Source organism: Cydia pomonella, chromosome 3, assembly GCF_033807575.1.
Source record: "Cydia pomonella isolate Wapato2018A chromosome 3, ilCydPomo1, whole genome shotgun sequence".
NCBI lineage: Eukaryota > Metazoa > Arthropoda > Insecta > Lepidoptera > Tortricidae > Cydia > Cydia pomonella.
In genome coordinates this window covers 7,641,760-7,785,938 of record NC_084705.1, presented here as the reverse complement: position 1 = coordinate 7,785,938, position 144,179 = coordinate 7,641,760, and the positions used below count along the sequence as shown (strand labels likewise).

Sequence of the window (144,179 nt, the reverse complement as noted above, 5' to 3'; positions counted from 1 at the left end):
GTAGTTTAAAAAAATATAATGTAATTTTTTTAAACATACTTTAATAATAACAGTCACAAATGATAGGTATATTGGTATTGATATTGGTAGAGAATGCCTCGTGGCATTAAGTCCGCCTTTTGTACTATAAGATTGTTTTCTTTTGTGCAATAAAGATTAAATAAATAAATAAAATTGGAGAAACTTCGAAAACAGGGTAATTTTTAAAATTACTAATATGTACTAATAATTAATAATCTACAATGAAGCACTTTCTACTGTAGCACTAGCAGCAGTAAGCAAGATGCCTTGGTATAATAAGCATTGCAATAGCGTACAGATATAGTGCGTATAATCCTTTGCCATCGTATTTTCTCGGAAACGTTCGTATTTGTCATGCTCCTTCATTCAACCTCAGTATTTTTTGTACTGAGACTGACTGAAATAGTCAATAGTGCGTTCGTGTAAACACGATGGTAAAGGATTATGAACTACGTCTTAAGTTTTGTCAAAGTATGAAGTACTTCTAGTTTAGTACCTAGATATTTGCGATTTTCGAAATTACCCCGTTCTAGAACTTACCTAATACACCTTATTAATCGCAAATCCCATGAGCCAACAAACAGGTGACAGGATGAGATACGACTTTCCCAAAACAATGAGCCTAATATCACGATGAGATATTTGCGGGACCCATTTATATCCCGACTCTGGATTCAACTTGACAATTTATTAATCAAAACGATTACCCCTCCGTTTCTATTGTTAAAATATTGTATAAACAATCCAGTGAATAATTATGGAATTTTGATATGACAATGGTTAGACAAAGGGTTTTGGAGTGGACAAAAGAGGCTGTGCGTGGCGGGCGCGTTTAATGTGGGTCGCTGTGATTGAGCGGGATGATATTAGCACGTACATATACGTGTTGTCGCGAACGTATTGCGAACCGGCTAATATTTGCCAACGTCATGGAGTAGATGGCGCTAGTAGTCACGTTTAAGTTAAAAGTTTTTTGGCTGAAGTTGAGAGGGTAGATGAGAACGACAGTAGGAAAAAGGAGGTTGTGTGGAACAAATCTACGGCGGAGTGATATTTGCTTTTAGATCAAGTCAAGGACGTTCTCATGGTGTTATTAGAATAATGATGTGTCTCTTGTTGATTGTGACCAACGTTATCAGTTCTCAGAGTGAACAGTGATCCAGTGAGGCTAATATGAACTTAAAGTAAACTTTGTGTGAGGAAAGGGGTCGCTATAAGGGGAGGTTTGGAGGCGACTATTAAGCTCAAGAAACCAGGTGGATAATCATGTGAAACTCATTTACATGCAGGTAATAAAGTCGGACACCAGCACAACTCATATCGTCATCTCACTAACGTCCAGGCCTCGTATAGGTATGTAGTATGTTTACATATCGCTTTCCAGTATCCGTAAAAGCATTAGCTCATTCGATAGGTTAATAAGTATGGTGAGCTTGACGACATGGTGGAGATGCTGGGATCGGCAAGAAACAGAAAAGAAAAGCATTTTGAATGCGTTGAATTAATACCGAAGTACTCGTCAACATCCACCCCCCGAAGGCGGCATCAGTGTAGCTCAATTTAGACAGAATAAGTCCAGTTCTTGCCGTTCTCACATCACACCATTTTTAAACCGTTATAATCTATTAAATATGTCTGCCAGACCTACTTTGCACTATGCATCATTGCTTTTTGGAGTCATTCGCGATTAACAGCCGTCTTATCTATTTGAAAAACTTAAGATCTCGAAAAGTCATGTACGTGGTGTCCTCAGGCTTAACGGCACGTAACACAGTACGTCCGCTTTTCGTAGCAGCTTTCGATATGCTGCAATGAAGTGTTGGAACAATTAACCGCCACCAATCAGAAACTGTAAATCCGTTACCTCTTTTAAGTACAACCTTAAACGGACATAGTACATCTGTTAATATTCTGTTCTGTTTGCGATTTGTTTCTGTTTTAGTTTTTAATTTTGGGTGCCATGAAAACCAGTGCCGCATCTAACACACATGGCTTATACTGAGTGGCATCCTATTTGGTATACGTGTCATTATTTACTTTGTTGTTTGAGTATAAGGAGATCGGACATTTTGACGGCCAATTTGTACTGAGTTCGCCTGAAGCAAATTCTTTACCCCCACACAAAGCACAATTCATTCGCGCATGACGCTCAAATATGCAAGAGTGATAAAGATGCAAATAGACGAATGAATGACCGAAGTTTGAAGATGTGGTTCGCGGTATCAGTGTAGCTCAATTTAGACAGAATAAGTCCACACTTATCTAAATCAACATTAATAAAATCACGGACGCGATATAATACTGTAAGCCTATTAAAACAGTTGCTTACACCTTGACTGTCCCAACATATTTAAACTAGATTATTAAACACCAGCGCGAAATAAACGCACCAGAGAATGATTAGAAGAAAGCACAGTTGATTTTGACTCAATATCTGCTTGACTATCACATCACTTGTTTTGGATTTGACGGTTCGAAGTGGGAGCCTGATTTGACAAGTCTGTTGAATGTCCAAATAGCATTAAAAAAAGGGGTGTGGTCCTCTCGAGTTGTAGATAGATTCTATTTTACATTTTTATTTGTGATTATATAGAAATAGCGTGATTCTCCCTTGGCTGGGGAGGGCTGCCGGACATGAAGTGGGTGCACCCAGAGATGGACATGTCAACAGTGGCCTTAATGGATAAGCGAATAAATTGAAATACTGCGAGTAATATTCAGTAAAGAGAAGTGGGAATTTAGGTCACATACACCCGTTCGGATAAGACGGCCGCATTTGTCTGTGTAGTAATTATCATTGCATATAAAAACGTATATTCTTTTCGATCACGCGGTCGTCGCAGTGTTCAAAACAGTTACAGTCATTTACGTCTGCTGTAGTAATAGTTGTGACACTTGAAGTGGTGAAATAGGTTATTATGCTATTAACAATGTCAAAAGAGCAAAGTGACAAATTGAATCACAGATGGTAGTCATAGATAGGATATACCTATCGCGAACGAAGTTCTCACTGTTTAACAACACCGATATATGATATCAGATCGCACTGCCACCCTCTGACACATGGGCTGCATGACGCGGTCTCTTCTCGGGACCTAAATTGCAACTAGGGACTGCTCGGAGCAATCTAGAACCGTACGCGCGGGAGTGTAGGAAATAACATTGGTCATGGGTTGACGGAGAGACCAGTAATGGACCAAATATGACAGGTCGCAGCCGTGATCCCACTCTGCTCAGCTCAGACATCGATGGACGCTCACACCAGTTTCAGGATCCTGCTTTCAATCAGTTTAGCACGGAAATTGATCAATATTCAGACCAGTCTCAGGATCCTGTTATTAGTTGGCTCAGCACAAACATTGATGAATGTTCAGATCAGACTCATAATCTTATTCTTTATCAGCTCAACACAGATCAGTCACAACTCCACTCAGATCAGATGCACGATTTGATCCATCACAGAAACGGAGGGTCTCAGAACATTTTTGTAATGTCATCAGAAATTGCACAAAGTCTCAGGCCGTGCCGATTCACGACGCAAAGTGTGAACCATGCGGTTCGAGAATGGACGGCTCAAACACATCGTTATTCACATTAAGTGTTCTTATTATCTGATTGTTGATTTATTTATATGTTTGCCTATAGGCATATAATTTCAATTAAGAGGAGCATTTTTCTTTCGGGGCGGGAGTGTCGCGAACGTATTGCGAACCGGCTAATATTTGCCAACGTCATGGAGTAGATGGCGCTAGTAGTCACGTTTAAGTTAAAAGTTTTTTGGCTGAAGTTGAGAGGGTAGATGAGAACGACAGTAGGAAAAAGGAGGTTGTGTGGAACAAATCTACGGCGGAGTGATATTTGCTTTTAGATCAAGTCAAGGACGTTCTCATGGTGTTATTAGAATAATGATGTGTCTCTTGTTGATTGTGACCAACGTTATCAGTTCTCAGAGTGAACAGTGATCCAGTGAGGCTAATATGAACTTAAAGTAAACTTTGTGTGAGGAAAGGGGTCGCTATAAGGGGAGGTTTGGAGGCGACTATTAAGCTCAAGAAACCAGGTGGATAATCATGTGAAACTCATTTACATGCAGGTAATAAAGTCGGACACCAGCACAACTCATATCGTCATCTCACTAACGTCCAGGCCTCGTATAGGTATGTAGTATGTTTACATATCGCTTTCCAGTATCCGTAAAAGCATTAGCTCATTCGATAGGTTAATAAGTATGGTGAGCTTGACGACACGTGTACAATTGAGGATACCTAGGTCAAATACAGATTTAGGTTTAAAACTGTATTCCTAAAACTTAAAACATGTCTATAATGTACAGTCGCGTCTCGCGTGAAAGGTAGTGGGTGTAAAGCTGCCAAGTTATTGGTCAACCTGGAATACTTTTCCAAATACAGAACATGTAGGTACAGTTCAGTGTTCAAAGTATATATCTGTTAAAGTCTAATTAATTGTTCTACATATAGAGACAAATCTATTTTTGTTAAAATGACAGACAATGGTAGATGCTTTTCACACGTAGTTTGGTCATTAGATCTGCTATTTTTAAAAGAAAGTAAGGTCTATAATTTTGTTGCAACTTAAAACTAACTTAGCGGGACTTATATATTTGGCAGACATAAGCCTCAAGTATACTTAAATTAGGCTTAAAACTTTTGGAATTACAAAAGACAATATTTGGTTTTCGTTTGCAAGATAAATTAAAAGTTGGTAAACTTTCAATTTACCTTTTATATTATTGTAATTTTATTCCATAGAATAAGTACTTAAAATACGTTTTAAGACATCCGTCTGCTCGTTTGCCTCCTCTATCATAGAAAATAAAGATCAAACTTTTAAAACGACGTAAATTTTACTCTTATGAGCTAACGACACATCTACAATTGCGTATCCTCAAAATGTGCTTTAAATCTTTACTGTAGGTAGATCTTTACTTAATTAAAATGTCAAAAAAAATCTCGACCTAAAGCGTTTGTTTTACAATATATTCATACCTAAATACCTACTAGCTTCTACTCGCGACTTCGTCTGCGTAGAATCATGATAATGATTGATAAAAACTATCCTATGCCCTTCCCCGGACTTCAAACTATCTGTATAACGATTTCATCTTAATCGGTTCCGCGGTTTAAGAGTGAAAACGTAACAGACAGAAAGAGTTATATTCGCTTTTATAATATTAGTAGGGAAAATTATATACCTACCTATTTATATTAAATGCGCCATGAACATATAAATATGAAATAATAAATTACATTATATTTTTCTTCTTTCTCTTTGCCTTAATCCCATTATTTGGGGTCGGCCCTCCTCGTTTTTAAGCGCTAGGACCGTCTGTCCTGCCCGCGTAGCCAACATGCCAATATTAACGCTTCGTAACAAACGAAACTTAACTGTCACTGTCGCAGTAATAAGGAAGAGTGATAGAGAGAGATGACTACGCTACATTCGGAGTGTTAACGATTGGCATGTTGGCTACACGGGCTGAGTTGTCTTTGGGGTAAGTTGCGCTCGTTCCAAAGTCGCGGGTCAAATAGACCACCATGTGGCCTTAGGTCTTCCTTGTCTGCTCGCTTCGCTGTTCGGTAATAAATTACATTCTATTATGTTTAAAAATAACAAAAACTAAATTCAAGGAAAATGAACTAATTAATGTAATTTGTCATTGGGCGTCAAATTGGATACAAATATTCTTCGGTCAAAAAAATAAAACAGTAAAAATTATTCTTATCATTTGGCAACTGTTTGTTGCTGCTGTTTCTTTACAGAACAAAAGATCATTAATAAAATTTGTAAGCCATCATTAATTTCCAACCGAAAAAACATTACATTAACATTTATTAAAACGACGCATCCAATACGTCTTAATCAAAGTTTATGAACTAATTCTCAGTCCACCGAATCAATTAAGGGCACCATAGGTTCGCTACACATGGCCCCCACTTCCCTAGCTTTTTCCATAACGACCTGTGAGCCCCTCCCTTCTTTAGAGAGAAAAGCATAATCCATCACCGCACGTCACCCCTATTTTGGCACATTCCGTCTCACACACACCTGTACAAAAAGGGACTATCCGTCTTTGTCTCGCCCGCTAGGGGTAGTTTCTCTCAGTCGCCGCTTGACGGGTGATTATTTTTCTTGCGGCGCGCTCAATCATCGCGTCACTACAGCCCTCCCTTTCGCCCGTACGGTTGTTTTGTTGGCGTCCCGCTCGCACGGGCCCTTCCTGTCTTTCTATGTCCCTTATTTTCTGTTAGCGGTGCGTGTTCCACTACGTGCCAGTCCACCAAATATGGCGTCTTTGTGTTTGATTTTGACGTTTTAATTTTGTTAACGCACGATGTTCGAGCGCTGTGTTCGTATCTAAAGGGATTTATAATTAATGATGTAGTTTTTTGATTAATGTAATTTTTGTTTAATTACCTATATAAATATATAGACATACCTAACCAAAAATCGTTTTGGGCACTGTATTTATAAATCTAAACATCAACCAGCAACAACCCTTAGGCGTAGGTATACTACACACGCAATATTATGAGAAATATACAATAAATAGTATATGTCATTTTCACTACGATCATTCTGTTACGGACAAATCAATTGAGCGTCGGGAGACAAATGAACTGGAAATAAATTGGGAGTGCAAAGGCTAAGTCCGGGATTCTAATTCAAGCGTACACAGGTCTCATAATAGAAACGTATGCAAATGCGACGAATGTGCTTAGTGAATGTCCCGAAGAGGGTAGTATACGCAAAAACGTAACATGCTTAACATGTAATTTATGTAGTTATTTCTTTGTTCTTTTATCTATTTTGGTTGAATCAACTTTTTCTTCTTTCATTTCCATGCGTACTCCTGGGTTAATTTTAAAACCCGGGGTTTTTATTAGGTACCTATTAAAATCTATACATGCATTGCATCTACTAAGCATGTTATTAGAACGAAAATAAGAATTTCTTCTAACGGTGTTAATTTTGTGTCCTAGCTGACGGGATTGAGCTTTTGTTTTACTTCTAAGATTTTGGTTTTTGAGGTGTAAGTAGTCTAAGGGTTTAGTGAAATATATTCATATACTTAAAATTGTCATTGCAATAAAAATTGCTAACCTTCGATTTTCGTTACTTATTTAAATAACTTTGTTTTTGTATGACTGTATAGTGTTTCTATAGAACGAGGAACTATAGACTAACCCTCTTATTCATAAAACTTAGCAAAACTGTCAAATTTCGCGTGTTTCTAATAACATAAATGTCATAATGACGGATAAGGACCAACGATTATCAAAGGCTTGTTAGACTTGTGACCGTTTACAAATATCTAACGCTAAAAGTATGGAAATGTAGTTTGTTACATACAAGTGTAATCAAGTTACAAAGGGACTTTTATAAAAAGATGGGTTGCTAACTAGCTACAGCCAATCATAGTGATTTAAGTTCTTATTTTTACGAGAAATGTGAAGGTAGTGTAATATAAAGTGCCTCTCTTATACATAATGCCAAACCATACCTATTCCTAAATAAAATACTTTGATACTGATACAAAGCAATTTAAAATACGTAATTTTTAATATTAAAATTGTATATGTTATTATATTGTATGTAATTGTGTATGTACCGACTTTTGTTAGGTAGACACGTGGAAGACACATAAATAAAATCAAAGTAGATTGGACTAGGTAAAGGTAAAATTTAACACCTTCATTGCGGCAATTAAGTTAACTCGTAGTTCACCATGGACTCATACAGTGTGTTTTTACTTGTAGACACAAAGAACATATACTTTTCCACGTATACTATAGATTGTTTCTGCATACCTAATACACTTACGTGTATTGAACCCTTTTGACGAGTTTTCTATAAATTAAAATGAAAAATATAAACAAGTAGCTTCTGCCCGCAATTTTGTTTGCGGGGGCAGTGATGTTCATGATTAATACATTTCAAGTTGAAGCGTGAAGAGGTAACAATCAAACAGAGAGGCAGACAGACGACCTAATTCGACCTTTAAGATTTAAGATACGTCAAATGTTATGACGTGAAGTGACGTGTTTGTTTGAAGACACGTCACTTTTGACACCGACATATCCGATCCATATCGTAACTAGATCTAATATTTGACGTATCATAAAGTTCGAATCGGGCCGAGAGTTACTTTCGCTATTTATAATATTAGTAGGGATTCATCTGGTTTGTTCGCATATCCTACACGTAGATAGCTCAGGGGTCGGGGCGCCGGGGACCGCCGTAGATTGACTTGTCGGGAATATTTGAATTTTAATCCGGACAGACATTACAAAAACACTTGTTTATTTATTCATAAGCCTACGTGGATTCGGCTTAATCACTGCTGAGGGTTAAGTGTATTGTATAATCTCTGAATGTTTTGATGTTGTTTTAGCTCTGTAAAATGGAAACTTAAAGTTAGAGTTCTTTAAAAGATATTCACTGAAATAAACTAAAAATACTTACTAAATGCTTGGTATAAAATAGATACATATCAAAATTGATCTATGCGCGTTTGAAGGCGCGAATACATATGGTATTGTGTGTTATAAGGTACTTAAATATCGTAATTCAATATTAATCATCTCTACAAATACTCTACTTTATTGTGTTTTTTAGAAATTGAAATATATACCTATATATAAATAATTAGACATTAAATGACACTCGCAATTAGCATCGGCTGCGGTTTCCATAATATTTCCGAGAAGTACTCTATTTTATGCTTATTTTTATAAGTTTTCTACCTTTGTGAATAATAAGGAGACTGGTTTAAGAATGTGGCAAAAGCCCCTGCCTCGAAGCGACCAGCCGAGGTAGGAAAGAGTGCGTTCTACCGTGCTCCAAAGATTACGGAAAGTAAGACACCAATTACTTGAAAATACGCGTTTGTCTACGAATATCAAAATTATAAGTCTCGAAAATGTAAGTAGTAATAATTCTACACTAATTTTTAATTGATCAAGTTAACTTTAAACAAAATTGTATTACGCTTATAAATTTTCATAAAACTGTTACCTATGTAAATCTAAGCGTATTTATGTTAATCTATAAGGGTAATACAATTTATCAATTAGATCAATTATAAATTATGTTCACATAAGCTTGTCTTTTTCTCTTTCTATTTGCGGTTTTTCCGTACAAACGCTCTCGACTGTTTCCTCCCTGGATTTTTAACTAGAACAGTGATTATTTCAAATAAGATCAATATCATCAATATTTTGTAGAAACTTACAGCGCCTCGAAAATCTCAAATACGGCACAATTGAATTGGCTGCAAAAAAGGCGCAGTATACAAATATGACAACAAATGAAAACATAGCGGCATATATTATTTCTTCCTCTTGCAGTTTTCAAAATTTCATAATGATTGGTTGCGTTTTGGAGGAGGAAACAGACGGGAGTCAAACCTCGATTTTTGAGTTTTTTGCGTGGGAATTTTAGTCCGAGCTGCAGTTGTCCTTATCGCACGCACGCAATCCCACCCACCGCAGCGCGACAGAAGCATAGCTTCAAAAATTCAAGATTCGTAAAGTTGCTCTGCTAGGAATTGCTCTTAAGCGTGACTAAAGATCAACTGTACAATTTAAGAACTTCGAGTTTGGAACGCCTAAACTTATCTGGAGTTGTATAGGCAGAAACAAACAAATAAACAAACTCATCGGTGACAGGTGGAACCATCCTTAAATCTCACAAGAACCCGAAAGCATTTTCATTTGGAGAAGTGGATCGGCGACTCGAGCCCGGGGCGGCCATGATGTGTTTTTAATAAGTCGCCGAGCACGGCATTATAATATAAACATAAATTATGATCCGACTTCTAAACGGTTTTTAAATAACCGCACGAATATGGACTGAACATTATTTATGTAGACACGCGACGCTTTGATTTGGTCACGGAAACCGAAAACCATAATAGTGTCTTATTATGCGTACTGCGTTTAGGTACTTTTGTTGGGTGCATTATATATTTCGTATTTGTGTGTATTTTGTGTGTAAAAATAACTTCATAATATCGATGTTTTTTATTAAAACTTTATATAGAAAAATATATAGTAATGAGTAAGTAAAAAATAAACTCTAAAGAGCACTAAAAATGGAACGCATCCTATGACGTGAGCTGTTATCATTGTTGTGTTGCTCCATTTAAAAACTAATTATTGTTTTCTTGATTATAAATAAACTATGATTAAATGAAAGGTAAAGTAAAGCGAATCTCAGTAAAATAACTCCTAACATCAAACGACTTATTCCGTTTCTAAACGCCTATTTGAATTCATTCTTTCCGCGGAGTTTCTTTGAATTCTTTTTAGGCGGGAAGGAAATTGAGTAATGGCAGCGTCACAGATGGCATCATGGTAGATTGATAACGGGAATGAGAGCGTACCGTTCTATTGTGCCGACGCTACATGTGTATAAAATACCTACTGTATGCGGGGGCTCGAAAAACGTACCTCCGTTAAATGATGTCTTTCTACCCAAGTGTTTTAGTAATAACTTTTTAGCTGGACGGTTGATGTTTGGTGCGAGTTCCTAGGCATTCAGTTTATGTATAAAACGTGACCAGCGAAGGATTCTTTAATTAAACATTCAATAAATCAACTTCGAGCATAGCGAGACTAGCGAGAGTTTTAAGACACGAACGCACATCGACCACCTTAAGGAAAATAACAGATATAATATTTAAAAAAAAACCGCTAAGTAGGTATTATCTACCATATTCAATAATCGAAAAAATCGCTTTAGCTGAATGTAGTCAGCTGCAGAGAAAAGTGACCCCCCCCCCCCCCGCATATAAGTTTGTATGCAAAGGTGGTAAGCGAAGAGTATTGCTGTCTGTATTACGAGTACCTATGTCTAACACGTGCTTTGATTGACTTGGTGGCTGCAGAACATAAATTTTCACGCAGATTTTGAACGGTAAAGAGTTTCTCTGACGACAAATACATCTACCTATGTACCACTAGGTTTTATTTTCAAGCTAATATAAATATCATCAGCGCAATGTAAAGGATTATGCCGCTCCGACAACATACGTTAAGTAACGCTCGTATCAAATTACTATCTTTAAATATCTGTAAGAGTAAGTACCATTTTATCTCAAGCAGCTAAGCCGTCGATGCGTCCCTGACAAATGATCCAAGAGACGCAGGAACACGTTTCCCAACTCACAGGCCTTAAGAGAAAACAACGCGGTGGTGCCTAGGAAAAAAAACAATGGGGTCGTGATGAAGACGTAGCCATTGTGGGCAACGAGCGAGCCATATTTCACGGCTTTGTATGCGTTCAGAGCCCGATTAATTCTAAATATCTCCATTCGCCTATACGAAATAGTGTGATGAAACCTTTTTTGATCTGCGCAGTGTTAACAACGACCGTGGGCGGAGACAAGTATGAAATATTTATCATTAGCCTTTGTTTGACTTTGCTATCCATGAATAATAAGCTAGATCAAATAAATTTAAGCTGCGTGATATCATGATACAACTTCATTCCATAACACATTTTGTAACATTTAGGTTTTTCTCATTTAGTCAGCAACGTGCACCTTCGTTTCGTGGAGGAGCTGGGGTGGTTAAAGTAGCGCTTTCGCGTTTTTCACGCAAAATAGGCAAAATTGATATTGATTTGCGGAAAATGTACCAGTAAAACTAACTAACTAATATATGATTCCTTAATATTTTGCTGTTTGACTTCTTCCATTAACTTTGAACATACCTGGTGATAATCACCTAAAGATAAGGAAATAAAGTATATAGAAAGATAACATTGTACCTGTCTCCATTAATATTTTGTCTCAGTACACAAAAATAACATCAAGGAGCGTTCTCATTCGAAACGAATTTCCATACTCACCTACTTTAGAAAGGCACATTATGCAAATACAGTAAATTGAATTACTCGAGTTAAATGTCGTATAAGATAAAAACGACGGGGCAATCTACAACCCAATGAGGAGTTTTAACATATTCAAACCCCTATTGAATATTTATATTATGTAAGATGCTCCCCAACTGGTGTCGGCTCTTTACTCAACCTTGTCGTATTAATGGACACTATCTCTTTATGTGTCAAAACAAAAAACAAGAATTAGATTAGTGGTCCACCTTTCCGTTTCCAATATGGTTGCTGTAAAGATAGTATGGGAATGGGTTTGAATCCTATTTGGTGTTTGTTAGAATTCGTGATTATTTTTCTTAATTTATCGTGTGCCGCCAGGGTAAATACTAGTACACACTGACTGTCTTTTATTCATTGTGACTCAGATTTTTTAAAACTGTACCAAGGAAAAATATATAAAGAATCTTTCAATTTTAATAAACAGAGTGATTTGTTGTCTGATCATACACTGAGAGGTGAATATGTAGGTACTTAAGTCTGAACTGAACAAATATTTTAATTAGAAGATAAAAAATTGTAAAAGTTGTTCAGTATGACCTACATAATATATATCTATATATATTGAAACTCTAGGTCCATGGGGTCCCAGCGCGCACAAGTTTTTTGGAGAAATCGCGAAACGTCTGGTTGACGTAACTGGTGACCGAAGAGCTGGCGGCTTCCTCGCACAACGTATCAGTATTGCGATACAACGAGGAAATGCCGCCAGCATCCTTGGTACAATGCCTCAAGGGCCTATTTTAGATATAAGCTAGTTATAGTAATCATCTGTATATATCCATTATGTATATTGTTATTGTCAATAAACAGTTGAGTATTTTTTAATTTAAAATACAATCACATATATATATATATATTTATGATCCTTAGAGTATTTTTGTTATATTTATCAATATCAAATATTTTTTGGCTGCGGTTTATTATATTTTGTAAAACTCCTAATAGTCACGCTGTAAAAATACTAGTAGGTATGTTCGAGAACCCACACAAATCCAATTTTGGACATAACTGTTGTGTATGTTGGTACCACTGAATGATAATTTAAATTCATTCTCTCCGCCGCCCGCGCCATCATTTGGACAAATGCTACGTCATTTGTCTATAGGACTGAGGCAAGGTGCGGGCGGGGAAGAAAAACACCTATATCTTTGCAAACTGAACCTTAATACTATGCATCTAAGTTTTATTTTCTTTGTTCCTCTTTTACCAGATTCCCAAAATTTGCTTTACTCTTTCATTAAGCTATAATGACATATAATGCTCTCGTCTTAAAGTCTTTTTTAGTTCGCGGGAACCAAAACTCATTTCGGAAGCATCCAAAAATGTTTACTCAATGAAAAATGAGACGTGGAAACTGGGTCTTTTGGTCGAAATTCGCATGGACAAATTGGCTCTCAATGAGTATTGAATTAAAACTTACCGTATTTGTGTTACGTTACTAATTAATTTAATTATTTATCTCATTGTGCGCATGTTTATTCAATAAATATAAAATCATGATTACAGACTGATGTCGCTTCCGTTCTTAATATACCGAATAAATTAACCCATACTTAAGCAAATAAAGATTTATGATAGTTTTTAAATATGCAGATTAACAGTTTTGCTCCTGAGCATATTTGTATTTATTGAAAATATTTCAAAGGAACAGTAATAACTTATTAGTTTGTATTTAAAGGAAATCATAAAGATGTGCCAAAATACGCACAGGATATCCTAAAGCTGTTTTTCGCGTAATAAAATAATCGGAACCCGTAAATGTAAAATTAATGGACGTCCATTTGTTCGAGTGAAATAAATTTGATGAAATTAAAGCGAAAAAGCAAATGAATAATGATGTAAGCGCACTGGTATGAGTAAAATTTATATGAAAATGCTGCGTAGAAATGTTTAATTTGTACTTTTTGAAAAATGCGTCCTACTTATGATGTATTTGGTAACCTAAATCTCTGATGTCGTTAACGACACTGTGAACACAAAATTGCGATATAAGATCAGTAGCTGAGTATACTAAACAAAAAAAAAACTCACTAAATAGGTACCTAGACGAATATATAACGACAATGTCTTCACACCTTCAAATGCATCGAGAGGTTTGGGCGGTGAGGCGTGATAAAATTTTTACTTCCCAACATATAAATGTACAATAATGTACCTTCTTACTCAAATAACATTATTATCTCTCTATGGTTTGTTAGATTCAAGTGGTACAGCCGCTATCAGATACATTGGAGCGGCCAAAGGGCTCAAAAAATCTGAACATGCACTTTAACGTCTTGTTATTGAGACTTGGTTCAGATATTTGTTGACCTTGGCTGTTTCGATATATCTGATGGCGACTGTACCCATCACTATAAAACCAGAGACCTCTACGAGTAAAAAAAAATTGGATTAAAAAAAAAATCTCATTAACATTGCTTGCCTCTAACATACGAAGCTAGTAAAGTTAGGTGCTTCAATGTTTATGAATAAATAATTAAATTAACAAAAAGTATTATAACTATTTTTGTAACCTTAAAAGCATTTAATATATAATAATTTTAGTAAATAGAATGAACTGAAAATTGGTTTTGCTTTTTTCGCAGGGCCGTAGGTTTTTCGTAATTGTGGCTATGCTCGGGGGGCAGCGATGTGTCGTATCTGCTGCCCCGTGCGAAACCAATTGCGAAAGAACCAGGCAGGGTGCGGGCGGATGGATTAAAAACAAAATTCAATTAAGTGTACAATGTTTTTTATTCTTGGTAGGTACTTGGTACAGTCGTCATCAAATATAAGGCGCTAACAATTTAGCTACCAATATTTTTACAGCTGATAGAACTCGGCTCCTGAAGTATATTTAAGTATGAAACATTATAGGTTTTATACTGTTTTTGTTTTGGGAGAAAATTGTAAAACAAATTTTGCACGTAAAAATACCCTGTTAATAAGATAATTAAATAAGACTTCATTGAACAAATCCTATAACCTCTTTTACGTAACTGGCCACTTCACGTTGATAAATCAAATGACACGTTGATTATGACATTTATGAGAAACAAATGTTAACATGACAGAAAGTGTTAAACATCTTGTTAGTTAGTTATTTTTTTATGTTCAGTAAATGGAAATAAAAAAAAAATATGGAAAGTTTTCTTGATTTCTATTTAAAGTTAATTGTTTTAATGTAAAGTATCATCTTTAATAGTAATTTGTTAGCAATGTATATATCGGAGCGGTGTTCAGAAATGTTTGAGAGCCTACTATATAATCAAGACGTTAACGTGCGTGTTCAAAAAATTTGACATTTTGACATTTAGGTAGGTAATCCAAGTACAGTCAGCTGCAGAGAGAGAGATATGACCCCCCCCCCCCCCCTCGCATACAATCAGTCTATGCAGGGGGGGGGGGGGGTCACCTCTCTCTGCATCTGACATACTTTAATTCATTCGTAAGGCTAAAAGAATTAAATATCCTTCTTTTTTCTTCTTTGTGTGCGGCACATTTAGAATCAGGTATTTTAATTGAGACTATTAAGTAGGTATGCTTACTGGCGCTGTGAAAGTTCGGATTTACGTCAGGTTAGAAAATATTGATATTTAGCTTACTGTAATTCATTCGCAAGACTAAAAAACTTGCATTTGATAAAAACAAACGGGTCGCTACAAAAACTTATAACATCAAAATTATCGACTCCAAACAACAATTTACATATAGATACGTATCACCGAAAATCCAAATAGGGAAAATGTTATTCCGAAAGGATATCCCGGTTCGGCCCTGGCCCCTCAGCCCCGACACTGACGGATCGCGGGGCATTAGTCATCGTCGCCTCCCTCCCCCCTCCTACGTACCCTGTATATTTACTTTTGTAAAGCTATTGATGTTTAATTATAAAGAGCACCCCAAACCAGAGACTTCGGCACGTTATATTTTCGTTAGTATTCTGTTATATTTAGATAGTTGTAGTTTTTAGTTTAATTTTGGAATTGGAAGCTTTTTGTGAAAACAATTGGAGTGATTAAGGTAAGTCACGTTCTCGACCAGTATTGACACCTACGACCGACGTATTGCTATGATGGAAAGGGACAAACGATGATCAGCGGCATCGTAACTTTAGTACACGTTTATGAATAAGGGGATTACTGTATTCTTTCTGTGTTATTTACTTGTTTTGTGCAATTAATTGTTCTAACTAATTATGCTATGCTACGGAGCGTGAACGATTTGCATCTTGTCTACGCATCCAGATACTAATCTGTCATGATTTCGCTTTGATTACCTACTATAAAAGTGAGTGTATTAAACACAATAAATACCAAGTTGCAGAAATGTTGATCAATAGGGTTGTTTCCAATTTTTTGAAACGCTTGTATTACGTTATACATTAACTAAAAGTTGCCCAAAAATTCAACTTTAATACTAAAAACGGCTTTAAATATGTTAAACTAACATAATATATTTTGACAGATGCTTTCGCGCCCAAAACGCTCTTTGAAAATTGTGTGACGTCACAGTTTACGGTTTGACACATAACTACATACATACGTAGAAGATACGAACTGTCAACTGACAATTGTCATTTGTTGTTTATCGCCTAACTGTCAACAGTGTCAATCCGAGAGTTGTGACGTCATCAGAATCTTCAATGACGTTTCGAGTTTGGTCACGTGACGTGTGCCAAAAGATGTTTTAAATTAAATATTTACAAAAATATGGTTATTACAGGTTCCCTAAAAGTAGTTTAATTTATTGGGATACAATTCTGCTCTAAGATTTGTAGATGGAAACAACCCTATTGTCATAATAACCCATCGTCATCGCCTTAAAATGTGTTTGTGAGAGAGCCCGTCATTAATAGTATTAATACTAAGATTTTGTTCCTACATATAATGAAATGTTATACTCAATATTACCAATCAGCATAAAATACTACGGTTAAACAGTTTTGTGTTGGAATTTTATCTATATAAGTTTGTAATGTTTAATCACGCGACAACCCTAATCCAAAATCAATCACGTAAAGATCACAAACAATAATTGAAAAGCAAACATCATTACCAGTCAGCTACCGAAGCATCATTACCAACGTCTATACAGGCATCCATCATTACCTCAGTGATCGTTACCTGAGCGGGGGCGCCTTATCACATGCCTGGAGATGGATGGCTCGTGCCTATCTGTTAATTAAGATTTTCGCGACGCGTGTAGACGGATGCTGGCAATTTTACTTGAATTTTGAAGGCGATGATTTTGATCTGTCGCGATGCGAACCGTTACGTTGCTAAGGTGAACAGGTCTCGATTAATAAGTAAAGAATAAATTTATTATAACTGTTAGGTACTTAACATGATAGCAAGTTTTACTGAAGGCGAATGAAATTAAAAAATTAAAAATATTTATTTCTATACAGAACACAGAAAAACATAATTGGTATACTGGCGGACCCCAAACTAGGCAGAGCCTGTATCTCGGGACCCTTGAGTGAAATAATTGTTTGAAAACACTAGAAAAACATCTATTGCGAACTCAAGACTTACACATGCACATGTATCGTACATACTGCAGTTTTACCTCGTTTGTATATCAGCAGAGTCAAACGGCTAACGAAATCACATTTTTTTAAGAAAAAAAAAATATTGGCGCTCCAATTTCTTAAAAAGGATTGCATTGGGTACCTCCAATATTCCTTATTTTCCATTTGATTCAATTTTCTATTGAATCAAATGAAACCATGAAACCATTGAGTAATGTAAATAGTTCGACAATCCAACAAATATTAATTATCTTTTATATATGTGTATTCCTTTCAGCTTTTGCTAGTAATGAAAAACGCTTTCGTATTTTAACCCTTTAGATCTAGAGTCAGATCAACATAAGTTGGCAGTGATTTTGATAGCCCATACAGTGTCAATGTTATTTTAAACGTCAAAAATCTATGAAATTATGACGTTTACTTAACACTTGCACAGGCTGTGCTATCAAAATCCCTGCTAACTTAGCTTGGTTTAACTCTATGATTTGTGTCACATAGAAGTAAGTCTTACATAGCTATTTCAGTATAACTTTACCTTCACGCATACGAGTTAATACATTTATAATGACCACGTCCAACCCCCCTTCGGCCGCGAGGTTTTACCAACTGTTTATTTTACCTTTATTCCGATTCCGACACGCCGATTTCGTGGTTTCATAGTATACTACATTTACCATAATGACCATTGCAAGGTAAATAACCCTACACACGAAACATAACTTAAAATATTCACTACTAAGGTTCATTTTTAAGTAGTGTGTGCACATTAACGATATTTTAATTGAGTCGATCCCGACGTGGAGTAATGATTGGATGGTACATCGATTTATTTTGAGTTCTCGTTTGTGATTGGCGGCCACGATAAGTTTATATCTATCTGGTAATGTTTTTTTAATCGCGGCTTTCTGATTTTCTGCGTATTCCGTAAACGGTCAGAGGATAAGCATGTGCGGTTATCTTATTGGCCATATCATGAGCCGAAAGCCGAAAGCAATAATTTAAAAGAAATCAAGAGCTTAATGTCGTAAGCCACCACGTAACGTGGGTTTGGCTTTAACTGATTCACTGGGTTGGATTTAGTCGGTTGGTTGTTGAACTACAAAATCCATTAACGGTATAAAACATAAACATCAGTCTTATGGATATATCATAACACGGGAAAAAACTTTTAGTCAACATTTGAGGGCGCTTAAGTACTTATATACGCTCGCAACGTAACTTCGGTCCGCAACGTAGGAGAAACCCTAGTCAAATAATGTCAAATACTGATGCGTGAAAAGCTAGTCTGAAATCGCTGTTATGAACGTAGATTTCAAAATATAATCTTTGCTTGTGCAATAGCGCAACACAGCTTTGTCAAATCCTATCCAGTACTCCAGCATGCCCAGACCTTAATCCCCGGAGATCGCCAGATTTGACCCTAATGAGCTCTTTGACAAATGGCGAGGCCCGCCCTCTACCGGCGATCCGAACTATCCTAACTTCCTTTTAATATCTTTTCCTGGACAAGCTTAAAGATGGTAACCGTACTGATCGATCTCGAAAATACTATTTATTTGCTCAGATATGTAATATGTTTTTATATATTTCCTACTAAATATGAACATGATTAATTAATTAATACTTGCTAAATAAGTACATTAATTTAAATGTCAATTATGGCTTATTTGCTTTATTTATTAAGAGACCAAAATGGATTCGTTGAAAAATATCGATAATTATCACTTATCAGAAAGTCAATTGGATTAAACTTACATATATGAAAGTTTTAATTTTAAAGTAAGTAAATCGCTTTTGAATACAAGCTCCACTTCTTAAGTCCGTAAGAGAAATCACTGTAAATTATTTTGTTCGCAATTTTGGTCGAACGGTAGATAGGTTTTAGGGACCAGTTCGGAAGCTTACCTAATATGTCTGTAATTTTTCAATCGGAAAGTAGTCCTATCTATATTTTTGATAATAGTATTAATTACATTAAACAATATACCCGACCTCCAAACTATTTATACGAAAAAGATAGGGTAGGCACTTACGAAAATTATAGATTGATTTTTAACCGAGTTCCTATTTCGTTGGTTTGACTTTTTTTAAGAAGTACCTTCTTGTCGGTAACGAGTAGGTATATATAACCCTGCCAATACGTACGATTTTGATCTAAACCTTAAACGTACCATTCTCATTTATGAGTTTATTCTGCCTTTAAAACACTATTCTTGTGTGGTAAAACGTATTACGTACATAAACAGTAATACAATAAATCATGTTGCGTGCAACTTTCAACATTTACGAAACATCAATTCGCATTCGCATTAAAAATATCCTTACAAGGTTAATTCAACATTTACTTGGATATCTACGATCAAAGTATTTTAAACAAGTATTTATACTCCCTATCCCCGCGAGGATAAATTACTTGTAATTTCGTACTCGGGTGATACCTGGCTCGAAAAAACACGGGACATAGACGTCTCGGTGCGTCGCAAATTATGGTCATCATCTTCTCATCAAGCCGCGAGTGAGCGCTGATGTATGGGGGATGGAGGGCAGAGTAAACAATATGTGGGTAGAGGATTAGGAATTGAGTATATTGTGCCTTTGTCGGTAGTGCCTCTGGGAGATTTCCGATAAAAAAATATCTTAACCTAACTATTCAAAGTAACCATGATTTTTACAATACTGTGTCCTTAAAATTATATGTAATTGTAGATGATCCACCACTCTAGTCTCTACTGCTTCGCACCGTCAGAATGTGTGCGTCATAAGATTAAAATTATAATAAAATCGAAATTGATATTTAAAAATGTAGGTATAAGTGGTGTAATTTTGAAATATCTATTATTCTAAATTGTTGTAACAGTAATACACTACACTACACACGTGTAAGTTCTATAATGGGAGCCTGAAAATAACAACCGAACAATTTAATACGGTAATTTTAAGCCTGTTTATTGTTGTGTAGGTAAAGAACTCACTAATACTTGTGTTTGTTCTTTAAATTATTACATAGGAAGCATTCATAATATATAAAAGATGTAATATCCTATTTGTTACAGTTGACAAAAAACTTTCAAAGTCCAATAAAATAATAAAATTTCAAGAATATAAAAAAAAAAATCATTTATATCAGAATACAATAGGTTCTATATTATGGCTAGTAACACTTAATAACTATGTTAAGCTATTTTAAAAAGGGGGCAAAAAAAGAAAAAATAAAATTAATAAAATTAAAATATTACTCGAGCGTAATTTAAAACGAGAAAGTGTCTAAGTTCATAGTATGTTTGTTATGGTCTTGATTCGACCTTGATAATCGTCCTGGTGATAGGCGTGAATGTCACGCACGACTTTCACTTCATTCCTCATGCACCAATTAGGACGAGCGATCTTGAAGATAGCAAGAAGGAGCAAGAAGGTGGTATCAAATCAACATCACAAATGGTGAAATCTAAATCGGGCTCTAGTATATACAATAGCTCGTTTTTTAAATGTAATATGCAGCAAACGAGCAGACGAGCTGCCTGATGGGAAGCAGTCATCGCCGCCCATGGACATAAGCAACATCGAGGGAGCCGCTTATACGTAGGCAACCTTTCTTCTCTCAAGGGTTTGAAAAATTTCACATCCATAGACCGCTCTGTGTAATTTATCTTTTACTCTATGGCGTAAACATGAGCACCTTAGCGGCGGTGAGAGTCGGCTTAAAGAGTAAATGGGTGTTCAGCGTTAGGCTTAAAACTGTAAAGTTCATGCCACGCAAGAAACAAATTACAGGGAAGTGAAATCTGGGCGGTAATGTTACGATGAGCTGTGGGGTTATAGGCGAATCGGCGTCACTCTACCAATGTCACAGCTTATGATTATCATGCGAAAAAGTATGAATATTATGGTATTTGCTTGAGAATGTGAACCATATTATAAATTTAGTATAAGCTTACAAAATAGTACAATGCACTAAAACCTCTTGACCTTTGGTCAAGAGGCTAGGGCCCTAGGGGCTAGCCCCTGATACCATAACATCGAGTCAAGCTTAGTCGTTCCCAATCTTACAGGCACAAAACAAGGTTTTGTATATTACATATTGAGATATGCATCAAAGTATCGACGAACTTGCTGGAGTGTAAACAGAAGAAATACACCGTGGCTTACGGCCTGATTCGAACTTTGATTATACGTCCTAAATTTCTTCAAGAGTACGATATGGATCGCATATGTCAGTGGCAAAAACGTAGAGCAAATTTTTAACGTATATTAAAGTTCGAATCGGGCCGTCAGCCGATTCTCAATTCTGCAAATTCTCTCAGTTTTAGAAAGTACCTATCCAAAAAACTACCGATATTTCATTTTGTTATGTAAGTAAATACACAGGTAAACACACGGTAGATTACGGTAAAAGTCCACGCTAATGACTTTTAGGTAACGACCATTGGCCCCTAATGGTGGCCGCCGGCCTGCCCACTTTTTTACTGACAATCCGTTTTGGTCATTTTCTCTTCCACACTACCGTTTGACGCGTAAAAACTACGGCATTATGAGGGCCTTTATAAATATTTACTACCTTATATAGAGTTTACCATTTATATAGAGTTTAGTCACTTGGGTATTTTGTAAAATCTCACTTTCCAAATTTTTACTATAATACTATTTAAAAATATTTTGGTATGAGTCCGGCATACATTTTCTATTTGTTTTGTTAAACTAAACATGTTAAATTTATGAATGTTCCCTTTATTAATAATAAAACTTTAGATGCGTGTTTTGTTATGCTATGCTATCACTATTATGGCAAAAGATAGTAAGTAGGTAGACTTCTTTAGAACGATTATATCTAGGCGTTAAGTTATAGTCAATAATAATATGACGTTACTTGCCAACAACTCTTTTCTCAATTTTCTCCTCCTCCGTCGTTCACTCCTGACAAAGTGATTCTGATTGTATGATGAGATGTATCAATTGTGGATAATCCAGCCCTCGATATACGCCTCCGTTTGCCACGGCCTTAAGCGTTACGGGAACTTTGGACTATGGTGGTTTGTGTCGCAGCTTTTATCTGTACAACGCTTAGGTGACCGATCCCGTGACCGCTTGCCTTCCACTCGTCTTTGGATGACGAGTCGTTCCTTGGAGTTTAGGTTTCGTGTAACGCGCCCAAAGTATTTCAGGATTCGTATTTGAGCAGATCATCAATCTCTTTTTATTTTTGAGTTTTTTCAATTGAGATCTTTTCCCAATTTAAAAAAGCGTCAAAGCCTTCCCACATTAAGGCACCCAGCGCTGCCGTGACGCAATTGTCTCGTGCGTCACACTCCGTCATTCCATTCGTCGCGCATGCGCACCGATTAGTTCCCAACACCCGCTCTTTGCCACCTTTCTAATGTTTACGTTTTTATGAGAACATTCAGTCTAAAGCGTTTTTTCAGACTGCATATTCAGTTTTGAGTTTTTCGTTTAGGTATGTACTCATATACCTACGCTTATCATACAGTATAGGTAAGCAATGCAGTCGGCAGCATAAGTTGTATCAAAAATTTAATTTTTGACAAAACTTATGACCATACACCGCATTCAAGGAGGCATTTTGCGGGCACGTCAGTTAGTAACGTTAGCAAATAATTTATAAATGTTCGAGTTGTCAGAATAAGGAATTTGTACTTAATATTTGTAACTATAATGATGCTGATTTTCATTTGTTACATCTCGCGCGTCGATTGATGGTCCATATGACATTTAATTTTATGATGTAGCTATCACGTAAATTTATGTATTTTTATAAGTTTAGCACATTAATTGGCATATAACTTTTAGGATATAAAAATACGTTAAAAACATGTTTCCTATTATATTTTTATTAAACCTATCCAAAAAAGATTTGTAGGAATCATCATTCGACAAGTTAAAAGCATGCGTCATAATGCCATTATGATTAAATACCAGGTTACAAATACTAAGTACAAATACTTTATTCTGACAACTCGAAAATTATTTGATTTTCCTACTCCTCTACTGTTATCTGTCATTTATGCATTCATTAACACGAATATAAGAACATACATAAAAGATTTCAAGAAAAGTCTATATTGTCTATTCCTCATAAAAGCTCTTGTGCTTTTATAAGCTATAATGTTACTGCGATTAATGGCTACCAACCTAACAAAACCAAAACGAATACAGTTTTAAACTAAGTGCATTGATGCCAACTTACAAAATATTCATTTGGTTCCATAGTAAAAATAATTACGTCATAAGTCAGAAACACGCATGTGACACCCGTAATATAGCAACACCCATAGACTACGAAGACCGCTTAGCGTTGCTTGTTAGTCTCTGTAGGCTACGGTGGCCAAAATTGAGAAAAAACTGTCCAAAAAATTAATTTAGCAAGTAGCAAGTACCAGGGCCTCATGAGTTACGAGGAGGTGTCGCCGACCGGCCGGCCGCGGCCCGGGGCGGGCGGGCGCGTAACAAGGTATGCTCGCGCGTCTTGGCTATATACTTTTGCTGTAATTTGTTTACCTAAATTAAGATTTATTTTTGTTGACTCGTAGGAAAAATATTGTATGCAACGTTGTATAAGTAGGTCAAAAAATTCTCGTGGCGTATTCCTTTACAATGTTCGCCTACGCCTTCGGCTCCGGCTCACATTGTAACTCACGCCACTCGCCTTTTTTGACCCTTCTTATACAACTGATAAAATACTATTATTTGCAAACATAACTGGTGTTGGTAACTGTCTTGCCCACAAAATGCCTCCTCGAATGCGGTGTATGCTTATGACATTTGCGGTAGCAATGAAGTCGGCAGCAATGTTGCCCCGTCTTACTGCAACAGTGTGTTGGCTGAACATTAATAAGAATTGAAAATATTTATTAAAAATTAACTATTACAAATTGAACCGTAAACCGTAACGGACAGTTACAGTTTACGTTTCAATTAATTTTTTTTTTTATTATTCTCATTAACGATCGGCCAACACTGAATACTCAAGCGACGCATCGCCATTACAAGGTCTGCAATGGAGAAGCTCTCTGAGATCTGGAGAGACCGCAACATCAAAAAGGCAACGAAGTCTCGTCTCGTAAGATCTCTCGTTTCCCAGTGTTGCTTTACGGTGCTGAAACGTGGACAGTAAGAGAGAGTGAACGGAAACGCATTGATGCTTTGGAAATGTGGTGCTGGAGAAGGGTGCTGCGGATATCGTGGACACAGCGTGGCACTAATATATCAATTCTCCAGGAGCTCAAAGGTACACAAAGACTTTCGGCAATCGTTCACTCTCGCATCCTTAGCTACTACGGTCACGTTACGCGCAGGGAAGACGACGCGATGGAGAGGCTGGTTGTTCAGGGCAGAGTGGATGGCACAAGACCCAGATGACCGACCAAGTGAAAGCTCTCACCGGGTCACCTCTGAATCTGTGCGCGCGGCAGGCAATAAATAGAGAAGCATGGCGGGAAACAGCGAAAAAAGCCGCACAACGACCGCAATGACCACGACTACTCTGACAAGAGTATACGACTAAGAAGAAGAGAACACTGAATACTGGGTGTAGTCTGAGTTCGATCGGTATCGAAGTCACTTTGTACGGAAATTTCCATACTAAATCCCATTATTATTGCGAATTGAGTAAAGAATTTATAATCTTCCTAACTCTACTGAACTTCATGTTCCATCATACATTTTATTATTCAAAACAATAAATCAATCCACATTATTTGTAACGCAATGCTTGGTAAATTGTCTAAACATAAGAACTTGGTATAATAAATCGGTATTGCAAATTAGGTAATTTTATTTAGATACACCTAATTGTCTATATACTCGTATTTACAGTGATTTTATTCAGTTACACGAATCTGTATGGATACAAAAATATTCTGGTTTAAGTTTCGAGCTCATAATAATGCTATTGATAATACGATTGAATATAGCTAGCTGATTCTGATTAGGGAATGCTCTTGCTCCGGTGCTGAGTTTGTATGTTTTTGTATAAAAAACCACGGGAGCATTCCCTAATTCTGATTCTTGTGGTAGCTCCAGACTGCATTTTCTGTAGCAAGGAATAGAAAGAGGAGACTAGGAGGGGGAGGCGATGTTAAGGCAAAATAGCACTGCATGGCTCGCATGACTCGACTGATCCAGGCTAAACGGCAGCGAGTCGGTGGAGTATGTCAGTGTCACATAACACCGGCTAAGCCTCAGGTGCTAAAACAAAATAGAGTACGCAGGCATACCTGCCCAGTAAGCAGCAACCTATGCCATCCCACCGCAGGCACTAGCAGTCTACCCGAAACACCAGAGCAATACGCTAGCTAGCTGGGTAAAAATTCAAAATCGAACATTTGACATTACTGGTATCAGCTTTCCGCTTGGAAATAGAAATTTTGCGCTTGGTTACATAGTTTCAAAATTTGTCGTAAGTTTTGGGTCATTATGGACGGTGGAGGTAAGGAGAACACTCTCTATGTATGTTTCCATTTCAGTGTCCGTCAAAAAACTTTAAATAGGTGGCGCCACAATACCTACACTATTTGATAAAAAAATTCAAATCATTTACAGCGCACTTCCCTCCGTCTATGACGGCTAAGTTTATAGCTACTCTAACGCCATTCTGAACCAATTGATTTGGAACTGTTATTTATAGCTGACAGTAAAATTGTCCAAATTTTACTAATGTTCTGCCATAAGAAAGTTTTCTCCTTACCTCTACCCTAAATAGTCTATGGCATCTCCTTTGCCACTAACATCTATCGCATTTTAGAGCGACGTCCATACAAAGAGTGCAAGCTTCGATGAAGTGCCATAAATTACCTACATTGCGCTTATGGAGTTCCAAATATCAGTTCAGCTGCAATAAATACAACTCCTAACCAACTCTCATTGAACTTCGGTTCTCGACACAACACCCGCCTGGAGAGAGTACTTTTTATGGCCCTATCTCTTCTTTCCACCAGTCTACAAAGAATAGTCTGCTCAAACTCTTATCTTTCTAATTTTTTCTATAAACATTTGTGTCATAATGTACAACATACTTTCATAAATTATAACTTTTATGCACATAAGCTCTTAGACAATTTTTCGAAATGACATGATAGAAACTATGAAATAATTTATGACAAAAACGTTAGAAATCCACCAACAATTTCATTCCATCTGTCAACCAGTTGAGCCGTGCAGTTGTTTTTATATACAATACGAAATACTTCAGCAGTTGCAGTGAATTGTTCTAATTACATCCATTACAGTAATACCTTATAATCATGGGGCGATTTGTTAGAGCCGTGTCGGGGTCCAATGAGGTGTGGAAACTCGCCGTTTTGCGGTGTGCGCTTTCTGTAAGAAAATTTTGGCACGAGTTACAGGCGACGGCGATTTCATAGCATAGGATTTGGGAAAGAAGCCCAAGGGTTTGCTTGACAATTAATTGCTATGATATATTGTAGGTGCTGTTGTTGCGAAAGTCTAGTAGTGGACTAGATTTGTCTTTCCAACTCAGAGGGGAAATTAGGTCATGTTTAGGGTGATTTATTTGAGATGTTTCTCTTTTTAACGCTCTACCCATTGCCCGGAAAATGAACCCAAGGGATTGTTTGGCAAGTACCAAGGTTTTATTCTGTGCCAATTAAGTATAAAATACGTGTGTACAAAATAGAAGAAGATGGATAAGAGACGGGAGACGGGTAATGGATTGAGCGCCTCTGGAGCGTTATAAGAGTGAAACCAAATCCACCCGGCAAAAGTTGGATGGGCAAAAGTTTGAAGGAGGAGATATTGACATATAAATTGTTTTGTAATTTTTCTGCTAGCTATTTATTAACACATTGAGTGCTGGGGACCCACTCGGCGGGCGCTCTGTTCGTAGTCGCTTTCTTCTACAAAGCGGAAAAACGCTAGAACCGGCTACGTGTGTATGGCTATGAAAACGTTGGCAGTGAATGCGTTGATAAAAACATGTTTTTTCAGGCAATAAATGTCCTTACAAATTAACATAAGTATATATAAATTTCATGACCTAAAGCTAAACACTATTTGTGCGACAAAACGGCGCGGCTCCGTTAAATCCTCTGCTCTTGTGTCAGATTCAGTAATTTGCCTTAGAGCCTCCGAAACACGACACCCTTCGATCAGAAGTCGGCGCACTCGATAGTTCCCTGCAGCGGTCGCTATATAGACTCCTCAGTCTGCATTCGCTTATAACTCAAGTCACTCAATAAATGTGCATCATCATGATGGCTTGCGTTGCGTTGCGTTGATGGCAGCGGCGACCGCTGCGGCTTAGAAACCGATCGAGGCTCGTTACTTTAATACGTTTCCTGTTACTGTTTACTGGACTTGTGCAATTCGTGGCTATTTTTAATAACCAAAAAATAAATGAGGCGTGTATTTTATGGGCCGGTATTCATTAAAGGCCTCATTTAAAGAAAGCTACCAGTCTGTTTAAACGTCACGCATAGAATATTTCATATTTATCGGAATTGTCACTTGTTTCACAATTACTATTTCTAGGTTAGGTTAGATGAAGTCAGTAAGAATAGTACAATCATTCATAGCATCATAAATTTGTGCTATATCTAGTGTCTAAAATGTCTAATATAGTATAGTGTAGTGTGACTACCTATAAAATAAAAAACACAAATCGAAATATTTGATAAAAATAATTTGATTTGTCCCCAAAGTTGTGTGGTATAGAAGTTTCTACTCCTTTGTAACTAAATAAATAAAAGTAAACAACAATAGTAGATTGTTAACCTAGGGATGAAAGGCACTGATTTCTGTCGAGGTACTTTGGCGCTCGAACGCAGAGAGAGCGCCAATATTCCGAGGTACGAGGAAAGTAAAATACATTTGCATTTAAAAATACATGGCTAAGTATAAACTTTAATAGTATTTCTGGAGGGTACATTCAATTAACAATTTAGGTATAAATATCGTTATTTATGGAAAAGGGAGTTAATTATCAGAATAAAAATTGTACAACAAATTCATTTAAAACCAATATTTTAATTGCTTAACGTAAAAAAAAGAAAAAAAGTACTCAGAAAGTACGGCGCAGCAGAAACGTATCATTTTCTCCACACTTTTTAGAACAACAACGACCCACTTTCAGAGCATAAGGAATGATATACTTTACAGCTAAAAAAATACAGCGTAAATCGTCATAGATCCACCGAGAGTGAAACGTTCGCTCGTCACATATAATTAGTCAGATGACAAACGGCCTCCCAACGTACTCTTCTTGGGTAGGGTTGCATAACATATACGGTTCTGAAAGCTGATACAACTTCGGTAAGAGTACGCGAGTCGTTTTGCTCAAAGGTCATATGCTTGCGGTTCGGCGGTTGACGAATGTTTGTGTTTTGTTTTAGCTATTACCTAATGATAGATTAGAATGGCACGCGAAATTTAGTAGACGGTGTTTCTTAGTATATCGGGTCCCGAAGTGTTGTGTGTCGTGCTTATTACAAACAAAACTCCGGAAAGAGTTCCTCGATATGAAACACCAAAAATAAGTTTCAGGGTAGCAGTCAACAAAATGATCAAAGATATCTAGCATGTAAAGTTGGTCAATGATACTAATGATTTCCAATAAGTTTCAGTCACTTAACAACAGTGTTGGCCGAACGGTAATTAGAATTGAAAATATTGAAAATTAACCATTACTAATTGAACCGTAAACTGTAACCGTCCGTTACAGTTTACGGTTCAATTTATAATGGTGATATTCAATATTTTCAATTCTAATTAACGTTCGGCTAACATTACTTAATAGTGATCTTCCTGACCCGGTAATAATATCTGTTTCTCTCAATAATTAAATTTGAAAGGGTCACTTAGTCGTTCTAGCACGCAATACGTGTCGCGAAGCTTTTGCTAGTTCTGTTGCCAAATCGTGGAAACCCAAGCATATTGAAACTGTTTAAAATGTGTTTCCAGTGGCATCCCTGGCGCGTCACTAACGAGTCGGTGTACGGCCGTTAGCCAAATGCGGGCCGACCCGAAAATCCACTTAGCTGGCGGGAAGCGAAATAAGACCGACGTGCCACTGCCGAAAAATTTTATGGAATACGTCATTTTAGCGGACAGTCAGAATTCTGCTGGAGAATATAACGTATACGGTTTAACTCATCATGTATACGGTTCAACCTCAAAAATTGTAACATCTTCTGTTCTGTGTTAAGTACTCTTGTAAAAGATGGATGAAGATGACGACCACATTTTCAAAAAAAGCAACTAGTGGCGTGTTGGTGCAAAATAGCCAATTTTTACTCGAAACGTCTATGTAAGCTATTGACTGAAGTGTAATATTGTAGATTGGTAACCAAGGGATGAAATGATGCCTTTCACCCGAGTTAAACACTCTACTTTTCATTTCTAATACGAGGAAAGTAAAATGTATGTGTAGTTTATTTTATAAGATGACAAAGTATTAATTTTTGAAGTAATTCTTGAGGGTTACTTTCAATTTAAAATTTAGGTGAAAGTATCGTTTTTTGTGGAATGGCGAGTTAAATTTCAGAATGGAAATTGTATAACAAATCCATTTGAAGCCAAATTTCATTTGCTTACCTATAGGTAGAAATTAAAAAAATCATACTTTGAAAGTTAAATCAGAAACGTATCACTTCTGCACACTTTTTAGAACAACAATGACCCTTTTTCAGAACATGAGAAATGAAAAAGATTTTTTCTACAAGTCACATGTTTTGCTACTTTTATCTAGTTTGGTCTTCAGTGTTATTTGACACTGCATTTTCAGAATATTTAAAAGAAATTATTGGAAATATTTAACTTGCTTACGCCATTGTCTCCGCCGCCATCAAACTTAGGTTTGATCTTACAAAGATAATTGGATAACTCATCTATCAACAACTCACGTCATCAAAATGCTAATCGCCGTTGCAGCCAACTACATTACGCTGTTTTACAGCACCACAGCCGCCGGGGGAGCCCGAGCAAACTTTTAATTGGCCGTCATTAGTGCGGGCGGGAAGCACTAAGCGATTTGTGGTGTACCGGCCTGCTCTCCAGAGGTTTTAATTCCTCTCTCACCTCGCTATGGTTATGTGGTACGTAATTAGATAAGCTTGCCAATTTTAACAGTTCGTGGAACGTCACGTCACGAGGGGATGGAAGCTTTCGCAAGTGGCATGTTGTTTGCTTTTCAGTAGATTCCTCGAGATTCAGCGCAACCAAAGTTCTGTTGAACAACTTCTTACCCTATACCGACTAACTTGATTTTGGTTCTTCATCTATTTTTCAGGGCTACATATTAATGTGCCGGTTGTACAAAATTCAAAAAAGGAGGAATAATTGGATATTTGAGGAAAAAATCATAAGAAATTAAGGAAAATTTCCTTTTGGAACCAGAAAATTTCGATCTCCATACGATATACATACATATGAGAAGTTAACAATTTTTTTCAATGTGGAAATTTTACAATTTGGGAAATTTCTAACGCCACACCAAGACTTTCACGTCGATGATAATAGGTATTGCTTGTGATAATTAGATAGGACACTGAAACATTAAATTATTTTCATCACACTTGCTCGAAAAATATCTTATTTCATGCAAGTATACTGAAGGCAAAGGCATATATCGTTCCCGCAGGGTTTTTTTTTTACAATTCATATTGTAAAAAAAATGTTTTTAAATTGTGTCACTAATTCATACGAACCAAGTAGGTATACTTGGTTCGTATGAATTAGTGTCTCAAGTATATGAGTTTTCCTTTTAAAAGACTGATGTTTATAATTTATTTTTATTGTTTATGTAAAAATATATTGAATTTGATTGATTTACTGGCCGTTTAAAATATTTTTACAGAATTTTTAATAGTGGCTGAATGCCGGATAGGTTTGTGCCTTCCATGCCTAACCTGCCAAAAATGACCATACGGCGGACGAATGTTTGAAATGTCACCGTATTTAAGGGTTATTTTGCTTAACATTTAGTTTTTTCTTCGCAAGCGTGATGAAATACATGTGTGTAACTCCGGGGGTAAGAATATTGCAAACTCGAGTCTTTTATGCACTCCCGCCTGCGGCTGTCGTGCATACCTACCTACGAAGCTGATGGTCCCGGGTTCAAATCCTGGTAAAATCCTGGCATTTATTCGTGTGATGAGCATGGATATTTGTTCCTGAGTCATGGGTGTTTCCTATGTATTTGAGTATTTATACATATTTATATATTATATATATCGTTGTCTAAGTACCCTCAATACAAGCCTTATTGAGCTTACTGTGGGACTTAGTCAATTTGTGTAATAATGTCCTATAATATTTATTTATTTAAAGACCTCGTTTGCAAAATTTCACTTACTCCCCCTCGTTGCACAATGTACTATAATAAAATTCAAGGTTATTTTTCGTAGTGGTAGTGTTATTTGGAATCAGTCTTTTTCAATTTGAATTCATACTAATATCCTAACTTGAATGAGTTATTTATAAGTACCCATTCCACATAAACGATGTTGTAGTTAGAAAATATACTGATAGCAATCAAACAAGACATTTTAGTTTTAAATTCTAGTTAGATGACAACATCCTTTTCCCTTATCAGATCCCTTTTCTATCGGGCTAGTAAGATTTATCTCGGTAGAAACGGTTTTCCCAAGTGAATTAGATTCTTTTTAAAAGAAAGTTACATTAGAAATAGTCTAATACGTAAAAACGTATGTAAAAAAACATTAATTGGCATTCATTTTTATTGAATTTTGATAAATACGGTCTGTAGGTTTATACCAAAATTAGAGAAAAAAATACTTTTTATCAGTCCGACTCGAATAACTTTTTAAAATAAGCGACATTCGCTACAAAAGGCCTTCCCAAAAACGTTTTCTTTCAAACAAAACAATGTCCTCTAAACTCTTTAAATGTCTATTTTAGTTCGAGAATTACTCAATTACCGTCTTTCTACGTACCGAGGCTTTCGTTAACGAGTACTCGTTAAACCACAAATCTTCGGCATTGCCTCGTATTAAAACTCTAAAACTTCAACGTTTCAACGTTGCCATTTGGCGGAACAAAAACTTTCTTACATCACACCGATTTAAATTCAAGTCTCGAATGTTGGACCGTGTTGAGACTGTTGCGAGGGCTATTATGGCAAATCGATGACCAGGATTAGGGTACAAGATGTACATGTCACTTTCTTGCAAGTCTTTTAGAGGAAGTCTTTATCATATCAGTCGTGGGCTATCACGCAATTTGTTTTTCGGGCCAAGAAAATAGATTTTACGCAAGGGATCATTAAAAAATATTAGGAATGTAAAAAAAGCAAGATGTGAATAGATATATTCAACAAAATAATTTCAATATACGTAATGATTATTTTCTTAAAATATTAAACAACTAAGTATTATATACGTACTTATCAATAAATAAAATACAAATAGGTATTTAAGTAACCTTTTTCTTTTCGAATTTCTTTGTAAAACTAAACAATTTTATCAGAATCCCTTCATATTTCCCGCGTTTTTCCCCAGAATCACCCGGACAACCCGACCCTTCGCGTGGCGCCAGTTTGCAGATTTTTCTTCGCAACCCCTAGCAATGAAGGGTGAGTTCTAGTTCCAAGAGAAACGTGCAGATGGCGCTGACTGCCGCCGCGGCGAGTAGTTCCCGCAGGAGCGATTAGATGTCGTTAATGTGGCGTTATAAATGAGATGAGATTCAATATGTTGGCAGTAAAAGTAGAGCGTATGAATTTTTTTAACGATGATTTTTCGTAGATGCAGTTTTGAAATTGTGATAATAGTGTTGTCGTTCGTTAAGGATAAGAATAAAAATCTCTATTTTTTTTTTGTATTAAAGTTTACACGAGATACTTACTTATAATGCAGAAAAATTTTGGGTTTAACATCGGATTGAGAGATAATCAGCTGGAAACTCGTATACTTCATTGTGGCATTTCAAAGATTATTTTAAAAATTTAAGCATATCGTGTGCGCGTCGGAAGTTATGTAAAATTTCAAAGTATTGCGAGGTTGATTATTTGATACCCTTTTTGGGTTTAAGATAATTCATAACTGGGCAATTACCTGACTAACATGGACGTGTAGATAACTTATTTAAAATTTCATTCTGAATCAGCATCATATGGATTTTTATTGTAATGTTTAATAATTCCGCTTTATTTTTCAAATATAAAGTGGTATGAAATGTCCACTGAGAGTGAGCATTTATTTTAAATCTGTATTATTATACAGAATAATAAAACCACCTAACTTAAAGTAGGTATTACATACTACAAAGATCGTAGTCCACCTCAATCCACTAGTTTGCTAGTTGCTACATATGCCATGAATTATTCCAGTTATATTTTAATTCCGAATTTGGAACTGAACCGCAGTAAGGTTAGTCGACGGCTGTTCGCGATTAGACACGCTCGCCGGAACAATTTTTTAATATCCCCAAACAAGGAAGGCGAGGTGTTTGAGTTTGGAACTGTGTGGATGCGTCATCAATTTGTGTAAGACTTTTCGTAATAAGTATTTAAAAAAAAAATTGATATAGGTAAATTACTGACTGTAGTTTTCTTTTAACAAACAACTATGTAATAACTCGTGAGACAATTCTAACAAACCCAAACAAAATTAGGTTGCGTTGTTTTATCGCAGAGTTCCTATGTAATCAGATCACCTCGATGGTACCATAATATTACACTGTCACCGTACTTACTTAATGTAGGTGAAGTTTCAGCTCAATCGAATAATGGGAAGTGGGTTTAATTTAGCTTACGAAATTTGACTCAAAAAATATTCCACGTTGAAAACTGTTGTGTAATTAACAGAAAAGGTGCAATCAATAAGAAATTAGTCTTATCTAGCACTTAGAACCTTATTGCAGTGACGATAATTAATAGTTACGTTATCTGTAGCGGCTTTCATATTGAATGTTACCATGACAAGGTACTTACGTAGTGGTACAGATATCAAATTCCTTGGCTGTGCAGTTTTAATTGTAGGCTAGCGCTCTTAACTTGCCAATAAGTGTAGTTTTCGTCTTTTAGGCCAATTTGAGTTTTAGCTATTCGATCTGTTTCCGATATGACCTAAATGACATTTCTTCAACCAAAAACGTAATTTTTGGCAGTGACTTCTTTGAGAGTGAACAGTGAGTTTCTTCAATCAAAAGGAAATATAAAAATATTATCTATTACCCTTTTCCAGGCATAGTACGATTTATCGACCACATACGCGCCATTAGAATTTAAACTTTAGCATTCCGATTTAAGGTTCAAATTAGATTACACTTTCAGGAAATGTTACTTGTCTTCAAATGAATCATCAAAGCTGGATTAATTGGAATATATTTAGATTTTTTGCGAAAACCTTGTAGATTGGTGCGACGTGGAAAAGGGTTAATTCCTTTTTTTTAGCATTAGAAAGAAGGTAAGCGATCTTATGTCTTTTTATTGAACACCTTTGAAAAATAAATCACTACAAATATGTAATAATTATAAATCATATACGATCATTTACATTACTTTTCTTTCATAAATAATAGTTACTGATTTTAAAAAAGCGTTTTTCAATAAAAATACATGTCATGGTTGTTGCCCAGTTGCTGTAGTGAGGCCGTGTCCATATTATTGCGAACGGTAACCGAGAACGACTTTGACAGCGCTAGGAGTTTCAACATTTACATACAAATGCTACACTTGCCGTCGGCTCCTGTCAGCTGCCAATGTCAACAATATTAACCTACTCGTGTTATTTATACTGCGTACATAGACTATTATTTTTAGTCAACTTTGTAGACGACTTTATATTTTTATAGTATTTGCTAAAGGTGCAGCGTGCGGTTTACGTAAGCGTATATATTAGTTACTTTGTTTTCCTAGGGCTCCATATGTCTATGGGTACAAGGTGCAACCCTTCACCGTCTGTCCATCCGTCCATCCGTCAGTAAGCGGTATGTATTCCATTATGATGAAAATTATACAGTTAAATTATTTACAGTACATATGGCGCTACTTTACCGCACTAGTGCGAAGATAAGCAGATTACGTAACTATGTCGGAAATTTAAAGAGCCATATGTACTGTAAAACGTTGTACGATACATGTGCGAATAGGTAATTCGGAACTCCCTTCGGTCGTGTTTTAATTTATCCCCACTCGTTTCGAATTTCCTATTTTTCGCACTTGTATCGTAATGTACTATTACAGTATATGGTGCTACTTTACCGCACTAGTGCTATAATTAACACATTACGTAACTATGTCGACAATTTAAAGGGCCATAAGTACTGTAAAACGTTGTACGATATATATGCGAATTGGTAATTCGGATTTCCTATTTTCGCACGTACATATGTACTATTAATGAATTTTTATTCTTATTCTCACTTTATAACAACAAACAAAACATTTTATTAAAAATTACATAAGTACAATAAACTTAATTTTGCGTTTCGTCCACTCCACATCCACAACTATTCTATGTTTAAGTACCTATGTATTTTTTTGCCGGTAAAACAATAAACAAAAAAGTAAATTCGATATCAAAGCGGCCCTTAAATTTACGTAACATTTTATGGAATTTTAGGGGCTGCGTTTTTAATGACGAAACTGAACCCTCCATTTTGCTTTCGCTCGACACTCACTTGACCCTTTTTAAGTAAGTAATAGGGCTTCAGGTAGTCAGTAGTATAGTCATTTTTAAAACTTGACAGTTCTGGATAAGCTATTTTTATTTGCTTATAAACAGTAAATTTAATAGAATGATTTAATATATATATAAGAATACATATAAAATAAATTAAGTCTAAAAAACACTAGAAAAACACGCTTTTATAAATGCACGTATAAAAACCTGATCGTGTTTTAAGTCCATTACGTGACCTTTCTCACAAGTGCAAACCCGACTATGATACGATATTCCATCATGGAATGCCAGTGCCTATCCCGCTTCATCATTAGACCTTGAAACCTAATCGTGGTCAAAGTTCAATACAAGACTTTTCTAACAAATCCAAACACAGCTATGATACGATGTTCCATCATGAAGTTCCAGTTCATATCTTCCGGCTCCATCATCAGATCAGTTCGACAGTACCATATTATTATTGTCATCAGAACTACATACAGCTGCCAATTTTCATGACGCTACGATCCTTGGAAGATGGTTAAATTAGTTAACTTAGATTCCATTACATAGTTAGTTACATACAGGTCGACCTAATAAAAGCATGTTAATTTTATAATTTGACATGGCAAGAGTGATACTTTGTCTCAATGAGTTTAGCTAATTTTAGGACAGTTGAGTCGATGACTCGATGAGTTGCTGTTTTGATTTTAATTTTAACAGAAAGTGTCTTAATAAGGTATTAATGCTAATAATACCAGGATAAAGTGGTAGGTGGTCGACTAGCACTACGTTTTTGTATACTCCTTTAGGATATAAAGGAACAGGGTATCCCGGAGCAATATGGCCACCTTAATTATGTAGGAATGTCATGATAACTTGAGATTTAATTAAAATATTGCTTCGACAGTATTGTATTACAATCATTAAAACTGTTTCTTAATAACAAATGCATCATTCAAAAATTACCTACTGTGAATACAAGGTTAGAAGATTTAGATTTATTTATTTCATAACATATTACACTACCTACAAATTACATTCATTTCAATTTGAAAAGAATATATATTTATTGTAATCGCCATAATAATTCAGAAAAATTAATTGCATTAATTGTGTACATAATACGGAAATATTCACCTAATACACACTGCCTAATAAAGTACCTAAGTACTGTGTAATACACGATCAGTTTAGCAAAACTCCTTACCCTTCATGTTCACTCCTAAAGCCTCAAGAAGCAGTCGAAATATCGAACATGTTTAATTTTTCCAACAAAAGGCAACGCGGGGTGGTTTCACAAACACGGATTTGCAATTAAGTTAGGGCCTGATTGGCAGGTCGTTAGTCAACGCCGCGCTGAATGCGAACTGGCTTCACCTCGATTATTGATGGCTGATGCCTGGGCCCGCGGTTTCCTAAGTAAACGGCAGGATAATAGGGCGGTTGAGTGTTTTTGGGGCGTATGCAAAAATACCTAACTTCAATGAAACATTCAGTATCCCTCAGCCAGCCTACTTTGCTACAGCCTGCTTTCATTGCGTTCGAGACTTGTATGTTTGTCGCAGATAACAGTTATCTATTTCTTAAGAGGCATTTACGCGCTGAATACGAACTAGTTTCACCTCGATTATTGATAGCTGATGCCTGGGCCTATGGTTTCCTAAGTGAGCGACAGGATAATAGGGCGGTTTAGTGTTTTTGGAGCGTATGTAAAAAATCCTAGCTTCTGTTCTGATAAAGTAGCTGTTTTCTTCTTTTTATAAAATATTCTTCAAAATGGCTTCGTTGCCTTTATGCTTTCAATTCCCTAGCTAAGAAATACTTATCTGAAAACAACACCTAGCTTACCTGCATTTCATGAGCTATCTATAGGTAGGTGCCACATTGAATGGCTTACCTACTTTTATTATTGATAGCTGGTGCCTGGGCCTGTGATTTTCTTAAGGGATGCACTGATTAACAGTCCGCCGGACGATATCGGCCTCTTAGTTAGAAAAAAAGTTGACAGTTCCGAACAACTGACAGGTCGATACCGTCTGGCGGACTGTTAATCAGTGGACCGCTTAAGTAAGCGGCAGGCCGGCAGGATAACAGAGCGGTTAAATATTTTTGAAGCGTAAGTATGCAAAAATACCTAAAAATACCAAACTAAGAAATGTTCATCTGAAGACAAAATCGTGTTTACCTCCATCTGCAATAATTAAGGTGCAATATTTTGTTGTAGCCTGCGCTGTGGATTTAGATGATGGTTATGGTTTCGTTTCAATTCAGTTTTATTTAATAAAGGATATCTATTTCATCTGACCGAGAAAAAAAAAGATGAAACAGGTGGACTTTTTATCGATTATTGACGGCATTAAGCTTTTTTTGAGTAAGCGGCAGGATAAGAGGGCGGTTGATTGTTTTTACAGCATATGCAAAACTACCTTACTTCTGTTGAATAACAGGAATTCCTCAGAACGCCTTCGTTGCCTTTGTGCTTTGAATTCCCTGGCTAAGAAATGTTTATTCGAGGACAACACCGAAATAAGGTTTATTTGAAGACAACATCTGCATCTCTTGAGTCAATTAGGTGCAACACGGAATGGCTTTACTTTGATTATGGCTGATGCCTGGGCCCGCGGTTTCCTAAGTGAGCGACAGAATAATAGAGCAGTTGAGTGTTTATGCAGCGTATGCAAATTACGTAACTCCAGCGACTGCTTAGCCTGCTTTTTTAAATTCGAGACTTGTTTGTCGCAGATCACCGTTACTTGTGAGTTATTTACGCGGGATTCTCAATGGTTTTAACACTTTTAACCTTGATTATTGATGGCTGATACGTAAGCCCTTACGACAGTTACGACTTAGCTCCTTTGTAATAACCAAAATTCGATAGCTAACCTTCCTTTTATAATTTGGTCTGAAAAGTTTGTTTGAAATGAGAAGATACTTGTTAGGCTACTTCAGATTCGAGCTATATTTGCTGCATCCTACTGGCGTTATTAATCGTTTGTTTTAATCTCTCATGTTGACTGACGTATTTCTAAGAAAGGGGCAAAACTAAAATGAACTAATTGGGTCTCGTAATTTTTTAAGAATAAGGGGGGTACCTTTCTTGAACGTACCTAAGAAATCGTCAGCATAGTAACAATATAATTCCCATTGTTATTTAATGTTACTTTACCTTCTGTGACGCCGCGCCGTTCATTTATTACCACGGAATCGTCACACATTATGATTGATCACTGTTCCAGCGAGTGGAGATATCGGGTACATTAGTGTATTCCGGTAATATCATTTTCACGTCCTCCTTGCACCCCTACTTCAATAATGGACAGAGAGCTGTGTAGAGTTGAGAGAAGATTCATTTTAACTTTTATTTAAACTTTACTATAAACAATTTAAAAATGGCGATATAAAATACCAGAAAAAGATAAAACTACCAGTAAATAGGGATAAATTCATGAATATATATTTTTATCTACACACATATCATAAACCCTCTATGATGCCTCAAAATCCGTTAATAATGGGCAACATTACGATAAACTGTTTTGTTACAACCAATTTCTTATCTGTGATGATGTTGTAATTGCTTCATAACTACATCAAAATCGATGTGGTTATACATTCAAATTTGGAACATCTCGGGAAAAAAAGCCTAAGATGCCTTTTTGTTCGAAATGAAATGTCAATTGCTACAATTTTGACATATCTCGCATGTTAGTTTGTATCGAATGATACGGAAATAGGCCCCCGCCTCTAGTTTGTCTGTGAATTAAAAAAAAACTACTAATGCGTGACATGCGTAAAAAAAAGTTTTCATTTACCGCCATTTAACGTATAGTTATCTTTTAATTAGTTTTAAGTATAAAATGAATATGTTTTGTTGTTTTAAAAGTAACTATTGCAAAAGGTGCAAAATGAGCGATAAAAATATGTCGGTGACGCCACCACATATCCGCGAGTTCCGCCAAGAGAGCAAAGATGCTCAACGTTGGCTGTAATTTGGGTTAGTGAATATATCATAGAAAGTTTATAATATATGTGTAGATGAAATAGTGTATGAAACTGTACATAAATAGGCATTAAAACACTCGTGGTATCTTTTTAAGAAACTCACTTCGTTCGTTTCTTAAACCCACACTCGTGTATTTTAATGCCTTTTATTATGTAGCAGTCACATGAACTACTATTATTGATTAAGTATATTTTATTATTATTGGGCAAATGAATAACATAATGTGCCTACTCTATGGACGTAATCTGCAAATATTTAACCAAAAACTGGAAGAAGAAATAGCATCTGTTCGTCATTAGTAGTATTAGTAATTCGATTACTGGCCACCCTTTAATAACTGGCCACTTTATACTAAAATTAATTATATTTATTTTTATTAATATTATACGACATTATTACACAAATTGACTAAGTCTCACGGTAAGCTCATTAAGGCTTGTTGAGGGTACTTAGACAACGATATATATAGTATATAAATATTTATAAATAGTTAAATACATAGAAAACACCCATGACTCAGGAACAAATATCCATGCTCATCACACGAATAAATGCCCTTACCAGTATTTGAACCCGGGACCATCAGCTTCGTAGGCAGGGTCACTACCCACTAGGCCAAACCGGTCGTCGTTTATTCACCTACTTATAAGATGAATTATTTTTAGTATAAGGTTGACACCTTATGATTTATAAATGGCCATTCCATCGTTATATTATACTTGCCTAATCCAGAATATTATATAGGTTAAGTTTGCTTGTTCTTTTAATATATATTCGTTCTTCTATCTGCATCTCTATGGCAACTCTTATTCCGAATGCACAAGACTGGAAGCGCCAAGATGGAATAAAAACAACCCTAAAAATACTAGGTTCTTTAACCCTATAGTAGCAAATATGAATGTTTTAGGAAATGTAGTATTTTTAATGTTTTTACCCATATGCATTGATTCATTGTTGAGAGATCTGCTATGTTTTTGAATGTTAAGTTTTATTCACTAAAACAAAGTTAATATTTCATATATTTTAATATATGATATGATAACAAAAGGGATTCGGTATGTGCTTTTCCATATTTTACTACACTGTATGTACAGTCACGACTGAAAATATCGATACGAAAAAAGTTTATACACTACCTTAATATATGAGCAATAAAGTCGTGTATACATATTTTCAGACGTGACCGTACGAGTAGGGATTGATCACATAAAGCAACTTTTGTTCTAATTTAACGGAACAAAAATTATAGGTAGTATGATTTCTTATATATTAGAATATATCTACGTTCTGACATTACCCAGGTTCATCATCATCATTGGCCTTTGCGATGAGACAATTTATGGTGTAACAACGGAGAAACTCCGTTTTTGGTTGCTTCCGTGTTATCCACGCAGTGAAGCTGTCAGAGGTGGAGTGACGGACATTAAGTAAACACCCCTATAATGGAACAGACACCAATAATGGGATGGTATAGAAAAATACTGTAAAACAATATTTACCATCAAAGCAAAAGAGCTGCTTAAGTTTAATTTTCATTGATATTTGTTAGTTAGAAACTTAATGACGCCGTACATCCTATGACTGGAGCAAAAAACCATAGTTTTAGTTGGTTAATAATATTGAAACTAATTGCAGTAGCTTTCATTAAATACATAGAAAACATAGAGGAAGAATTGGACATTCAACTTCTAAGGCATAAAGCGGTCGAAATTGTACAGATGTCGGTAAATATCAAAAATACTCAAATTTTTCTCTTAAACGTCCCATGATTGGTGCCGGTAACATATACCACAGATTTCTGCAGCCGACCTGCCCAGGTTCACAATGACAACATTTCTTGAGCCATGGTAATTTGATATCGGAAGACAATTTTTCCAAGACACAAGTAGCTGTGCTGGTATGCAAATCTATGTTAATCTGCTATTTTCGTGTTTAATTTCGCTTGGCCACATTTCTCGAATGAATATTGTCTCGTAAATCAGTCGTCGCTGTTTTTCTTGGAGCCACTGCGTGTTTTGTTTAGGATCACGCACACCGGACTGTTGCTTCAGATTGTGATTTACAGCTCCTGGTATTCACTAGTTGGAATTAAAGTGGGATTATATTCAAGGACTTGGGTTGAAATAAGTTTTCAATTCGTAGGGACCATATAAAACTATTGAATTGTGAAAACGATTTTGACACTAGTAATATCTTTAGCAAATCTTAAAGTTCGAATCGGGCTGAGTGTCTCTCTTTCAATGGCGTAGTGTCATGAAGTGGATAAAATGGCGTGGTGGCATATTATGGATGGCCATAATATGCCTGCAGGTATACTTGGCTAGTTGAAGAATTGTGCTCAAAGACTTGAAGTTGTGGATTGTTGAGTGAAAAACTTTTCTAAAGTTTTATTCTGGAGTGCATAAATATTAGTATGTTTCATAAAACTGACACACACACTAAAAATCCCATACAAAAAGAGACTTAACGCAAATGCGTACGTCACGTTACGCCATCGAATAAATTTACACTAGGGGTACTGATACTTTTGGAGGGAATGTTTTTCTTTTTAAGTATTTTTAACCATGGGGTATGGCGCAAAAATATTTAGAACCACGAATTTCAGTTTATATAACAGTGTCTATTCGTATCTAAGTTTCACTTCTGCTCTTTAATATGGGTGCATATAACCATAAGTAAGAACGCAATATTCATATCTTTGCAATCTTACCTTACTCTCCTAAGAAAAATGCATTTATATAAAGTATTTATTTTGTTTGCGCGTTAGAAACACGCGTAGGAAACATTTTTGTGGTATTACACAAGATACACACAATTTTTATTGGAGACTACCACTAGTACAACTACCAACTTTAACCTTACCTCTCTTACCTTATTTACTTTACCTGCACAATAGGGAAACTACATGGTTAATATAAAATTACATCTAAAAAATTAAATGACGAAAAATAATTCCCGAATTTAGGACTAAATTAATTACCAAAAATATAAAGCCGTTTTTAAACGACCCATATGACACGGAGGGAAGAGTAATTATTGTTATTCTAATGGTTCTACATTCCCCATTGTAAGGAGTCCAGCATCGAAGCCTTGATTAATGGTTGTGCAGTGAGGGGCAGCGCGCGCTGGGGCGCACAGGGAGCGAGCCATTTTTAAATAATTTCTCTTTTTTTTTTTAGCTTTGTACGACCAGCATCAAGTAGTTATGCTTAACCTCTTGTCTTGTATGACCGAATTTTCTCTGCTCTATACAGCACAACCTAGGTTTGATTTCAACCCTCGTTTTTTCACCATGACCATGACACACGTATGAAAGGTTAAACCAGGAATATCACTAATGTCGCATTCGTCACATTCGCGAATGCGAATACGAATGTCCAGGATGCGAATGCGAATACGAATGTTAGGGAATATGTAGTTTTTATTTTAATTACTAGTTAGAAAAAAACAGTTAGTAAAAAAACATATGTTACCTTCGAATGGGATGTTATAAAGTGTTGAAAAATGCTTTTTACTGGTGAAACTGCAGTACCTGAAAACAGTTTGGGCCAACTGCCTATGCCCGAGTCGACGAGAGCGCTCGGCGCGGGCGAGACAGAACTTGCGCTCATTCGCATTCGCAAAACATTCGCTTCATTTGATGTGAATGCAAATATTGATGCGAATGTTTAAATACGAATGCGAATACTCGTGACATCTCTAGTCAAGACGAACTGCTATGTCCAAGCCGGTTTGGTAGTCTATTTGAGTCGGCTTTGTAAATCAAGCTAACTTTTTGCATATAGTTACTGTAATTAATTGTCTCGTATATACTTTTAGACCTTTTCCGGTAAAATATCAATGTCAATCTTACTTATTGAATATAGATAGAATACTTGTTAGAAGTGCCACATATCTTTGCAAAATCGCATGTCCATGGATAAGGATTATTATTTAAAGTTAGCTTCTATTAAAATAACTATTGCCTGTCTATTGTAAATTGACAAACTATGCAAAAACATTATCGACCATCCTAATGTCAAAATGCTAGTACCTAGATTATTTTTTTAGGTTGTGTTTTGAGCCATTATCCGTATGTTATTTCTAGTAGATTGTTATTCTAGACCGCAAACTAACAACACGTTTTCATAACCTACCTATAGAAAAAATATTTTCCAATATCATAAAGAAACGATCAAGATCAATCTATATATTATATAGATACATAAATTAAATACGTATGTAGTTCAAAAACTAAAGAAGTGCCTTGACGTATAAAGTGTGTAACATAAAAACGCGTTACTTCTTATTTACAGTGTGTACACAACAACAACTTTCCAGAAGTTGTAATTTCATTTTTATCTCCATGCCAATTTTGTACACAACTACACAAAAAGCTTCGTGAACTTTTCTAGTGTTAGACCAAGATAAGTTTGCAACGATTTTGATAGCACACGCCGTACATACACAGTACATACACGCAATATATTTATACGTCATTATTTCATATTTAGAAGTTTAAAATAACACACTACATGTGCTATCAAAATCGTTGTAGACTTGTCTTGGTCGGACTCTAACCACATATAATTTTATATTGAACAATTTGAACATGCTCTTAGTGTACCCGTTAGTGATGGTATCGCCGCATAACGCCGCGAGAGATTACTGCGCGTGTTTGCAGCGGCCTATGGAGCCGGACCCGCCTGGAACCCCCTAAATTTCTGATAACAGCTGATCAACGATATATTTTTAATCGTTCCAGCTTACTTTAGAATTTTAGCCATTTTTGTAATCACCTAACACTCAAATAGGCCAACTGACAACTTTTTACATATCATAAAAAATAGCTGCCGTACAGTTTTACTTCTTGCTTTTCAGCTAGTACCTTTTCTGGAAAGTAAGCAACTTACGATATAGTGGAATTTGGTATTACCTGACAAATATTAATATGCTTAATTTTACTGCCGTAGGTGCGACGGTATAAAGCGTGTGCACTCTTTTATAGTTATTTGTTTTACAAGGGGGCAAAGTTGTTGTTTAACCACTCGTGCTAATATTGATACCCGAGCAAGCGAAAGTTTCCAAAATTGAACCACGAGCGTAGCGAGTGGTTCGAGAAGTGGAATCTTGAGCGTTGCGAGGGTTTCAAGGCACGACGATTAAACAAACTTTTCCTCCGAGTGAAACACAACATTTTTCACCACACCAACGCGAGGAAAATACTAACTATAAAATACCAAAAAAAATCAAACCAAATCAAATCCAAATAAACTTAATTAAAAATTTATCGTCCAAAATCATCATTTAAAAGTCAATTCTAGCAGTTAAGGAAACGACTCAAAATTTGCATCTGATTACTTTGCCTGACATGTGGATAAAATGCAACTTTTTCATTCGTTTTTGAACAATCAAGAGGGCCTTTGCCAGTTGGTGTCGTAAAAAATATATTATATCATGGTCTTCATAAACACAGCGATGACGACCAGTTTGGCCTAGTGGGTAGTGAAGTAGTGACCCTGCCCATGGTCCCGGGTTCAAATCCTGGTAAGGGCATTTATTTGTGTGATGAGCACGGATATTTGTTCCTGAGTCATGGGTGTTTTCAATGTATTTATAAAATATTTATATATTATATATATCGTTGTCTAAGTACCCTCAACACAAGCCTTATTGAGCTTACTGTAGGACTTAGTCAATTTGTGTAATAATGTCCTATGTATGTATTTTTTTTTTCATACTCACATGAGCGATTTCTTAATTATTTTTTTATATCCTATTAAATGTTCGAAATATGGATAAATTGAATAAAATGTTACATTGTATCATGGTATAATGTAATGTAAATACTGATTTCTTTCTTTCTATGAAATACGAGTAGTAACATACAAACCACGTGCTGCGTCTAGTCCAAACTATTAGAAATCTTATTTTTTAAAGCAAATACCAGGTTTTTGCCGAATTAAAAAAGCAGGAGTCATAAAAGCTGTATAAGTAATGGCATTAACTAAAAAGTCAATACAAGCAAAGGGATGAAGAGCGTGACGTCTTTGTTTCTTAAAAACCTTATCTTTCCTTTGCGATGCCGATGTTTTATTTGTCTTTTTTTAAGTCATAATTATCCTTAAACATCGCATTGTCCTATTTTTAAGCTTTGTTGTGAAATATTGGTCAAGGTTGTGCAAAACAATGATGTCGCAAGTTTTTGCGAAAACGAAGGATGCTGTAAAACGAACGGATTTTCGGAAACTGGCAACTTTCTAAAATGATGCTGTTATTTTTGTTAAAAAAAAGGCAGATCGAAAGCCCTGGAAATTTTTAAAATCTATGCTATTGCTGAAGCCAATTAATATTTATTATTAGTCTAACAAAATGTTGGCTGTTTTTGAAAAATAAAACATTGAACGTGGTGGCCGAATCGGCCAACACAGAGTAAACCACATTTCTGTAAAAAAGGTTAGGTTAGTTCAAACAATAAGTATTTAATATAAAATATCATGGTTTTGATACAAAATTGACGATTTAAAGAAAAAAATCATTTTCGTACAATTTCAAATATACAATCGAACCGAACTCTCGATACAAGTACAGTCGAAACAGCATCTCATTCACTTTTATTACTGTGTCAATATGCAGTAGCACAATTTAACGATACCGTAGTTTTATGTAAATTTTACGTTTACAATGTTTGTGCTAACAACGTTTCAACGGTACAGCTCCCATCCCGTTCTGAGACCATAAATCTTCGATCAGCGAGAGAACCGTTGCCAAGTTGACAAAATAATGGAACGAAACAATGTTACGATTATTGTTCAATTGTCAACATTAGGTGCGACTAAGTTGCTTTGTTTTTCTTTGTCAACAAATTATGAGCGGATGCTACGTGTATCTTGGACAAGCGCGAACGCTTATTGACACATGAAAAGCATACCTAATGTCTTAAAAAGTTTATTTTGAATTTAAACATTTCACAGTTTTACATGTCAGGAAACACCAAATGTTCTTTTGCGCGCTGCCATCATATAAGGTGTATTGTCATTAAATCGTGGTATTTTTAAACATTTGTTTTACGTGACCCATAGCACCTAAATTTGTCCAGCATTTGTATTATATAAATAGGTAAATTCTAGAAGTTCCTGTGAACTGTTCCAAAAAAGGTAACCGAGTTTCAATTCAGTCGGGAATTCGCAAACGCCAGAAGCAGGTAGATCCGTTTATGACGCGGCATCTTCACAAGTCGCGCGATTTTTAGAAAGTATTTTATTGTTTTAACACCCCCAGTAAAACAGCAAAACATGTTTGTGTTTCGTAAAGAAGCCGCCTTCTGTTTACTACCTAGTCTACCGACCCGTTTGACGCGCCGCCGACTGATATTTACAATAGTGCACGTGGGCATAAAGACTAAGTTATTAGAAAAGAGCATGCTGTTCGATAGTATTGTATAGTAGCATTTGTTTTATTAGATCCTTTGGATTTTAGTTTAGATAACGATAAGACTGACCTTCACTTGGAATATCTTGTCGTTCACGTAGTCCGATTGCAGAAGAAAACACAATTTTGTGAAGCAAAGCTTGCCACTGTTGAAACAAAATTTTAGTCAGAAATAATTATAGTTTGCAAAATTTCCGTCGACGTGTATTTTCATACACTGAAGGAAGGATTTTTTTGTGTTCGTCGTCTATGCTGAGCTAGTCAGTAGGTACAAAGCCGACTCGACAGATGTCAAAAACCTTTTTTGCGCAAACCATAAATTAAATAAAAAGATCCAAAGTAAATACCAGCGAAAAGGCCCGCGGCAAAACCAAATACAATATTCTGAATAAGCCATCGATTGATTTCATAAGATTAATGGTGTTACATTGTCAGCGGCACTGTATGACGGAAACGGTCGAATTTGCGCAAGCGAAATGTGTTTTATGCCCCTTTACATAAGAACTAACAAGCCTCATTTTTGAAATCTTTTTAGTTGACGGAGCAATGAATGGTGCAGTGTTTATCTAAGCTCCACTACGAAATTCAACTTTATAGTTCTTGAGATAAAGTTCTTAATCCATTGCAGTAGTTTTTAAAACGTAGGATGTTCTGGTCCTGTGTTGGGATGCTACGATTGAAATAGGTTTTAGAATTCAGTGTGAAATTGAAATTAAACTTTTTTATCGTCAGTAGGGCACAAGGTGGAATATTGCTACGGTTAATCTGATCATTAAATATTTATTTGTTAGGCCTCATAAACCTATATTTTTATTTAGATTGAGCTTTAATTTTAATGGTTTTAAAAGTTAATGGATTGAAGCAAATATTGTGGGCAAATTATTTGCTCAAAGAGTGCATGATTTATTTATTAAGCAAGTATTTGACACGAAGTATGTACTGGCAGTTCAATTAATAAAAGTGTTGTTTTATCTTGGTGTTTAATGTTGAAGATTAGAACATCTTGGTCTGGTATCTTAATTATACCTAATGAGTCATGAATATTATGATGAGCACAACTTAAGATGAAAAATTAAACTTTCGTGCTAGTTTTGAATCTATGTCGTTTTATGAAAAGCATAGGATGTCTCTAGATATGGAGTTAGTATGTTACTACCCTACCTCAGAACTCTACAGTTTATGGACCAATTTAAGAGCAAACATAAAGATATACTTACTTAATTATTTAAAATAATGACCTTCCAAATAGTCCCATGCAATTCGGTATCAATACTTAAAATTTAGCTTTTATTTAGGTCCCGTTGAATTTAAAAGGAATTGGTATGTACACAAGTTCTATTTCAGTTTCCCTTTCTAATTCCTTTCACATAATTTAGATGAAAACTAATAAAGGCCGTTCCACAAAGCCGTGGGTGTGTGCATGTAGGATTGTATTGTGGACAGATGCGAGGTCGGGAGGTGTGTGACAAAGCGCGCATATGTCGCGCGCGTCGCTATTGGGCGTTGAAAAACGCGAACGTAGCGTGACTTTGCACTTTAAATATGTGTTAGGTGTAAGGACATGTAATGCGAGACGTTGACGTTTCAAGGAAAATATTTATATTACTTGCAAGTCTTGCAAATGAAATGACTTGAAATCGTGAATTGTTTGGTGATAAAACCATTTGTTATTTACCTCTGACAATCGTTTAAAAAAAAAACCATTTAATAGATACCATTGAATGTGTTGTTTTCTGTATAATTTAACTGTGATTAGAGATGTGAATTTATAATTTTGTTATCTATTTTAAACCTGTTTATTTTCTTATATTTTCTGTTAATCTTGATTTCATAAATATGTCAAATTCATTTTGACCTCGAACAGTGGTTTTTCGTATATTCTCTTTGCTAGGACAAGCGCGAATCAATCAAGTACACGGTAAAACCAGTATAATATGATCTACAGAACCATAAACAACTGAAAGTGCTTTAACACTGGTTTTATCGAACAATAAAACGGCCTAGCGCTCATCAAGCAATCGGGCTTCTACTGAAATAGGTAAAATCAATAACAATCTTCTTAGGTAATATCAGGGATTTCACTTAATGCTTAAGGTCTTAATATTTGGCAACCTAACTCTAATAGTCGTGATTCGGTTTGTCGCCTCTATTACCAAGAATTTAGGTTCAAATTAGCAACTAACATCTCTGTCAAGCACGTTAGTCTTTAGTAAAGCCGTCTGAATCTGAATTTGAAATCGTTCGTCACATGGTGATATTTGAAGGCGCAACTCCCGAAGTCGCACGCGCACGGCCGCATACTGCGCTTTTGTGCGACCCCCGATTGAACTGTTACGAGATGAGATATGTTCTACACGAACGCTATACAGGGTGCTTGCTTTGTTCGGCTACTGTGCCTGTAGAAGGGTACTGTGGTATCGCTTTCCGAGGCCGACTGATTGCGCACTTGTTATAATGTTGTTATTACTAGATTTGAAAGTCTTGGTATATTGGTTAGCCCACCAGCCCAACAAGCATGGGGATAAGTACATATTTTATTAAAATATGTTCGAACGCTATACCAGCTTTTACCTTGGTACTGTTGCCACAAAACCAATTCCTGAGTGAATATGTTATGTAAATTAATTATAGATATAAATGGTTTTAAATGTGAGATACTGTAATTTATGACGTGTAAAACTATTGTTTTATAAAGAAATAAATGAATGAATGAATAATGGGCTTTCCCCGGGCTTAAAGAAGTCACTTTTACAGTTTTCAGGAAATATGTAAGTATGTACTCATTAATTAAACAAGAAAACTTAGATTACGCATACAATAGATTTCTTATCTTACACTAACACAGACCTATAATATATTTATATTATTTATTGAAAAGCAAATTGTAAGAATAAATTATATTTAAGTATTTAAATAAATAAATTACAAGTAAAAAAATAAACACTTAAAGAATCTTTAAAAGAAGATATTAAAAATTAAATTAATTAATAATATAACTAAAAATAAAGCTAATAAAATTAACTTAAAAATACTTACCTAAAAGAATTTTCTAAATTTTTCCCCCAAGGCAAATAAGTGCCCATCACGCAGGCGGCATTCCCACGCTGGATTGCGATGGACAATCTTTGTGCGAGAAAGCCGCCCGCGCGAGTGTCAGCTGTAGCCTCTCTCAAACAATATGACAACGTGGTCTGTAGGTATAGGCTGTAAAAAGTAAAAACTCTTTGAATTGTGTTAGAGTAAAGACATTTTTGATAATATCGTGTTATGTGCAAAAGAGTAAAATTTGTATAGTTACTTATCCCTGTTTGGTTATCAAGACTAAACAAATTAAACAGAAAATAAGCTATAGAAAGTTATAGCACACAACCATTTTCTATTAATTTGTTTATTGATTTGGATAAGTTTATTTTTACTCGACCACCAAATTGAGTCAATAATATTTAACACTCTGTATAAAATGCGATCGCCAGCGCAGCGCAAAAACGCGGCTTTACACTAAACCAATAATAGAATAAAATCAATCTATACACCCTCTCCACGCACACCACCACACATCAATCAATGATTTTCCTATACACGCGCACATAGCTAATCCAAAATCGGCTATCGGTAATATTGGCATTGTAAACATTTATAGGATATTTGCAAACTATTTCGACAAACGCTAAAACTACACCCGTCCCTTTCTTACATCCGAGGGTGACTCAATCGGGAGCTAGTGAAAGCGAGACAGGGAGATCGGTTTTACAACTTCGCAGAGGGACAATGGCGACGCTATTGTTGAATGTACCCCAAACTTTTTTTTAGGTCACATAAAAGTATTACATTCGATGGGGACGTGCTGCCTGCATTCACTTATTGCATTCGTTTCGCAGTCAACACAGAAGAAGGATCGTCGCCCACGCAGTCCGGTTTAGTGCTAAATCTATGCAGTGATTAGTGACAGTGAGTGAATAAGTGCAGCATGACGTCAGCGGCCACTACTAATCGTGCGCATGACATGTGGAACAATTGTGCCGACATGATCAATCAAGGTGACTTACAAACGAAACAATACAATTACAAACCAATGATGCCAAGCTTGTATAATTACCAAAACAATGCTTGCAGTGCTAACGCAGACTATTATCCCCCGTACATGCAAAGTGCCGACTTTTACAAAGCTTACGGGAACAATCAGACTGATACTGTAGTTAAATCCGAGCCGGGTAATTGGCAGAACTATCATTCAAATTACACAGATAGTCATGCTAATATAGAAATGGTCAACAGATGGAGAGAAATGAACTATTACAGACAACAACAGCCGCATCAGAATCCCTACGCATACGATCAGAGAAGTAACACAATGGCTAATCAAGTGCCTTTAGATAGCGTGGAGAGAGAGGATACTCGATCCATGAATTCGCCAGGTCAGTGCAGTTTGCCAGAAACCAGCTACGGGTCGCCACAAAGTGTCACGAGTGCTAAGCCACCCAGCCCTGAAGCAGATTCAGGAAAGCTACGCGCCCTGCTGTCAAAACCAAAGAAAAATGAACCATACAAATCATACACGCAAGAAATATTGCAACGAATGATGAACCAAGCGGATCCAATCACGGACTGGGAAAAAAAGAACGAAATTAAAGCGGATAAGGAATGCAATTTGTCGCAATTTCATGGTGGATACGAGGCGGAAGGTCAGACGTCAGTCAAGAGTGCTGGTGGGGCGGCGAAAGAAGTGCCGTCATCGGGAGTCGACTGTCAGGACGTGACGAGGGTCGAGGCAGGCGGGGACAATGCGGATTACGCCGATACCAAGATGGCCGCTGCAGCCGATGTGCAGGGATTCTACCCGTGGATGAAAACTATTGGCGGTATGTTACTTTTCAATACTTTCCATTGTTTACTTACTTTAATAAAATAACTACGTCACAATTATAAAAACAAAACTTATAAGATTATTAGACTAGACTATAAGACCTAACATAGTTTTATTATTTTTAATTACTTAATACAATCTATGACTTCAATAAATATGTATTGTAATTTAATAATGAACATATGTTTAATTTCGTATTTATTTTGTTACAGGTGACGACAAAAAGGAGGGATCAAAGAGGACAAGACAGACCTACACCAGATTCCAAACGTTGGAATTGGAAAAAGAGTTCCACTTCAACAAATACTTGTCGAGACGACGAAGGATAGAGGTCTCCCACGCCCTCGGCCTGACTGAAAGGCAAATCAAGATCTGGTTCCAGAACCGACGGATGAAAGCGAAAAAAGATGGAAAACTAAACGCTTCTCCAGACCCGTATGGCGCTGAAGAAATTGGTGCTACTTCTTTAGGCAATATGCCTGAATATATGGACACACGGCAGATGCCCCTAGACTACCCTGGATATCATATGGGTAACGGCCCACAGTCAAACCTGGCACATATGCCAGCGATACCGCAGAATTGTATGATGCCACCATACAATGTGCCTAAAATGTGACCCGTAAAATAATTATAGTAACAGTTGATTTGTAATTCTCTTGTTCCGGCGTTTAACGTAAAGTATGAAACTAATTTTACACGACATAAACACTTAACTCGAAATTTCTTTATTTGTCTCTCTATCGCTCGAATATTTGGATAGAGTGGCAAATAACAAAATTTCCATTTTTGTGTTTCGTGGTGGGCCCTCAGTGCGTCCTGTTCGCGCGCATGACACCGCGCATGTGCATGTGCACGCGCTGAACGCGGCGTACCGAGATCAAATTGGTATCATATTTAACGTGAATAAACGTCTAACAGGCGTATTTCAATTACAAAAACACGATTAAAGTATCTTTGGTAGTGAATAGGGTATTAATATAAAAACAAAGATTATACATATTCTATGACCGCAATGCAGATTGATTATGTAGTCGAGAATTTTGTAGCAGTTGATTGATTTCTTAAATACGAGTATTTGATTATTTGGATGCATATGATTACAGTTTTAATTAAGTGTCTGATTACATTTCTAGTAAGTAACAATTATGTAAATTTTAAAATTAGTGATCTTCTTGATTTGTTGTTACCTACACAACGATTTATTTCCAGATAGCTTTCCGTATAAAAACGTTATTTTTGTAATAAAGATCGATTACTTACATATGATTTATTTCGTACTCGTAAACATGTTTAGTTAGTAATTTTTGTAAATATAATTTTAAGATATTACGTAAGTTTTGAACATAAATGCTAAAATTATCATGTAAATAATAAATGTAAGAAAAAGGGTTCCTATTAATATAAGTTATATAACATATCCTAGTGAGATATTTTATGGAGTATTATTAAGGATGATTATTTATGAATGATATTTTTGTACTTCTCTAGTCATTTAAAGGGCGCTATAATAAAGAGGAGTTTTGATTCCTGAATGAAAATAAAACTTGTATTTATTTTTGTCTAGTATTTTAGAAATCTCTCAATGGCTGAGTAATGCACTTTAGTCCTGTTCCACGATGTTTATGTTACGCATTATATATTTTGTTAACTGTTCATATCATAAAGAAAAAATAAAACCAATATCAAGTAACCATATACTTTAGATTAGGCAGATTTTTCAAAATGATAAAATAGTTAAAATAAGAGTACATATTCTCGACTGTTGACGACCGGTTTGGCCTAGTGGGTAGTGACCCTGCCTACGAAGCTGATGGTCCCGGGTTCAAATCCTGGTAAGGGCATTTATTTGTGTGATGAGCATGGATATTTGTTCCTGAGTCATGGGTGTTTTCTATGTATTTAAGTATTTATAAATATTTATATATTATATATATCGTTGTCTAAGTACCCTCAACACAAGCCTTATTGAGCTTACTGTGGGATTTAGTCAATTTGTGTAATAAAATAATGTCCTATAATTCAATTCACGGTCCAAGTGTATTGTCATGCACTTCAGACCATATTTTCATATGCAATATGTACTATGAATTTTCTTCCTGATATAGTGTCTTTACAAATTCGATACAATAAGACACAAACATTATAATAAATAATATAAATAGCATTTCAAACTTTCGGGTTTTAAACACATATTTAAAACCGTGTCGAAACTCGAAACGTCAGAAATAAAGGTAACAAAATAAATTCGCGGTAGTCTCGGTATTTAATATGTTTTAAAATTATATTATTTATATATATTCGCACCAAAAATTCAATCATTAACTTCGTATCAATTACTGATTTATCATTTACCTATTAGCTGCCCTGTATATTTTTTTAAATCTTAACGCAGCATTTTAAATCTCATTATCTTTTTTTTGCTTCAACTGATATTGCGAAACAAAAGGGTCTACAAAAGAATACCTTTGCAAATTTCCCAAAACTACCTAAACCTAACGGGCATTCATTTAAAATCGGAGCCCCGAACAATGTGTTTGTTAGCTAAACAACAAAGTACAAAAAGGGACCTTAAGTAAATAAATTAAAGTCTATAATCCGTCAAAACCCAGTTTTAACACAGTATCCCTTTCGGCATAGTTGCAAAGGGTTTAAACACTGCAAGTTCATTGCTCTCAAGGGATATCGAATGTTGGCGGCAATTTTGACATGTTTTGACTGCCGACTTTGAATTTTGCTTAGTAATCCTGTAAAGGGTTTTGGCTACTGGAATTGTGATTTTTTGTTAAGCGGTTTACGGAGTTAATCATGTTATACAAGGATAATTTGAAGCAAATATAATACAGCAAACAAATGGCAAAAAATGCGCGTAATGCATATTTTAGGATTTTATACGAGAGTAACGGCCCGATTTGAAATGTAAAATACGTCAAATATTAGATCTAGATACGATATGGATCGGATATGCCACTATCAAAAGTAACGTTTCATCAAAGAAAAACGTCACTTTTGACACTGACATATCCGATCTATATCGTATCTCGATCTAATATTTGACGTAACTTACAGTTCGAATCGGACAGTTAGTGGTTAGTAATTATCAGGATGATTGATTGCCTAGCACAGCGTAATGCGACGCGACTATAGGTATGCCACGGATACCGTGCCTACGCATGTAAGCTAATAGTACAGCTGCAAAACTCCTGGTAGAGCCTAGTGGTACGGGCGCACGACTTTCAAAGTTCGGTCAGGGGTTCAGTTCAAACCAGCGAGTTTTTCGGACCTTATGTACGTCGCTTTCCGGTGAAGGAAAACATCGTGAGGAAACCGGACTGACCCCAATAGGGCCTAATTTTCTCTATGGGTTGGGAGTGGGAGGTCAGATGGAAAGGAGTTTTGTAAAAACTAGTGCCTTATGCCAATTCTTGGGATTAGTTACCAAGCGAATCCCAGGCTCCCATGAGCCGTGGCACAAAGACAGGACAACGCCAGGAAAGGAAGATGATGATCTGATAGAACAACGCGCCAAAAGTCCAAAATCTTTGCATATTCCAATTACTAGTACTTATTCCAAATACAAACAGGACAATTCAACTCTGTAAAAAAATCTAGAAAAATACTTGCTCAAATATTATTATTTTCTATCCATAACTATTCTATCAAACCGCTTAGGCTCGCGATTGCTACTTAGAAAATAGGGGAGAGTCGGGTAATGACGTATGGTGAGGAAACGAACACGCCAAGTTCTTAGTAATTTGTAAAATGATTGGAACATTTATGAATTATATTCAACCGAGAATAAAACCTGAATATACTGTCAAAAAATGTCACACAAAGAGGTTTCTTGAACTGTGTAGGCACTACTAAGTAGGTAAGTATTAATTATAATTTAAAAAAAAAAAAGTATTGCGTACTTGCTTAAACTTAGTGATTTTTTTGGTATATCTTATTACAAGGTTTCGAACGTTGATATTCCATCCTGTAATAAAGGTAAACCTTAAATTTATTATTGTTATGTGTCAGGCAATCGAAAAATGATATGTTGAATAACCTAAAACTACCTTACTTAAAAAAATCTATGACTGATATTAGATATTAAGCAGAGCAAATATATTATGGGTCTTATACCTATGTATTTAGCAGGTATGTAAAAAAATCCTGCAAGTTTAACGTTAGCTTTGAACTAACAGATAAAATAATCCCGTCAAAAACAGTAAAAGTAAAAGACACTTATTTTACTGCAAATAATATTTAAGAGGTAATGTAAAACCTAGTTGGTTAATTTATTAAGTACCGTCCTATATACCGATCCATAGAACTAAACTATCATAAATTGTTACCTGATAATGATTAGTTAACTAATTACCTTTTATAGTGACTGTATCAATATAAGAGATTTCTTAATTATTTAAATATAATGACTTGGTACTTGATTATATTGATATAGCTTAGCTTTATCCATATCAAAGTACCGAATAGCTTCGAGAAAAGAGGGTATGGCTGTGCCTCCTTTGTTTTGAATGACTTGGCGGGGATACTGCCATGTGTTATATATTACTAAAGCACGTTCGAACTTGCCCTACTCTCCTCTACCGATACTAGCATCGCTTTCATGGATGATTTTAAAGCATTTTTAGTTTATAATTTATATAGTACATGATGACATAACATAAATTTGAATATTTTAATAAAATAATTTAATTGATTTCCTGTTAAAATAATTCTACAATCTACGTTATTTTAAGTTTTGTTCGTGCTCGTTATAGGATAAATTGGCTAAGCGAAATGGTAGCCAGAATGGATCGATAAAATATACATTTTTTATACACAATTTTTTATGGACAATACTAAATGGAATGGGTACAATTAATAATTATAAGAAGTTTATTCTTTACTAATAGCTAATAAAATTTTTGGACCGTTCAGCTTTGGAGCCTTCATATATCCAGCAAAAATACGGCGTACAGAGATAAATAAAAAGTACCTAGAGGCAATAAACTAAGACAGTCGAAAAACCTCGTTTTCTTGAGTCGGTTAAAAATATAACCTGCAGATAAAAATGTAATGTAGGCCATTAGAGCAACAGTTTGCAAAATTCGCATCTAACTTCATAGCGATCGGACCCTTCCTTTAGAAAGTTGACCCTCCAGTCTATTCAATAGACAAACACAATACGACGCGCGAGAGGGATATCAAGATTACCCAGACAAGTGCTGGATAGAGAGGCAAATACAGCATCCCTTTGTTTAGGGGTAGACCCTCAGTACGCTTGCGTGGACATTCTACCAAAATGGCTGCTTGAGCACAGTGTCTATTTTGATATTTTTGATTATGTTCTATTTTTGTATGAAAATACTGAAACAATCTGACAGTAGTTGATTAGTGTTGATTTTTTTTATAACGTTTTTAGTTCATAATAAGTTGATATTAAGAAGAAAGTTCTGAAGGCAACCAAGCAGGTGAGTTATCCATGTTATTTTTCTGCTTAGAATAATCATGTATTTTATAGTAAATTAATATAAATGCTGTGTTTCATTGTTGACTGAGTAAACTTTAAATTTGATATCTGTAGTTTCATATTTTATAAGTAGGGAAGAGTCACAAAATTACCGCCATCTATATGTTTACTTTGGAACTACATTCATGACGTCATTTGCCTTGGTGAGATAATTTTTTACATCAGTAACTAGGAAATATAAATTATTTTATTTCACTGAATCAAAAGTTCTACTATAATTGTTTCTTTTTTGTTCCTTCTCTTTCGTCTTACCATCAATACAGCAACAACACCTCAATATATTTTACCAAATTACTGCTACTGTTTACAAAAGTAGCCAGTAATCAATTTCGTGTCCTAATCCAACGCAAGAAGATCGTTCTATTGAATCGCTCTGGTTTTCCGTTGGCAATTAGAAGTTTGCAGATCAACACATTGAGCAGTTCGCTTGAATGTAGACTCTAATTAATCCTAGTCGAATGAGGCTGCCTTCATTGACGACGGATCAAAAGAAACCTCCTAATGGATATTTGAATACGACTATAGTTCTTTGGGTCCGGAATCGGCGTTGTATGCGTCAGGGCTTAGGAATGAACCGGCGACGTAGTTGCTAGTTTTATTTATTTGAGGCGCAATTGACCTCAAATCTAAAGAACGTAAACTAAAGATTTCTCAATTCGTTTAATTTTATAACCAGCAACTTTTAACGTAATAAGTAATAAAACCACGAATCATAAAGTTATTACAAGCGATAAATAATTATAGGCAAAGCTTTATCTGTCATTTGTTTTTTCTGTTAATGTTGGGTTTATCTTCCTATTACATATGGGTGAGTTGCAATTTTTTTTTACATGAGAGAACTGAAACTAACTTCGTAGTTTATAAGCTGTGATTAGTCTTACGTTAAATGATTCATTTGGGTTACAAAAATTTACCATGTAGCAATTTACATTGTATGTAATTACAAAATATAACACAACACAAATTATTGTGCTGTATTTTGTAATTGCATACGCTTACACATTTTCATGCATATACAATAAATAGAAATGGTTTAATTATCGTAACACAAAGGAATCAATTAACTTTTGACTAATTACAGGTCCTTAACTATGTACAATTTTTTACAATTCACTCATATGATAATGATTTTAATTGTCTTCTTAGGGTAATGTAGACACACTCATTTAGTATTCAATTTAAGAACGGATAGACTGTTTGACTGTTTTACACAATTTTTGTGCAGTATTAATTTATGTTACAAAATCTATAACACTTCTCCAGACTCCAAGCCTGCCGTCCAAGTTGCTGAAGCATCCATCTAGCTTGGTAGCAACTCAGGAATACCTTCTAAATGAATCCATCAAAGTTACTCTGGTAAGTGACAAATTCTGCCTTGTTAGCTTTCTTTTAATTATTAGGTTCCCCTCTTCTTTTGGCTTAGCTTCTAGGACTTCTGGCCTACCTTATCTTATCTTTAGGTACTTACAAACTGGCATTACCTAAATTTTTAATTAACTATGCCATTAATAAACGAAGAATTTTAACGTTGCAGTTCCCACATATTGATAAAAAATAGTCTATATTATTAAATTATTATTATATAATTATTTTTCCGAAACTCCATGCCGTCATACGTAGCTTGATAAATTGAAAAACAATCATTACCTGTTCTAAATAACCTGCGCCGCCATATACACCACCACTAATACTAATAGCATAAACACCTATTTTATACTACATTGACCTACTAACACGAAATACGTAAGATACAAGTTTTATGTCACTTAGTTTAGGTATTAATGTAAAATACGTTAGAGACAGTTACAATTTTTGCTTACAATCTTATATTTTATGTTTACTTTTCAAAACCATGTTTGTACATTTATTTATAGCATGTATGTACTGTTTAAGCGTAGGTATTATGTTTGTTTTAAAATTTGGATATTTTTCAATGCAAAAAGCTTTATCTCATCTTGTCTTATAATATGTATAAGTATGCCAAATTCTTACAATATATGCCGATATGATGTGATCATCGCACATTCTTGCTAGTATTACGAAATATTTTTTAAAATAATACGGCAAAGTATTCAATACTGGCCCAGTTTATCGCAATAGACAGACAATTAACGACTGAAGGTCGTTAATTAAAATGTTATACCCATTTATTAATATCCACTTCGCAAATTTAAAATGCCTACATTTGGTAACATATTTCAACAGTGCAATTAATTATACTATTTCAAGTGCATAATGTATGAAGCTGAAAAACATTTGCCTGGACGATATATTGCATGCTCCACTTAACCGAGTGCCACTTCAAGCTAACCAACATTTAGTGAGATCTTGGGTTACAGATAGTTGTTAGTGAGTTTGGATTCATACTTGTTGTGGTTTGTCTGCAGTTACTTTGCTCATAAGCAATGGGAATAATATTCTTGTTATCTAAAGTAGGCAAGGTCATCACGTGGTCTATTCGGCTTGCTTTGATTACCAAGTTATCAGTACTCGTAAATTAAGAGTAATTATGTGTAATAAACAATTAATATTTCCTTTAAATACGTTTCAAAGAGATCGATATTCGTAGGTTTTCTTTGATGTTTGATTGTTGATTTTACATAGATGTTATTTTTAGTTTTACTTTGTGTATTTCGGGAACTATAATAGATCATAGAACTAAAGTAATATTATTTCCGAACTAATCTTCGTTTGTATCCTAGTAGCGGAACAAATGATTTAAATTAGACAAGTCAGATCGCGGTACTTGATGCAAAATAACTTAAATCGCTGGAGTATGAATGAAGAAAAAAATGTTTTTTTTTTTGTTAATGACATTTTAACTCATGTATTGCAAGAAAATTATTAATTAGTATACTATTATATTATTAAATAGTATTCAAAGATTAAATTTTGCATTAACCTTTTTTAAGGCCAAAATAATATTTCGTACATAGTAGTAATTGCCCGAGTTTACCCAACTAAGATATGGAACGGTTTCGTACGCTGGTCACCAAAAACCTTACCAAAAATTTTAATCGTTTCGACCCTCAGGCCTACATAGCTACATTGATCAGCGGATCTGCTTTCGAACGTCGCCAGCGAAGCGTTCTTGATAAATGATGCCGGGACAATGTGAGTGCAGAATCTTTTGTCAATCGTTTTTGTATGGACTGATGTTTCTGTGACGTGCCTGTGACGCGGGACTGTGGGGTATGTGGGCAGGTGCGATCTATACAATCATATATACTTTATTGTTGGTATAGACATTGTAGTTTTATTACTGAAATATTACGAAACGGCTGAAAATACCTAAAAAGCTGAATAATGTTTTTTTTTTTCACCGTAGTTTCACTAAAACGGATTATAATGAAATCTTCTTGAAAACTGATAAATATAGTTGGATATTTAAATACTACAGCATTTATCTACAAGTAACAAGACTAACGGCTAAAACTTTACAGTAGTTAGTTCTATAAAATTAATATGTAGGTAACTATGATTGGGAGCTTTCTCCTCTTACTACTTATTTGTATCTTTGAAATCAATGAAAGGAATGTTCCGCCTAATAATTCTTATATTATATCTAATAATAATAATAATTCTTATATTATTATTCTTATAATTCACTCTGTGGTTTGGCAGAAGTATATTGTAAATATTTATAAGGCATGAAATGTGAATAAACGTTTATTTATTTATTTATTTTTTTTTTATATTTTTGAATTTCGAGCGCTCGATTTCGTCACTCGAAAATCTGTGGAAAACGGCGAAATGCTATTTTTAGGGTTCCGTAGCCAAATGGCAAAAAACGGAACCCTTATACATAGATTCGTCATGTCCGTCTGTCTGTCCGATTCTGTCACAGCCACTTTTTTCCGAAACTATAAAAGCTATACTGTTCAAACTTGGTAAGTAGATGTATTCTATGAACCGCATTATGATATTTACACAAAAATAGAAAAAAAAAACAATAAATTTTGGGGGTTCCCCATACTTAGAACTGAAACTCAAAAAAACTTTTTTCATCAAACCCATACGTGTGGTCTATCAATGGATAGGTCTTTAAAAATGATATTGAGGTTTCTAATATCATTTTTTTCTAAACTGAAAAGTTTGCGCGAGAGACACTTCCAAAGTTGTAGAAAGTGTGTCGTCCCCCCCCCCCCCCCCGTAACTTCTAAAATAACAGAATGAAAAATCTAAAAAAAATATATGATATACATTGCCATGCAAACTTCCACCGAAAATTGGTTCGAACGAGATCTCGTAAGTAGTTTTTTTTAATACGTCATAAAAATTAAAAATAATTTTTTATTTCATCAAACCCATACGTGTGGGGTATCTAGGGATAAGGGGTCTTCAAAAATGATATTTAGGTTTCTAATATCATTTTTTTCTAAACTGAATAGTTTGCGCGAGAGACACTTCCAAAGTGAAAAAATGTGTCCCCCCCCCCCCCCCCCCTGTAACTTCTAAAATAACAGAATGAAAAATCAAAAAAAAATATATGATATACATTACCATGCAAACTTCCACCGAAAATTGGTTTGAACCAGATCTAGTAAGTAGTTTTTTTTTAATACGTCATAAATGGTACGGAACCCTTCATGGGCGAGTCCGACTCGCACTTGGCCGCTTTTTTTAAATACGAGCGATAGAAATTGGGAATCGAGTGGTATTTACCACTTCTATTTTTGTTTATAATTATATTACCCAGTAGAATTTAAATGCCTAATAGTGGAGATAGAATTGATATCATTTTACGTTAAATCATTAAATTATAGTAGGTACAGTCAAGTGTAAAAATATGGGTGTACACATCTTACTCAAAAATATGTCCCATAGCATCTTATTCCAGTGTAATAAGCATATAATAAAGAGCGTAGTACCATATTTATGAGACGATTCTCTCGATACATATTTTTGCAGCTGACTGTACATAGTTACCTACTTACATCTATAATCGCTCGGAAATATGTAAAAAAGTATTGGATATACAATTTATTAATTACATATTATATTTATTATATGTCACGTGCATTTTACGTTACGTACACATAAAACGTGCGAGAATATACAAGGCAATTGTCACAAAAACCAACACAGACCGCATGTAACCTCTCAATACGAGTATTATAATAGTCTCTGGCGGTATAAAATTTATGCTCATCGATTATTGAACGACTCGTGTATTTCCATTTATTTACAGCACAGCCGAGTTAAAATATTAGGCTAACCACTCTTTCGTGACCTTCAAAAACATATTAAAGAATTTTTAACCCTTAAAGGGACCAGAAATCCACAATCCAAGTCTCATCAGCTCATCACCATATAGTCCTAAAAATTCTGGTTAAGGAAAAAAATACAGAAAGGGTGGCAATTTTTTCCTTAGGTTTAATATCATAATGTATCATATAAAGATTTAATGTTTTTGCTTAACTAAAACTAAATAAATATATGGCTTCGCCCTTATGAAATGTTTTCAAAAACTGTATGGATATAAACATATAATTTTTGAACCAGCTCTCAAAATTTTTCGAAACCCGTTTACTTGAGAAATGCGGCCGGTAGAGGAAAAGCTGAAGAGATTAGAGAAATACGGAAGAATTTTTGCCCAAGCTAAAATGAAGGCACTTCGCTCGTACTTCGAGCTCAATCGGTTTATCTAAATAACAGTAAAGAAAATAGGCGGTATTGACTGATTTCTCTTACACACCAATTTTAGATGAGGCCATTTTGTTTTTTTTTGTAAATAAATTAAGACTCATCTGAAAAGAAATAAACTCAAGTCTCTACGAAATACTCTCGGTTCTCTAACAAGTTAAAATGACTCAAGCTACGACTTAATAATATGAGTCCGAAAAACTAGTAGAGGACTCAAAATCATACAATATTATTCATACGTATGGAGACCACAGTCACATTGATGACTAGACTGTTCGATTCGTAACGATTTTGCGAACAAGCGATTGGAATCGCAAATTTGATCGTTTCGCCACCGTTTAATCGCGGTTATTATAATATTGCAATTTAACGCCCTCACCAAATCAGTAATGACTTAATTTTGAACTTTCATGTTTTAACATAATTCCGAGGCTTCTGAAATTGCGGCAGACTTAATTGTGCATTTAATGTGATGCAGGCGTTTTATATTGGTGAGGAAAACTTAAATATTTTTATGGATATGGATAAAATTGTCTAATAAGTACATTATATACCTGATTAGCATTTTTAAAATATATTTTAAGTGCGGAGTTTAATAGGGTCTTTTTAAGCACTGCATTTTTATTATGACTTTGAACTTGAACATACCTAACACTGGGAACAAATTTATAAACGCGCTGCATCAGAAGATTGTGTCACTTCTGTAATGTCGACAACGTCCATAATTTGCTCCAAAACTCGAAATTTATAATTATTATATTTTGGTTGCTATTTATTAACACAAAATTTGTTTAAAATTGTTTTTCGTTACTATTTATATTGTAGTATGTTGATATATATTAATCATAATAACTAGAATCAGAAATGTTTATTGTGTAAAATCTGTAGGTACAAGAAGTAGCTAAAAAAAAGAATAGAAAAGAAGAAGAAGAAGCGTAGAAGTATTATGCCTATTTAAAATAGAGCCTCACTACTATCATGTTGTTTTAAATTAACGTAAAAACTGTTGGAACTGTGCCGTTCTCGAGAACCTTCTCAATGTTCTCCTGCGACAACATTCCCCATAGTTAACGGAGAACGTTCTCGAGAACGGCACAACTAGTTGGAGCACATGGGCACAATTAACGGTATAATCCTTTTCGTTTTAGTACGAAAAGTATTATTATCCTTAACTTTAAAAGTCTCGTCAATTCCATTGATCGTCAGTCTTATTTCAGATCAAGCCGTACCTGACTAAAATATAATTTAATACGACGCCGCCCAGAATGGCCTTCCAGTATTACTTGGTCCCCATTCTATTTAAGGTGTAGATGAATTTAAGTGTAGATTGGGTGAAGCGGGGAGTTCGAGCTGCGGTGGCGGTGGCCGGCGTCAATGTCACTTATGTGTTTAACCCGGCGAGTGGATGGAGGAAATGATAGATGGCGCTCGGAGCGGCCCGTTGCGAATGTCTACGGAGTGTTTATAGAGCTGATAGTACGATGTTTTTCTTGGACAAAGATTTATTGAGTTTAGACTGAACCGAAATGTCTTGTGTACAAGACAAGCACAGTCTCCGTTTTGGTTTAACCTCGTAAGTCCCCGCGTACTTGTACAAGTACAAATTAAATTTGGTTTTTAAACTCTTATAAAAGAGAGTTCCAAATTAACAAGTAAAAAAATCAAGGTACAAATTTAAATCAGTAATATTTGAATGATTGACGTCTATAATTATTGCGGTACTTATCAGTTCTCTTACGAACTTTTGTATATTTCAAATTATTAACCAAAAACTGGTTATTGCGCCTTTTATATTAAAATACCTACTCTGCTACAAAATTACTTCTTGCTTCATCTCTACTTTTTGCCACGGCTCATGGGAGACCTTTTGAAAAAATTATCTTCGTCTTCTTCCTCGCGTTGTCCCGGCATTTCTCCACAGCTAATGGTAGCCTGGGGTCTGCTTGAGAACTAATCCCAGGATTTGGCGTAGGCACTAGTTTTTACGAAAGCGACTGCCATCTGACCTTCCAACCCAGAGGGTAAACTAGGCCTTGTTGGGATTAGTCCGGTTTCCGCACGATGTTTTCCTTCACCGAAAAGCGACTGGTAATATCAAAATTATATTTTGAAAACATTATATTGCAAAATATTATTCAATACCACTGTTATCGGGTTTAAGATGAGATGGTAAGCACGTTATTATTTACTTATTTAGGCCTTGTATGTTTCTATTAAGAAATAACAAATATGCATATACTTGTCAGCTTATTCTCTTCCACTGCTACGCGATTGCCTCTGCCATTAAGCACAATCTTCATTTTATCCTATGTTTAGCCACCTCGCGTAGCTCGAACCACTCTGTATAATTCTTATTTTCCCACCGTACTGTCGACCCTCCGCGCTCACGAAATTCCAAATTGTTTCTGACTGACAGCTAAATGTAAGTTAGCATTGTTTGAAAGACGCACAGGCTCGGCTGCCCTTTCTATAATTACATCCCTCTACAAAATAACCCTCTTGTTTTGGCTAAGGAAAATAGTTGAATTTTTATCTTGTAGTTTTTGAAATATTTCTATAGTAAACACCCCTATAATGGAACAGGCACCAGTAATGGGATGGTATAGACAAATCCTGTAAAACAAGTATTTACCATCAGTTTTATTTTACCATAAAAAATAGCCAAATTGCTGCTAAAGTTTAATTTTTGGAAAATTAATGACGCTATACATCCCATGACTGGAGCAAAAAACCATAGTTTTAATTAGTTAATAATATTGGAACCAATTGCAGTAGGTTGCATTAAATACAAAGAAAACATAAACAATGAATTGGACATTCCACTTTTAAAGCATAATGCGGTAGAAATTTTACAGATGTCGGTGAAATACCAAAAATACCCCTAATTTTCTCTTAAATATCCCATGATTGATGCCGTTAACATACACATTGTTGTTGAAATAATGATGTATTTGGCATTTATTAGAGTTCGTCTAAGTTTGTAGTGAAATAATTCGGTAACACCAGCATAATCTTATAATTAAATATTTTTATTAAAGGTGGTATTGCCCGATTTAATAATATATGTGTATAGGTACTTACATATACTTACACTTAATTTACATTTAAAAAAAATAAGAGTTTTACAGAATCCTCACAATCTTTCACTAAAGCAGTATTTTTCCATAATTTGGACAAAAACTTACATAAGTACAGTCGAGGTCAAAGATACCTTATATTTACATTTTTCACCAGGTGCAAATGTTCAAACATATCTTTGACGTCGACTGTACTTTAAATAACGCAATTTTGAACAACGTGTTTCATTTTCAGCTTCTTTATTTTATTTACAATGTAAACAGCATATTTCCACCGTTTAAGACTTGTCTACACCCCTCAAAACTCCGACATAATAAATGAAGTCCCCGGCCGGTGTGAACCCGCCCTAACGCCGCGGATTGACGGCCAAACAAAACAAAACTTTCAATGGAAATTCTCCTCAAGTTTCCCGAGTTTTTTACCCGACCCTGGGAAATCTCATTAGAGTACCCTTGTTTAACTTTTTGCTGTAGAATTACTTTAGAATAGCTGCATAGTTTCTTTTTACATCTCTTTGTACATATAAACTTAATCGATATTAAACTGCTTTTATATCCAAGATATAAAATATTGGTACAGTCGCCATCAGATATATCGGAGCGGCTAAGGTATTCACAAATATCTGAACACGCCTCTATTGTCAAGGCGTTCGAGTCTGTGACCAGATATTTTTGAGCACCTCGGCCGCTCCAATATATCAGATGGCGACTGTAGTATTGGCTAATTTGAATTCCGGTAAGGGCATTTATTTTATTAGTGTTTTCATCACAAATGTATCTAAGTATGTATTTTTAACACCTGTAAAAAAATACTGGTATTATACGTTTGATGCCAATGTCTGTACGTCTATGAGTTCGATTTCGATGTGGTTTTTTAAACGTGAAAGCGAGTTTCGATAAAAATCGATCCAGAAGTACTTATATCAGCTCTTTTCCAAAATTATGTAAGGCATTTTTTCTTATCCCAGTCTAAAACCAGTGCTGGACTGGATCGAATCGCTTACATGAATTGCAGTCATTTTCAACATCCAGTAAATTTATGGAGACTGTTACCACAAGAACAACACGTGATCACTATTTAACGTTCAATCCAGCACTGGACAGCTGGACTGGACGCTGGATTGGGCGAGCTTTCCGTCCGTCCGTCCGTAGGCCGTCACTTTGCTGGAAATACTGGAATGCTCACTGGAATGAGTATATTCTTGTTCCGGTTCACATTATTCCAGTATCATTCCAGTACTTGATTGGATCACTGGATTGGCATGCTATTGGAATAGATGTGAACGGGGCATTAGTTCCAGTATCGTAACATTTACCTTTAGTTCTGTCTTTATTTCATCGGATTAAAAAAACCAATACCTATATTAGAAAACCATAAAAACCCTTAGGTAAATTTACATACATTTACATGAGATATCGGAAACGAACGGTATTACTGTAAAATCATACATTTTTATTTTCTAAACTTTTGATTTTAATTCTATTCTTTTGCGGTGATCGTTCTGACTGAACGTTTAGCGACCTTGAGTAAGGAGGAGTTTTAGACGATGGGTTTCGATTCGACGATGCCGAGGCCGGCTCCCTGACACGGCGCACGGCGGGGGTTGCAAAATGCATCGCAGTCATAATGTTTTTGTTTTTAAAATATATTGTATAATATGTATGCTAGTTTTAAGGTATTTATTTATGAGCCAATAGTTGCCTGAAAATAAAGATGTGTAATTTTATATATTTTTTTCTTATTTTTAATATAACATCTTTAGAGGCGTCTGTACCTACCTAGTAAGGTCAATACGGATGAGTGTGACTGCGGGGTAAGTGTGGCTGGCCTTCACATTGGGGCTATATACACATTGATTCAGGCTGGCCTTTACATTGGGGCTCGTGCACACACCGATTAGTGTTTATTGCGAGTTGATACATTTGTCAAGTAGTAGCAACTAGCAAGTAGCAAGTATCAAATCTACGAACTCGCGATAAACACTAATCAATAAGCCATGATAGGGTTGTTTCCATCTACAAATCTTAGGGCAGAATTGTATCCCAATAAATTCTTTTGGATTATATGAACATGTTAAACTACTTTTAGGGGACCTCTAATGACCATATTTTTGTAAATATTGAATTTAAAATATCTGGTGGCACACGTCACGTGACCAAACTCGAAACGTCTTTGAAGATTCTGATGACGTCACAACTCTCGGATTGACACTGTTGACAGTTAGGCGATAAACAACAAATGACAAATGTCAGTTGACAGTTCGTATCTTCTACGTGTGTATGTAGTTATGTGTCAAACCGTAAACTGTGACGTCACACAATTTTCAAAGAGCGTTTTGGGCGCGAAAGCATCTGTCAAAATATATTTTGTTAATTTAACATATTTAAAGCCGTTTATAGTATAAAAGTTGAATTTTAGGGCAACTTTTAGTTAATATAGAACGTAATACGAGTGTTTCAAAAAATTGAAAACAACCCTATTGCCATAGTAGTGTCAAACTGACATATTTGCTAACGTCTTATTCTTGCTAAGTAACTTATTTCTGTACATCTCGCTCGCACTAATATGCGAGTACGAACGAGACGCATAGAAAGTAAATTACGCACAAGCAAGCAAACATGTCAATGTCAAACTGTTGGTAACCATAAATACATGTCCTAACCGCCACACTTACTCCTGTAAACCTTATAGTAAAATATTACATTTGTAAATAGATTTAACACGTTTAGTGTAATTGTGGATAAAATTTAATCTTTTCTCCTCCTTGTTTCAGATCCTGAGGGACGACTGCTGCCAACTTCAAACTAGAACTTTAGTACTTAACTACTTGTTCACTGGCCTCGTGTAACCGTATCTTTATTTATAACAAAAAATGCTGTCTTTTTTAGAGTTATGCAGAGATATAATAATAATAACTTTTATATTTGAGTTTGATTACGCTCTTTGTTGGCAGTTTTGTGTTTTTAATTTTATACGATAATTATATGAGTTATTTTTTTCGATGGTGCTAAACATAGAATATGATATCATTTTATTTGTTGTTTTTTTCCTCCCTTAATTTTTAAACTACACTGTAAAGAGATAAGTAAATTAAACAAAGACTATAAAACGCCAAAAATATATTTGCTTTAATGGCGATAATGTCATCTAGTTGCCTGAGAGTTAAAACGAAAGGGGACGGGACGGCTGCTTCTCCATACAAACGTTCCCATTTTCCTCTCTGGCTATGATTTATTTATTTAAACTTTATTGCACACATTAACAAATGGCGGACTTAACATCTTGAGGCATTCTCTACCAGTCAACCATTGGGCTATTACGGATATTATGGAAAATATTTTTACATACTTAATTTAATGTGTATTAACCATAGCTAAGCCCCTAAGTTTGACTTTTTTTGTTTTTTTTTTATTATTGTAAAAATTAGGAGCGTATTTGAAAAAAAAATTAAATGCTTCTAACGCTAATAAAAATAAGAAAATCGATAAAAATCAAACATATTTGTGGTTGATATACCTACAAAATTTCAATAATTTTAATATCCAGAGACGAAAATGAGGACTACGTTTGTATGAAAAAGCGATTTTGCACGGGTCCTTCACTTTCGTGTTAAACGCACGAGTAGAGCAGTGTGTAGCCATAGAGGGCAACATCGCGGCACCGCGGACTAAGTTCGACGTGTTGCCTCTCTGTCGCACTTGTAAATTCGTACGTAAATGTGACGGGGAGGCAACGCGCCGAACGTGGTTCGCGGTAGGCCCTCAGAGCGAGGAGCATAATATGTCGAGGGTATGTTTTGGTGCTGGGGCTCATTTCTCGAACGATATTAGCCTAATACTATTAGAGAGTTGTATTAGACTAATATCGATATTATTCTTATACTATAGCGTGTGTGTGTAACCCATACGATTTGACAGGGGCCCATTTCTCAAACGTTATTAGTCTAATATTATTAGTGTGTTGCCAAGGTAACCCATACGATTTGACCGTTCGTGGACTACACACTATATATAGTATTAGAATAATACCGTTCGAGAAATGGGCCCCAGTTCTTGGACGAATAAAATTAGTCTAATAGGTACCGTTCGAGAAATGGGCGCCAGTTCGTGGACTAATTATTATTAGTTTAATGCCGTTCGAGCAATGGGCCCCTGGCGTCAATGGTGAGAAGCTGAGAAGTAAGTACTTAATATACTTATTGGTGAGTTGATTGAAAAATAAAACAGTAGGTAGGCAGGTAGGTACCAGCAAGTTTTTTAACAAATTTCAACAATCGAATATGTTTGTTTTTATTGTACAGAAAACGTGGGAGTAAGAATGAAACATTATAGATAAATAATTACTAGGAGGCCAATTCAAACTTAAATTTTTATGTCAAAATGATATCTGAATTTCGTCATTTTGTTATCATTCGCCCATGCGTCTCGCTCGTGCCAATACGTATACGTACAAGTATGAGCGAAATGCACGCACGAATGATGACATTATTTAGATATCACTTTGACATCAAAATCTAGGTATGTTTGAATTGGCCTATAATTAGGAAGGCCGCGTAGCCAACGTGCTAATCGTTAACGCTCCGTAGCGTATCGTAGTCATCTTTTTTTACACTCTTCCCTGTAGCGCGACAGTGACAGTTGCGTTTCGTTCGCTACGAAGTGTTACCGATGTGCACGTTGGCTACGCGAGCTGGGGGCCTACCGCGAAAACCGAAATTTGCAAATTGCGGGGATCTTTCTCTTTTACTCCCACTAAGACGTAATTAGAGTGACAGAGAAAAATGCCCGCAATTGACCAACTTCGATTTTCGCGGTTATAGCCCTGATCTGCAGATAGATTAATAGGTACCATTTAGTGAGGCTCTCACTCCTAGGACCTACTGGACCTAGGGAATTGTACAGATGGAAAAGGAATTTAATATAGACGTTATCATTACTACACGGCGTTTTTTAGTCTATTAATTTCAAGGGTGCATTCCTGAGCTTAAATTAAGTAATTTTCTCAAAGAAAGTGGTTTTTTAAGTAACTCCATTTTTTTATCTGATAAGTCCCCTACTAGCGTGTATACTTGCTTTAGGGTCTGTTTACATATTGATTAGTATTTAGTATGATTTTATACATTTGCTACTAAACGGAAGTACTATCTCGGACAATCAATATTCGAAATGTCATAGTTTTCAATTGTTACAACACTATTAATTACTTTTTTTTATTTAAATTACTAATGCCATTCAGTTTCCTTAAATAGCCATACTCCGAAGTTAACGGAGTTTTTAAGAAACACCGTGCATAAAAGTTTTTAGGGTTCCGTAGCCAAATGGCAAAAAACGGAACCCTTATAGATTCGTCATGTCCGTCTGTCTGTCCGATTCTGTCACAGCCACTTTTTTCCGAAACTATAAGAGCTGTACTGTTCAAACTTAGTAAGTGGATGTATTCTACGAACCGCATTAAGATTTTCACACAAAAATAGAAAAAAAACAATAAATTTTGGGGGTTCCCCATACTTAGAACTGAAACTCAAAAAATCTTTTTTCATCAAACCCATACGTGTGGGGTATCTATGGATAGGTCTTCAAAAATGATATTGAGGTTTCTAATATCATTTTTTTCTAAAATGAATAGTTTGCGCGAGAGACACTTCCAAAGTGGTAAAATGTGTGTCCCCCCCTCCGTAACTTCTAAAATAACAGAATGAAAAATCTAAAAAAAATATATGATATACATTGCCATGTAAACTTCCACCGAAAATTGGTTTGAACGAGATCTAGTAAGTAGTTTTTTTTTAATACGTCATGAAATTTAAAAAAAAATTTTTTTTTCATCATACCCATACGTGTGGGGTATCTATGGATAGGTCTTCAAAAATGATATTAAGGTTTCTAATATCATTTTTTTCTAAACTAAATAGTTTGCGCGAGAGAACCTTCCAAAGTGAAAAAAAGTGTGTCCCCCCCCCTGTAACTTCTAAAATAACAGAATGAAAAATCTAAAAAAAATATATGATATACATTGCCATGTAAACTTCCACCGAAAATTGGTTTGAACGAGATCTAGTAAGTAGTTTTTTTTTAATACGTCATGAAATTAAAAAAAAAAATATATTTCATCATACCCATACGTGTGGGGTATCTATGGATAGGTCTTCAAAAATGATATTAAGGTTTCTAATATCATTTTTTTCTAAACTGAATAGTTTGCGCGAGAGAACCTTCCAAAGTGAAAAAAAGTGTGTCCCCCCCCCCTGTAACTTCTAAAATAACAGAATGAAAAATCTAAAAAAAATATATAATATACATTACCATGCAAACTTCCACCGAAATTTGGTTTGAACGAGATCTAGTAAGTAGTTTTTTTTAAAACGTCATAAAATTTAAAAAAAAATTTTTTTCATTAAACATATACGTGTGGGGTATCTATGAATAGGTCTTCAAAAATGATATTTAGGTTCCTAATATCATTTTTTTCTAAACTGAATAGTTTGCGCGAGAGACACTTCCAAAGTGGTAAAATGTGTGTCCAAAGTGGGAAAATGTTGAACAAGATCTAATAAGAAGATTTTTTTTAATACGTCTTAAATTGTACGGAACCCTTCATGCGCGAGTCCGACTCGCACTTGGCCGCTTTTTGGATAAATTAGTTTCATTTCTCCACTACCTACCTAAAGGTTGTCTGTAAGAGATCGCTCTGTAGCGGTAAGGCCCGGCTAAGCTGCCTGTTGTTTACCTTTATCTTCTTGTTTCAATGTTCATTTTATGCTAAGGTTGTGCAATAAAGAGGATTTGTATTGTATAGTATTGTAATCATCATCGTCTTCCTAGCGTCGTCCCGGCATTTCGCTACAGCTCGCTTAATAAAGATATGTGACGTTCCACGGCAAAAGCTACCTTATGGCGGTTGGCGCTTACGTTGCTTAGCACCGCATTAGTATTGGAGCGTCGCTAATAACAGCGTAAGCGCCGACCGCCATAAGGTGCCTTTATCCGAAGGTCGTCACATATATCTATAGATAAGACAAAGGCACATAGGTAAAGTAGGCTAAATACATATAATTAACGACCGACGATTTTGACGACCGGTCTGGCCTAGTGGGTAGTGACCCTGCCTATGAAGCCGATGGTCCCCGGGTTCAAATCCTGGTAAGGGCATTTATTCGTGTGATGAGCATGGATATTTGTTCCTGAGTCATGGATGTTTTCTATGTATTTAAGTATTTATAAATATGTATATATTATATATATCGTTGTCTAAGTACCCTCAATATACAAGCCTTACTATTGAGCTTACTGTGGGACTTAGTCAATTTGTGTAATAAATGTCCTATAATATTTATTTATTTATTTATTAAATTAAAAGTATTAAAATCATCGGCCAATCTAGACGTACTTAACCCGTATGTTATTTATTGTTTGTAATATGAAGAAACAAAACCTAATTTCTAATAAAAATTCATGTAACTAAGGTTAGCGCCATCTGTTGGCTCGTCTCTAGAAGACATTTTAGTTTAAGCGCTGTCGCCATAGCACGACTTTCGTCTATATTTACTTCTTTCACATGCTTGTTTATATCACGCAAATATGAGGTTTTACAGACTTTATGTGTTTTTTCGATGGGAGTCGATTAGTGAAACTTAATGCATGGCATTTAAATAAAGACGTGTAGACAGACAAGTCGCGCTGTCTCGCGTGAGAGATATAGTCGCGGCGCACTTGTTCAAAGCCTAGGTTACCCCAGAATAGAAATCGCTGGAGTGATCTAAGCTTTATCGGAATAGGAAAATCCAACTAGCGAGAAATGACTAAAGGTTAAATATATTGGAAAGAGTGACGTTCTCTGGTGTCGGAGGCCAAAATCCTATTTAGGTCATTGTGCCAGAGTAGTTTGTATATGGCGCTCCCATATTGGCTATTTATAAAATGTTATATTTAACATCGTGTGACAGGGACAACATGACAATATTTATAGATTATGTTTTATTATGTAGTCCCTCTTACACAATGTTATATAAAATTTTATAACAGCCAATGTACCTTCACATTATTAGTTAAGTACCTAGTCCTATTTTGTAAATAAAATATCACGAACTATACCTACTGCTTTCGCCTTTCAAAAAATCTTAAGGATTACAAATATTCTTAGTGAACAATATCCACATAATAAAAAACACTACCTATACTAAGTAGAAATATGAGTATCTACCACAAAATAAAAGTAATAAAACACATCCAATGTTAATTCAGCTAGGTATAACCTTCTTGACTGGGATGATTTACTATGCGTCTTACTGTAACCAGCAGTCAGGCTAAACGTCCAATAAGATTTCCGACATTACTAATTCGATTTAGATTTATTTATTTCATAATAAGTATTAAATTATAGTATAGGAACACAACACTATGAGTAGTTTCTATAGTGTTATTTGTTTGGCTACGGTTTTCTAAGGTGGATAAACTTCCCCAGTTAAGGTCTGCTCTATATTTGGAATGACAACCGCTGTGTTGTGCCCCACAAAGCGAGATGTCATTCACAATGCCCATACCTCTGTTTTAGACGTAGTTTAAGGACACACACGGGTCCAGTTGCAAAGTTTATTATCATCATCATAGCTTTGCTCTTTTCAGTCAGTGTTTATTGTCAATGTTATAGAGGCGTATAAATATACCAAGACTTAAATCGACCGGGATATGGGCCGTGATTACCTGTTGTATTGTTTTCGAGCTCCCGATATTTCGGCGCAGTTACATTCATCATACAAGATAAGGGACCGCAGTCCAACGCGTTGGTCCGACCAGCCCGGTTAAGATGGTCGGCTCTTTATCATTTGTCACCATACCTGTCACGTTCAAACAAGTATAAAAGCGCAAAAGTGGCGGGCATAGTGACAAGTGATAAAAATGGAACCATGCTGCCACATTAGGTTAGCAAATCGGTATCCTTCAAGGTCCATGATGCCTTAGAACTCGCAAGGGATCGGAAAGCCTGGAAATCTGCCATCAGCACTGAGGAGAACGAAGGAAGGAGAACTCGACTATACAAACTAATAAGGCCCCAGAAATGGGCAGGCTTAGACACTTTACGTCTTGATTGTTCAGCCAAAATTGAATTGAAATAGTATTTTTTTTGATAGATTATTTCCATTATGGACGCCCAGCAGCCAGAAACATGCCAAAAGAATTCCAATAAGAAAAAAATACTAACCAGAAAATGTATAGTAGACAAGTCTTACTCATGCTCGTAAATTGGAGTTGCCTGTCTATAAATACGTATTTTCAAAATCAGTCGCTATCTTTGTTTTGGAGGGACAACACAAGATTAGTAGTAGGAAAATACCTAATAATAATCCACCTAACAAGAATGCGTCCCACTGTTGGGCACAGAGGCATCCTCTTATACGCCATGAGGCGCTTGGGCTACAGCCCCCACGCTGACCCGCATTGGGCAGTGAGAGACTTCACCTTTTAATTTCTTCGCAGATGTATCCAGGTTTCCCCACGATGATTTGCTTCACCGAAAAGCTATAGTTTTTTTCAAACGGGAAGGGTACGCTTATAGATATCATCTTAATACAATATTGCGAGATTTGACATTTCGATTTGGCATTGTAGGTTATCAGCGTACCTTGCCCGTTTAATAAATACTTACTGCTGTGGTGTTTACTGGTGTGGTGTGTGGACCCGAAGTGGATCTTGGCCTCCGACACCAAAGACCGCCATGCTTCTCTGTCCAAAGCAGTTTCTGTCCAGTCGACGGCGCCGATCGCTAAGGTCTTTTTGCACTTCGTCTCTCCAGCGGTACCTAGGGCGTCCAGACGGTCTTCGGCCATTTAGAACTCCAAAGTACGCCCTCTAGACTGCACGATCCTCACCCATCCGGACTACGTGCTCGAGCCATCGGAGTCTGACGGCTTTCGTTTCTCCAATGATGTTCGGCTCGGACAGCAGATCTTCAATCTCCTAGTTCCTGCGGAGTCTCCAGGTTTTATCCTCGCCACGTGTGATCTTCTTCTCAGATATAGGTAATAATGAATATAAATAATGGATAAATAATTAATTTAATTTACTTTTATTAACGGGTGCCTAAGTAAATTTTCCTTTATACTTACATTTCTGGCAAAGTGGGTCATTTTTAGAGTCCCGTAAAGGAGCCTTAAAAGGAAAAACGAAAGCGGTGTTCATCGGTCCGTCTGTCTGTCAAGACCCTTTATCTCTAGCGCGCGTGGAGGTATTGAATTGAAATGAATGTAAAAAAAAGATACGGCACTTTATGTCGCAAAAAACGTATATTTCGATACTCTCAAGGGAATCAAAATTTATAGGGTTCTTTCCGTTGACCTAGAACTTTGAAACTTGGCAAGTATTCTCGTCTTATAGTACTACAAATATATTACAGAAAAATATGAAAACTATAGCTATGTAAAAAAAAAAGTTTAATTTGTACGGAACTCCCGGTTGGCGAGTCTCACACTTGTCCGGTTTTTTGTAGTGGAATTTCTTTTTTCGTTTTATTTGAACATAATTAGATAGGTTTTGAAAGGTTTAGAATAAATACGAAAGTCCCAAAAGAATGTAGCTACTTATGTAATTTTACGGGTAACGAAACCACTAACCACTCGTTTACCTATATTGTACAGAATAAGGAAACTCTATCAAATATTATCTAAATTTGTCAAAAAAATAAAATCGACAAAAATGCAAAAAATGGCTCAGGTAAGGTATCATTTGTACAAGACGTTAAAGGTAGAGTTCGTTTAGCCCAACTCTGCACAGTTTGCAACGACCAAGTGTACCAGCGCCACTATAAGCATCATATTGTCATAGGAGTTTCGGGAACACAGTCGCTTGGTAGGTTGGTGCAGAGTTAGTGAGCTATGAATTAGTACGGTCACGTCTGAAAATATCGATACGAACAAAGCACCAAAAATATGTATACACTACCTTAATATATGGGCAATAAGGTCGTGTATACATATTTTTGGTACTTGGTTCGTATAGATATTATTAGACGTGACTGTGCATCGTGATGATATATGCATCGGCCGACTGGATCAGTATCTGATCAAGTGTTCAATACCTATCGCGGATGTCAGCTCGCGTAGCCAACATGCCAACCGTTAAACCTCTCTCTTCATTCTTCCATATTAGTCAGTGACAGTTGCGTTTCGTTAACGTTAACGATTGGCATGTTGGCTACGCTGGAAGTTTTGCAAAGCATATAGCCTAGTTAGAGTAGGTACAAGTCTTTTTTATAGTAGGTATCAGTCGATTAAGTTTGTTTTCAGAATCAAATGTCTATATCAGTATGAGACACATTGCATTAAAGCGATACAAAAGTCAGAAATGACAGTCTGTTTCATAATGTCCAAGTATGGTTCTGTACCCCTAGTGTAAATTAATTAGATAGCGAAACGTAACGTACGCGTTTGCGTTAAGTCTCATTTTGTATGGGATTTTGAGTTTCCAAAACGTCCCGCTTGGCGCGCTGTTTCTAAATCCCATACTAAATGAGACTTAACGCAAACGCGTACGTCACGGTTCGCGAATAAATTTACACTAGGGGCTCTGAATAAGCTACTTGCCACTGATCTGACGAATAAAGTCATCGTTGGCGTCTCACAATCTTCAAATAAGATAAACTGGTAGGTAAAGTGCAAAGTTTTTTGGAAGTTTAATCTAATCTGGCAGTTAATTTATTTGTTAATTAGCTATCCGAAACTTTAGTTGGACATTGTGAAACACATGACATTAGTCTTTCTAAAGTAATCGTAGGTATTGTACACGCGAACCCCCTTAGTAAACGTTTCTTGATCGTGACGTCACGCGGCACGTCACGAACACGGTGAAGAAATCGCTATTTTGACGGTGAAATATTGCATTTATGGAAATAATTGCATTACAATAAAAATATATATATAAGAAATTAAATGGGACCTTTTTTAACATTGTGGAAGTTAAAAAAATATTATATTATTCATTTTTGAGGTCTTGTGAATTTTTAACATTTTTCTTTTTGTGAAATTTATATTTTTTACATGACTAGATTTTGTTATAAAACTCAACATGTGTCTGAAAAACCTATTTGTTGACGAAGTAGAGATATTTCATTTCACTAGACGTACTTAATCCGAATTAAAGCTAACTATTAATACAGTCAAATGTAACACCTGACATATGTTTGTGTGTATTTTCCATATAAAAATCTATTTGGCGAGTACCTTTAGAGCAAAAAAAGAAACTTTTCTTACATAGGTAACCTTCATGAATAGAGTTAAAAACGTTATAACAGTAGACCAAGGTATATGCCTATATTATTTTCTATTATAGAGTTCTTTATTGTATTTACAAACAAACGATTTCTAATATTACTAGGCATTTATACTAGGTATCTAGGTTCTATAAAAAATATTTCTAAATCTAAAAAGACTCAAATATTCCATTCCCGTCTTCAAGATAGATCAAAAAAAGAAAATTTTCCAACTAAAAACTTCTACCAACTTTCAGAAGCACATTGCCACCCCACTTTCCCAACTTGTATCCACCAATCACAGCGCCGGATCGCACGCAACAAGCCCCGCCCCCCTGCGTTGCAATAGGCATGCTCCCTATGCAACGCAATACGCGCGCTGCACCCGTCCCGCTCTAATCTATGAAGAATCCGCTAGTGTGAAAGGGACAGCATGACTCTTTTAGGATTACATGCAAATTTTTATTCAATTGCAAATTAAGTGTTGCATTACAATGGATTAAGTAATTATGTATTATTACATGGAATCACGAATTTCTTTGACATGGGCATCTTTATAGATAAAATGCACGCGTGAGTATGGAATTAAGTTCAAGGTTTTTATGTTAAGAATATTAAATATTAAACGGTTGGAGTTGTAAATATGGTTATTTTTAATGTTATGAGTATTTTTTTGAACAATGATAAAGCCCACTGCCCACGAATAGGTAGATATAGTCATTAAGATTTATATGATGTTGGTAGGTAATATTAATGGAGGATTTGCGTAGATAAAAATGACTACCTACTAAGAATAAAAATTTGTACCCCAATCAAAAATCTGTTAGAAAATTCTCCTTTCGAAGTAGAAAGAGGGTTAAATTGAGTTCGGAAAACTGAGAACTAAAGAAATAGTATGGCTGGCATTTCACGTATAATTTTGTTCAATACCGCTAACCGTATATTGAGGAAGATACCGAAGTTATACCGGTCCAGAAATATACCTAGAAATCTACTGGAAATTGTCATTAGTAGTTGACAATTGTCAAGCTGGTGAAATAGATACCAGATGGTCAAAACTATTTTTTTGATATAGCCTAACCTATCTGACCTAAAATCATTTACAATCAAAGGTACGTAGGTAGGTAAATCTCAGGTAAGCCATAATTTTTCGAACGCCATGAATTATTTCTATGGGCATCCCTGGCCACTTACCCTGGAATCACCCTAGCCTGACTTACCAGTAGGTATCCAAACCTCCAAAGAGACGTTGCCCCATACACAAACCCCATGGGCCACAAAATTGAATAACTACTCCATAATAATCAACTGGTCACGCAACATGTTTCATAAATGTATAAGTATGTAATAGTATACTTTTTTTAAATAAATATTATAGGGACATTCTTACACAAATTAACTAAATCCCACGGCAAGCCATGAAAGCTTGTGTTGTGGGTACTCAGACAACGATATATATAATATTCAAATACTTAAATACATAGAAAACATCCATGAGTCAGGAACAAATATCTGTACTCAACACGCAAATAAATGCCCTTACCGGGATTCAAACCCAGAACCATCGGCTCCATAGGCAGGGTCACTATCCACTAGGCCAAAGTCGTCAAGCACACTTACTTAGATATGTATATCTAGTATATAGTATACTTAGATATGTATACTTAGGTTTGGTCATAAACTTTTTGTGTACTACGAACTACGAAATATTTGGATAGGCCATTTCGCCCACCTATCCCAGAATTACCCTAGCCTGACTTAAAAACACCCAAACCCAAAGGGACATTGCCCCATAAACAAACCCCATGGGCCACAAAATTTATTACAACATAATAATCAACAGGTCACGCGACATGTTGCCTTTCACCTGATAATTTACGAGCTAGGGTAATCCCTCCTTTACAGTCACTACGGAGGAGAATGAGACAAAAATAGGATATTTATAAATCGTTTATTGCCTTTTAATTATGTATTTGAAAGGATTCTTAAAGTTTTTTTAAGGAAAGTGAAGGAATGTTCATAAATTATGGTAGGTGCCGTCTAATAGGATGTGGTTATAGTTTTTTTGGACCCAAGCTGTAATGCTTCTGAAAAAGACAAGGATTTTATTTGATTATTCTTCAAAAAACTTGTGGTCGTAATAGTTATTAACTTATATGTAGGTATTTGGAATTTACCAATATAAGTAATAGTAACCAGGAGTAACTATGACAATGGTCTCTTGGGTTACCGGGTCGAATAATAAATTCAAAAATGTGGTTGACGAGCACATTACCTCGCTTTAAAATGTTAAATTATCGATATTGAAGATTCTGTTAAAAATAAGGTAAAAAAATAATTGGCCCATGATGGCCCAAGACATACGTATCCATTACCCAGTTCCATGTGTTCACAGTTTTGAACTGTAAAACTTTTGATAATATGTAACCGCGGCATGCAAAACGTCCCTGTTTGTCGCTTGCCATAAGGACGAGATTTGCTTGTATCTGTATAAAAATAACCTGACAAGGCGTCCTTATGGCAAGCGACAAAGTGGAATATTTTGCCGGCCGCGGTCACATATGTAAATAAAGCCCGACCAGAAATATATGACCATTGTCTGGCGCTGTTATTCTCATGTATAGGATGACAGTTCAGTTTAGTATGAAAAATTTAGTTCTAATGAAATTCCGCAATATGGCGCGTGACCATATATTAAAAAAGTCGTTGATTTTTTCTGTCAGTCTCAGCAAAGCATACTTTGAAACCTTCAAGTTTTCTTGAGCCTACTTACATATCCCATATTAAAGGCCGGCAACGCACAACGCCTCTGCGATAGCCGGTGTCCATGAGCGACGGTAACCGCTTACCATCAGGCGTTTAGTCTCCTCGTTTGCCTTCTATATCCTAAAACAATCATAGCAATCTTTTTATATTAATAATTAAAACACACACTACCTGATCACAGACTTGGCTATGTCACAGTCCCCACGCATCCCAGTGCTGGTTGGGGACTAATTGGCCCATTTCTTTAATTAGCTACTAATTATATTACAGCTCGAAACGAGTGCGAGACGAATGCCCGCCATTAGAACAACGACTGTTTAGATTTATTCTTATGGACAAGCTTTTAATAGCTCGTGGTGTGATTGAAAACCAATGGGTTGCTCGTTCATTCAAATTTGACACGAATTCCATAACGTCTGATATGAACATCCGACCAAAATTACATTTTAACATAACGGTATTAAATTGTGAATTATTTTTCTAACAGACTCGGGTATTTCTATCATTTTTAGTTTCCGAAATACAGAAAGTGCATACGGTCGGATTTTCGTGATTTTTCTTTATTTTCGTGAATCATAAGTACGTTATTTTCACATCAGTCTTTTTCCATAATTTTGCCTCTAAATTGTTTCGATTTTGTAGTTGATGGTGACTTGAGACTTTATTTATCGAAAATGTAGAAACATTGTGAAGTACGTATCAGTAGATACGACGTTTTGCCTATAATTTTAGTAACAATACTAGGTTCCGGATGTGAACCTGAGACTAAAATATTCTAAAATATTCAATGCGTTGAGTGTAAGTCAAAATACGACTTAATGCTTCTCTTTTACTGATCACCAGAAACCAAAAATTCGGATCTAATAAATTTAGCACAAATACCGTCTTTTGAAATAGTATTAAAATTACTACAAAGTCACATATCCAAAATAGAAGGTGAAAAATTATTGCTCATTTCTAGCCCACATAGATGGTGAAATAATGGCAAACAAAGGAGCAAATTTTGTCTTGGCTCTCCTGAAATATTGACCTTTTTCACATCCGACCATATGGAATTCGCGACGAGATCTAGAAATGACTTTTGTGTACCTAATACCTACACTGTAAGAAATGTTTGCCTAATAGTAACAAAATATTTTGTTACTATTAGGTAGGTACTTACACAAAAATTGGGAGTTGCGAAGTATGTGTTACACCGGCCAATTAGTCGGTTTGTAACAACAAAATTGATTTTAGGATATTCATCAATATTTATTTCTTTGTTTACTTAGGTTCAGTTATTTTTAATTACCTAGCTACTCATTGAGTTTGGCCAATATATTTTTTTCAATGTACCTACTATCGAATTAAAATAGAAAATTAAAGATATATGTGAATACAAAGCTAGACGGGATAGCTTGAATAGAAAAAAAAACTCAAGTTAATTCAAATACACATTTGATAAAATAAGTCCTACCTACTGTCAAAATGTATTTCAAAGTCAAATAACTAAGCTATAATTAAGTACATATATATAAGGTATAGGGCATTTCAGAAAGTGTAGGACCCGTTTAAAATTTCGACAGTAAGAAGATTGTGTGTGAAATCGGAATAATCCCAATAAGGCCTAGTTTCCCTTCTGGGTTGGAAGGTCAGATGGCAGTCACTTTCGAAAAAACTAGTACCTTATACTCCAATTCATGTGATTATTTGCTAAGTGGACCCCAGGCTTCCATGAGCCGGGGCATTAGGCCGGGACAAAACACTAGGAAGAAGTTATTTTATCTAAGTTTTTCTCATCCAGTGGCAGTACATAGAATCCGTCCCAGCTAACTATGCACCAGTTGGGTAAGCGACAGAGTGTGGAAGCGTTATCATAAACGTCAAAGTCCAAGTCGCTGCATAGTTACTATTACTATTCCTATTGCTATTTAAATACATAGACATAGAAGCATTTATTCGTGCCAATCACAAACATGTACGAATTAAACGATTAACAAAAGGTAAAGACAAAAAAAAACAACAATGTGCGTCACGAAAGGATCGAACTCAACATATTGCTAGATTTTTTATAAGTAACGCAGGGGACGTTGAGTAATAGATAGTTATTATAAGTTGATGGGAAAACTATAAAATTAAACACGTACTAGTAAAATTTGTTAATTAGTTAATTTCTCAAAGTTATATCACTTAGCCTTACCCCTTTATAGGACACACCTAGTCATTAACATCTAGGTCAAAAATGACCACTCTATAACACCATCTGTTCGTATTTTTTTTTCTTACGCAGAATTTTTAGGACTTTAATTTCTTCAAATAATTCATAGAATCAGGCGTTACTTTGCGGAAATCCATGCTAATTAAAACAAGAAATATTACTTTGCTAATCCGCGAGAAAATAACGTGTTAGTCAATCAGTGCTAACCCGTTATACTTACTTGCGTATTTTTACATGCAATTAATGTTCCCACCCTCCCACCGCAAAAATAAATACGCAAATAAATATAACAACCCACCACCAAAAGTACAAAACTCGACACGTGTTTTGTGTTTCGTGTTTCTTGAGTTCCCCTGAACTTTTAGTAGAGTAACTAAGGGTTCCGAATCCAAAAACAATCCAAAACATCTCCCTCTGGATCTTAGGAGGTAGAGGTGATGACGCTTGAATCGTGTATTTTTCTTTAATCTAGTCCCTTCTTCTCTTCTTTATTTTTTGTTATGTTTCTGTAGTCTAGCAGTAGTACTTAAATCAAGCCCTTTAAAAATGCAATGTCATATTTCCACAACAAACCTACAACCGTTACAAAACATCTGTTTCATAAGTTGTGTTTTAAATAATTCATTCATGTGCTTGGTAATTTTTATTCCGTCCGTCACGTCATTCCTGATGCATGGGCGTCCGCGCGGCGACCGCGGGCTATGACGGATTACTGACGGCTTGCTGTGGAAATAGTTTTACTTTACATGCATAATTATTACTATTTTACTATTTAAATTACAGTAAGAAATGAATGTGAGAAATAGGGCAAATGTATAACATTATTTCTTTGCTAGTTATCTTGCTTATGTTACATGACACGTTCAAATATTTTCAAATGTTGCTAATGCTAACCTACCGCAAGCGGACTTCGTGAATTCGAAACAAGATAGGGCACAGAAATCTTAGTCATTCCCCTAGTCTCTAAAATAAAATTTAAATATAAAAGAAGTAAAACACTTTTTCATAGTGAGATCTAAATCTGGTCAAGTATAAAATATCCTTAAATTCTTTATCCTTAATAGATATTCAGAAGACGAGAAGGTGTTGTTTCTTAGAGTTAGTAGGGTCAGGCGGGGTAAATATAAGATACGGGTAAAAATAAGACTAAGTTGTTAACACTCAAAAACGTATTCTATTTAATTCCTATTCCATTTAAGAAGTCTACACGAGGCCTCTTCTTAAATGGAATAGGAATGAAATAGAATAAGTTGTTGAGTGTTACAAACTTAGTCTTATTTTTTACCCGTGTCTTAAATTTACCCCATCTGATCCTACTTGAAGAATACTGATGTTTTTTTTCTTTATTCAGTGATGAAACTTGCTTAATACATTGTGATGAAGTGCAGAATCATGTCCTCCTGTGAAGTCCTGAAACAAAAGGATATATTTATGGTATATTGACATTTTTTTTGGAAATTTTATTAACTTTAGATATATTCAATGAATGGCGGCCAAAATCTGGCGATATAAGGAAAAATCTATGGAAAATTGGACTTCAGAAACCACTTTATACGACAGGATTTTTCTTATTTACTTAATTTATTACATTTTGTTAGAAAAATCTATAAGCCTGACCAGTGATATATGATGCCTTAAGACATTAAGAGAGGCTGAAGACCGTGATGGATGGCGCAAGCGTGTTGTGGAGGGGAGAAAGCTATGCGACCAAGCCTGGTTTACTACGTTAGATAGCAGAAGGTGTCGCAGAAAGCAAATCGGGACTGGAACCTCAGGTGGCATGAGCTTTTTCTGCCATAAATGTGGGAGGTCGTGCCGCTCACGCATCGGCCTCCACAGTCACCAAACCCGCTGTCTAAACAGCAATGCTTAAATCGTCTGCAATAGACGCAAAGGCCTGTGATGAAGACATTAAGTCCGCCATTTGTACTTTTTTGTATTGTGCAATTAAGGTTAAATAAATATGGTCACGCGCCATATTGCGGAATTTCATTGGAACTGAATATTTCATTCTAAACTGTTACCCTATAGATGAGAATAACAGCGCCCTCTTGACAATGATCATAATATGATAATATATATTATATTTCTGGTCAGGCTCTAAGTACTTGGCTAGTTTTGTATTTCAGGCCTCATTTTGAGGTCGTTACCACACTTTTGCGTCAATGTACACACCACACAAAGTCGACCAACGTAACCAATATTCGAAGCTGGCTCGAGTAGGTCAAAAATGGAGTTGAGCAGAACTATGAAGGCCGGGGTGTGTCTACTAAAATTGGTGCCTCAGTCTTGGAAACAGTAAGTAATTTATTAATTACCCACTTTATTATAATTTAGGTTTTAAAATCTGGCTCCGTTTGGAAGCAAGTATATTTTATTAGCGATTTTTTACTTTACCTATAATCAGTAATAAATGGGTACCAGATAAACCTACAAATTAAATAATAAATAATTACAGATGATGAAATAAAAAGGTAGCATATTCCGACGATGAGAGGTATTTTTAGAGTTATATAACTCTACAAATACTTGTCATAAGACCTAAGCTTAACCTACCTTCATCTAAAACTTACCTAGATTAATTACATTTATGACAATGTATTTATGAATACAAATCGAAAAAAATATTTCTAGACATTAAATAAATATGAAACATTATGTACATAATAATAAATGAAAAGCTCCTATTAAAAAAAATAGAATTATGTTTCAACTATACTTTATACAACGCAAAACTAAGTGGCGAGTCAGGTCATAATGCCATCTCTTTCACTCTTGGGTGGTCTTAACAAGGGAGGAGATAGCATTATGATCTCAGTGGCCAGTTAGTTTTGCGGCAAGTATAAGCTAAACCTAACTTATAAATCTACCATTTGTTAGATACAAATATTCAAGACCAGTATCCAGAAAAGCCTCTTTATTTCTCTTCTTCTCAAAATGGCTCTTTCAAATATAAAGAAAACATTAACACCATTGATAGAACACACTAAGTTAAAATGAAAAAAAATCTCCAAGGTCAAAGGCAACACTTTATACCTAAGTACTAACAATATTAATAATAACTAACCTTATTTATTATCAACACCTATTATAACGAACCTACGACTTAGGTATATACTTACTTAGGTTGTCTGGAAGAGATCGCTTTTCAGTGATAAGACCGCCTGTGTGCTTGTCTATGTACTTGTGTTTACCTATGTTCTTTGGGTATTTTTTTCTCCTATTGTGGTATGAAATAATAGTAGATTGTAAACCAAAAGATGAAAAAGAAATGATTCCTTTCTCGTAAATACTCTGTTTTTCATTTCGAATATAAGAAAAGTAAAATACGTGTGTTTTTTTTTAAACATCACTATAGCATAGTATAATCTTTTATAGCACTTCTTGAGGGTAAATTCAATTAACCATTTAGGTAAAAGTATCATTATTTATGGAATGGGGAGTTTAAATATCAGAATGAAAATTGTATGACAAATCCATTTAAAACTAAATTTCAATTAATTATCTTAAAAAAAAAGAAAAAAAAATCGTACTTCGAAAGTAAAATGCTCTAGTGCAGAAACGTATCACTTTCTGCACACTTTTTAGAACAACATTGACCCTGTTTAAGTATATGAGAAATGAAAAGAGTATTTGTATTTATACATCATCTTTAATAAGGTCCTTAGAAAATAACAACACATTTTTATCACTTTATCAAAATAAATTAAAATGTAAGTTAGTATATTATTTTAACGATCCTCATCAGTCCTTACACGATGTAATACTTCAAAACATATCTATGAAAAGAAAATCCTAGTTTCATCATAACAATTTTACCAACTTACCTAGCTATTTAAAGTAAGTAATAAAATGTCTACGTAAACAAAGAAACACTTCGTCAAATCCCATCTCCATGAAAAGTGAGACCTTCGCGTCACTTTCAGCACAAGCGGCAGCGGGAGCGGGCGCGGGCGCGCCGCCCGAGCGGGCACGTGGCGCCGGCTCAGGTGGGCCCCTCCCCGCCCGGCCCACCTCGCCGCGATCGCTCGCTTGAGCCGCATTCGTCGCTCGGACGCCGGGAAACCACGAGCCGTTTTCCTCCGCGCCGCGCCGAACTTTTCGGACGCATTCGATTTTTAAACTTACCGGACTTTTAAAATAAGAGTTCGATCTTTAAACTGTGAAGTGAGTGATGTTTGTGAATTGGTTGTGATTGATTTTTTTATTTATTGACATTTAGTGTAAGTATAGTTTTAATCTGTTTGGATTTATGAAAAGAAAATTCGGCGGAAAAACTTTAACGCGCTAAAAAAATTGGACTGAAGTTCTTAAAGCTCAATTTTTTTGTTTACAAATTCTTGAATGTCATTAGATTCAAAGATGTAGTTTCTTAGAAAATTATCGTCAATTGATAGTGTTTGAGTAGTCATAAAATCAAAGCGTGTCGCAGTAAATCTCCTGGCGGTGGATCTCAACTGTCCACTTGACACGGGACATTTAAAGCATATTAAATCTTTGAAAGCTTACTGTATTTGACTACAAAGTGAGTGTGAGTGGTTAATACAAGTTTCCGGTGACTATTAATGTTTTGATTTTTTTGTATTAAAGTAAGTAAGTAAGTAAATATTCTTTATTGCACCAACAATTATACATTTTACATACATATAAAACTACAAATGAATTTTAAAGGAAAATAGAACCAGGTAACAACAGGCGGTCTTATCGCTAAAAAGCGATCTCTTCCAGACAACCTTTAGGTAGCAGGTTTTATTACTTCAAAATAAGATATCAAACATTAATCATCAATTGATATTTGTTTTAGAATATACAATAAGAATCATAATAATAATAAATAATTTTTTTATTATTTTAATAATAGGAATCAAATTGATTTAAATAAGTATCTATCTAGCTGACAATATTTGCCTAGATCATCTTTTAAAATAAAAATGAAAACTGAGCACAACATTCAAAAGCCCTTCCTTTCTAATAAACTGACATAAAAACTAAACCAAACAAGACACTTGCAACAAGCTATCAGAACCCGAATTAAAATTAAAACAGTCAGCCGTTTCCTCTTCAAAGCTGAGAACTTTAGAAAAATAAATGAAATTAAAAGAAAAAGCAACGAAATCGTCCGGCCCATTTAACTGGCACCGGACGACGACAAAAATCCGACTGAAATAAACCGACACATGTGAGGGCGCGTCAGCGACTTTATTTCAATATGGATTATTTTGATACTGAACTTTGTTGAAACTTTTGTTTGTTTATAGGCCGTATAGGTATGTTAGTAGGTAAATAGTTTTTACATTATTTTTACCTACTTTAGTTTCTTAATTGAAATTAAATTGTAATCTTTACAAACTACAATATATTAAAATTAAATTGTAATCTTTACAAACTACAATATATTAAAACTCAGACATCGGATTCAATATATCGCTTTCTAGCATAGAAGTATAGACGTTTATAATTATTAGTTTATTACTTAGGAAGGTATACGTATACGTACTTAATAGGAATCGAATAGGTAGTGAAATCAAAAGATGCCAAACTATCGTGGTGTTTAAATCTTAATTAAAAATCCTGTAGTAAGTATTTATAGATAACACCTATATAATGTACATATATACATACCTACCTAGTTGTTTCATTCGCTATTTAAGTTTCTAAAAAAAATATCGAATAATCATTAAAATAATTTAAACAATCAAACAGGATTACAAACGAAAATTAGAGACGACTCTTGTCGGACGTGATTCAAAGTTATAAAAAAAACTCTTCCTCTTCTTAGCAGTCAGCATGAGTTTAATTTGTATGTAGGTATCTTCTCTTACCTACAAACAAAACCATATTTTTAAACACAGTATTAAAAAATTTAATCTATTTCTATCTAACATTGTTTGAGTTATTTTTTCTGTCATGTAACTACCTAATAGAGAATACAAAAGTAACAAAGGTTCTTAAATAAATATTTATTTTGATACTACTACCTAATTCTCCCAAGCACGATTCTTATTTATCTTCAATTAGGTATTAGAATCAGTAGTTGTTAATGAAAATCATAAAATCAATGGTTACCGATTGGTACTGGTTCTTAAGTTAATCAATCAATTAAAAATCTTTGTTACAAGATATCATTTCATTATATATATATATATATATATATATATATATATATATATATATATATATATATATATATATATATATATATATATATATATAATATACAGTTGTAGTCACCACGATACTCAATACTCACGCACTAAGTAAGTAGGCTCAAAGTGACGGTTATATTTTAGCAAGCGGTGTTTACGTTTGTATAGGTATTATGGTTACCATATAACTACTAATTATTAATATTAGACGTTTCTTATATTAAAAATTAGTAGTTATATGGTAGCTCATTCCCATTTCACTTTATTTATTACAGTTCGGGACTAAAGCAAAACGAATTAATCTTTGATATGTTAACTTTTGTAGTCACGAGATTGTGATTAAAACTAATATTTTGCATAATTTTCCTTTTTCTTTTTTCATAATTTCATAAATACTTAGTAATGTAGTATTACATTACTTATGAAACTACTCAAATAATAATTGCTTAATTAGCTGTCCTTGCCCCACACAAATTATTTGACACAAAGTCTGCAAACAAATTATTTGTTTACTTCAAAAGATATACCCTACTATCTACTAGACTATGTATATTCTTGTAAATAAATAGCATAAATCTATAAAGGTGTATATACATAAAAGTTATTGTATTTAAAATTTATGTCAGAGGTGGGTCAGAGGTGTAGAGTTAGAGCCGGTGTAGCTTTATTTGACGTTCATAAGCGCATTGTAATATGCCTACTTGAATAATAAACTATCTTTATCTTTATGTAGCTAACTAAAACCTATTGTACCTAAGTAGACTTAAAAAATATGACTTAAGTTCAAAATTTCAAGATTTTCAATCAATATACACCATCGCGTGTTGCGATTTTGATTCTTTTTAAGAACTAGAAGTACTTATCAACCTTTGACTTGATAATTTCTATTTAGTTTAAAGATGAAGTTTCTTCGTTGATACTTGATTTGAAATCTTATAATATCATATTATACTTGTAGTTTCAAATAGGCATAGAATCTCCGAAAATCCCCACATCCCACGCATGGTTACATCACAAAGTTTCTTAAACACCAAGATTTACGGACATTAAAAACTCCGCAAAATTTCATCCAAATTCACACATTCATCACTCGACTGTAAATCCAGCACATACACAATGACTGCTAATTTGCTCATAAAGACATATGCACCGGCATACGTCGTAAATCGCGCTTGGCCTACCGCTTACACCCATAAAGCTCTGCGGACACTTTTATGGCCCAACACGTGGCGTCTTTTTTCCGCATACACTTGACATGTGTAGCACTTTATAGAAATGTATTAATTTATTGTTTTAGAATAGACCCCCCTTGCGTAGCTTCCTTATTCTCTAAGTCATGATCTAAGAAATATTTTTGTTCGGCATTGGTTTCATTACATTGTTTTCGTCCTTGTGTGTGTGCCTATATATCTATTACTGTAAAATTCACCCTCCTCACGTTTAATCCGTGCAGACTAGGTAGTTATTATATTCCCTCATCTGGTAAAAAAGTTATTATCCACAAGGCATCGCTGTTAAAATAAATTAACAAACATAAACAATGCAAAGAAAATTTGCTTTACAGCAATAATTTTAGTTCTTCAATTTAAAAAACCTGAGTGACCCGTTATTTTTTTATGTATGTATTTAAAGCGAGGAAGTTTATTGCTAAATAGGATTTTCTACTAGTCAACCATACCTAGGAGAGCAAACTATGGTACAGAAAATGAGACACGAGAAAGAGAGTAGTACATATCTTAGTAATATTTTACTTGTTACGATTACATTAGATTCTGTTGTTGTTTTTAGTTAGCGTAAATTATTATTTAAAAAATAACAAATATTATTATTGCGGTCGATTATTATTTATTAATATTATTTACCTACCGACAATAGTGATCACTATACGTGTGCTAACTCGGGCCACGAACACTAAAGTGATGTAGCAAAATATTTTATCGACAAAAAATATATCGATGTTACTGTCAACATATAGATGTTATTAAACATAAATAAATATTATATATGTTCTCTTTATTTTAAAATAATAACAATAAACAAATTGAAACGTGCATTATTATTTTTATTTAATAACTGATTTCATAATATGATTATTTTGATTGATATTACATCGGTATACTTATATTATCCTTAGAGACTCGATATCAAATATGATACCGGACCTCTTTAATGGTAACCAATGATTTTTCAGTAAGCACATGTATAATTTATAATAAAACCTATGTATTGGCAACTTATTCTTGGATATCAAATCCCTACAACGGGCCCTGAGTTAGGACACGTATGGCGATCACAAATACACAAATATTCAAAAACAGCTCGCAAAACAAATATCTGTCTTATCATAACACTACGTCTACATTAAAAGCACCTCCTTAGACAGTAACTTCATTCTCGCACAACATCTATCACTAACACGTCGTTTGAAAGAATAACAACATATGATTACAAATACTCCATAGTCACTTGCTTCGTTATTCTACTGAGTGCCCTCCTAACGAGAGCACACACTTGACCAACTAATGTGTCTCATTTTATCGCAGGACCATCAATCAAGCTCGGACAATTGAAGCGGACTGCGAACAGCACTTAACATGTCCGACTAGACCATTCAGACATCCGAAGGATGACAAGAGTAGAGTGAACTTAACAAGAAGGACACTAAGCTGTTACCGATGAACGACCTAAACTATAACGCCGGGATGAGTTCCTACCAGTTCGTGAACTCCCTAGCCTCGTGCTATGGGAACCAGGCGCCGGGGCGCACAGGTACGCCGGTGGACCAGCCCGGGCACCCGGGCCTGCCGACTCCGGGAGCGGATTACTACAATCCAAGCGCGGCGGCCTCGGCCTACCCGAACGCCTGCTACTCTCCTCCACAAGTCGGCCACCACTACCCTCAACACCCGTACGCCACGCCGGCCGCGGGGGCGCACATGCAGCCACAGACTATGATAGACTACACACAACTACATCCACAAAGACTTGGAAACACAGCCAGTCATATGCATCAGCATTCAAACCCAAGCCCTGGGGCGCTTTCACCGAATTTGATATCAAATCCTCCCAGCCAAGCGGGCGGCGCTAGTTGTAAATTCGCTGATTCCACGTCTACTACAGGCGTCGCGTCGCCACAAGATCTCTCCACATCATCAGGCCCCGGCAGAACTTCGCCCGGCTTTAGTGTACAGGGTGGAACTGGGTCTAAGCTGGGTCTGACGACACCCATCGCTTCTCCAGTGGAACACAAAGCGAACGTGAACCAGAATATTTCAAGTCCGGCTTCCAGTACGTCCAGCAACGAAAGCAATGAGGCTAACAACTCTAGTTCTAATAATACGAAGAATTCTAAATCTGCCAACGCGTCGGCGAATCCTCCACAAATTTATCCATGGATGAAGCGGGTGCATCTAGGACAAAGTAAGTAACTTCATTTCATTTATAAAGGAATTTAATAATTATTATAAAATTAGCATTGTAGCCTAGATCCTAGGTCGTGTCACCATGCATATGTAACATATGTTGTTATATTATAATCTATCTTATTATTTTACGACGACTGCATATCATAAATCATACGTTAAAATAAACTAGTTTCACACTTTTTACACAGTTAAATCAAATGGATCGACTTCCTCGTTAGTTTAACAAGCCGGAGGCCGCCACGCCCTCGTTCAAATACCAATAGTTGATGTAATAGAAACTAACTGCTAGTCAATAGTCCACCGAGGTGAAGACAAAGCAAATTATACATCTATTTATAAAACATTAGCGTACATTAATGTACGATCGAAGCTGATGAATAGCGTCCATAATAAGGCATTAATGGACGTCGGGCGCTTGCATCCGAAGCCTTTTTTTCCTCCTAATGATGAAAGTGCATCGTCACAGTGACGTGGCAAATGATAACCTTCTGGTGTTAACCGGGTTAAAAGTTAATACGTTTTTAATTTGATTTTAGAACCATTTGTTTCTTTTAAAAAACGTTTTATCTTCATTATCCTACCCGCAAACGTGTGAGTTGAACAAAAAAACAAAAGATATTATTACAAGCATAGGACAGCACATCTTGCGCAGCCGCTGTCACTTGTAGATGTCTGAGATAAAGGCGCGCACATGTTGCCGTCTGTTTCCCAGAAATTAGACTGGTATTGTTTCACGAATTCCATGACCTTCTCAAGGCTCACACTTGCACAATATTTCAATTTTCAATATGCAAAATACAGGGATCAGCTAATACACTACAGACAAGGATTAATTGGTGAAAGGTTTTAACGTAAACCGTTAGAGACGTGTTTTGCGAAATAAAATACAAAATGTTAATGCAAACTGGCATGTTTAGTGCAATTAGTTTTTAAACGTTAAAAGTAGATCAACGATCAAGGTCTGCGGCCAGCGTTCGGAACATTATAATAATTTAGTTGCAATTATGTTAATTTGTAGGTATTCTATATCTAAGCCCGTAGGTACTCGAACCTACGGGCTTTATAATTGTTTTACACGCGTTGTATATTATCATAAAAATAATAGTTTTCACTAGTATAATTGGCATTGTTGTATGAGTTTTAAATATTTGTCGTGAGTTTTGCCAAATTCAACTCTGTCAAATTGATGAAGAGTTAAATTTCATTGTAGCCTATATACTATGTACGTGAAACGCTGTTCGTCAGGAGGATAGATACATGTGCGTTAAGAAACTACAAGTGAATGCAGTATTTAATCATTTTTAATTTTCAAAAACATTAATGTGGTCGCCAGAATGCCATAACAGCTAAGATTCTTTAGTTAAACTTTAAACTGCATTGTAGACACTTAAATTGGACATTTCGCGCTTAGTTTTGGAATGAAGTTTGACCTCTACGAACCGTCGCACTGCCAATAGGAGCGGATATTTGCATAGTGGGGGCGGTGCCGTTGACATTTGCTGCTAGGTGCGCCTTGTTTAGCCAATACTAACTATCAGCCATCTTCTTATCATGAAGACTGTTTTAGGGCCTTGTTATAAAAGTTAGTCATAATTATTTTACTTTCATTTTATACCATTAATACTACGCATATGTATTTACAAAAATATAAAAACACTTACGTCGGAATTTATTAGTAATTTCTTACTTATTTTTATATTCCTGGCTAACTTTTCAGTATTATTTAACTGCACGCACAGAAAAAGTAACACAGGGGACAATGTAAAATACCTGCTAATCTCGATCGTGTAGCGGTTGTTGATTTTAGAAATATATATTTTAACATGTTAAAAGGAAAACTATCAGGAGTAAATGCACTCGTTCTCATGTTTTAGATGATTTAAGACTCTACTTGCTGTGATAACTACTTGAAATTCTATTCCTACTGAGCATTTTGCCCAATTCTTATTGACTGATATTTGGCTAGAAAGTATCTTTAAAGCTGTATATATAATTATTATCTTCTGACTAGAGTTAGAAAACTAAAAAGTATAAACGTGCTCCCGATGAAGAAACTCCTCGTTATGGAGCGAAATATGTCGAGCAATAATTTACTTAAAACACGTGAGTGACTCGTTTTAATATATCTAATATGTCAGAGTCTCACGGAAGATTTGTTATTAAAAAAAGCATACTATCTTTTAAGTATTTTAGATACGTACCAACCGTTTCTGACCGGGGTAAGTATGCAAATAGAAAAGACGGAGGTCGCAACCCTTACGTGCTTCAAGGCAATAAGTCAAACGCGACGCCGCATGCGCTATGCGTGCAGACTAAGATTTCTATATATTTAGCACTTGTGAAATTACATGCAAACGCTATGGAGTGACGTGTCTATTCCATTTCGAGGAAAGGGATATGTTTGTTTCCGAGCTGCATGCACATATACGCGTCCGTAGAACACTGTTTGCGCGTATAAATCATAAGTCAAAGTGCTCGGAATAAGTCTGTTTTCATTGTTCTTCATGGTAATATGTTCGCAAGGCATGTTAGGCATGTTTAGTCATTTGGGAAGGAAAAGGCAACATTGACAGGTTTTTTATGAAATGATAAATCAGTTGGTAAATATGGGATGCTCTAATTATTTAAACCATAATACATAGCCTACATAGGTAACAACTATTACCATTTTATGGAATCATTTATGGCCTTTTAAATAAGGTTTATAATATTTATACATATTATGTAAATTGTACCTAGCTATAGCAAAGTCTGACATTTTGAAAACAGTTTTGTAAGATTTACTAATCATTAATACAAATCAATCTTATTGGAATAGCTATTTGAAGTGCTAACTATGTTAACAACCGTGTCATTCTGGTATACATACATGTCACAAGTCATTATTTTGACGTCCGATCCCGTAAATAAAAACGACAGATCTAAGCAAGCTTAGCATAAAGCTGACTGTAGAACCGGTTGAAACCTGTATGAAAAATGACGATTAGCATTGTTTAACACTAATTTATGAAGCGAGTGAAGGGATAACCTGCATAACCAGAATCAAAATGCTGTAAGGAATATCGAAAACAAATATTATAAATTCAATCTTAATGCCAGTTGTTTTAAATCTAAAATTGAACAACACAGTTAATCTCTTCTGATATACAGGCTCATAACTTTGATCCACACATTGAGTAATTATTTAATGAATTATGTATAAATGCAAACTCAATATAATTACTTATGCGATTTTCTGCCAACCGCGGCGGTGCCTCTTTTATATGCGGCATGTTTAATGTGTCTGTATTATAATTTTTAAGTGCGCAAAAAATATAGAATTACTTTAAGTAAGTCCTTTAAGCATGACTACCGTAAAACGCGATTACTCAAAAATTATCAACATTATGAATTCTGGATATATACATAGTTAAAGTTTTTATTTTATTATACAAGTTATTTATATCTCAATAATAAATGTATTAATTTGTTGCTAAAGGTATCTACAACTAAGAAATCGATGTTATTTACTAACTACGCCATTGAATAAACGTATAGAATAAAAAAAAATATAGGTACTCATAAGGATAGGTATAAAAATAACGAAACACTTTAATGCATTACATACAAACATCAGAGCGTTAATTTTATTATTGTTATATCAATGTTTACTTACATATTTACTTAAATTGCTTTCATTGATATATGACATGCATAATTGCATGTATCAAACATGTCACAATATATCATCCAAAAACCGCAGTTATACAATTATGTAGTCATACAATTTGTCATATTGTCCTGCCATTAAAACAAACCGCAAACGGATTTCGCTTAAACAGCGCTGCCACTGTTGAATCGACTCACGCGCAGGCCTTAATATACATACGGTCTTTTAACCACATTAAATAAGGCCATAACTACATTTGAACTCAAGTATACTTATGCCCTTTTTTATCGTATAACTTTGCATTCCCCGTACCTGTACTACCGATTAGTAAATAAATAACAAATTAAATTCCAAGCAAGATTAGTGGCCGTCTGAGTCCATAAATAAATCAAGCCCGAGTGAGTAAAATATGACTCAAACAATATTATGCTATGGGCGCATTGCTTTTGCTGTGTTCTGCGTTTTTTAGCTTATTGTCAATTAAATTTCATATTAGATTTATTTAAGTTACAAACATGAATAAAATGTTCACTTAAATATGTAAGGCCTCGGTGCATGATAGGATCGGCAACGCGCATGTAACTCCTCTGGAGTTGCGTGCGTATATAGGCTACGGAGACTGCTTACCATCAGGGGGGCCGTATGCTTGTTTGCCACCGATGTAGTATATAAAAAAAAACTTTAAAAAAATGTATTGTAAGAGTAACACAGGAGACGCCACCATAATACTCTTAGCAGTTTTACCAAGTTAATTAACCCATAATGAATTTAAAATAAAATTCAAAGTTTTAGATGCAAATTGAATTAAGTATTTTACTTGATAGTACCTACCTACAAGAGAATATACAATTAATTCAAGACTTTTTAAAGAGAAGGTTACCTCTAAAAGAACATTTAAAAACACAATAATTACGCTACCTACTTCGTTTCAAGTTACTAAAATATTATTAACTGTAAAGTCTGTAAACTGTATTTTATTTCCCACCAAATTTAACTTACAACAGTGTTTTAATATACTGTGAAATGGCTACTTAGTTAAATCCAAAAGCAGTTAGGTTAGGTACAGTTCGTGAGCGCAAGGGCCTCGATCGAAGATACGGCAGGAATCTAGTTCGCAGACCCCGCCTCGCGCCGTCAATATGCAAGGATTAAAAAAAACAACTGGTTAACGAAAATAAATAAAAGGGATTAGCGGCCCAACCACCGCGGCCATATTGGCGGCAATGACTTTGCAAGTTCTTGCTAAAATACGCCTTAGTTTTTTTTTTTCATTATGACCTGGATGCTTTAAGCCGTACGACTCAGAAGCTTAAGGCGCATTTACGTTCCTTTCTCACCCTTATGAGGCGTTTCTGTGCGGTTAACTCTGCGTATTGGTGTATGCGTGTTTTTATTTAATTAGGTTGCACTGTCGGGACACGCCCCGTTTTAAATGAAGTTGATTATTCTTTAGCGCTTAAGTTTATTAAGTGGGAGTAAATTATGCTAATTATTGAATATGGATGGATAGAACTTGTAAGAAGTTCATGGTTAATACTGTTATTTATAACAGTAACAAGCATATTGTTAGAAGTTAAATGCAAAAACATATTACTATGCGCTACTAATGCGCTTAAAAATATATTTGCATTTTGCCATGGCTCATGGGAGCCTGGGGTCGCAAGAAACCGACTGCCATTCACGAAACCGACTGCCATCTGCCCTTCCAACCCTGAGAGGAACTAGGCCTTATTGGGTTAGTCCGATTTCCTCACGATGTTTTACTTCACCGAAAAGCGACTGGTAAATATTAAATGATATTTCGTACAATAAGTTCCGAAAAACTCATTGGTACGAACCGGTATTTGAACCCGCGACCTCTGGATTGCAAGTCACACTAGGCCACCAGCGGTCATTCGAGTAAATGCAAGTGATAATATCTTTATAATAATGAACTTTACCTTATTCCTATAAGGCGTAATAATAAAACTTTGCTGAACTATAAAATTACAGTATGTAGTTCATAAATACAATTACCGACAAGTTTGAAAACCAACTAGAGTTCCCTAAACCCCGGTCCCGCGAGACTCTGCTTCAATTATTGATGGCAACTTTTAGCCAATAAAATATAGGGGACGATGCGAACTATTTTTCATCTGGTTTAACCATCGACATCATGCGTATGGACTTGGAATTGCGCACAAGATTCAGCTTGTCAATTATGAAAGGTAAATATCTAATCGCAATTAACGTCGCAACTTAAAATTAAGCAATACATCATGACGACCGATCTGGCCTAGTGGGTAGTGACCCTGCCTGTGAAGCTGATGCTCCCGGGTTCAAATCCTGGTAAGAGCATATATTTGTGTGATGAACACGGATATTTGTTTCTGAGTCATGGGTGTTTCTATGTATTTAAGTATTTATAATTATAATATATTATATATATCGTTGTCTAGGTACCTACAACACAAGCCTTATTGAGCTTACTGTGGGACTTAGTCAATTTGTGTAATAATGTCCTATAATATTTATTTATTTATTTATTTACACATACCTAACCTACTCCATCCCAGATGGAATTAGACAAAAGGTTCAAGAACAGAATGTCATTCATTATCTAGGTAGGTAAAATATCTCAATTAGATATGCTCTCCAATCACAAGATGACATTTGTTACGTCTACAGCAGTGGCAGCATGGTTCCATTTTTATCGCTTGTCACTATGCCCGTCACTTTCGCACTTACATACTTGTTAGAACGTGACAGGCATGGTGACAAATGATAAAGCGCCGACCATCTTAGCCCTACTGGCATATTCGTCTGTCAATTTACGATAAACAGTAAATCTACTATGCATATTGATGGCTGATGCAGTTACATATCTAGCTGGCCATACACACTAGAGTATGCCTGCACAGTTTTGCCTGTACAGTTCAACTGCACAAGCAAAGCTGTATAGGAAACTGCACAGTCCAATGCCACACACGCTCCGTTTTATATGCGCAGTTGGGAGTGTTACAGGCCAGCTTAATAATGTAAAATGTTGATTTTGGGTATTGTTAATTCGGTACATTTTATGTCTCTTAGATACCTGCATATTATAATTCGAAGGAGCATACAAAAATACTTATAATAGGTACCTATATATTGCTTATACATGACTATTTCTCTCCAAACAAAAGTACATACATATATTCAAGTCAATTGGCCGATGCCAACTATTTTTCACCTGGTTTAGCTTTAAATAACTGGTGCATGCTTTTATTTTCACGCGCGTACCTACGTTATTTATAGGCGTTTTTCAGCCGATACGAACAAACATGGTTTTTGACACGCAACTGTACTGTTTAGGCGTTTTTCAACGCGAAACTAATGCAGGTGTGCATTTTGGATGGTTCGCTGATATGTTTATTAATTACATATTACCTACTGTTGCATAAATATACATCGTGCTTGGATGAAAAATGACTAACACGAGACTGTGCAAACTTTGTAGACTTAACTACCGACAAAAAAACAAACAACTACAAATATGGTCCACAGATTAAATACGTAGGTAATTAAGTATCAAAGCCAATATTATTTTTTCTTTTGGCAAAGTTACAATAATACAATACAAATACTCTTTATTGCACACCTAATTACAGGCAACAATACAAAGAATACAGAAGATCAAGAAGAGGTAAACAACAGGTGGTCTTATCATAAAAAAGCGTACTCTTCCAGACAACCAGGTAGCGGAAATTAATAAATTTATGTCATGTCAGTAGGTTTTTCAGATGCAGTAAAATAACTCTAGTACAGAATATACACAAAACAAAACAATATACCATACAAATTAAAATAAAACACATAAATAAATACCACTACCACGTTAGCTGTAGACCTCAAGATTAGCTTAAAAATTTATAAATACTTACATCTTTGAGTAATTACAAATACAAAAAATACAAAATAATTTATTTGGCTTAACTTATAATACACGAAACATAAAGGGCTGGAATCTCCCATTAAGTATAACAATACTTGTGTCGGGGGAGTCATTATCACGGCGAACTTACAATGGTCTTAAGTTCCATAGACCCTACTGACGCTTAAGTTATTTATTTGTCCTAAACGACAGAAAAATCAATTTAACTACCATACCTGCTCATAAAGTTTCAGGAGAATCGGTTGAGAATTGCGAAATGTAGAGCATTTTGTCCAAGTTAAAACAGGTCTCTGTTTTAACTCGCTAACGCTAACGCTTCGGTCAATAAATACATGAACATATATTAAAATAAACGTAAAACTGCCAGATATAGGGAAAAGGAAGCAGTTAAAAGTATTACCTACGGAGCAGCTAAAAAGTGAAGTTTTGACTTGAAAGAATTAGGAGATTGAGCGCACCTTAAGTCTCCAAGCAGAGAATTCCTTATTCGAACAGGTTGAAAAGTAAAAAAAATATTATAAAATTTAGAAGAGGATAACGGGACAAAAAGAAGCAAATTCTGGGAGCAACTAACAGAATGGAGATAGCTGAAATGGTTCTTGAGATGGCGGAGAGTTGCGGGGTTAGGGTGTTACCACACCAATCGATCGATTTGTTTAGGTAGAAACTATCGATCGACGTCGACTATTCCATGTTGACGTCGATCGATGCCATTGATCGATTGGTTTTGTAACACCTTTAAACAGAATGGAATACAGAACGGACAAAACGTGAGAGTTACGACGTAAGCGAATACGAAGCCACTTGAGCTGCGACCAGAAGTGAAGGACATGGTCACAAAGTTATGTATTTCTCTTATTTATGAAAATATCTTGCCTCAGAACTGCATCACTCCAATACTAGTTACTTACACCTATTCGATTATCGACTATTATAATTGCGTAGGTTTTAAGGTACTTGAAACCTAAAAACGAAAAAAAATGAGCCATACTTCAAAATTGTATATTTATAAATTGCGATATATTTTCATGAGGAGTGAATGAAGAAACGTAAACCATAAATCCTTATTGAGCTTAATGTGGGACTTAGTTAATTTGTATAATAATGTCCTGTGTAATATTATTATAGCAATAATCATTTTTTAAAATACTGGCAATATTTTACCATAAACAAGAGTCATAGAGCTGCTTAAGTTTAGCGTTTCAGTTTCAGTAATTTCAGTCTGCTTTGAAGGAAATAGCGATATACCATTCAGGACTGGAATATAGTGTTATACAATTAGTGTTGAAACCAATTGTAAATATTTCATTAAACTGATCGAAAACATAATATAAGAATGAGCCATTCAACTTTTAACGTGAAAAGCCTTAGTCCAAAGCAATATAAATTTTACAGGTACTAGTGAAATACATACATACATACATATAATCACGCATATTTCCCGGAGGGGTAGGCAGAGACCACGGATTTCCACTTGCTACGATCCTGACATACCTCTTTCGCTTCCTTCACTTTAATGACATTCCTCATACACGCTCGTCGATTTAGGGTACTCTTGACCTGGCCTTTCTTCAGGATTTCCCCGATTTGATCAGAGAAAGTCCGCCGAGGTCTGCCCCTTCCAGCTCCCTCTTCTACTACACTCTCTTTGTTAACCTTCTTTCACTCATTTTTTCCACGTGTCCAAACCATCTCAATATACCTTTCTCAATTTTTGTCACTACATCTTCGTTCAGTCCACACTTTTCCCTACTACTAGTGAAATATCAAAAATATACTCCAAATTTGCTCATAAATGTTTCATGATTGGTTAGGTTAGATAGCCGGGTAGGTTAGATTAGTAAAAGCAACGTCTCAAGTGTCACTGCGGAGAAACTTCTTGCAGCAGGAAATTGCTTCAATAATTAATTACAAATAATAGATAATAATAATTCGGCCTATAGACGTCCCCTTGCTGCCTCTTCTCATGCGCAAGAGGGCTTGGGCTATAGTCACCACGCTGGCTCAATGCGTCTTGGGGACTTCACTTACACCTTTGAATTTCTTCGCAAATGTATGCAGGCTTTCTCGTGATGTTTTTCTTCACCGAATAGCTAGTGGTTTTCCGTACATAAGTTCCGAAAACCTCATTGGAATGAGCCAGGATTTGAACCTACGACTTACGAATTAACTCAGGCTTCATATCCACTCAGCCAACGCATCACTGCTTTTAATAATTATAACATTACATTGAAACCTGGTTAATTGGGACCTGGATAAATGGGAAACTTCAATAATTGCAACCTAAGTTCCGGTCCCCATCCATTGGCCTCTGTTATTGAATTTACGGAACCTATTTAAATGAAATTTAGATTTTAAGTGTTTTTCTTAATTTGGCCTCTATAAAATTTGTACCCATTGTAGGATACAAAATTGTACATTTTCAGAGATATTTCGTTTCTTTCTTTCATTCAAAAGCTAACTGAAAAAGCAAGTACAAGTAACATTAAATGCCATTAGTAGTTAATTGCAAATTGCACATTACACGGTCCGTCATAATCGAGTTTTTTACACTTTTTGTTCAATTTTACGCAATAGGTGTTTTTGCCCTTTACAAAATGAGATATATTTAACGCGTCACTTCTACTGCTATAATCATTAAAATTTACTTTCTTGAGTAATAATTATTAATTTGATGTCTTATAATTTTATAAGTAATGTTTTGCTGATAGTATAAATACAGTACAGTTGCTTCTAATGATTGACACAGTAGCTTTTCTATAACATCAAAATGTTATCGGTTTTCCGCATAAGCTAAGCTATAAGCGCAAAAGCTAGAAAGCCAATACATATTGTCACGTCATAAAGGAGGAGTAGGATTTTGTTGAAAATGATCGCGATAGCCATATAATTAGTTAACATATAACCTGATTTTTTTTTTAAATATTTTTTAAGCCAAAGTTTATCCCCTGAAGGGGTTTCAATGGCGGTTGCAATTTAGTACGACTAAAGTACATAGATAAGGAGACGGCAGAAGATTAACGACTTATAAACAAGAATTAAAATTATATCAAGGCTATGAATGAATACGAAACTAATACACCAACCTCTCAAATAAAGACGACCTATTTGTTCCTAAAGTGAGTACAGATACTAAAATAGGTTTTCATATAGAAAACAAGTACCGCTCGCAAGCATGAATTTATAAAGTAAATTTTAAATACAGGAAATAAACAACTACTAATTATAGCACCTAAGAAATACTTAACCAACTAGCACAAACAACATAGCTTGAACTGCTCGAAGCATATTATCTTTTATGTAAACCTAGTCTTTGAATAAACGTACAGACAATTCCATAATTGTAGTAGGTCTAAAAAATATGAACTGCATCAAAATGTCGGATCCATACGGCCTTTTACAAGTAGTGCCATAACTATATGGCTGACTGCTTTGTTTAAAAAAGGATAAGAATGTTTAAAATACCTCAGTCATGACCTTATAGGAATATAATATGTATCTCTTTGCATGTATGCTGACTGCCTAATCATGCCCAATACACTGTATAAGGAAAAACAGTAGGTAGGTACCTACTTATTAAATTTTGAATGTCTGACATGCACTCATTCTTCTTAACACGACGTAAAAATATTCCAAAACAGGCAAGCAAAGGGAAGTCTTGTACCTGCTGGGAGATATGACCGGGTATTTCATCGTTGAACGATGTGTACGTCACTTTCATTGTTCAGGCAAGACGTAACGTCTTATATAGTTATAGCGAAAAACTATAAATATTTTAAAAAATATAACCATCATAGTAAGCCGAGTAAATGAGCATTGGCCGCTTAAAGGCAAAAGCAAAGGAAGCACGGTTGAGGAACTACTCATACAAGACTTGTAAAGATTAATAAGAAGATAGCTTTACAGCGAAGTGTTAATGGATAATTTAATTATTTTTAAACTTGCTTTCCTTGTTGCTTTGTATGCATTTCCTATATGTTTTTGTCGTAAATTTTAGCATAGCAACGTGTATTATAATTAATATTAATAAGCAATGAATTGATATTGATCATGTTGGATTAATGTGTAAGACTAACATTACTCTAACGCCAGGAATACTTGTTAAAAATGTCAATGTACTAGTTAACTCGAATAGGTCAGCAACTTGCCAACATTTTCAATAATGCCAACATGAAACTATGACTTCGGTATACGTTACACTACCGGTTCACACAAATGGCGTAAATAGTCAGTGAGTCATACAACGGTATCACGTTTCTCTACTGGTTCCTATAGAACTGTGACATTAGTGCGTTGCGTGCGGCATATTAATGATTAGGTATAAAAACTAAAGATACCTATACTCTGTAATTATAGCTATTACTAGAACTAGTTAGACTTTACGTTAGCTCACCGATATTATGACTGTAGGCGATTAATTGATGGCCATTTTAGCGCCTTTATTTTTAGCTTTGAATAATTATGTCAGTAGTAATTTTGTGTAATTATTCAGATGAACTCTGTGCAACTACTGGTATGTTGTCATAACCACCGTAATATTGACTCACGGTAATAATTTCGGCGAATCCCGACTTTAACTTGATCAATTATATTACTTGACTGCTAGAAAGAAGCCTCATTAAGGTTAAAAAATATGTGTAGTGCGTTAATTAAAGGACTGTGCTTATAATTTACATAGACGACCTGATTGAAACTTTAAGACACATCAAATATTAGGTCTAGATACGATATGGATCGGATATGTCGGTATCAAAAGTGACGTTTTTGTTTGAAGAAACAGGAAGAAACCTAATCTATCCGTATCTAGACCTAATATTTGAGTTAGGGCTTGTGCACAAATCACGCGAGGTTTTTTCGGCTACTTTTTGACCCCTCCTCCCCCTTGGTGATTTTTGGTGAGGTTCTTGGCTCCCCCCCCTCCTCCCCCCGGCTCCGTCCCCCACATAACCTCACGTGTATTTTTTGGGTTTTTTCCATTTGACCTAATTTTAAGATAAACAACATGGTATATAAGTAGTAAATCTTGTTTATTTTTCTATTTGCGTTATGAATGTGATTATATTATACGCGCACCAATATTTCGTAAAATAGGCTGGCTATTTTGAAGTGCGAAGTTCAGATTTATGTTTAACGAAACCGAGAAAAAGTATCTATTGATGTGGTAGATATGTTTTCTTACTTTCATTCACTGTAAAAAAATACACGGGATGTTTCCTTATATCATCCCTCCCCTAACGTGATCGGTCATAATTTTTTCATGATTAGGTGTAAGTATTTCACAATGAATGTCTACCTACAAATTTTTCCTATCTTGCGGAAGATAAAATCGATATTTTTTATTTATTTTGATGTTTCTGCATCCATCCACACAAGCCGTGTTATTTGTTCGTGACGAAGACATTACCTCCGCACAATAAGAGCACTTGGTGACATGCGTCCGTAAGCGCGCGTGGCAACCAACTGGCTGACTTTTGTACCATAAACGGGACGAGTTTCGTAGGCATGAATTCGAGCTCACGCGTAGAGTTCCATAGGCCTGCCAAGGCATCGCGTTACATGAAGAAGTTGATTGACCTTACATGTCTTACAGATTACACTCAAAAATTCATGACGGAACAGGCTATGAGAGGTTTTCCTTATTAGGTACATGTGTTAAAATGAATGCCCACTATTACAAGTTTTAATTCCGTTGCAATAAGCCGTGTCGCCTCCGACGCAGACTGATGCTCATAAAGGCACACAAACTGCATTCAGATGCACATGCATTTCGCAACCTCGTTCTTCTTCAATCACACCATCGCAAAACCTACCTTCGTCCAACCACCTAAGATTTAAATTCGAGTTTCAAGCGTTTACAATATTGAGAACTTTAAGCAAAGAATATGCATACATATATGAGGTATATGAGGATTATGCAGTTGCAGATTGCACATTTTGAATTAGCATAGGCGTCTCAAGTCGTTACTCAACTGTTCTGGGTATTTGCATGGGTAAACTGGGTTCACCTGGTAACAATTTAAATTTTATAAATATACAAATGAAAATGTATACATTTAATTTAAATGCGAAACTCTTAAAGGAATTAGATTAAACTTCGATATTTAGTTTTAAATTTTCTTGAAATGTATAGGTACTATGTCAAATTTGTTAAGGAAACACAGGCACCGTATTAACCATACTTATTATTCACGTATGCTGTTTTATTTTCTTAATGATATTTTTATTTTTAAGCGCTGGTGGCCTAGCGGTAAGAGCGTGCGACTTGCAATCCGGAGGTCGCGGGTTCAAACCCCGGCTCGTACCAATGAGTTTTTCGGAACTTATGTACGAAATATCATTTGATATTTACCAGTCGCTTTTCGGTGAAGGAAAACATCGTGAGGAAACCGGACTAATCCCAACAAGGCCTAGTTTATCCTCTGGGTTGGAAGGTCTGATGGCAGTCGCTTTCGTAAAAACTAGTGCCTACGCCAAATCTTGGGATTAGTTGTCAAGCGGACCCCAGGCTCCCATGAGCCGTGGCAAATGCCGGGACAACGCGAGGAAGAAGAAGAATGATATTTTTATCAGTCATTAACTTACCTGTAAGTCACTTGAAGGTTATAGAATATATTTAAATGGCATTAGATATACATATATCAGAGTGCGTAGCCAAATTGTCACTGTCGCACTAATATAATGGAAGAGTGATAGAGGGAGACGACCTTATCGTTCGCCACGGAGCAATTGGACCGAACGATTTCGATTTCGTGTTAAATTGGCTACGCACTCTTAACGAGTCAGTTACCTAGCCAGGTATCACTACTAGTCAGGTATCTAGCAAAATCTGACAGGAAGGTTCTAAAATACTTAGGTAGTAAGTTGGTAAATTATAAGAACGACTTGATTAAATAATTATTGATCAATAAATATGCTACTTCCTCCTTTGTCCATCGTCCCCTTGCGTTTAAGCCTCGAAGCTTACTTTTTACGAGAACATAAGATCCGTTAAGAGCACAATGTAGCTTTTTTCTACTATTACAGTTATGATATCGGTGAATTAAGTCACTTCACGCACAATAATATGAGCTGTGGCCCATTGTTGAACTAAATAAAGTCGCCACGACGTCTTCATCGGACGCTGCAAAAAACAATATAATACACTTATTGCTGTCAAATATGAAATAATGGTAACACTGCAATTGTTTTCGCGACCATAAATAACTTTAACAAAAGATTCGCGGTTTCCTTAAAAGCTAAACTGGCTGATAAACATTTTTTTTTTCTCCTGCGGCCCTTTCCTGAGGCTCCCTATAAATATTAATACAATCAAATGTTTTGACGTGGGCCTTTTTTAAGCTTTTATCTTCTGCCTTGGCTGTTTTTATAAGCATCGATGCTTTTTTATTTCGTGTTAATTTGGACAGCGAATTTGGGTCTTTTAACAGATCGTAAAGTATAGAGGGGAAGAGGCGCCTGGTGTTTTGCGAATAATCAAGACAAAAAAAAGAAAAAAAAACAGCTTACGTACTCAAACTAAGTAAAAACAATATTAGTACCCACACACAAGAGTGAGATAGTAATAAAATCCAAACAATCGCAAATAAATCTTTGTGTATAAATATAAAAATTATAATGCGCATGTTCGGAGCTACTTCCTAAACCTAACTCAACCAGTTAATATCAATTAAACAACAAATTAGAATAGTTTAATCGCTCACACTAAATCATTAATGCTTAAATAAAAACATAAATCTCGGCAGGCGACTCAAAAGACTAGCACAAACTCCCACGCCTTCGGAAAATTATTTACAAAATTATACTCTATCTCAATCCCAATATGGTTGAAATATCCAAGTCAAGATCACTGCGGACTTAGAATTCGACAAGATCTGATCAAAGTATCTAAAATGGTCACAGTTAGTGGGTTAACCACTTTAAATTGTCATCCGACTGATTTATTTCTGTATCTGAGGCAAACACATTTTTGTGGGCTTCTCGGAGTAAACCTTGATTTCATTTAAATTATATTATTTTGAACGGCGTGATAAGAAATTAAATTATAGCACCTATAGCCGGTAGCTTTTGTTTTAATACAAGTCTTTTGGGTATTTGCAAATTTAATTATTTCGAGTACAGGCAAAACAATATATCTACACACTAGACCTACTATATAATTTGTTATCAGTTTGTTGGCCACGGTAGCATTAAACATCCAGTTTCTGGAAATCACTCCCACAAACACGCAAAATCCCTTTAATTTCCATTTATTACCCAACCTCCGACCGAAGCACAGTAATCAAGAGAAATTTGCGACCCAGATACCTCTTCGAACTCAAACTGGTATCGAATTAAATGCATTTGCGAACGTTATTTTTCAATTTCAACTTCTTTTGGACGAAATGACACCATTTTCACAGCACATTAGCTGCGCCTGGGCAGCCGCGCCAGGGGCGTATCCAGTCAAACGGTCGTAAACTATAATCATTTGCGGACCTCATAAATAATTGCGGAGTTCGGCCCTGGTTTTTGTCGGCCGCGAGTCGCCTGCGCAGGTAATATAGTCATAAATTTCCATAACCGCCATTCGATCTTATCAAACATGATTTTAATTTGATTTCGGAACCACACGTGTTGAGGTCGTTTCGTTGCAAGTTACGATCGTAGGTATACTAAACACCTACTACGTCATTTTAATGATGTATCTCGAGAAGAAGGCAGGAAAGGATTAGTATTATGAAGGAATCATAAATATTTATGACAAGAATGAGAACGAAAATATAGTAAAAGACAATGTGGTTACATTTATCACACGTATAGGTGTGGTTTTAGGTGTCATACCTAATGGTTTTAGGTATTCAGGCTAACCTTCAAAATCAAGTGTTATAAAATTGATAGGTACAAAACTAAACGCACATCACAAATTATTGTCAAACTCAATCAATAACGAGGTAAAGCGCCCTAATGACACATTATTACAAAACAGGTCACGCCTCGTAATTTAACAAACCATCTGACAGTCGATATGTCATTAAATTCTAAACACTAAAGAATGCTACATTAATGATAAGAGACTGACTCTCACACCATCACGTAATATAAACATGACCGATATCAGAGACCATGATGAGAAAGTTCAAAAGGTTGACTCGTTACACAATTATATTGATGCTAGAGATGAGAAATAAGATTTCGATGGTGACAATTAATCAAACGTTTCTGATCGGAACAGATAAGGTTGCAAAAAGTAGAACAATGAAGACTGAGCTAATCTTATAGATGAAACTGTTCGTAATGATCTAGTTACTAGATTCTAGTACGATGCTTAGATCTTCACATTAAATATGTAGATAATGAAATTGTAAAGACATCATCTTCCTCGCGTCGTCCCGGCATTTAGCCACGGCTCATGGGAGAAGCCTGGGGTCCGCTTGGCAACTAATCCCGAGATTTGGCGTAGGCACTAGTTTTACGAACCCGACTGCTATCTGACCTTCCAACCCAAGGGGTTAACTAGGCCTTATTGGGATTAGTCCGGTCTCCTCACGATGTTTTACTTCACTGAAATGCGACTGGTAAAATATCAAATGATATTTCGTACATAAGTTCCAAAAAACACAAGCCGGGGTTTGAACCCGTGACCTCCGGATTGCAAGTCGCACGCTCTAACCGCTAGGCCACCAACGCTTCAAATTGTAAAGATATGAAGATAAAAAATATTAAGCGAATGGTCTAAAAAACTATAATAATTATTTACACAAATAGATAAATCCCTTCTTAAATCTTCAGTAACTACTACTTCTGCTACTACTACTTCAGTACTAATCTTTACTTTTTATCAAGTCCACCCTACACATTGATGTATCGGGAGGGTCTCTAGGTACAAAACTGACCGTTGGTTACAAAACTACGATTTACTACCCACAGTTTCTATTATCTAGTATCAGGCTTTAATCCATTTATCACCGCCTTTGTTTACGATCCTCGCGTATCATCAACTATTAATTATCATTCGTTCTTTGCTTCAAACTTTGACGTTCTCGCCGTGTGACAGACCAGAGATAAGAATTTAAATGTTATTCGATAGCTCTGTACTTCAATTGTAATACCACGACCAAGGAAAATGAGATCTACACGTTTATCATTAAGGTCTCTTTCATAAATTTGAATTAAAAATGAGTTGACTGATTGATTTTGAACTGTATAGCAGGATATTTGAGTCCATTATTCACTGAAAGGGTTGAGGAATCTGAACACCTCGAAGTACTTTAGAATTTTGATGGATGTGCTTATAATTGTTTCTGTATCGATTATGCCATTGATAAATATTTCGACTATTGCTCATTTTATTAATGATGTGGAAACGGAAGAGCTTTCTGGGTGATACCCTAACGACAAGGCATTGTTACAATTAATATTGTTGCTGTCAAAACATCTGTCTGTTGACGTAAATTGCGTATCGTTTTCAATCATTTGTGCTTTAATCGAATTTAGAGCTTAACAAAAGAGTTTCCTATTTAACCTGCTGCTTCTTGTTAATTATTAATTGGTGATAATTATTACCGAAGATTGTAATATAGGAAAGAATCAATGGCGGAGCTTCAGTATAACTTTTTACTTTCGATCGGCTTTTATTACAAAATCATACGCCCTCTCATATATCAACAAAGCCAAATATACTACTTTGATATAATTGCGAACAGTTTTTTTATTGTCACGCTTCTGCTTGCCTATAAATTTGGTAGGATATAAGTACACATAATAATTACCATGACCTAAATGGAGTAATGAATAACTGACCTAGTAACGTTTTGTCCAAATCATAAATTTCTTTTTTAGTTACTTATAGTCTGATATACCTATAAAAAGAGTACTCAATTTAGATCGAATTAATTAAAATTCTGAAGAGGCAGGAGGTTAAAACATCCTGTTATTAATACTTATTATTGAGGCTAAAAATTCCGGTTAAGTAGGTACTATATTAATCAAAACGTTTTTGATGACACAGTTCACACAGTTATAGTTAGTTTACTAACTTAGGTATGAAATATTGAGTAGTAGCGTATATTTTGAATTTTAGAACGGAGGAGAATCAATAGACAATTTCCAACAAAATTAACGGTCCCGTATAAACCAGCGGAGCAACGAATCGTAAAGGAATTCGAATAGTTCAAGTCTTTAGTCACACAGCTCCGACCCGGAGGAATCTCCTGATGAACCCTGCTCATTTGATATTGCACTTGCAAATTTACTTTCATAGATTTAAAGTTCAAATTGCTATATCAATTTCTGTGTATAAGTTTTGAAAAATCATTAAAATTTCTCGGAGGGTCTGTTACCGAGACCTGTTAGGTTATGTGTGAAAAGAATAATCAATATTACCTATCATTATAGTCTGTATCTTTAGGTATTTAAAAGAATGTAAACAAACCACGATTAGGTATTTTATTAGGCAAGACATTTCTAGGCTGAAGTGGGACTGGGCGGGTCACGTCTGCCGCATGCATCCGGCTAGGTGGGCTAGTATAGCCACCAAGTGGATGCCGCAAGTTGAGCGCGGACGTGGCAGGCCCAGACGGAGATGGCGGGACGACCTATAGACACCTTCATCAGTAACTGGCCAGAATCAGCACAACATCGGGAGCTGTGGAGATCACGGGGAAAGGCCTTCGCCCAGCAGTGGGACACCATATCGGGCTAATAAAAAAAAGATATTTCTTCAAGTCAATTAATTTAACTGGATATGCCAAAACTTGCAGAAGTTTTACTACGATATATTACTTTCTGAACGTAACAACGAAGCTGTTATAATCATGCTATTTTGTTAATAGGAATATGTCGGGATGATTTGAGTAATCAATAGTAATTAAATTTTGTAATATTTGCTATTACTTCGCCCTAGTAAAGAACTTAAAACAAGATTGAATATTTAGCCATTTGAGGGCCATGGGATTAATTCATAAAGTTGGTATACATTTTTGCAGTAGGGTGTACACACAAGCTCAAATAGAACGTGGCTGAGAAAAAAATAACAATCATATACATTACTTATATGTAAATAAACATTTTAATCATTGATCAATTATATATTTTGTCTTGTGATTGTCAAAATATTTGTTTTTTAAACTATAAAACGACGGATCACAAACACAAATGTAACGCGCCCTTAGTTATGCGTGATACCAGTTCACTACTTTATAAAATTAGTCAAAAAGGCTTAAATTATTTGTTACTTCAAACGCCTGTACGTTTTTCTTTACCAGACAGTGTACTGTAAATGTCGCGTGTTGAGGTGGAGCAGGCGTACAAATTAGTATGAAAATTGCAACTCGACTGTACACGCCACTTCATGCCACAAACGCGGATACTTGGCGCCGAGTGTACCTAGTACATTTGGTTTATTTTTACTCTATTTGAATAATTTTATACTAACAATATTATAACATTGGAGTACGTACCTACTCCCAGCTTTGTATTAGGTGTGAAATTACGCAGCTTGTATAAAAAATAAAATAAAATCTTATGGAACTCTTATTAGATTCTATCATCTATTATTTCACTTTATTGCCTTAAATTATTGTGGGTGTGGTTAATCAAATTTAAGTAAATATAACTATACCTACTAGTTTTTTAGGGTTTCCTCGTCACGTAGAAACCCTTATAGTTTCGCCCTGTCCATCTGTCCGTATTTTTTTGCTTTGACTCAGTAGTGTGAAGTATCGTTGGATCTTTCAAAACGAATGAGGGTCTCCGAATACCATTTTTTGATAAAGTTAATATTTTCGGAAATAATCGCTCCGAAAGAAAAAATATATTGCCACTCTACTCACTTTGAACTATAGGTCCAAAAAAATATGAAAAAAATCGTTAAACAACAGCTTAATAAATACTTTCAAGAAAACTATAGCGAACATGATCGGTCTATCCGTTTTTGAGTTATTGCAAAAAAATCTTCTCTTCTTAGTTAAAAGACATGAAACAGACAGTAATGTCAAATTTGCTTACTGTATTACTACTTATTGTATTTTTTTTCTCCTCTGAAGACTAGTAAATAGAATTTAAGTATGGCTCATGATTTCATTTTCTTTATGCTGTTAGTATGTATGTTAACATTATGTACTTAATAATGAACCTCCAGGTCTATGATTCTTAAGTATGTTAAGTACTCTACATTGTACTTCAAATCCATTTGTATATGTGACTGTTTGTGTTCTAAAAAAAAGAAAAAAAAAAGACGTACAACGCACTGCGAAGGTACTCCCTTTATGCTTGTAATGTGCATGATACTTAATAATAGCCTCCGTTTGGTCTGTTCTGACAGAATGTTACTGCAAAACCCTACACTGAGCATGGCCCGACATGCTCTTGGCCGATTTTTTTATAATATTGCGTTACTTTCTCTTGCGTACATTACGTATCTATGTTTGTGAAACTTTGTCTTACATACTCCGATGTATTATTTATTTGCATATCGGTTACTCAATCTCTGAAAAGGTCAATTTAAAAATAGATTCGTGAATTGTAACTATAAAACGTTTTCCTTGAGTATTTGTTATTTATACCATAAGCTATAAGCACCTTTTAAAATTTCATATTTTCTCTATTAATGAGGTGTTAATTACGGCAAATTACTTACTAATACATATTTGAAAATACTCGTACCTGTCTAATCGTTCATAAGGTTGTTTTTCTTATTATTATTGAAGGATTTGGTGGTATTTATTGGCAGTTTGTGCTTCAATAAATCATTTGTCATATTTTAGATACATTTTAAATTCAACGAAAAACTATTTTCCCAGCACGCTTCTCAGAAGCATATTCCCAGTTATGTTGTGAGTTGTGACAAAACGCCGTTTTTCCCCCGGCTAGGAAATTCCGCGCCAACGTAGACAGTGTGACAGGGTCTGACATGTTTACAGTTCGACGTCACGGTGACAGGGGTCGCGGTACTTCATTAATTCTTGGAACACGTGATCAATGCCATATTGCTTTTGGGAAAGGGTGGAGGTTAGTAAGGGATATTGTTTAAGGCCTAATACTATGAAAATGTTAGATATACCTACCTATGGGATTTTCAACCCATGTTTGTGCTTGCTCTTCAAGCCTAGTTTGCGATCTATGCTTCAATATCACTTGTTATATTTTAAATACTATATGCTTAGGTAGTTTGATTATTTTCAAAGGAAAATAGTAGGTACATTATTGCAGAGGCCGGGAAATGGCAATTCGTCTCAATCTCAATCTCATCCATTTTGTCGGTCGATGCGTAGTTGATTTCGACGAAGAAAACAAATTCACGAATTGCTGTCCCTGTTTATATCACGTCGTTGGCAAACAAGCATACGGTCCACCTGATGGGAAGCACTTAAGCAGTCACTCTGGCCTATGGACGCCTGCAACTCCAGAGATGTTGCCGACCCTTTAGAAACCTGTTGAGCAATATACATAGTTTTTATTCCAACATGCGAGAAAATAAGGTCATTTAATAAATTATTTAAGCATCTGCATCACTCATATCGAACCTTCCGATCAAAACTATTTCCCTTTTTAATGGCATATTTTTATCTTAATTATAATAAAATAATGTTTCCGTCTCAATATCTCCACGATTTCGGTACCTATACCTACTCTTCATCTATTGTTGAAGAGTAAAGTTTTAAAATATAAGTTACCTACAGTTGTTATTACAAAATAAATATCCTTCTTTAATGTCATGCTATGGAAAGTTCCTGCTTTAAATATGTAGATTGTAAAAGTTTCTACCCACAATACATCGTGTATTTTTGATTCGACCGCATAATCAAAGTGTAGTAAGTTTAGACTTTAAAGAACACACTTTCAATAGGTTTATAAAAAATTGATGACTTTTATTTTTCCATACAAAATAATTCAGCAAGCAATGTATCACTACTTTGTTTTAACTCAAAACGTCGCATGTAATGACGCGACGTTACAACTACTGACACAAGTGATGATGATGATGTACGAAATACATTGGCGCTCGAAAAAAAAAAAAATATTATGCTCTGGTAGTTAAGGTGGTTTGATTTCCATACAAAAAACAATTGCGTTTTATGAAGTCATTACACACTATTACTACATAAATATGTGCGCATCTATCTACTTTCGACTATTCGTATGCGCTAAATTGATAGGAAAACTATGTTTCATACGCAAACAACGTTATATTTTTGTATCAAAGTAACACCAAAATAACGTTTATGGCATGGTTTCTGTATGAAACCTAGTTTTTCTATCAATTTAGCGCAAACTAATATTCGAAAGAAGATATTGTTGGTAGGTTGCTATGAAACCGTTGTTGTTGTAATGTCTGTACAATCAACCGTCAATCATCTGTGTTTTATGAATCGAATATATTCCTCTAAATTCCACTGCGACTTATTATTCTTCAGGTCATGTCCCAGTTTACAAAATTTTCTGTCACTAAATTAAACGGATTAGAAGATTATACGTCATGGAAATTCGCAATTAAAATGCTACTCGTTCGCGAAAAATGTTTCAAGTACACGTCAACACTACCGAATAAAGAAGATTCTGCGGAAATAGAGAAGGATCAGGAGGCTTTCACGTTAATATGTCTACATCTGGAGCCGCATCTGTATCCGTATGTGCAAAATCTATCTTACGCTAAGGAGGTGTGGGACGCGTTGGCAGCTATATTCGAAGATAAAGGTATTAACCGGCGGATATCTTTAATGAATAATCTCTTAGATGAAAAGCTAGAAAATCACAAGTCTATGCATGAATACGTTGCATCCGTGATGAGCCACGCTCAAAAGCTGAAAGAGATTAATCAGAGCTTTGATGACGATTTGATAGCCGTAGTACTATTGAGAGGTCTACCTGATGAGTATAGACCATTGCGGATGGCATTAGAACACTCAGGTATGAAGCTTACCTCTGAAAATGTCCGTCAGAAGCTGTTACAAGAGGATTCCGGCCAGAGTTCTTCGAATGATTCATTAGTTGCGAATTCGGCGTTAGTAGCAAAGAAACAAGGTCAACATTCAGTATTAAAGCTCAAGTGCTTTAGATGTGGCAAGAAGGGTCACAAGAAGTCAGATTGCCCGAAGCTGGTGAAGGAAATGGATAGCGAAGGCGTATCAACGGTTTCTTCAAAGTCGAAGAAAGTTGCTTTACACTGTTCACTATCGGTACACGATTCCTTCAGCCCCTCGTCGTTTTATCTGGACAGCGGTGCATCGAACCACATGAGTTTTCAGAAGCACTGGTTTAGAGACTTTATGATAACTGATAAGAATGTTGTGACATGTGCGAATGATGACAAAATGTCAAGTGAGGGTAAGGGTGACATTATGGTAAGTTTAAAAGGAGTTTTGTTACCTATAAAAGATTGTTATTATGTACCCGACTTGAAAGTTAATCTTTTATCGATATCGAAGTTAGTGCAGAATGGGTGGAAGTTGATATTTGATTCTGATGGTTGTAAGATGTTTCACCGGTCGATAGGCCAAATTACGAGTAAACTTGTGGTGACTGCTAGTGAAGTCTCAGGTATCTATAAGTTGGATGACTGTTTTCCTGTTATAGAAGGGGCTTTGGCTACAGTTCAGGTTGAGGACTCGTTGGCGCTTTGGCATCGGAGGCTTTGTCATGTGAATCTGAGCGATTTACGGAAGCTTACACAGATCGAACTTGGAGGTAAAAGCGTAATGGAACCTTGTGTCGCTTGTATAAGAGGTAAGGCACATAGATTACCTTTTCCAAAGGGTGAAGCAGGACGAGCAGATGACAAACTCGGCTTATTACATGCCGATTTGTGCGGACCAATGTCGGAACGTTCTTACGGAGGTGCTCATTACATGTTCATCATTGTGGATGATTTCACTAGGAAAATGTTTGTTTATTTTCTTAAGGAAAAGTCACAAACTTTGAGTTTCTTTAAGGATTTTGTGACGCATGTGGAGAATGAGACAGGTTTGACAGTCAAACGACTGAGGACGGACAATGGGACCGAGTTTATTAATAAAGATTTTAATGCATTTCTTTCCAGCAAGGGAATAAGGCACCAGTTGACAGTTCCCTACACGGCAGAACAGAACGGAGTCGCGGAGAGGTCCCTGCGTTCGATTACAGAGATGGCACGGACCATGCTTATGGATAAAGGCTTAAATAAGAAGTTTTGGGCGGAAGCTTGTAACACAGCTGTATATGTCAAAAACAGACTGCCTCATAGCGCCAATAATGGAAAGATTCCGGAAGAACTGTGGACAGGGAAAGTACAAAGGTTGGATCATTTAAGAGTATTTGGTTCAACGGCCTATGTGCATATTCCAAAGGAAAAGAGAAAGAAATGGGACGCTAAGGCAAAGCAATATATTTTCGTCGGCTATTGCGAAGATACTAAAGGCTATCGCTTTGCAGATCTTAGCAATCCTAGGCAGATTATAACAGGTCGAGATGTTACATTTATTGAAGGTTCTGATTTAAAGGCATCAGATACTGGTTCAAATGTAAAGTTAAAATCATCTCAGAGGACTGTTCAAGATGAAGACAATGATGTTGTATGGGAAATCGGTCGTTCCTCAAAGGTTCCGAATACGTCAATGGCAGAGGAGTCCTATGAAGATGCTGTAGAGAGCTCGGACATAGCTGGTGTACCCGTAGTAGCTTGCGCGGAAACTACTAGTACAGCTGAGCCCGAAGTACTCAATGAAGCTTCTGGACAAGAACCGGTCATTGAAGATCGTAACGAAGAACCAAGAGTGGCTGATATGCACAATGAGGCAGAACCTAGGTATCCTCTACGGAATAGGTTACATAGTGCACATAGCGGGCTATATTGCTACCATAGTACCTGCAATATAGAGGAAGAGCCCCGATCATACAAGGAGGCATTACAGAGACCTGACAGTCATGAGTGGCGAGCAGCAATGGAACGTGAATTGGAGTCTATGAAGGAACACGACGTTTGGAAGGTTGTTGATAAACCGCCAGAAGCCAAAGTAGTGGGAAATAAATGGATATACAAATACAAGTATGACGCCGATGGAAACCTGACATACAAAGCCAGACTTGTTGCAAAAGGTTTCACGCAGTCGTACGGTGTGGATTATTTTGAAACATTTTCTCCCGTCGTAAGAAGATCGACTCTAAGGTTATTGCTGGCGTTGGCTGCAGAAAATGACTTACAGGTGCACCATTTCGATGTAAATACTGCGTTTCTAAACGGCGATTTACACGAAAAAGTTTATATGCGATTACCGGAAGGTTTTGACAGCGAAGGTCAGAAATCAAAAGTTTGTTTATTGCAAAAGGCAATATATGGCCTTAAACAAGCAAGTCGCTCGTGGAACGAAAAAGTAAATGATGTTTTGTTGTCAATGTCATTTCAACGTTCCGAGTACGATAGTTGTTTATATTTTAAAGACGATATTTTTATATGTCTTTATGTTGACGATTTTATAATATTTTTTGAAAATATTAATAGTAAGGTGGAATTGTTGAGCGGTTTGCGGAAATACTTCAAAGTGAAGGATTTAGAGGAAGCTCGACAATGTTTAGGCATGAGTTTAGAACGAGGAAAAGAAGGTACGTTTTTCCTACATCAGAGGAAGTTTATCGAAACCGTTCTAAAGGATCATGGTATGGATCAATGCAAACCAGTGAAAACTCCGCTAGAACTGGATCTGCATAAGGTTTTGGCAGATGGGGGTGGTAAGGAGTTGAATTGCCAAGAACAATTACGATACCAGTCTTTGGTTGGTGCATTGAATTACCTAGCCTGTAACACGAGGCCCGATATCTCGGCGGCTGTGAGCTTCTTAGCTCAATATAATTCATGTTGCCGATTTGTACACATGAAGGCGGCTAAGCGTGTTCTACGTTACATAAAGGGAACATGTGACTTAGGCCTTCTATTTCGGAAGTCAAAAGGTGAACGTAACAATTATTTAATTACAGGTTACGTTGATGCTGACTGGGGAGGCGACATAAGAGACAGAAAGTCTTATTCAGGGTACATGTTTAAAGTTGGACCAAATATGATATCCTGGGAGTGCAGAAAGCAGAACTGCGTGTCACTTTCTTCAAGTGAATCAGAATTCGTCGCATTATCTGAAGCATCCAAGGAAGCTGTATACCTCCAGAGGTTAGTGAGTCACGTGATTAAAAAGGGGCACTCTAAGAGTATCAAGTTGTTTGTAGACAACCAGAGCGCCATGGCGTTGGCGAACAATCCTGTTTCTCACCGGCGGACGAAACATATTGATATTAGGTACAATTTCGTTCGTCATTGCGTCAATGAGGGGTTGATTCAGTTGGAGTACATCCCGACTGAAGATAACCTGGCCGATGTCTTAACTAAGCCATTGCCTCGCGTTAAGTTTGAAAGGTGTGTGTCTGGTTTAGGTTTAGACTTGAGTGCTTGATGATGCTGCGGGTGTTGACATGATGATGGATGGTTGCTTGAGAGGAAGTGTTGGTAGGTTGCTATGAAACCGTTGTTGTTGTAATGTCTGTACAATCAACCGTCAATCATCTGTGTTTTATGAATCGAATATATTCCTCTAAATTCCACTGCGACTTATTATTCTTCAGATATATGCGCACATATTTATATAATAATAGTGTGTAATGACTTCATAAAACGCAATCGTTTTTTGTATGGAAATCGAACCACCATAAGCCAAAAAAAATATCAGAATTGTTTTACAGCACTAAAATCTACGTCTAAGTTTGTTTTATATCAAAAACTACTCACTATCAGCTCGATTCGAACTTAAAGATACGTCAAAAATTTCCCGAAGATACGATATGGATTGGATATGTCAATGTCATGATATCTAATCCATATCGTATCTTTAGCAAATGTTTGACGTATCTTAAAGTTCCAATCGGGTCGTATATATATATTATGTAGAACTCCCAAGTCTCAAGTTTATAATGTATACTTCGTATCTTAATGACAAGCACATCAAATGTATACTTTATAAATATTACTATTTTTAATATACTGTTGCAAACAGTTCAAACTACATTTACACAAATAACTAAATTATATCAAGTCCCCACTATTACCAATTCGCAATTGATGTACTATTGTAGCAAACGTCAAAGATATGTATACGATTTTGAACCTTCTTCAATTGTAATAGGACAAAAAATACATTTGACGTCGTACAGTGCCCGCACAGTGGGCCCGTCAAAGGAAACAGACGGACAGTTATTAATGGTTACATATTATGGAAAAAATATCGTTGCGTTTCCGCGGCCCCAACTTTTAAGCGCAAACTGCGTGCAATTAAAACGCCAATCGCAGATTGATCGTTTTATTAATTACGCTTCGCTGTTAGATATCGTGAAACTAAATCTCCCCATAAATGTTTTTTCGGGGACGTATTAACATTTTAGTGGTATATGTAGTAACGTTTTATATGTAAGTTTTAAGTAACATGTGTATTAGTTATAGCATTAGGTTAAAATAATACTTACCTACCTACTGTACTTAAACATTTTCACACTTCTTGCTGGCAAATACCAAAGTTAAATTAACTGTCAAAAACACGCTATTTTGAAGATTGGTAACAGATAGCATAGGTAGGTACAATTATTGTCTATCACAAAGTAATAAAACGAACATAACAACCCTAATTGAACAGAGCAAATAACTTAAAAATTAGAACACAATTGTAAGCTACAATGAAAAACACTAGTTATTTTCTGTTATCAAGTTATCAAATATCAGCTGATTCTATCTGAACGTAACTCGAATAGCACCAATTAAAATGGCGACTCGTGATTGTCAAATGTAATTGGTTAATTATTATCAACAAGAATGGGCGTGGCTTAGTAAGGCAACATGAAATAGGACATACTTTCATTTCATACAGTATTTGCAACAGTGTGGAGTAATTGCTAATATCAACCATATTCTGTGCAATGTAAGGTTGAAATTAGAAGAATTTTACTGGAAAGTAGCTTGGTCAGTAATCTACGGTTTTGTATTATGCAATAAAATGCGATTATAGATTACGGTAGATAAAGTATTAAAGTAGATTAAGTAGCTACTTAGTACGAACCTCATTATTGAAATGCCATTTAAATAACCTATATGTACTCGAACAACGACACACCTGTAAATAAGTAGATACTTACTTCACTTATTTAACTCCGAATAATCAAAAGAATTGTATCACTAATTAAGATAAAGATCACGATTGTTTATTATCATCGTCATGTTATAATAAGTTAATAAGCAACAAATTGTAGGTAAAAAAGATTAAAATCAGACAGTAAACATAATAAAAGTAAGTATTTTGTTCTTACATCTATGAAACTTTTTATGCAACAGAAACATTTAAACAATGATTAAGTAATCATCACCTGTCGTATATTTGTGACTTCAACTAAGTAACAGTTCAAAACAGGTCATTACGAAATGATTAATGTTCTTTACTCACGACTCAGGGGAGTTAGGTGGCGCTGTTAATGCTTAATTCATAATTATTCGTTCATAATTCAATTTTTTATCTTGAAAAATATTATGAATACTCCCTTGTGTGAATACCCTACTATTACTCTGTTAGATACACGCGGCAAAAAAGTGTGAAATTATTGTTTAATAAGCAATAGCTACAATTGTAGGCAGTGACAGATAGACGTGTAGAAACAATGAAAAACGCACGATTAAAGAAATGATAGCCGCTTTGACAGTAGGTACGGTTCCTGCACTACAGAACTAGTAAAACGGATGAAATGCTCAAAAGAATAATTATTTTTACTCAGTATCAGGAGATAAAGAAAATATAATTATAAATTATTCTGTGTGACAATCCACATAGAATGTATGAGAAGTAAAAATGTAGGGAAAGTCAGGAGAAGCCCTAATTTTATTTCACCCGCCCTATTGCAGTCTTTCTGTAATCAAATCATGTAAATTTAATTTGATCTACTTTCTGGTAACCGATGTAGCTCTGTAATTGTAGAAGGTTGTTTGATAGTTGTTTTAAATTTTACACAATCTAAATAAAGATATGAAATGTGTAACTCATATTTTTAATTATTATTATTTTTTAATATAAATACGATTTTACGTCTCCTTAAAAGAATATTGTGTGCATATATCATGCTAAGCACTTCACGCAACTATAATAATATCACAATGCCTAAGAATACTAATATTTATGTAGCTATAATATCTATGGGTGGCAACATGGCTGGCACCTGCGTGTTTCTTCAAAGTATGTCGTTTTTATTTACACAAATAAATGTACTTTAGCTTGGCTTGTCATAGATAAGTACAAAAAAGTCATGCTTGACACTTGCAAAAAACATGCGCTTTGTTTGCTTTTAAAATAATGAAATACATAGGTATAGGTCTTAACCAACTAATTTTAGTCACCGCACCATTTCGTTTCATTTTCATCAGAAAATCAAGACCTAAGCAAGATGATTCATTACCTATCAAATCGAAATTATAAAGAGCTCATAAGACTTAAAACAGATTATTTAATGCCCGGTGGTTTACGCCGCGATTTGGCCAGTCAAAACATTCAAACATCGACGCTGACGTCTGGAAGGTTTGTTTTGATATGTCGTGAGCTTTCAGAGCTATTATTCTCTTATGACTATCGACCGTTACTCTGAGATAAGCCAATATATGTGTGGTCTTCAAATACGAACAGCAGGTATGGATGTCGAGCTCAACGGTTATACTGGTTAGTTTGAGTTGGATGTTCGCATTCGCACGGTAAGTGATGAAATTACAGGGCTTGCGCTCACGCTTGACAGCCGTTTCCCGCGTTTTGTGATCCCGCTGTATATTTAGACTGATGTTTTAATTGGTAGATAATATGCTGAAATTTTTAAGAGACTAATACTATTATTAGGTTACTTGTGTCATATTGCACTTTAATTACTTACTCGTATGTGTTTGTTAATTTATTTTACAGTACATATGGTGCTACTTTTCCGCACTAGTGCGTAAATTAGCACATTATGTAACTTTGTCGAAAATTTAAATGGTCATATGTACTGTACAACGTTGTGCGAACTCGTGACGATTTAAAACACTCCCTTTGGTCGTGTTTGCACTTGTATCGTAAATAACTATACCCTTACTGTCGTTCAACTACCACATCTTAATGAATAAAATATCTCAATATTTATATATACTTACACAATTGTATTTCCTGATTTTGTTGCTCACATTAATGATACATTCATGTTTATATAATTAGTTAAATTAACATGGTCATAAACATTTGATCGAGACAGTCTAAAAGTATCTAAAATTTAAAGAGATACACCGTTTATGTAAACTGTCTGAAATATCAACCCTTCTACAGTCGTGAAGGTACGTTTACTAAGAATATCATTTCTCCTGAATGACTTGACACTGACGACGTGCGCGCCTGCGGCTGTCGCCTTCAACTCCTGCGCTCTGAACTCCAAAAAGACCTAAGTGTACGTATATCCCTATTAATATACACCCGTTTATCATAAGGACGGTGAAACGCGTGTTCAACCCCGATCTCTGATCATGACGAATCCCTACTAAGATGAAAAGCTACTATAAACTACTTGCAATTTGTTACTAGTATATTAAACGTTTTTAAAGCGTTATTTATTGATGGCTTGTGAAGTAATTAAATATTTGATGGTTACACTGTTATAATTATTTATCGTTGTGAACTTTGATAGGAAACAGAAATTAAATTCCGAATGGATTTGAACCACTAAATTATTTAAAAACTTCGTTTACCTATACTATTTCAAACATACTTAATACATTTGTAATTCATATACATATTTTATAATAAGTACCTACTTTTATACTATCTAGCGTATACTCGTAGCCTAAGTATCCCATGTGGTAAAATTATTTAATTTAGTCGGCAATTTTTATTACATATTTACGAATATAATAATAAATAACCTACACTATATGTGTTTTAGTTGATTAAAGAATGTATGCCCTTTGATAAGTGTCTATACGTGCTACAAATTAGTCATGGCTATTATAGTCTAGATTAAACTGGTCTAGAAACATGCAATCAAGCGTTCAAAAGCTATTAATAATAATTCAAGAAGAAAGGACTGGCATCAAAATCAATGGCGACTCAGATCCATCATAGGTATTTAAAGCACGCGTTTATTTTGATCTACGCTATCTACCGAAGTAACTCGACTAGAGTTAATTTAATAGAACAATCCTCAAACATTAACCATCTTTCCCCGCAGTCGGCTCATCAGTCGACCAACAAATTAGTCGGTGTCACTACAATAATATACAATAAGGAGCCGGGCCACGGTCCTCGCATAAATCGTTCAACACGATGCTCTAATGTTTTGTATGGAGATTTCTTTCGGCGATCGCTGCTGGTATCTAGGCTTAGATTAATGAATTTAATTGGTATATGTCAGATTGTAGCACGCCGACATTGTTTTAATTCATTTACTTTGCTTCCTACATTTTGAATAGATTAAGATAAAGAATACTATAAAACGTTTTTTTTGCGGACCGATTATGTCATTTAAACCACTGTGCGTTTAGTGATTTTTTGAAACATCAATGGAACCTGTTATTTGATAGCTACTTTGATTTCGTATCTGAACCTATGATATCATGTTCTATTTTCGTATGTTCATTGCTCACAGCTGTACTTATATTATTACAGAGTGGCCGCAAAACACCGCACGACGTCTTTACCATGCCATATATTAATGTTCCCTTTGTTCATAAACTATTCATTAAAACTAAAAGTGTTTAGTACGCGCATTGTTGCCTTTTTCAACCCTGTTACAAATTCACCGCAAGTGGTATTACTTTTAAAATCCAACAAAAGGAAGCACGCAGACAGTATAAATCAAAGCTGTGCGAAATTTACCAAATGTTGCAAAACCCATGCAACACAAGGTCAACTTGCATTGAAAACATTTCGGGAATCGCAGAATTACGTCTATTGTTATATAGGAAAGTTTTAAAAGACTTTCTTCTAAAATGTCATGGCAATTAATCTACTAATGTGTCTATTGAGAGTAGATTATTATACTTTTACTTTCTTTAAAAGATTTGCAAAAAGTTGGAATTTGCATGGACGGACCTACCAGGCAGGTAGTGTGTTGTAATCGGGTGATTTGTCTTATTGTCGGTTTGTCGTTTTCTTATTGTCGGTTGTCGTTTGTTTGTGAGCGGTGACCGCGACGGTGCCCGAGATAAGTGTAATAAATTACGAGAAACGGAAGATGTTGGGCCGACAGAGGTGTGGCCCCGAACATTAGGGCATGCACTTACTAATGCGATTAAAGGACTACAAAATGGACCCAAATACCAATCTGTATTAAATTTGTTTAATGTTACTTGTACTCAGCAATTGGTATTAGATATATATTACCTATTTAATCAGTCCACTATTTAATCTTATTTTTATTGTGCAATAAAGTTTAAATAAATAAATAAATATTATTTAATATAAAATTAAAATTATTTCTCTAAAGGTTTTAGATTGGCAAATATTTTTTTTTGAATTCCGGTTAAAATGTTTACGAATACATTTTACACGCTAAAGATCACCTAAAATTATTATTAGGAAAAAAAAAATCCGTTCCAATCCTTTTGCTGAGCGTGAGCATATGGCATACGGGCCAAAATATATACCGCATCGGTGGCAAACAAGCATTCATCACGTCTTATAACTCACATAGACGTTGGCAACTCTAAAGATCTACAGTCCTTTTATGAAAACCCACATACGGTGTCTCCTCCTCAAAAAATCTCGGCATTCCACGCCCGAGCGTCTGCGGAAGGACATTCTTTAGTAACTGCATAGCTTTATTATGTGATCTTTCAAGCAATATAGGTACCTCGTTGAAGATTGTTAAAATTATTAATTTCTAATAAAATCTTTATGGCAGTAGCGGTGAACATCGATAATATAGAACAATAAGTACCTAGGTACTGGATTTGACGATAAGTTATTTGCCTATAACGAACGTTGCAGTGGCAGCTGCATTTTTAACGAGCCTATAAAGTGTCCCACTGCTGGGCAAAGACCTCCCCCCTAGACTTCCAATCGTCCTGTTGCTGAGAAATGCGTCCAGGTCGTCCCGCCATCTCCGCTTATTCCGACCACTTCCGCGTTTACGTTACGCAGTGGCATAATAATGTAAAAAAAATATTTTGACCCGACTCGCAGTGCACTTGCTCGCAATAACCAATCAAGTTGGTATCTTCAAAGTTTGAAAATGGCTCATAAGTATTTTACGGATCTTGAGGCCATGGCCACATTATGTTGGTTCTATTAGTCCTAAATCGACTCATGCGCAGCCAATGAGAACAACAAAATCAGTACATACAAAGTCGTTCAACCAGATTTATGATGAATTTTCGACCGGATTATTATTAATATTCAATTAGCTTTCCGCACATGCGCCGTGGCTGGGCGTGTTATTAAACTTAATTTATGGCATCATTTACTGGCGATATTTTAAAGTGATTACTTTGGGTTTCTTTCGTAAACGTAATTGTGTACCGATTATTGACTACACCGTTGCATCCATTCTTCCGCAATGATACCCACTTGTTCCTTTTTTAATTATATAAGTACGTGGGTAATAAGTGCATTTTTTCTCTCAAATATCAGAAGTATCATATATTTATTATCCTACCTTAATGACAAAGAATTCTAGTTAAAAATGAGAAGTTTTTTTTTGTGCAAATTATGAATTAGTAGGTTGGTAGGTATACCTACATCTCAAAACATTAAACAATTGGTTACAGCAATATCATTTGTAAGGCAAATAATAGTATGTATTACTAAAATTGATAATAAATTCCAGTTGGTGCAGTAGATATTTTGCATAATGTAAAAAATACTGCAAAACTGGTAGCGTAACTAAAAGCAAACAATTTTATACATTACATGCAGTTGTTCAACAATTAGATAATAAATCACAATTGACCTTTTGCATCAGTTTCCCCATTCCAGTCGTCCATGGGCCGTCATTTACACCGCATCGAGCCTTACCAGAACTAGCGTAATGAGATCTCTGAACATGAATCATTGTTACGGATTTAGAGCACTTATTATACTTGGTCACTTAACAACAGCTTTGGGGTGGTATTCTAATTGCTAAAGTAACGTACCTATAGGCAAATCTAACAGCGTATTCGTACAACTGCTCTTTCTGACTGAACATAGGTGTATTTATGTTTAAGTAAAAATCTTAATATTTTTTTAGTAGGTAAAAAAAAAATGAAAGGTGGATCGACGATCTGGTAGAGATCGCAGGAAACAGGGAATCATTGGTTAAGAGCATCGCACAATGCATTCATCTTCAATGCGATCTTCTTATGTCGTTTGGCTGATAAAATGATGATGGCCCACGTTGGTAACTCAAGTGTTTTTAAAAACTTTTCGATTGCTATTTATTACTTGGTTGAGTCACATACGTTACGCCAGCGAGAGAAGTGTCCAAGCGTCCTGATTTGTCAGCTCCGGGATAATTTACTTATATTCTTAATGGTTTATTTGACATTTTTGCCATAAATGCAACGATCTGAAGCATTGAGATTACAATGAGGAATAACAAAAATTATAAACTAAACGCTCGAGTTGCTGGTGCTCGATAGGGCAACAAGAATGCCTCTGCCCTCATACAGACAAGCTAAGCGACCGGTAGGTAATCACATTAGTACCGGTCCCGGCATGAAGTCAGGGATTAGTCTTGTGGTTATTTGAGACTCGGGGCATCGGTGGATCTAGTCCATCATCATTTGTATGGACGGGCAGGATAATTATTTGCATTTAGAGAAAATCACTAGTAAAGTCAAGTGGAATTGGGCGAGACATGTTGTTAGACAGAGTGATCGGTGATCACGTTATTTTTCTATAGAAAACTGAAGCGTTGGATGCTTCAGTCCAGACTCAAACCATTCTATTTAGCGTGACTGCTCCTGGACGAGTTCTTTCTCTTCTTTTTATTTAAGTAACCTATAGCTGGGAGGCTAAAGTCACGCAGGAGTTTTGTCACCAATCCAGCCCTCAAATACCAAACGCCACAAGAGGCCCGTCTTGTAGCATGGAAATCGCAGCTCAATGAAGACTCACTAAACATAACACCTAACGAGCACTTACCCCCTGGCGCAAGAGAAGGATGGGTGACCTGGAAGTCTCTAAATAGATTAAGATCGGGGGTTGGCCGATCTAAAGACAACCTTCTGAAATGGGGAATCAACTCGGGACAAAGTGATGTACTATGCGAATGTGGCGACCTATAAACTACGCAACATATGATGAAGTGTTCCCTGTGTCCAACTACGTGCACTGTAGAAGACCTCATAAAAGCTACCCCCCGGGGGTTAGAGGGGGCAAGATGTTGGCAAAATATTATTTAGTCATGATCCCTTCACACGATAAGAAGAAGAGAAGATTTAAGTAACAGCTCATCTCTTATACTTTTACTTTATACTGGTTCTAAAATAAATGCGCAAGTCGCCAATGCCGGATAGAGCATTAGGAATGCCTCTGCCCTCTTATAGACAAGCTAAACGACCAGTAGGTAATCGCGTAAGTACCGGTTCCGGAATGAAGTCAGAGATTAGTCTTGTGGTTATCTGAGACTCGGGGCATGGGCATCGGTGGATCTAGTCCATCTTCGTTTGTATGAACGGGCAGGATAATTATTTTTTATAGAGAAAATCAGTAGTACAGTCTAGTAGCATTTAGCAATGGAAAATTGATTGGTTAATCTTAGAAGAAGTCTCACCTGAGGAGAAGTGGTCTGAATCTAAAATGAAATACAAACGAAGGAATCAAGCATTGGATTTACGCATGTTTTAGCGGCTTATGTTTATTATTTTCCTATACATATATAACTATAGTGAAACCTGGATGATTTATATCTTAAAGGACCAGCAATTTTCTGTCAATTAAACAGGTTTTCCATAAAAATATCCTGAAAAAAAAATCGTTTCATTAAAAGAGGTCCTCATTAACAGACGTAACATTTGGACAAATTTATTTAATGGAGATAGAAATATAATATAACCATTGAAAATACTTTCACAAGCTATATTCTGATTTTCTGGTCTAGATTATATAATTTTCACTTTTATAGTACGTTAATTACTATGTACCTATTTGCTCCAGCAAGGCAGCATTAAGTGTAAACTTTTCCTTAACTTGTCACTAATGAATTACAACTAGGTACAAGTTTCGAATGTACTATCTATGAACTGCAGGCTAATATCGGTGCTCGTATGTAACCTTATTTCAGTTTAACCATGCATGTCACAAACATGGCCTTGCCTGTCTATGTATGGTAAATGAACAATGAACATGCGGATAAGTGATGTTTAATATTAATTTAAAGCCTTACAATCTAATTCCTCATTGTGTTGTAGTTTCAATGCAATATACTTGAATACATAGTAAATATAGTAATCAATCAAAATCACACAAGTACTTACTTATCTTGTTGTCAACGAAGAACTTTTATAATAAGTATCATTATGAATATCATACCAATTTCGAAAATGACATACGAAAATTAGATTTGAGGAACTATTGAATTTTTTAGCAGGGCATTTAACTTCAAATTAAAAATAATCATCGTTTCGTAGCGTGAAAAAATAGAAAATGCACAAAAACAGACAAATGGAACACACTTAAATATTGTTTTAAAATATTAAATATAAAAATGTTTAATTTGAGCCCAACACTCGCCTGTGCTCGTAAGCAGTGTGAATTTACGCAGAGCCATGTATCGTGCGCTTGACTACATTCGGTTGCGACCATCCATCCGTGGTAGCGCCGCGGCTATTCGTCAACCAGATAAAACTGGTTCCTTACTGCGCAATTACCACGGATTACCAAGCCTCTTATAGATAGTTTTATTATTAATCTTAACCATTATCTTCTATGCAAACTACACTACCCAGTTAATAAGATTTAAATAGATAATAATCCTATTTGCACGCGGCATTCCTTTAGTTGAGGAACTGAGTTCAGGCAGACAATAAGTTATCTTCGTATTATTGTTGTACAAAATAGAACAATCGGAGCTGAAGTGAGACGGCACGGCCACCGCATCGAAATAGACCATCAAAAAAGCTCCAATAAGAATTTATCAACGGCGCCGTCTGCGCTGCGCAAGAGATTTATTGCGTGTTATGTAAATGTGTACAAGACATTAGAGTCCTTAATATTTCCACGTCGTGATTAGTGCTCACTGGTCATATATTCCTATAGCTTGCCGTGGTCAAAAACATCGAAAGTTTAGGTGAACCAGAGTAACTATTACCTCAAAAACTTACATCTATGTATATTTGCTCGGATGACCGTTTGACTATTCATTTCTTGAAAAGTGGTTGGAATTACAGCGCAGCTCACTGTGAACGTGAGAAATCCAATCTCGAGCCGCGCTTCGTGCGCGCTCGGAGCCCAATCGGCCAATCTTCGGCTTTTATGGATCGGCGCTGGCGCTGCAAATTGGATTATATTTCTTCTTCGCGGCTATACTGGGACAAAAAGGCTACGTAGCATATAAATGCTGTTAGGTATATAAAATTGTACCTATACATACGAACCAATGACGTACAAGTATAACCTCCAATAAGTGACGTATCATATAAACTGTATCTAAGTTCAAGTATATTATTTCAGCGTCTGAAACTCATGTAACAATTATATTCTAATATACTTCGTGGGCAAGTTAATAAGAGCAAGGCAACGAGCCAAATAATAACCAGTGATGACTGGCAAGGCACTGACATTTGGAGTAGCATAACATGAACCAGCGGCTGATGACATAATTTGAGCCGTGCGTGCACGCGTCGTCAGCGTCATATTTTACGAATTTGATATAGGCACTAACGAATGTGATTTGACTTGAAACTATTATACTGGGTGACATTTAAGGTCATATAAGATTGTATCTATTACTATAATCAACTTTTACTATATGAGCATAACAAGAAATCCTGGTCTTCATACAATTGTCGAATTAAAAAACGAAAAACTTTTTTTTGCAATCAGGGTTGCTCTCATAACAAAAGATGCTCACATTAATCAGTACAGTCGCGTATATTTTATTACACCTCGAATTTTAAATCGTAACTTATCTACTTAAGATTTGATGTGAAAGCCGCTAGGGACCTCATACATATTATTCAATTTTTAGGGTTCCGTACCCAAAGGGTCAAACGGGACCCTATTACTGAGACTCCGCTGTCCGTCCGTCCGTCCGTCTGTCACCAGGCTGTATCTCATGAACTGTGGTAGTTAGCTAGTTGAAATTTCTACAGATTATGTATTACTGTTGCCGCTATAACAACAAATACTAAAAACAGAATAAAATAAATATTTCTTTCCAATCTCGAGGTTCTCATCCAATCACCGAAGTTAAGCAACGTCGGGCGGGGTCAGTACTTGGATGGGTGACCGTTTTTACAGATAATGGTACGGAACCCTTCCTGTGCGAGTCCGACCGCACTTGGCCGATTTTTTTTTCATTGCGAATATGCTCTTAAAACTTGTGCACTCGGTGCGTTGGTTTCCAACAGGTTTCTATGTACGTAATTATTTAACGTGTCGCCTGCGTTATCGCGGGCGGTATTTTTGAAGCTACCCGTTGGGCGCGGTTCATTTTACACTGCTCTGTATCTCCTCCGGCTATCACTGCCATGTGTCAGAGCGGCCCCTTTTGCGAAGGTTGTAGGTAGTTAGCGAGGCTCTTTATATAGTACACATTTTGTGCGGATTTTAAGTATATGAAAAGTATTTAGTTAGATAAACATTTTATTACCAACAATGGTTTAGTTACAATGTTTATGCACCTGATGTAGATCACCAAGGTGGATAAATTAAGTTTACAATTTAGGTATTACGTTTAGGTTTATTTTATACACCTTTCTGGTACATAAGGTGTAGCAAACTGCTGTAGCATACAATATATCATTTATATACACACATATATGTGGCTTTCTATCTCAGAAGGGTCCTTATGCTTCAAGTGCTCCTTTTTACCTGATTTTCCAGCAGAAATTCTGGTAGAAAGCTCCTTATTACACATGAAGCATAAGGACCCTTCCCTGATAGAAAGCCACATATGTATACTTACTAATGTAAATCCTGTTTTTAAGCATTATAGTATAAATAGTAGTATAATTTGAAATAGTTTTCATAATACCTTTGATCATTTGCCATCTGCTATGTATCGCTTAACGGACCGATCATAAGCATAAACAATCAATAGATGCAAAATAATGTCAATTCGCATGACAGAAATGTGAAAACAATCGCACGTTGATACCGCGGCAACAATAAATCAAATCGATGATAGATACGATTGTCAAAATTACCAGCTGCATTTGCAATTGGGACAGCAATGTTGATCGTTAAGATCATTAAAATAGAGTCTTAATTTGGCTGGCAACACGTTTGGCTATCTGAGGTCGGTTCGAATTCCCGTAGTGACCACCTTGACCAGTATTATTGCTTGCCGAGCACTGGTCATCGTTGTTTCCTCTAAGACTGTCCAATTAAGTTCGATCTACAATTCTAAGTCTTTGTTAGGAGCCTCGATATCGTAGTTATAGTGGATGTTGTAGGCGATTGCTCGCTTGTGGTCAGCAAGCGATGGGAATTTCTTTAGCTGTCGCGTCTCGAATACTAGACGACAAGTGGTGTGACAGACAGACGGACACGCGACAGGAAAGGTTTTTGTAGGCAGGTGGAATTTAGCCGTTAAGGAGTGTCCAGTCATCACTAGCTTCAGCCTCAGGGTTAAGCACATTCAACCTATCATTCAGCACACATTACCTAATTTCCAAAAATAGTTCAGCTTGACCGTGACAACTATTAGCTTTTTTTTCAACGGGCTCATTTTTCACATTTTCATAGAGAAATCACAAGACACCATTGAAATCAAAATGATTTGTATTATACACATCCTGATCCAGTTTGACACTTCGCTATTTATTTCTGGATATGATATATTTATTTACATAGGTATAAATAAAAAAGCATTTTGATATTCGGGTACCTATTTCAGGCAAATGCTTGTATAAATCGTGTCATTCACGAAGACACGGGCCTTGACTCTTAATGTCATGTTGTTAAAGGTTGGATTTGACAAAGTCATTGTGGTTATAACACATCTAAGATTAAAAACCCAAGAATGATTCCAACAGTGAGCCAAGATGAAAAGTTACCATCGAAATCATGGCTGACAAAAAAGACAAGAAGATTTTGGAGGCATTTACATTTTAAAATTCCATTTTATTTTATTCAAAAACTAACCTGTCTATATTGTCTTTCCAAAATAATTTGCAAGTTGACACTTGACTGTCCATCATTTGTTTCCGGATGCATAACGTGACCAGGCCATGTATCACATCTTCAGGAACCAAATTAACGAGGCCTCGACATTCATAACAACCGCAAGGCACTTAGATCCATTGGTTTGCCTTTGCCTCGTCACCAGCGTGAGCTATTAGAATAAAACCCATAGATACTTAACTTGATCGGAACAAAAAACACATTGATTAATGTGTTTTTTAGTCGTGCCGTGAATATGGTGATGTGCCGCACTGCTTGCTATTCGGCGGGTACCTGTAATAGGCAGATGGGAGCCGCAGCCGCGTAGCAACGTTCACTTGATGCCTGTTCCTTTACATATCATTACTACCACTGTTTCTGGGTTCTGTGGATTTTGTAACGGGTCTCTATTGTCTCCCATAAAATTTTAAGTCATAATGTATTGTTTGTCCGCATTTTTGTATGTCATAATTTGATTTTTCTCAGAAACGCGTAACTTTTTAAGATTGCCATAAAACAAACCTAACCTAACGTTAGGTTACATTAGGTAAGTTTATCCTATAGATAGGATAGGATAACCTTACGAAAATCCTGAAAACTCAACGGTTTCAGAATTATGACTAATGATAATCAGACAATCATTAGATTATGACTTTTACTAATTATGTCAAACAAAGGGATCCGTTTTGAAACCTTTCATATGTCTATACTTTTATATGTAAGAAAAGTTACTTGAACTTTTGAAAGTGTATTTAAATCGGTAGGTAATTTATTTTGCAAGATAGGTATAACTTTATACTTCGTCGGTGGCAAAGAAGCAAACGGTCTTCCTGATAGTCTTGGTAGCCTATGGACGCCTGCAACTCCAGAGGTGTTACATGCGCTTTGCCAACCCTAACACTCCGCAACCTCCTTGAGCCCTGGCAACCTTACTCACTTATACAATAGATTTATAGTTTCAGTGTAACTTGTCTCCTCCTCCTTGATCGTTCTGCTGAGGACCGTGACTCCTTATGATCGTGTTGATCTGTTGTCGCCAACGGTTACGTTCAGTCGCCTGGTGTAGTGCAGTGCTGACGGTCAAATTCAGCTGTTGGGATATCTGGTCTGACCATCGAATGGGACTGAGCCTCGAGGTCTTTTACCCTCTATCTTTCCTGTAACCATAAGCTTTTCAAGGTTATCCGTGCCCCTGCGCGCAACATGGCCGAAATATCTCACAACGTGCTGCAAACGTAACGCATGTAAAAAAAGAATAAACGGCTAAGAATTGAATAGGCTTTTATTGGCATTAAATCTATAAGGATAAGAAAAGCATTGTAGCAACAGAAACAATTGTACTTAAATAAATTTTATACTGTCCCGAGCAAAATTAACTATGCTGTTCTTACCAACATGACCCTAGAATAATAATAAAATAACACGACTTTTTTGTACATTCTTTGAAAGAGTAACACTTCCTTCAAAACGTTAGGTGCGGTTTTTATACACATTAATAATCATACTTAGGTCTCTAGGTATAGTACGCGTAGGCACATTCTACTTAAGAATAGAAAAGAATAAAAATACCAACATAATTATAGTAACACATTATTAATTTAAAAAAAGTGGAATAAAGAATTAACAACATGATGACATCGATGAAGGATCATATTATTACTTTACATTATGCTCATAATCGTAAGCAAGTACACGACAACTCATATAACTCCACTCTACGATCTTTACGACTATACGGCTACGATTTATTTTATTTATTATTCTCCAAACGATATAGTTAACATTTACACGCTCTACAGCCGCAAATAAGAACTATTATGTGACATTTTTATTACATGTATTCTGTTTTCATCTAGATATCATTAATCATGAGTTCTTTGATGTTTTATCGTCAAGCATTTTTATGTTTGCGTATTTGGAGGCACTGATATTTATGTGTAGATGTTGATTGAAGGATATGCTGCTGATAGGAAAAATATTCTAAGCAGCTTAATGGTGCGTTACATTTTTTCCTACCCATTTGTTTTATTAAGTTTATTTTAAGACCATGAAGCCATTACTGCCAGATTTAAAGACAATAAACCACTATTATATACAGTTATAGGTATAGGTATAATGTGTGTTGCAAATCTTTTTATAGCTAAAAATCCAGTCCAGTTTCCAGACAGAAACTATTTTAGATTGTAAATTCAGTCTCATCCATTATTAAATATCGTGTCATACGTTTTAATTTTGACCATGCAATATGTCTAGATCTAGCCAGACGGAATATCAATGGCATTTGACCTAGAAGGACTTAAAAACCGGTCAAGTGCGAGTGGCTAGAAATAAAAGGATTCCGCCTAAGACATTCATATAAATCTCTTTTATTTTCCAAAATCTTGTCAAGTTACTGAGCTTTACTGAATGCTCACTGCACAATTGCAAAACACATTGAAGGTATTAGGTAAAATTCAGTTCATCAGTTTACCCATCTTCTTTTTCTGTTTTTGGACAAATTCACCTTCTCACTGTCGATGGAAAAATTCAAGCTAAAATAAATAAAAAGTTTTCAATGTATAGCTAGTTAGTAAATTCGTTATTGCTTTTAATATTATTTCAAAGCATAAATCAAAACACATTTCAACACACCACAGGAGTATTTTTTCTATGTTAAATGTTAACGTGGGCTCAATCAGGGGCACGGCAGAAGTGTACATGCACAGGCATTGTCGTGCCGCGCCATTAGCGAACGAAATATCGCACTTGTAAGCAACCATAGTGTAAGCTTAAGTGTGTAGGTAAAAGGGAAGAACGGGTATATTTAAAGTACTCAAAATATTACAGCCAAGAAAAGTCCTAACACATAAAAAAATCTTCAAAATATTTACAGAAAATAGTGTACAAGCGTATAGGTAGGTACAAAAGATTGATCTGTCTTTGCAGATACGAGAGTAAATGAAATATGTCATGAATAGTTGTTGGACATATTAAATGTTAAATGACTTCATTCTAAACCAGACATCATTGCGCAAAAACGATGATAAATTCGCAAAATTGCAGTCAGAGATTGGCATTATTTCATTCAGATTCCGGATGTGCTCACTCGAACTGAAGTGAATAGATATTCAAATAAGATACTTGATGTAAGCGTTTAAACTCTATCACCATATTTGTGAATTCGAATTGAAATTCAATGTCCTCGTATTGCATCCATTCGTTTCGTTTCTGAACAAGGATTATGGTAAAATAAACTGTCACTCAGTTGTTTGTGCATCAGGCTGTCACTAACATATCAATCGCGAAGGGTTTTTGCCGCGGCCTCACTTGTTGCCTTACCGATACCGGCCAGCGGGCGCATCGCATATTTATACTTTCTTTAAACATCTTTATTGACACGGGCCTGACAACTCCACCGGAATAAGCATCGGACCGGAATTTATTACGACTTTTTCTTTATCAACCAAATATCGCGATCACTTTTAAACACTGTTACATCCATAATTCAAAGCGCTTACAGGTGTTTGAACCGTTTGCTTTAAAGCAGTACCTATCCAACTCATTAGCGTTGTGGTCTAGTTGAAGAAAAATAACAAATGACACAGTTTAATTTGGTAGACACAGCCGAGACGTGCCTCGTATCGATCACTGGGCTGGCAAGGGTCCAAGATGGTCCAAGTGGTGGGCCGGCGGGCGACGCGCAGTGACAGGTGCAGCATGCGACCCATGACTCTGTCATACCGCCGTCACTGCAGCTCTTTGATATCGGTGCGGGAATGTCGGCGGCCGCAGCGGCGGGAGTTACTGTCGTGCACTGGATATTTGACGGACGGAACGTTTTAGATCGGACTAAGAGTTAAAAGGTGACACGACTATAGGTTTGTTAAGCATCCCAAACAAAATTAGATTAGGTAGGAAGTTCGCATTCGCGAAATTTATACAAAGCTATTCCTCATTCTTATGTAATAGCCGTGCCTTTGTCAACGGCTTCAAAGTAAACCTTCAGTTTGCTCTAATATTCAGCGTCTAAAAATCTACAAAAATGTTACCTACATTGGATAGATAGAAGCTAAAATACAAGACTTCAAATTCCTTTCACTAAGCCCAACTGTATTACCTCGCTATATAAACAAGTGCCAAATCTGATATTAGAAAAACTTTTAGTAACACGCACGTAATAAATTAAGAGGAACATGACAGCTCTAGGAAATAAATTTAAATTAATTGCACAATAGTGTTCGGATTTCTCAATAGAAATCTTGTTTTGAATCGAGCGAGCTGTGCTACAGTACATCACAATCGAGCAAGCGTGGCAAGGCACGAAGCCGATCGAGCCAACTATTCATTGGCGCTCAAACGGACATTCAGATCTAAATATTAACATGCCTCACGTTTTGTGACCAGAATAATACTTATCGCACTTATGCAATGTAATACCGCTCAATCATCTGTCTGTTGACACCTTGTAACACATCGTTCTATGTTTTCAGGTACGGTGAATGCCAACGGTGAGACGAAACGTCAGAGAACTTCGTACACACGGTATCAGACGCTAGAGCTGGAGAAGGAGTTCCACTTCAACCGGTACCTGACGCGGAGGAGACGGATCGAGATCGCGCACGCGCTCTGCCTCACGGAGCGCCAGATCAAAATCTGGTTCCAGAACCGGCGAATGAAGTGGAAGAAGGAGCACAAGATGGCATCGATGAACATAGTGCCGTACCATATGAATCCCTACGGCCACCCCTACCAGTTCGACCTTCACCCGAGTCAGTTTGCGCATCTCTCCGCATAGGATCAGTGGAATTTTTCGAACAGCGGATAACTGATTTATTAAGGTAAACAGTCGGCCGTGGTACCACGGGGTTGTTTGTAACATCGAGAGGCCGCCGGCGTCTGAGATGCTACAGCGACCAGACTGGGTCAGTTATTCGCTGCTCGAAAAATTTCCACCTGATAGCCTAATTTTGTTAAATTGTTGATTGTGACGTTATAAGTGACGCTAAAAAGTGGTGTGTGTTTCAAGATACGTTGAGAAGGATTGCAGTGATAAAATTATATGCATACAAAGATCTTTAAGTGCAAAACTACCTAAATAATTCAATTGATCGACGAATATCATAAGTACCTGGCAGACGTAAATATTAACCTGCTAGTTTTTTTTTATTTGTATTCAAATATTGACCAGAGGTTGATACCGTACTGATTGTAAAGTCTCAAAATCTTTTTTCAGTTTTGTTCTAAATGTCACAGTGTAATATTTTATCGTAAATGCTATTGGGATACGTTAAAATAGTGTTAAATTTGATGTAGAAAGAAATTTACCTAGTCATAAGCTATGATTCGAATTGCATGTTATTCCTAAAGACAACTGAGAGCCGAATAATGTACATGACGATGGCTTAATCAATACCTAATTATACCTAAATTCGTGTTAGGGTTAAATGGATTAGCTTTCCAGTGGGCCTAGCCAAGATGAATCGTACATCGACAAACGCCTGAAGAAATGTATCAGATTGACAGATGGTTCGAATTTAAGTATTGGCGTTTTCTACCGACGATTCTCATCTTGGTTACGCTCCCGGCAGCTTAGGTGTAGGTAGATAAGCCGTCTCAGAAATAACAAATTCGGAATTGTACAGGGATAGCATAACACAACATAGGTAATACAAAAGGATTGTATGTATGTACTATCAAATTTATTAAGGGTTGCTATACTTACTTCGTCTAGTACCAGATATAAATACATTTTAAATTAGAGAGGGCTTGTAAAAGCGCTGTGAACTTAATTAGAGATAATTGTAAGCTCAGTAATATAGTAACTGTGAATAGGTAGATATTCCTTCTTATTGTATATACGTAATGTTTTAATAGGTATGGTGAAAAGTTTAATATATTTCAGTAAACTTCCCGAAGAACTGCTTTATGTTCCTGTCGTTTAGTTGTAAATAACGAAAGTATTTATCATCCTATAAATACAAATAACGATACCTAATTAACATTATTTAGATTATGAATATGGATTTTTTAAAGTTTCCACAAACAATACCAATTATAACATTTTCAAATGACTCTATTTCGTATTTTAAAAACTTTAATGTCGTATTTGTAAATGTACTTAATATTCTTAGCAATTAAAAGGTCCTATAGTTTCTTCCCTTGAGTAAACATTGGTTGTTTAAATTGACTTACTTTACATTCGTTTTACGGACAGACCTTTGTCGTCGCATTATGGTCTTTAATCACATGTTTATTAGGATTGTCGTGGTCAACTGTGATATTTTGTTAAATTTTATTCTTAAGTAAAAACAGTGCGACTTGAGTTGGTTATATTTGGTTTCATTTAGAAAGTATGCCTGAAAAGTGCTGATTTCATTTACTTTCGACTAGTTCATTTGTTGCTTTATTTATTGTTTGTAAATATTAGATACGTCATTTAGTATAACTGAATTGAGAAATGTTCAAATTCATAATGTAACATAACATCATTGAATCATTTACGTTGACTTTTTTCTATGAATTCTGTGCAATAGCGAGTGGCCTAATTCGTGTATCTACAAATTGTTTCTATCCTTCATTTTCAAGCTTCGCCATCATTATTTTTAATTGTGTTATTTCCTTTTAACTAAATACGAATATGTTTATCGTTCATTCCAGATTTAAATGAGAGCTCTAGTGAAGTATACTACTTATTCATTTAAATTATTGTATTGTATGAATAAAAATGTATCAAATTTGAAAATTGGTGAAGATGAAATAAATTATGAAGAGAAACATGAGTTTTTCTGTCCCTCCGTTATCCATAAACCAAAGAAATAAGTACCTAATGAATATATTAATAATGGTAGAATAACGATTATTTAAAAAAATAATAATATATGTGTTCGTATACAAAATAGCGGTCGGTAAAGGAAAGCTTTCGAACTATTCTTTCAAATGTGTAAGCGCCAGCGCCAGCAAGACGCCTTGCGGAGCGTATTGAGCTATGATAAATGACGCCGAAGCTATGACATGACAGCCGAACCTGCGAGGGGAGCACCACGTGCCTAACAAAAGGAGTGCGAAAAATGAAGGCCTTAGTTTGTAGGTCGTGGCTGCGTATCGGAGGCTGGACCTATAAATCATGCTGTCAGAATATTTTGCTTTTATACAGTTTTGATACGGATTCATTGGATGCCGCGGACGTCTGGTGCCGGACTGTTTTTCATTCGCATGTCAGTTCGACGGTTTCATTCAAGTTTGGTTTAACGACTTCTAGGCGGACAGAGTATCTACGGTGAACCGAAAACGTCCTAAAGTACCAATACTTCCAAAACAATTCTAAATTATACTTATTTGAAATTTACGATCTGCAGTACTCCCAATTTGGCAATCTCATCTTTCTTTATGAAAAAAATCTGTGACCATCACGTGAGATTTACAGTCCGCGCGCTAATTCCGTAATGGCACCTCTACAGGATGGCCCACCGCTGGACCAGCGAGATGATTGAGAGCACGCACTAATATGGAATGGGCCACGTGTAGATGTGTACGGTACGCACCATCGCTGGACTTTGATGTGCGAACGAAAAACCGACCATCCCGCTGCGCCGTAAACTGTCCGACAAAACTATCCTCTCTATACGCTGGCCCGTCTTAGTGGGCCAGCATGATGGCCCATCGTGTAGAGGAGCCATAAAAGGTTAAGGAATGTCAGGAATGTTGAACATCATTCGGGTTGTGAACGGTGACAGATGTTATCTCCATACAATTTATAAGCTTAAAACGCAAAATCTTGCATGAAATTATTGTAATGACATCATTCACCGTACCCAAGCTGATTGAAAAATACTAGTCGATGTTACGTTATTGATACTATGTAACTAGTTTCCGCGCGCAGTTTATATACCTAGATAATCATATAAATAAGGATTAGTATGTTTTTACAAGCTTTTATTTAGTTTAACCTGTCCCGTTACTCCCGTTGTCTGTCGGTCTGTAATCAAATCTTGCAAGTTAAATTTGATCCACTTCCCGGTTTCCGATTGAGCTGAAAATTTGTCAATGCAATATCATGGTACCATCGAGCTAATCTGATGACGGAGACAAGAGGTGGACATAGGAACTCTGTGATAAAACAACGCAATCTAATTGGGTTTGGGGTTTTTAGAATTGGTTCGATGAGTATTAGTTGCCTATGGCAACAAAAGTACAGTCAGTGATAAAAGCTTGTTCCAAAAATGATATTTTTGCCAAAAACTTATTGCTAAAAAGTTAAATCGACAGCAAAAAACACTTGTAAAAGGTTACTTTATAGCTATATATCATGTCTTGCTAAACGGGTGAAAACAATCCAACTTTCACGATCATTCCCATACAAAACTGTGACAAAAAGAAGGCGAATCCTTCGCCGTATGACTAATATTATTAATGTTTCGCTGTCCGTCCGATTGTGGAAACCTGGACGATTGCGATACTTGCATTAAGGAGTGTTTGCTGGCGACCATCATTTTTCAAAGGACGGAGCCGACGAAGCGTAAGTTGAGAAAGATGGTTCAAATTTTTCCTTAGTTCGTTTAAAATATTTACAGTTACAAGCTTACAACACCTGGCAACGAAAATTTTCTGAAAATATTATAAAATTAAATAGTAGTTCTTATGGGAAATGTCGGTTAGTCTTCATTGATCTTATTGAGACGAAATCGCCTTTTCATATAAAAAAACACTCACTAAATTACTGAATTAGTTTACAATAGTTTATTTATCTTTCAGTTTTCTAAAATTAAAATAATACAAATATTTTATTCATCCGCTCTACTTTCTGTCGTACTCTGATGCCAATGTCACATTTTACCAAAACCGCGGCAAAATTATCACTTTACAAAATAAAACTAAAGGATCGTCCTCATTTTCCTCTCTGGATTTTGACGTTGTTAAAAATATTTTGACACTATTTGTTGTAAGTATATCAGCCACAACCACAACTATGTAGCCCTTACGTTTGATTTTTTATATTTTTTTATTATTATAAGAGTTAGGAGCATTAAAAAAGAATCAAATCTATTTTTTGCTCCAAATGTCAAAAAATCAAACGTAAGGTCATAGCTATGGTTAATATACACTGAATTATGTAAAAATATTTTTCATGATGTCAATATCCAGAAAGGAAAATGGGGACTATGTTTGTATGGAAAAGCGGCCGTCCCCTTTCCTCTTAAAAATCTGCGTGCCTCATTAAGTTCAAGCAAAACCTTTATAATACCTCAATTAGAGTAGAACATTTTAATTGACACTGAATTTGCTTAGCTCATTGCAGTATTCAGATAAGCAATGAGAATAAGGTAAGGTAATGTAATGTGAGGCAAGGAATACATGAGCAATGGTTATCGCTTACTAACAGGCGATACGTCTGCTCGTTTGCCTGATGCCTCCTATACCTCTCATAAAAAAAGTAAAAAAAAATGAACTTGGATGAATGAAAAACCAAACATGTTTTAATTTTTAATTTACGAGTATTACTCGAAGTAGTACTCGAAGATCCGACAAGCTCGTACCAGCATAACGCATTTGATTGAAGTATGTAATATGAATAATAAAGTGAACCAACTTTCGTTTTATATTCTGTGCAATGCGTAGCCTGTATGGGACAGTGTTTTGACACATCGATAAGATTCTCCAGTAATTTTAAGAGTTATTGTACTTTGAATTAAAGTAGGTATTTATATTTGAAATATTAGTTGCCATTGTACATTTGGCACTCTGGTACCATTAATCAATTTGAACATCGTAAAAAATTTAATTGAATGAGCCTATATTTGTTACTATATGGACAAAAAAGATTGATATTGTGATTTTAGAGTAACTTGTATACATTAATGATTTTCCAAAAGTAGGTCATTTGCTAATAATAATAATAATTATCCCAAAGAAGTAAAAACATTATCTCCTACTAAATACAAAACTATACCTAGATAGACGATATATATCGGAGATTAGGTAGTGTGGATAGATAGAGTCAGGAAATAATCAAATGGTGC

General features: G+C 35.8%; 2 protein-coding genes and 1 long non-coding RNA gene across 3 annotated transcripts; all 3 read left to right on the top strand.

Moving 5' to 3' along the window:
* Positions 1-50,537: 50,537 nt before the first annotated feature.
* LOC133515968 (segmentation protein fushi tarazu-like) lies at positions 50,538-53,380 on the top strand. The gene is made up of 2 exons (XM_061848622.1): positions 50,538-52,317; positions 52,535-53,380. The coding sequence occupies exons 1-2, from the start codon at positions 51,426-51,428 to the stop codon at positions 52,939-52,941; spliced, it is 1,299 nt and encodes a 432-aa protein (XP_061704606.1). The 5' UTR covers positions 50,538-51,425; the 3' UTR covers positions 52,942-53,380.
* A 3,905-nt stretch (positions 53,381-57,285) lies between these two features.
* On the top strand, positions 57,286-69,596 carry LOC133515967 (uncharacterized). Its single transcript, XR_009799145.1, has 3 exons — positions 57,286-57,781; positions 59,104-59,196; positions 69,338-69,596. It is a non-coding gene; the product is annotated as an uncharacterized LOC133515967 (long non-coding RNA).
* An 18,211-nt stretch (positions 69,597-87,807) lies between these two features.
* LOC133515976 (homeotic protein Sex combs reduced-like) lies at positions 87,808-140,937 on the top strand. The gene is made up of 3 exons (XM_061848625.1): positions 87,808-87,990; positions 92,457-93,333; positions 138,654-140,937. Exons 2-3 carry the CDS (start codon positions 92,589-92,591, stop codon positions 138,956-138,958), a joined length of 1,050 nt encoding a protein of 349 aa, XP_061704609.1. The 5' UTR covers positions 87,808-87,990; positions 92,457-92,588; the 3' UTR covers positions 138,959-140,937.
* Positions 140,938-144,179: the final 3,242 nt, after the last annotated feature.

Bases quoted from the DNA above. Each gene is read 5' to 3' on its own strand.
- LOC133515968 (XM_061848622.1), top strand. From the start codon at position 51,426: ATGACGTCAGCGGCCACTACTAATCGTGCGCATGACATGTGGAACAAT. The intron at 52,318-52,534 runs GTATGTTACTTT...ATTTTGTTACAG, and splicing joins GTGGATGAAAACTATTGGCG to GTGACGACAAAAAGGAGGGA.
- LOC133515976 (XM_061848625.1), top strand. From the start codon at position 92,589: ATGAACGACCTAAACTATAACGCCGGGATGAGTTCCTACCAGTTCGTG. The intron at 93,334-138,653 runs GTAAGTAACTTC...CTATGTTTTCAG, and splicing joins GCGGGTGCATCTAGGACAAA to GTACGGTGAATGCCAACGGT.